Below are 126,149 nucleotides of genomic sequence, written 5' to 3' on the forward strand. Positions count from 1 at the left end.
AAACTATTCGGTTACAGCTATGTGTGCTGTAATGTAACAACAGGCGTCTGTGCTGGACTTTTAGCTGTGTGGCTAATGCTGTAATTCAAACCCCATGACAGACCGACAAGCTCATTTCACCCAAAGTGAACACAGTCCTGGGTGAGCTGTTTGCTACACGGAGAGCTCACAAATACATCTGATGGATATGTACATGATGAGCACACACGTATAAAAATACATACATACATACATACATGCGTAATCTGACATTGACCAAAGAAACATTTGACTTTGATAGGATCAGATCTGTGCAGACCTTACCTTCTGGAAGATTGATTTCAGCTCACTTGGGTCCCCACGTTTGGTAGATTGCACCTAAAATAACACATGGCATTATTTGACAATATGCGTTTTTTACATCCCCACAAATAAGGCTCGTGTTCAAAGCAAGTCCTGCAGGCGGTGGGTACTGCACATAACATGAACCAAAACAAGCTAGCTGCTTTGGGCTTCTGTCTCCTTGAAACGTCCACTGTCGTGAAGGAGACACACAACAGACACAATCAGAGTTAAACGACTACAGCCGGACAACAAGACTCTCGTTGAGCAAGACAGCAAGCGAAACCACCGACCAAGCTGCTTCAAGCTCAAACTACTGTTACACTTGGGTCGCCGGCTAGCAAACACACACACTACACGTATGAAGAGGACACAACGCGATGCAGCGACATGTTAAGCTTTGAATCTGCAGACGGCTGCTGTAAAAAGATGCCACGTTAAGCTAGTGTTTGTGGTCGTATCGCGGTTAGTAACAACAATCCGACAGCGGTTTAGCGTTATCTCGCTAACTTCGAGGTTGTGGGTGTCTCATCAAGGCCAACCGGTGCGACAGCTAGCCCAGTGATGCTACAGCCACGGAGGAGGACACCGCGCCAGAGACACCCTGCCTCGGGCTGCACCGGGAGGACTAGCTTTGGGTCATTCACACACACACGAAAACGAGCAGAAGACACGCAGACACGTTAAAGCAGAGGGTTGAAAATCGCTGAGAGAGCGATGCCGAAGTCACCTTGACCGCCATGCTGATTCGACGTCACGCACAGTGAGCGAGGAAGGCGCAGACGTACGCCCTCGGACGCGTCGTGTAACGTGAGTAGTAGCGCGAGCACGACCGCATCCAAGTACCGTGCGCGCATGCACTCTCTCTCTCTCTCTGCGCGCATGCTCTCTCTCTCTGCGCGCATGCTCTCTCTCTCTGCGCGCATGCTCTCTCTCTCTCTCTGTCTCTCTGCGCGCATGCACTCTCTCTCTCTCTCGCTCTCTCACACACACACACACACACACATACACTGAAGCTGATGTAAACGTGTTTGCACTGATGTGAAATTATAGATTCACAAACTTTTGTATGGAACCTGCAGGCTCTCTTCTCCATGAATACTAGTATTATTACTACTACCTGTGGTGGAAGGAGTAAAAAATACTGCTGGGTAGCTTAATCTGTATTATACATCATAATGTATTAGTTGACTAGTACAAATAACTATCATAACTGATGTTGTAGTATAAAGTACAACATTGACTTCCAAAATGCAGTGAAGTAGAAGTATAAACTGGCATCAAATGGAAATACTCTATTCCAGTCTACTAATATCAAAGTAAAGTAAAATCACCTCACCTCAAAATGTTGCTTTACTACTACAACTATTACTATTACTTATGCTGCTAGTACAAAATAGTAATTTGCTAATACTGTCATACTATTACTGCTACTTCTACTGCTGCTACTACCACTAGTAGGTTGAGGCTACTTATTAAAATCTTTCTCAGCACAAAAATAAACAACACACTATCTCATTGACCTGAGCTATCCAGATGTCAACAGTGTTTGTTGTCACTGATAAGGCAGTGACCTATTACAGTGTCTCCACTCCCTGCACTACAGCTCTAGCCATGTGTTATGTGATTTTAAAAATCGCTGTGAGGTCACCTGCTGGAAGAGGTATTGTAAAAGTATAAATTAATAGGAAAAAATGTAATGACAAAAAAATGACGCCTTTATATTTCTTCATTTGGCCTGGGGAGTGCAGGAATACTAATGTAGCTGTTGTAGTTGTGAGTCATGCATCACGTGGCGTCTACACCACGTGACCACCAATAAAAGAACATGGCGGCTCACTGTTCCGTGGGACTGGCAACAAGATCAGCAGGTACTAACCTAAAACTCAGGTAGACAGCTGTGATGAGCGGCAGGTCGGACCACTCTTGTTCTCGCCCAACGTAAAAACGAACTACGTATTAAAAAAGTGTATTGAAACATAATGTTTTGTACATGACGAGGCTGTGTGTTGACATCTGTTAGCTTGCTAGGTATAGCTAAATCAGGCTAATCTGTGTATCCGGTCGGGGACTGCTTTTGTGTGTATCTTTGTGCCTGTAGATCTGACCTGTAGTAACATGTATTATTTTATTTTATTCCCATATCATTTTGTGCCTTTATTGGATAGTGAAAGAGAGGGACCGAATGCTACAAAGTTCATTGTGCAGACTCGAACTGGGAATGATGGGGTCACCAGGACACCCCATGCAGTTACTTGTTGTTACATATTCTCACCAGCCTTGGTTGGATACACATTTTCATTGTTGTTCAGTTGACTAAAAAGAGAGCACTGGTGAGGGGGGCTGGGGCTCAACATAAGAATGACCTTTCTGCCATTTATTCGCAAAAAAAGTTCTGTGACAGAGAAAGCTCTCTTCTTCATTCCGTTGCTCTCCTTTTCACCAGGACTGGGGGGTTTCCTGCGGAGAGTTTGTTCTTTAAGAAGCTGCGGTCCCCCAAAAGCCCTACTGTGTCCGCAACATCGCCACTTCTTCTGGAGGAAGTGGAAAAGTTCTGACATAGTTCGCCCAGCTACTGTTAAGCCTGCCTATGCAGTGCCCACGGTACAGTACCTCATACTCCAGATTTTATATGAAGCCTTGGGACAACAATATGTGCCACCCTTCTCATTCTGTCTTTCCTCTCTTCTCTGACTGTAGCACATTGTGCGGCCTGACTATGTAAACACTAGACTGATCCCAGAATGGCCAAACTACATAGAGATCAAAAGCCAAGAGCAGATCGAAGGCCTCGCCAGAGCCTGTCAGCTAGCCAGACATGTACTGCTACTAGCTGGACGCTGTCTGAGGGTAAGCGCCTCATCACTACACGTAATGTTTGTGCTTACGTGTCATCAAAAGCAACATATCGATTTTGACCTGCGACTTCCAGGTGGGTATGACAACGGATGAAATAGACTTCATCGTGCACCAAGAGACAATCAAGTGCAATGCCTACCCATCCCCTCTCAGATACGGGGGTTTCCCCAAGTCAGTCTGCACATCTGTGAACAACGTGGTCTGCCATGGCATCCCCGACAGGTAAATGTGCAGGACATCTACTCATACATACATTAAAAGTAACTCACAAGCCATATAAATTAAGATGAATTGTTTTTTACAGTTTTGTTGTTCAAGGTTTTCTCTTTGTTTCCTGCCAAAATGATATTCTACCAATGGGAAAATAAACATGGCCACTGAGATAATAACTTTTACCTCAAAAGTAAAACACATTTACACATTGTAACAAACTGCTGTTAAATGTTGGACCTTTTTATAGAAACTTTTGATGATGAACTTGGTTGAGAAGTTTGTAAACTGTTTCTTATCCTCTTATGTCATTATTGGACAATTTGTCTTCTTAGATAAATAAATACAAAATATAGAAATATACTGTATGTTTAAAAGGTAAGGTGCTATGTTGACGCCCAGCATTAATGGTATTATTACGCAAAAGTTGTACATTTATTGAAAACGTGAGGGGTTCTCTGTGTATGCAGCATTAATTTGTTATATGCCGGTGTCCTGCAGTCGGCAACTTGAAGACGGAGATATCGTCAACGTCGATGTCACTGTGAGTTGTTGCCGAACACACAAACAAACTCGCCGGTCAGAACAATGCTGCGCCCGTGACTGACCTTTGCCCTCGTCACGGTAGGTGTATTTAGATGGTTACCATGGCGACACTTCAGAAACCTTCCTGATTGGCCAGGTGGATGAGGTCGGGCAGCGATTGGTGGAAACTGCCAGGCGCTGCCGAGATGAGGCCATCGCTGCCTGCAAGCCGGGTGCACAGCTCTGTGTTATAGGAAACACTATCAGGTACACACACACACACACACATACATACATAATTACATGTAAACAAAAACATACATACCATATAATTACATTCACTGTTGCCAACTAATACTTTTTTGTTCTTCTGGCAGTGAAATCGCCCACGCCAGTGGCTTTCAAGTGTGTCCTTATTTCATTGGACATGGAATAGGTTCTTGCTTCCACTGCCATCCTGAGATCTGGCACCATGGTAAGTTTGGCTCTGTGGCCAGCAGAGACTGGGACAGGAGCACCTGCCCTTGTGTGCATCACACGTGTGTTTGTGTGCATGTATACTATGCGTTTGTCAATACTTTCTGTGGGATCGTTTGGCTTCCTTATAATCCAGTATGGACTGTCTTAATATAATGTCTATGGCATACTGCAATAGTCATTGTACTGTAAATGTTAATGGACTCTGGGGTATTGATAGCTTTGTGAGCAGAAGAGACTCACAAGACTAGTTAAGTTTGTGAGACAAGGATACTGAAAACTGAGATGGAAACCATGGTCATGTGATAAAGGGTCTTTGTAATTAATGAAGAAAATTCTCTTTTTCTCTTTATTTTCAGCTAACGACAATGACATGACCATGGATGAAGGGATGTCTTTCACAATAGGCAAGTTCACTTTTTCATGTTTTTGCACACACACTAAGATGCCCCTGTGTATGAACGTGGGGCTGATATTGTCTGTTGATTTGTAGAGCCCATACTGATGGAGGGGTCGGCAGAGTTTAGGATCCTGAAGGACAAGTGGACCGCAGTGTCTGCAGACGATAAGCGGTACGTGGTGGACAAACAGAAATATCTCGTTTTTTATCCGACCGAATGGTTTCCCATCCGGCATCAAGTAAAAGCCCATAAAACCACACATAGTTGTTTTTACACTACTGTTTGTGTGTGGATTTTAACCGAATGAGACACAACATGGATGTATTTTCTAATCTCACACTCTCAAAAGTGTGAATCAGCATATTTCCCCACATGTTGAACTATTCCTTTAAAATCTTACGTGTGTTTTCTTAATTGACATTCATGCAGGTCTGCTCAGTTTGAACACACTGTGGTCATCACATCTGACGGAGTGGATATTCTCACTAAACTGCCAGAAGAGAGCAACACATGTGACCTGAAGGAATCTAACTGATGTCCAGCTGTTAGAAATCTCTTTACCTCAAGCTACCTGAGATAACAAAACACTGTGACAAGAACTTGAGTAGTGATTCACCTGGAGATATTCAAAACGAGCGTGTTGTTTCTACCTGAAACGTTTATTAAAAGACTGAGGAGCACATGTACAGAGGAAGACGTGGCTGCTGCTGCATCTAATTGCTGAAGTAGAGATCTATGCATGTCGTGAGTGTTTATATTGTCATTATAAGAGATCCCAATATTCTTCAAATCTCAGTCTGTTCTTTTGCTAACCTATCAGCTGGTGGCCAGTTTAGGCAGTTTTTTGTTTTTTTTGTAGAGTCAACACTCAGATTTGTGTGATCCTTAATGAAGCCCATGATAGCTAAATGTGATTTATGCCAATTAAGAGAGACTTAAAACAGTTAAATGGGAGCAACACAAGACCATGGCAAGGATTTTAGAAATACTGAGGTCATGAGTCCAAATTTTGTGTACAAATTTAGCTGTTTGATTATATTTATCTCACTCCATCATTGTTTGAATGTTTCATAGCGTTCTCTACACTACAAGGTATTTAATTGTGCTGTAAAATTCCAAGTCCTTGTTATTTTTTGTTGTCAAAAAACAAATCAAATTTTTAGATTTGGGACATACTAAATCTCTTCTTGCATACTAAGTAGTATGGGTATTGGAACTCACAGGTATGTCCTAATACAAAAATGCAGAATGCCAAACATATCAGGATGTCCTCCTCCATCCTATTGCTGTTTCAGAATGCATGCCAGCTAGCTTTGCTGGCTATCCTGATCCACAATCCTCTGAGCAAGAGGGTCTAAGTTCAAGGTGTAATGTTATGACGAAGACGTGTGTCCCGTTCAATGCTTACTGTATGCAACAGTGCGCACTCTGTAAGGTCAGCTGACTGCAGTGTAGGTCAGTGGAGAAGTGACTCTTGGAAAGTGACTGTCATCAAGTGTAGCCAGTAGGTGGCAGCAAACACTAATACATTGGACCTTGCAGCAAGCACAGGCTCCACATCCTCCCTCATGTCACTCATAACGGGCTGCAGCACAACACACCACATCTGACCATCTCTAATCTGTTTATGGCCCATAACCATAAGTGGAAAGCACATTTAGATTAATCTAAACCAAGTGTCAATAATGAATTGTTTTGTAACGTCTGCTCCCAGGGGCTGAGGCCAACTTGATTATCAACTGCCCAACATGACGAGGGCTTTTCACACTACCACCAGACTCAGTTTACCAAGCATGATCGAGTGATTCAGTGCAGCTTACATGCTGAACAATGACATCTGCACAATCTAGAGGACAAAAATGCTGCGCGGGGGTTGTAAATTCCACTCAGCATCACCCTTTTGGTCTATTATTCCTATTCCTCTTAACTATATCTTTTGTCCACAGGTGGATTTGATAAAGAAGAGAACATGCAATCCAGTATCTCACAAAGCTCTTTCTCACCTCCTTTTTGTTACCTGACACTTAGAGCTCAAATTACTGGCTTGTTAGTTTACATTAAAGTTAGATTACAATGTGCAGTACGTGAGTGATCAAATTCTTCTCCTACAACCTTTGTCAAGTCCTTTAAGAGTTCTGTCCACAGTGCTGTGTGGAGAAATGTAAACTTTATGGTTTTGTAATAATACTCCTTAATGCGTCTGTAACTGAATATGGTGAAGTGAAGCAGAGGGAAAAAAATGCATAGGCAGAGAAATTGGATTCCAGCCTACTGGGTGTGTTTTCACTTCCTGCCAATGTACTCTCTGAGTGTGTGTGTGTGTGTGTGTGTGTGCGCACTCAAGCCAGTGCCAGTTTGTGGGTGAGGCAGTAAGGATTAGACAAATAAAGGTGGATGGGTTACTCAGGAGCCTGGTCATGTCCAGCCAGGAAATGATTCACATATGATGCAATACATATGATGATAAGGATTACTTGGTTATTTATTCAGGTTTTATTAAACTTGAGAGACAAAGTCAAAATTTAAAACTGTAAAGAAAGACCTTCTTGAATACCAAACTAAGTGTCTTTTTTTTTTTTTGCATCTTGTTGAAGCAATGCATTACTCCCCATTTCATTTTAGGGTGCGTGTCTGAAGGAGTGTGTGTTTCTTGTGAATCAGGAGTAAGTAAAAACAACTCTTGACGGCCTTCTACCAGCATATGATTCATTCAATTTGAAACATAAAAATCTGAAAAGACAGAGGTTTTGTCAGCAAGAAGGAGAGAAAGTGAAGATAGAGCAGAAGCTAGGGAGAGTAGAGGTGGTAAGAGTCTTAGGGAGGAGCAGGGAGTGGCGGGGTGAGGTGTTGGACTGTAGTCATGAATCTTCTCTTCTGCCTCTCCTTTTCCTGCATGTTGGGACTCATTCCTGCTCTCCTGTAAATCCTTGTCTGTTCTTTGGTATTTGATTTTCAAATAACACGCCCACCATTTAAAATATATGATGCGCTTCTGTTGCTTATGACTGTGGATTGTCATTACTTCTGCTAAAGAAGGTTATGTTTTTATTCCTGTTTGGCTGTTAGTTAGCAGGATATCTTCATAACTATTCCAATGACATTGGGTAAAAAGTTCATGATGGTACAAATAGTGCCATCATGGGACACTTCACGCCTTTTTTTACACTCAGAATTTATTGCAAAATGACTTTTTCACGATTCATTCCGACAATATTAACATAATCTTTACCATGCTGACGATACATGTGAAGTTCATATCTGCATTCCTCATTCATTCCAGCATGTGTGAGGACACTTCTCTGTGTGTGTGTGTGTGTGTGTGTGTGTGTGTGTTTGTTAACATATTTACTGTCTATGTGGTCAGTTGTTCTCTAACTACTGGATGAGTAGATTAATGTGTTCCCACATTCCAGGTGTGCACACCTACGTCCCTGTGTGTGTGAGACTGAGACTGTGATATATCACACTTAGCTGGTATCTCACTGAGGAGCTCCACAGGAATTCTTGCTTTCCTTGGTGACCTGTACGATTGTGGCATTAGTAAAGCAAAGTATTGTTTTCAGACTTGTAGAGGCAGATCCCTCTGACACATATGTACTGAATTTAACCGAGTAACCCTCTCTGCACTGAGTCAAAGCACCCGAAGGCCAAGCAAAAACAGCTGAGATTGTTTTATGGGATCAAACATGCACTGTGCCGGGACAAGCAGCTGCAGGGTGATGTCGAGTGAGTAAACACCTTCATGGAAATCCTTGCGGTGATGGGTATTTGTTTTCATCATAGACCTGCAGGAAATGAGGCAAACAACAGAAAAATCACTTTAATATTCCTACACACAACTTTTCATCTGGTCAAGATCGTGGTCTGAACGCAGCTACTCACAGTGCTCTACCTTCTTAATGTCCTTTCATTTTGTTTCTTCATGTTTGTTATTTCATTATCCACTCTTTTTTCGTTGCCAAACTCTGCGTGTAACACGACTACAGGCATGCTAGCATGTGAGTCAGTGTATAGGAGCTGTGGTGCTTTGAGCTAAATGCTCATTTCAGCATGCTAACACTCACAATGACAACGCTAATGACAATACTAATATTTGGCAGGTATAATGTTAACCATGTTTACTATTTTAGTTTAACATATTGGCACATTTCAGTCTGGACCAAAGTGGGGCACATTGGGGTCATCCTTATGTTCCCAGGATCCTTTGTTCTCCAGCTCTACATCCCCTAAATATAACAATAATACACACTTAACATCTGTCTTCTTAGGGATTTTAAAAGGATTTACACACACACTCATCTGTTTTTTGCATCCAAGTAGCCTATGCTATTCTACTGTCTGCATTGTATCTGTACTTGTTGTAATCAGTGCATATAAAGGTAAGAGATAACGGTAAATTGAACCTCAACCTGAAATTATGTCCTCACATAGTTGTTCTGTTGCTTTTCTTCTGTTTTGAGTCTGGCGTTGTATTTTGCGCATGTGTCCATTGATATGAACTAACATTGTAAGATATTGATAAAGGCTATATTTACAGTTCAAATTGCAAAAGAACGAAGGGGGTTTGACATTTCAAATGCAGTTTGAATGATAAAAACAAAAAATAAATCTGTTCAGCTGCTGTGGAGATATCAATGTCTAAAGTTAAAAAAAAAAACGTTCTTACCTGGTGCAGGTTTCAAGAAGTATTACAAAAGTAGGCTTTTGGCTGTAGGGCGGTGTTTTCAACACACTGACTTACTGAAACATACACAGAACCTTTGACTGACTGAGGGAAAAAACATAGCTGAGAACAAAAGAAACCTTCAAGGTGTCCTTTATGTGTCACATTAAGAGGATATTAAACTGGGGAACATAGGACCCTGGGAACATGCTTCCGTGGACATTTATATGAAGGATGTTTTGGTGTCAAATTCGGCCACATAGAGTATGTGTGTCACAAGTTACAGTTAATGTGCAAGAATGCATTTGTGTGTGTGTGTGTGTGTGTGTGTGTGTGTGTGTGTGTGTGTGTGTGTGTGTGTGTGTGACACTCAGTTGTAAACTCGAGTCACCAGACTGGCGCAGGGAGGGCTCCCTCTTGATTGACACTTACAAGGCGGAAACTTTCTCGTTTGACCTCTTGAGTCTTTCACTGCGAGGAATGTTTTTTTTTTGTCTTTTTAACACTGTGGAAATATTTTGGGGGAGTGTTTTGGTGCTCCCAGACCACAGATAAGGACGCCATCCACTTATCCCAGTGTGTAGCTCTGTTTACTGTATGTACCTCTTTGGCTTCTGTGTCTCTTTGTTCCTTTGACACCCTTCCTGACTCTAAACAACTGCAGCAGACTGCCAAAATAAGAGCAGAGGTGCTGTGTGTGTGTGTGTGTGTGTGTGTGTGTGTGTGTGTGTGTGTGTGTGCGCGCGTGTAGATGGTAAACATCACCCGAGGCAGCGCTAAAAGGTCAATGATAAATAGACTGTCTGCCTCTGTTGTGTTGTGAGATTCCCATAGACACACACACACACACACACACACACACACTGGTGCTCACTGCCTGGCACAATGTCCTCTATTGCAGTGCTTGGACCAGAAGAAAACAAGTTATGCAGCTCAGAGCAATACCCTTTTAGCCGTGTGTGTGTGTGAGCGAGAGAGAGTTATTTGTTTAGGATCAGATAAGCTTTATTCCTCAAGGAAAGCCCTCCCTCATTTCTTTGATCTATTTCAGAAAGGTTTCACCACAACAAAGACTTGCAGTGCCGATGATATTAATGTCATTGTCATTGATAGACAATCCTTTCATTTGATATATGTGATATTGATGTAAGTTTCCTGTCTTGATGAGAGAACAGAGAAGTTGATGAGTGACAGACATCACATTTAGCTTTCCTGCTTTGACTATGTTCCTTCCTACAGACCAAAGATATTTTCAACAATAGTAACTGAGCTCTCTGTATGTATGTATGTATGTGTGTGTGTGTGTGTGTGTGTGTGTGTGTGTGTGTGTGTGTGTGCACATTCCCCATATTAGAGTTGTGGTTGAAGTGGTAGATTTATAGTAATATTTCCTTATTATACTGTATTGTTTCTGCTATATTTTGATTATGATATTTTGGATGTATTCACTCTTTTGTTTCATGAAAATAACTATATATATTTTTTGGCCAACAAATAATTGAAGATTTTAACAATTAAGTATCACACTGAAAAAAGGAAGATACGTGTAGTATAATTTATCCGTATTTCTGTTAAATTAATGACATTAAATTCACTGTGAAAAGGTTGCCTTCTCCCGCTTCACTAAGCCCTGCTCCCCAACACTAACAGTTTGTGTCTGCTTGATTACTTTCAGTCCAATGTTTTGGTTTACTTGATACATTATCCATTAAGGCGTATAAATCACACAAGCTTCTTTCGTTTGTCTGTTCTATTTGCTGTTTTGACTGGGATGTTGCGGTAAATCAGCTTCTCAGCAGTTTAATCAAGCGATGTGCAAACAGGTTGGCCTCATTATGTCTTCTTAGCAGGGAGGGGCTGGGCACTGTTAACATGTAGGAAGACAGGTGAGATAGATCTGCAGGTAATGATATTCTGTTATATTTGGTTTGCTCATTGCTATGTAATGAGTGCCCATAGATAGATTATGATGTCAGCAGTTGTTTTATTTTCCAGCTGCTGCACACTGACGTGGGCGCTACACAAGTCACAGTATTTTACTGTTTGCCACTAAGACCACTTTACTGGAGCAATTTGGACTTTACTGTCTTTCTCAAAAGAGAGGGGAGAGCCATATTTACAACCCTTCCATTATTGTCCCAGCCAGTCTCAACTTGTATTATAGCCTGGTCACCATGGCTTTTAAAAAATATATATATCATCAAATAAACTTTACAGTTTCACTACTGTCAGAGAGAGATATGTGTGTGTGTGTGTGTGTGTGTGGGTGGTGGGAGTTAAATTGTGACTTCAATGTGGCAGATATTTTCGGCTAAAAGCTAAATTAAAGGTTCTCAAGATGATTTTCAGAGCATTAGAGCAGCAAACTACCATTTGTGGAGTAATGTTGTTTGCACTGTTGGTGCTGTCAGTCGCCATGTTGAGAGCCATGTGGAGGCAATAGAAATGATCTAAACCACGTATTGAGAACCTTTAAGGGTTGAAGACACAATTCAAAATGCATTATATCATCAGAGTTGAGAAGAGAGGAAAAACAATAAAACTATACAGAGCACCTGATTTCAATGGAATGTGGCACATTCCCTTACAAGTGAAAACCTGTAAGAATGATGTTGTATGTGTTGAGACAAACATCCACCACCAACAGGACTCTGTCAGGGGGAACTGAACAGAATGGAAGTCAACTTTTCTCACTGTGCACCTCCCTCAGGTTAGCTTACATCTCTTTGTAGCACACCTGGACCCAGCAACACCGGGACCCCTCTCACAACTCCTGCCATCTCACATTACATCCTCTGGCCAGGGCTGGCCTGACACACACACACACACACACACACACACACACACACACACACACACACACACACACACACACAACCTTAACTCAGGAGGTAAATGTACAAAGGGGGGTTGCAATTGTCCCGACGGTGTTACAGCACTGCTTGGCAAGAGAAGACATCAATTACACCTTATTGACTGTAATCAATACACTCATCAAGAGGGGTAAAGGATTTGTTACAGCATACAACATGTGAATATGAGATACCACATAGGGGATGTAAATTAGACATCTGTCCCCACAATGTCACTTGCTTGCTTACCATAGCTTTGCTTTCTTTCTGTTTTGCAGGACATTGTCCTCACCACGCTTATATGTCCTCAATGTTATCAACAACGTCCTTTGGTCTGAGGACAGCTATTCAGAAATTAAAGCAGATTAAAGCAGAAATTTTATGGGTATTAAAATGCATTAGACCAGGAAGTCTCTTTGTTTGATTTGTATTATTTCAACATTATTGGGTCATGTAGATTCAGTTGTACAACTTATGTTTTTTCATGATTACCTGAAGAAAAGATATTTAAAAAATACCTTTGAATTAGAACTGTGAGCTGTGAGTTCAGGAATGTACTTGTAATGTCCTCCTAGTGGGAATAGTATGACAATTTGGGTCTTATTTTCTTTATTGCAGAGAGTTAGATGGCAAGATTAACACCCTCATGTCTGTGTGGTAATATGCAGCTATAGCCAGCAGCATGTTAGCTTAGCTTAGCATAAAAACTAGAAACAGGAGGAAACAACTAGCTTGACTCTGTGCCAAGGTGTGAAAATCAGCCTACCAGCACTTTTACATGTTCTGTTTGATCCATACAAAAACTAGTATCAAAAGTTAAGTATTAAATAACTAGGGAGCTTCAGATATTTTAGGCAGGCTATCTGTCCCCGCCCCTGCTTTTATGCTAAGCTAACTGCCTACTGGCTGTAGCTTCATATTTACTGTACAGATATGAGAAGGGTATCAAACTCCTGGCAAAATGTCCCTACTGGCCTGCTGTTTGTTGAGAAAAGCTGCGTCAGCACTCATTCCTCCTCTGTCCTCTGTTTTGGTTGAAGGCACTCTGGGTTTTCAGCTAACAAAGTTTTCATACATTTCTCTAAACTGATTCTGAATCAGCCATAAACTAATTCAGAGATGATCTTCTCTGAACATATCTACAGGCTTACACAAGTGATCAGGGAAAGTGCATTGATGTGTAAGCTGTGAAAGATCTCCGGTTTGGAGTTCAATATGATTGTGAAACTGATTGTGTGTGTGTGTGTGTGTGTGTGTATATTTATCAGTATCCCAAGGCTACATGTTTCTACAGTGTCATAAAAACACACACACATCCTACCACTCAGCTCATTTCGCCACACCCTCAGGTGAGTGTACGTTTGTTTTCCCTTAGTGTACCTGGAGCTTTAAGAACAAATACAGGAAGGGATGTGGCTCGGGCGAGTCTAGGCGCTGAATTTTAGGTGTGTGTGTGTGTGTGTCAGAGAACATTGCTTTCACTGTTATTCCTCTACTTTAGCACCCAAGGCGAGGTCTGTGCTCCTCTGCTGTCGTAATACTGAACATGCTGTACACGGAGCACACACACATGACTCAGTTCTCAATTCTGGTTAGAGGTAATTAAAATAATTGCAGTGTGCGCGTGCATGTATAATGTTTTATCAGGATTCTTGTTTGTTGAAGATAAACTAAAACTCTTTAAAATAAGCAGTCACTGATAGTCGCTAATGTATGTATGCAACTAATGACTAATTATGCTTGTGTGCCATTCAGCTCCTGACTCAGAGTTCATCAGCAATGATTCATTAATAGAATGATCAGGAAGCCAATTTCGACATATGCATCTAACCAATCATTCGATGGTGGTTCATTTAACAGGCTGCCCTCAAGTATCTTGGCAGTATTAATTATATCTTTGTTTATTCAATGTTGGGAACTACTTGCTTACTTTTTCTTTCATTCTGATCTGTTCTTTGGCATCTGTGTGCCTTTACACTAAAACCATGACTGAATATCAATAGACAGATGCTCGACTGGAACTGCAGTGGTCTTTCAGTCTGTTTAAGTGTAAGATGTGTGGCCTTTCTTTCCCGAGAAGAGAAGAGAGGAGAAGAAGAAAATGAGGTATAATGATGTTGACAGGCTGTGGTGCTGAGGACAGACGATTGAAAAAATTACATGAACACAATAAAGAATGTTGTTTTTTCTGTGATTAAGTGTCATATGTCCGTTGATTAATTGGTGGTCCTTCAGTCGTCACTGTGTCAATATGTTACCATAATTACACACACACACACACACACACACACACACACACACACACACAAACTTTGGGCATGGGAGTTTATTGTGAAAGAACTAACACTCCTCACTTTACAAACTGTGGTTCTTATCGGTGATACGGTCGATTCCTGTTTCTGAGCCTCTGCAGACAGAGCCAAAATCCACTGGTGATTGTCCAGCAGGCTGCTGCTCTTACCTGGAACAGCCCAAACTAGACGGGAAAAACTTTAACACAGATGCAAAAATAGAGTCAACAAGCAGATGGTCACATGATTTAGGAATTCAACGACTTCAAAGTGGGACATTTTTAGATAAGAGTCATTTTTATTAGATATCTGCCAAACACGAGACCGACCAGAACATGTTTTGAACCTCTGATTCAATTAGCCTTTCCTTGAGTTCAAATATATATCAAATGCACCAATTTGTTCCTATACCTGTTAATTTAAAATCTGATATAAAAGTAATGTTGATTCAGCTGATCCTCACTGGAGATCAGGAAGACTTAACAGACCTGCACATTGAACCACATTCCTCCCCTGTCCAATTTCCCCTCTCTGCATTCCCCTCTTCCACCATTATTTGTGCCTTTTATACTGTGTGTGGGCAGTTAGTTTCTCCCTCTCCCTTTCTGTCAGCCCTCTTTCTCAATGTGCAGACAAAGCCGGCGTTGTCCGCTGAAATGCTGTGTTGCGGGGACAGGCTTTGGGTCAGCGTCTCATGGAATGCCTTGAAAACCGTCAAGTGAGGGAGTGTGTTAATGTGCAGGTCTGTGCCCATGTCTGGTCTCCGGGGTCCTTCTGGCTCTGTGACTCATCCAATGAGTCATTACAGAAGACACAGGCCCTGTGGTGATAGCATGTAACGATCGGAGTGAGAACGCAGAAAGGATTGTTACTCTAAACTCGGACTAATTTCCAACTCTGGATTTCTGGGCCGCGTTTTTTGGAGAAGCCAGCTACTGTATTGCAAACACACTGCTGCATATCTCTATCTCTTCAATTCCTTTGGTCAAAAAATGGTATCTTTATCTCAGTCTCTGTTTCCATTTGTCCCTCTGTAGGTCACATTGCTATTGTTGTCTGTTGTCCAAAGCCAAAAAGGAATATTGGTATTTCTGACTAACTACCAGATTCGCCCTCTTCTCTCTCCCAGCCTGTTGTCTCTGCTTCTACTTGTTAACAAGGATGTCAGTAAACACAATCTACTGTGAGAACGTGAAGCAAGTGTCCAGATAGCGCTCTCGTGTCACCAGGTATTTTTGCCAATATTTTCCTGCTGTAGGACTTTGCGCATGCTTTGATTGCGCCTGTGTCCAAGTTTAAACAGAAGTCTTTATTACAGTGTTATACTTAGAGGCCTACCGCCAGAGGATGACAGGGTAGCTTGAAGCACCATGTTATTGCTGCAAATGTGTTTTGACAAAGCCTCAGGCTCAGGCATCATTGACCTGCTTAGATTACAGTGTTGATCTGCTGCAAACGAAAAACAGACAAACAAGGTGTTGATCTTTTCCAAACAAAAATAAACTTGGCAATAGATATCCAAGCACTCTAACAAAAAAAAATGTACTTGACAATATGAATCAGATTAAAAAGCAATCTCATGTGAGGTACAGTGGGATGGTGTGTGTGTGTGTGTGTGTGTGTGTGTGCTTGTCCAGTGGGAGGGGCGGCTGCAAGTAAAGTGCACCACATTCAACCCCCTCCAGCAGTCAGTCGCGCTCTGCACCTCCTTCAGCGAGGACCCACCTTTCACCGGTCAAGTGGATTTTTTTTTGTATTCGAGTGGATCTCATGGAGGGCAGGGTCACCTGTGGGCTGTGGGTGGTCGTCTTTCTCTTGGGATGTGGACGGCTGTCGGCGTTCAACCTGGACGACGAGAACGTCCAGCGGAAGAACGGAGAGAAAGGCAGTTTGTTCGGCTTCTCTCTCGCCATGCACTGGCAGCTTGCCCCGGTGAATAAGAGAATGTAAGTTTGGTCCTCCCAGCCTTGGAAACAGGCTTTATATGTTAATGAAACAACTCATGCAGCCACGCAATTAAAATGTCACCGCTACGTTGACGACTGTAAGTTTATTTAGGAGTGTATGGAGCTGCCACAGGAGGTGAAGAAACCACATTTAAGTCGCGAGCGCTAAATGCTGCGTAATGATTTGAGCTCAGGTAGGTCGCAGGTAGTTTCAAAGGATTACGCTGTTAAACTGTTTTTTTCCCCCGGAAAAGTTTAGCAAATAGTTCGTTGAGTTTCTTAACAGAACGTGCTGTACTTTAAAGACCTGTAACCATAGCCCTGCCCTTTGTTAATCACCTTCCAGGTTACCTATTCGTGTTATTGGACCGCCGCACCAGATTTCTTTTGCTCACTTGCGCGCCCACACAGCTCTCTCTCTCTCTCTCTCTCTCTCTCTCTCTCTCTCTCTCTCTCTCTCTCTCTCTCTCTTTCTTTTGTTTTTGCTGACTTTCTCCCAGATTTGTCTTAGGTGACACCGAGCTTTGGCTTGTAGGGCCAAAACATCTCATTGAATCATTGATGGCATTTTTATGGGCATGGATTCAGAGGGGTTTGTCATTCTGCATAAAGGCTAACTGCCATCAAGTGGTCACTGGTTTCAATAGCCTGAACTTTAACCGCCAGTGGAATTCTGTAATCTGGGAGTCTGTTTGACTATAATGGACCAGCCAGAAATAAATGTACACGGTTGTCTGTGTTTGTGATTAAAGGGCGTTTGCTGGTCCATAATTAGTAGTGGAGGAAGTATACAGCAATGTCACACTGTAAAACTGCATGTTACGTTAAGTAAAATACTTAAGTAAAAGTCCTGAATTGGAAATTAAAGTTAGTAGCTATCAAAATGATGTACTTAAACTGCCAAAAGTAAAAGTAGATAATGCAGAAAAATTATTTAATTGTATTATTATTGCTGCGATTAACTGGATTTTTACACAGAAATGATCAGTACACCGCCTTTTCTATCCTGTAATTGGTCAGGGGATTGGGTGAAACTGTGCTCCAAATAGCATTTTGTATTTGTACAACTAATGCCTAAAGGTCACCACAGCGTGTACCACTGGAAGATACTGAGACTTATTATGGCCCTTATTATGCAGTTGTTACGCATTCCCAACTCTTTACCCTTCCCCACAGAGGTTAAATGTGGTTCTTAGACCTATTTACACACTTTTACAACTGCTGTACATGCACACACACACACACACGCAGACACACACAGTGGCAGTGTGTGTTTTAGGTTGTCTAGATGAAAGACACATGGTGATAAGCACAAGACCAAAGCCACCACAAAGTCCCCGTGCTTCATGGTGTTAAGTTAAACACAAGAAAACCTAACATGACTGGATTCAGTGTAGATAATGCACATTTAGTTGTCAGTGGAGGTGTAAACTCCTGAAACAACTAGGCGATTACAGTAACCAAGAAGTAGATAGACAGAAAATAATTAAGTAATTTTAAAGCACAAAATGCCAAACATTTGCGTGAAGATGAAGATACGCTTCTTTTCCTCATCGTCTATGATGCTAAACTAAATATTTAGAGTTTTGGATCAACAATTGTGTCTTTGGGAAATTGCGACGGGTATTATTTTGTCAAAAAACAATTATATTCCACATAGTTGAATAGTTTGTGTAACATCTAGGTATGCTCTAATCCGATGAGCTTGATCCCTCAGCAGCATGTCGGTGTTACATTATAACAAAAATGTGTGTGTGTGTGCATGTTCGAGCAGGAGGCCATGTTTGTTTTCGCCAGCGTCGCCGCTCCTACCGCTGTTATAGAGGCGGAATGTGCGTCTCCCTGTCGACTGTGTGTTTGGGTGTATGGCAGGCACATGCATTGGTGTGCCTGCCGCCTGTGGATGCATGTGTGAGTTTGTGCATGTTTGTGAGTGCCTGTTCGGTGTGCTTAACTCTAACGGTGCTGATGCATGCTGTGGCTGAGCACTGAGGCGTTGCCTTGTTGTCAGTCACTTGGAACAGTGTTAGAGAGCTCAACGTGTTGGCTGAAACATTCCTAACCTGAGGCAATAGAGTAGAGACAGTGAGAATAGAAATTAGAGATAGATAGATAGATAGATAGATAGATAGATAGATAGATAGATAGATAGATAGATTATAACTTAGAATTCAACAACATCTGCTGGGTGTGGATAGTGCGTCATAATCCTTTGCCAGCCATGCATGCCAATTTTTATTCCGTTTTATATATTCCAGTACCTTTCATGCCCCACAGGGATGAGTCGTACATGTACATGCAAGAGGACAGGAGCCAATGGGAATCGTGTATATGCATGTGTGCACGTGTCAGTGTGTGCGTCGCATTCCGTGGTCTGTCATAATTGCCAGATGGAGCTGTCTGTATAATAAAATCAAGAATGGAGAGAGGAGGGAGAAGGAGACCGAGTGAGAGGTTAGGGAAGTTCTAAGAGTTTGGATCGAGTCTGAGAAATGTGTGTTTCTGAGAAACGGAACGTGCGCCGGAGAAACGAAGATGTAGCGAGAAGAGTAAAGGATGCAGGGACGCACTGTGACAACGACGAAAAGCAAGACATGCAGGCGTGTTAAATAGTAATGTCAGTGTCATGCTGTGTCTAGATCGTAGAAATGGACGATGAGGATCTGGGAAGACTGGAGAGTTTAGTATTTCAGTCAACTTTGTGTGTGAGAGTGTACAAGTATGAGAGTCAGATTTAGCCCCCCCCCCACCCACACCCTTCCCTTCAGGTTAGTTGAGGATAATCAACATCAAAGAGAGAGAGAAAAGAGCTGAGGGAAAGCGAGAGTCGATGGCTGAAAGAATGCTGCGAGGAACATAAATCAGTGTTACATCTGGACCACCGAATATCAGCTGTTACTCAGACTCAGCGGGCTCGATCCTGGCACACACATAGACTCTCTCTCTCTCTCTCTCTCTCTCTCTCTCTCTCTCTCTCTCTCTGTTTGTCTTTGTCCTTCCTGCAGACTAAGCCTGTGTATTGGGGCTTCCTCTGTTGGTGGTGCACGATTAGATACAGAACAGCGGGCCAACCTTATCGCAGTGCCAGTCCCTGATCCATCATGTCAGCGCTTCACTCCTCAATGTGTAGCAACAATGATAATATGTGTCTATTGACATTAGTCTCCAATTTATATTTACAAAATGATGTTTTAAAATGTGCATCATATGTAAAGAACTGCTCTAACTTCCTGCTGTCTGTAGTATTCGATGAATCAGTAACATAATCTTGATATGATGCTGTTTGTGTCCTGTTGTTTGTTGCATTTACTCCAAAGGAAACAGCGGAATGAGACGCTGAATGAGCATCACAGTGTGATTATGTGGCAGTAGAACTACAGCGGCCATTAATGCAACAGAGACCCTAGACCCAGGGACCCCATTTCCCAGAGTCCAAAGGGTCCTGGCCTGAGCTCTTTCCGTCCATTCTCCCGGCTTCCTGTGTCTCTGAGGATAACGGTGAGCGGAGATGTACCCAACTGGGATTCACCCCGAGTCCCTCATCTTTGAAGTGGCTCATTTGAATGAGACGCCCGAACGAGTTCACTGAATGTGAAAACGTGTTTTTTTGTTTGCTACGGTAGTGCACGTAGAGGTGGAGAGTTGACTTCTGTGTCAAGTGTCTTTCCCATCCCTAGTAGTTTAAAAAAGCAGGATTGGACACGTACTGGGTGGGATAACGGCACAAATTATAGTGCTCTAGTTTTTGAAACAAGGCCAAACCAATCCAGTGGTTCACATTGGGTAAACAGTGTGAGTTTGTTTCCATTTTGATGACTTGTCGTAGGGAATTTTTCAAAGACATTTCTTCATACTTTCTCAATATTTCCCGTCGAACCCATTTCAATCCACCTCATCACTGCAGCTTTATAAGACTGTAGAGAACATCGTAAACAGTTTTACCCAGCCATATTTTTTTTATTTCATACAAATTGATTTATTAGCTGATTGCTAATCCCCATCATGCCCGCTGAACTCAATATTCACAATAATTTACGCTGTCGCGCTTTATATTTTGACATCTTCTCCCACATTGCAGCCAGTGTTTGCGGCGTTGACTGGCGCTGCAAACATGCCGATCACATTAAGCTTCAGCTCTTCACTCTGACTATATCTCTGTCGATTCCTTCCCAGATGGGGATCTGAGAATGCTTTGTGTTCCAGCTAAAAAAAAGGCTTTGCTCAATCTCATCTGGTGAAGACAATGTGCTGTCCAACATTAACTCTGGAGGTCGTCGGACAGACAAAGCAAACCAGAGAAAGCTCCTGGATCATACTGAGACACACAAAGAGAGAGACGGGCGTATTGAAAATGTAAACGTCCCCAAAGCGTCAGTTCAAAAGATGACATCCTTGAGTTGTTTGATTTACTCTGTAGGAAACCCTGGGAACTGGATGCCCATCGTCAAGACTTGGATATGGCATTTTCTCTTGTCCTTTGTTCACAATGGCAGCCTCTATGTGTGTGTGTGTGTGTGTGTGTGTGTGTGTGTGTGTGTGTGTGTGTGTGTGTGTGTGTGTGTGTGTGTGGAGAGAGATAGAAAGCCTGGTGGTTCAATCAACCACAGCAGGCGTTTGAAAGGGGTCTTTGACTCAGCTGGACCGTGAGGACATGGAACATCATGTCGGTGGCGGATGTTTGTGTGTGTGTGTGCACATGGCTGCTGCGACACACAGTAGACTGGTATGTGTGATAACATAATGTGCAAGTGGAAGAAATGCCAGAATGCTTCTCATTCTGAGTGCTTGACAAAAACGAGTGCCACAGCTTGAGTCTTCTTTCACAATGTGCGTTTGATCGAGCTGCATATGCGTCAACGGATTCTTTTGTGTGTCTGCCGCAGGCTGCTGGTTGGTGCCCCGAGAGCAAGAAAATGGGGAAATCAGAAATCTGAGGTGCCGGGAGGACTGTACAACTGTGACATGACCTCCTCCTCAAGTAGTTGCACCAGAGTTAAGTTTGATGACAACGGTGAGATATCTGCTGACACCTGTGCATTTCTCTAATATGGTTTACGCTGTTTGACACACTCACCCCCTCCCCCCCTCCTAATATTTGAGTCACAATATCCTCTGCATGTCTATTTCTGTCTGTCTTTGTAGAGGATCTAGAGAAAGAAAGCAAAGAGAACCAGTGGATGGGAGTGTCAGTCAATAGTCAGGGCCCAGGAGGCAAGGTTGTGGTAAGTCTGTCTTTGAATTACTTCAGTTTGATATTACAAACTCAGATGTTAGAACTGAAACAATTAGTTGACCTAATCGATTTGTCAATCAACAGAAAATGAATAAGCAACTACTTTGATAATCGATTAATCGTTTCAGTCATTTATGAGGCAAAAGTGGCAAAACGTCTCTGGTTTCAGCTTTTCCATTGTGAGGATTTTTTCTTTTTCTTTGTTTTATATAGTCATAAATATTCGGGTTTTGGACTGTTGATTGGATAGAAAATAAGACATTTAAAGGTGGCATTTTTCACTATTTTAAGATATTTTATAGACTTCACATTCAGGTCGATTCATTGATAATGAAAATCATCAGATTCAGCCCTTTTGAAAAAAAAACATTTTTTTAGATTGTTTGTTTGTCTCTACATTAAAATGCTGCAGAGCCCAAGGGGACGTTTTCAAATGGCTTGTTTTGTCCAACCAACAATTCTAAACTCAATTCTTTCAATTTACAATTTTATAAAACAAAGAAAAGCAGCATAAAAGTTTTGGCCCTTCACAATATATACTATGTCAAATATACGATGTTTGGCTTATCTGGCTTTGAAAATACTTAACTTGAAAATTTATGGGAATTGGAGTTCAAATGGTTAATCACTATAGCATCGAAACTCTAATTAGTCATTTCAACATAAGCATTTTTTGTTTGATCGACATTACCTCAACTTGAAAGTGTGTTTTTGTTTCCCTGGTAGACCTGTGCCCATCGCTACCAGTTTCGGGCTAATGTGGGCAAAAAACTCGAGGCCCGTGACATTATCGGCCGCTGCTACGTGTTGAGTCAGTCCTTGACTATTGATACCTCATTGTTGGATGAGGGAGGTAGCTGGCATTTCTGTGCGAACCGGAACAGAGGCCACGAGATGTTCGGCTCCTGCCAGCAGGGCATGTCTGCCACATTCGACAAGGACTACCACTACCTCATCTTTGGGGCTCCTGGAGCCTACAACTGGAAAGGTAGTCTAATGTGTGTGTGTGTGTGTGTGTGTGTGTGTGTGTGTGTGTGTGTGTGTCCTAGCTAGCAGCTTGCAGTTAGTAAGTAAGCTATGAAAGATTTACTGTAAGAAAACTTAACTGCACATGTCCTTCATTATCAATCTATTCCATATGATTTATGATGTTTGCTTTTTATTACAAAGGAATTTGCTTGTGATGATGTTTTTCTATCATGTGTTCAACATTACTGCTATTTAAGATGATTGTGTAATGGGTTTTGCATCCCAGTATTACAAGCCAGGTCTCTCCAGACTCAACCTGTCTTCTCCTCTCCTCTCATTTTCTTCCAGGTGTGGTACGCTTGGAACAAAAGAACGATTCCTTGCTAGACCTCGGCATCTATGACGATGGCCCTTTTGAGGCTGGAGATGAGAAGGAAAAGGACCCTAGTCTGTACAATGTCCCTGACAACAGCTACCTTGGTAAAATGCAACTCGCTCTCTTAATCCATTCATTGCCAATCTAACCCCATTGCTTCATTTGCTCCATCGTCACGAAGAAGCTTATTCAAGTACCTGACTACCTCTGACTATGTAAGCAAGTATTCCTTTGTCTCTGTGTCTCAGGCTTCTCTCTGGACTCGGGGATGGGTCTGATCAAGAAGAACCAGCTCACAGTGGTGGCAGGGGCTCCCAGAGCGTACTACAGTGGAGCTGTGGTGCTGATGAAGAAAGACACAGGCAACGGCTTGGTAGACGAGCACACCCTGAAAGGGGAAGGGCTGGCCTCGTCTTTCGGCTACGATCTGACCGTGCTGGATCTCAATAAGGACGGGTGAGTTGCGCAGGGCGATGCACACAACCGGTAACTTCTGTTTTGGAAAGAGCGATCACTATTTCTGCATGCTCACTAACAAACAATGCCCTTGTTTGTTAGTTGGCTGGACATAGTGGTGGGAGCACCTCAGTACTTTGAGAAAGACAAGACAATAGGAGGAGCCGTCTACGTCTATGTCAACAAAGCCGGAAAGTGGAAGGAAGTCACCCCCATCAAAATAGAAGGACCTCAGGACTCCATGTTTGGCCGGGCTGTGGAAAACCTGGGGGACATCAATCAGGACGGTTACCATGGTAAGGCTGCAATGTGTTTGTGTGTGCATAGGTATACTACTGTCGGTTGGTCTTTCTTGAATCCCCGGTTGAATGAAATATATGTTCCTGTATAACCACACTGCAAGTCATCGGTGTCGTTCTTGCGGTCAGATTTTGCAGTAGGAGCTCCTTATGCGAATGATGAGGCAGGGGCTGTATACATCTACCACGGAGCAGCCAAGGATCTCAGCTTTAAAAAGGAATCTCAGGTATGAAATAAACTGGTACACTAGCTAATTTAACTTTCTTTTTGAATTTTCCACAACAGACATTCTATATACATTTTGTCCAAATGTTTAATGCTTTAGTCACATCATGCTTGCGCACTAAAAGCTTCTAAATAAAATGAATTTCGGTAAAATGTGTGACTAGTGTCCAGCATACTGCTACTTTTGCTAGGTTGTCGCTTACACTAAAGTTATGACAGTTGTTTTTTGATCGGAAGCTCGGCACGAATTTTGATGAATACATACTCGACAGTAAGTGGCTGGATTCAAAATGTGTCTTTCTTTTGCTTCAGCTTTTGTCCGGCAAGCCTTTAGGAGTGAGAATGTTTGGCTACTCTTTGGCAGGAAACATGGACCTGGATATGAACGCCTACCCTGACTTGGCTGTGGGATCGCTCTCTGACTCTGTCTTTGTCTTCAGGTGAATGAACAGGCACATTGTTCTCACTGTACATCTCTCATTGTGGTTATAGTCAGCGTTTGCTGACTTGAGTTCTGTTCTCCCCAGATCCCGCCCAGTTATTACCATCATGAAGGAAATCAGCTTCTCGCCAAAGGAAATCGACCTCACCAACAAGAACTGTGGCAGCCATACCTGGTTTGTTTATCTTTTTTCTGTAGGTGCTTCGATTAACTTATGAGGATAAACTATTTAACACTATGCCAATACTGTGTCTGATTGTAAATACACTGCACTGTGTCCCCAGCTTGAACGTTGAGGCATGCTTCACCTACACTGCCAACTCCAAGGACAACGCTCCCAGTCTGAGTAAGCTGAGCCATCTATTTTAATTAAAGCAACATGTCATCTTTATAGTGTTTTTTGCTTCTCACCATCAGAGATCAAACAGGGAGAAACCATACGTAGTAATTTTAATGATACACTGTCATTCTTTACCCTCATCTTGTCTCTGTCCCATCTAGCCCTGGATTACTCCCTCGAGGCAGACGCTGACCATGTGGAGAAAGGTCTTAAACCCAGGGCGATCTTCGTTGACTCCTCTGACAATGCCCACCAGTCCAAAGGGACCATCATCATGGACACCAAAGGGAAAAAGTGCATTAAGCGTCAGCTTAACATACAGGTAGTAGCTCTCTCTGGAAATGTTCTTTCTCCTCTCTTCATCTAAGTGCATTGTGGGTGGTGAGTAATGTGTCATTCTACAGGAAAATATTCAAGACAAGCTGAATGGGATCGCCGTCGAAGTGTCAGTGAACATCCAGGGCGGGAAACGTAAACGCAGACAGAGCTCATCTTCTCAAATGCTACCTGTCATGGACCCCAAGGAGCTATTGCCAGATCGATCAGAGGTGCTTATGCATGAAAGATAGATTATATAGCCACGTAGTCGATTTGATGTTCCTGCTGTATCTACGTAATCTTTTTTTTTTTTGTGTGTGAATGCGATTGTAGGTGAATTTCCTGAAGGAAGGGTGTGGCACCGACAATGTTTGTCAGAGCAACTTGCAGGTGAAATATCGCTACGGCTACATGGCAACTGACAAAGAAACATTCACTCCATTAGCAATGTAAGAGGATACACGCACAGCTATTTTTCTTAAGAGCATCGTGTTTATTTCTTCCGTCGCATACGAGCTCATAACTTGTGTGTGTGTCTAAAGGGTGGACGGCGTGCCGGTGATCACGCTCAGTAACCAGAAGGAGATTGCCTTGGAGATCACAGTGTCCAATCTAAAAGGAGATGATGCATACGAAGCCTCGGTGACCACCTCCTTCCCACCCTTCCTTACCTACTCTACTTTCCACGCTGCAAATGTGAGTCTTTTTTTCTCAATCACTCTCTCGCTCTCCTTCACACACGCACATGAGCACACATTCCAATGTGGTTCTGATTGGAACTTGTTATTGATTTCAGGAGTTGCAGATAACCTGTGCAGCCAATACAAATGGTTCTCAGCCAAAGTGTGAGCTCGGAAACCCCTTCAGAAGTGGCTCAGAGGTGAGAGAAAATATAACTTTTGGACAATGTCCTCTGCAGAAGGTGCACTGTTAATACGTATTAATGTGTATGTGTTTGTGCATATAGGCGACCTTCCACATTATTCTGGGTACATCAGGCTTCCCTCTAAATACTACTGAACTGGAGATTGATCTTCAGCTAAAAACGTAAGTAAATCTAAGCTTGCAATAGTATCAAGGAATACTTCAAACGAATAAATAAGACTATAGATACAGGAAATACATTCCTGGACCGTAATGCACCTTAATTATGCATTAACATTTATAGTAGGCCTATATTAGGAGTTTCTGACTTGGCCTGTGTGTAACCTCTCATCCGACAGGACAAGCGATCAGGTAATAGTCCCTGTTAAAGCAAAGGCAAAGGTGGCCATCATGGTGCAGCTGTCTATATCAGGGTAAGAAACACACACACACACACATGCAGCTGATATCCAAAAACACACAGTATGCACAGATTCATGCCACTCACTGATTTTGACTGTCTCCCTAGACAAGCCCAGCCGTCTCAGGCCTACTTTGCAGGAAAGGCCAAAGGTGAGTCGGCCATGAAGAAAGAAAGTGACATTGGCAGTGCCATCACACACCAGTTCAGAGTGAGTACAGGACGACCACTCGATCAGAAGTGGCTAGTTCTCATTTATCCCTCTATCTCATTGAAATGTTTATTACTGCAGCATTCTGCATGAACGTGTTCTTTGGTAAGATAATAATACTACATCATCTGAGGTGGGACACTGATCCTGTCTTGATTTGCAGATAATCAATCTGGGAAAGCCCTTGAAAGACTTTGCCACCGCCAGCCTTGAAATCCAATGGCCAAAAAACACAGTGGATGGGAAGTGGCTGCTCTACCTGATCAATATCACCTCCAGTGGAGTGGACCACATAGAGTGCTCTCCCAAAGGGGTGGCCAACCCTCTTAACATGGTCAGTGAAAACATCACATTAAGATGTGTTGGTCACCCAGCTTGCACGTATACTTTTTCACTTGGTGTCTCTTTTTAAATTGCAGTAGAGGTAGTATGTGGTTATAGATGTATATTTATTTGATCAAATAAAGAGGCTTTAATTTAATCAAATATTCGAATATACGTATTCTTCTCTGCTTGAAGAAACCAGATGACAAGAGGAAGAGAAGAGCGGCAGAAAACACCCAGGGAAGTGAGGAGGCCACTTTGTCACGTTTACGTGACAGGAAATCTAAAGTTCTGGTAACCCCACACTACCAACTTCTATTATGAGTTTTTAATGTATATTTGCAACCAGTAGTAGAGGAAACGATTGGTAACTTTGTGCTCCTTTCTTTGTTGACAGTCCTGTGAGGATGGGGCAAAATGTGTGAAGATAACGTGCCCCCTACGGGGCCTGGACAGTACTGCAGTCATCACTCTCAACTCTCGCCTTTGGAGCAGCACCTTCATAGAGGTAACAAAAGAGACTGCAGGACAATTACGTTTTTCTACTCAGTTTTTATGTCAGAAGCTTTATTGAGTCTCTGGTGTACGATGTTAAAGGGAAACAAAAATTGGGTTGTGGGACTTACTAAACTAAACTAAAAACTAATTACACAAACATTATTTTTTAGTTTTTAGTAATATTAATTGCATTAACTTATTACTTATTAACTTTTTTTAATTCAAGGTAAACAGGTTACTGCGGCAAATTAGTAATGTGTATTTGACTTGATCTTCTCTTGTTTTGTTTTTTTTAAACAGGATTTTTCCAAGCTCCATCATGTGGAGGTAAAAGTGAAGGCCGCTCTGCATATCAACAGCACATCAAAGAACACAGTGATAAAACACCACGAGACAGAGGTAATTAAACACAACAGAAAAACAATGATTTGCAATATGTGACAGCTCTGGGTGCAGGAAGGGGACGTGATTATTGCATGACATGGCAGTTTTATACAACAGGCCTTAAATGCTGATGTCAGTGTAGCACATGGACATTAAAAACATGAGCTTGTGTGCTATAGTGTATAGTACACAAGCTATATAGTGAGAATAAAAAAGGAGATTTGAAAGTGTAGTCGACACTCTGAGACAGAGATGTTAATACAGATGTTCTGCCACTGTATTGTTTTCCCCAGGCGAGACTGACGGTGTTCCCAGAGAGGGTTGAAGCCATGCACGGAGGAGTGCCATGGTGGATCATCGTGCTGTCCATCCTGTTCGGGCTGCTGCTGTTGGCCCTGTTGGCTTTCCTTCTGTGGAAGGTAGGACTGAAGGGCACGGGGCGGGCCCAGCTGACCCAGCTAATAAAAACTCACACCAACAATTTCATGACTTATGAAGACCTAGCAGTCTGTAAAGTACCACCTACAGAGCAACTGTAGGTATCCATAACAGCAAATACACACAATTTCTAACAATTTTCCTCTCCTCAGTGTGGAGTCTTTGAGAAAAAGGATAAAGAGGACCCGACAGAAAAAGAGAAACTGACATCAAATGCATAAAAAAAGAGAGAGGGTAAAATTACCCGGCCTGCCATGAATGAGTGAAACTTTCTCTCTCGCTCCTTTTTTGCTCTAAAAGCGTTGCTTCCTGGTATTAGGCAGGCAGTGGGCAATTCTCACACTGTGACATGAATGTCAGCTGACTGATTATTTCTGCAAAGAGTTTATGCCGAATAGCTTTTCACACATGATTATGTGTGAATGGTTACGGCTTACCTGCATGGCCACAGGGAGGTGATGAGGAACTACACCATGGGGGCTTCTCTGCAGCTCTTTGATTTTCTCACTTCCTCTATTTCTGCTTTCTTTTGTTGCTATCGCACATGCAGTCACTTGGTCTGAAGGTTTCTTTCTCTAAATTTCTTTAAGAGTGCAGATGGCTTGACTACACCTCTCAATGGATTCACTGCATCTTGGCTCTCGTCTGTCGAACAGACCGATGACATTAAATGTCTCATCAACCTTCTTTTTGCTTTCTCTGAATTCTTTTAAATAGCATTCGCCCCAAACAAAATATTGATTTTTGTTTTCCTCGTCTTCTCTACAGAGTGGCTTTTTTAAGCGTGCCAAATATGAAGACAAGGTTCCCAGTTACAACGCTGTTCGCATCAAACAGGAGGAGAGAGCAATGAACCCCAGGAACGGGAACTGGGAAAATCTGGAAAAGAAGCCCTGGATGACAACCTGGCATGACAAGGAACATTATTCTTAACAGCCAATGAGAATGTGACACCACACAGATTTCCTGTCACTTACTGATGAACTCCCAATTTCACTGATTTTCTTTGCACAGTGTGGAATGTAAATATATATATAACAAAAAGAAAATCCGTAAAAAAACAAAAACAAAACGTTAAATCCTTGATCAGACATTGTGCTTCAGGGGCTGAATTGATCTTGGATAAAGTCTTTATGAATCACTGGAAGGAGAGTAGCAGTGTGGGAGATGGTCCTGCACATTTACTGTCTGTCAGCGCTTTGGAGCTCGTGTTATACGTTTACTACATTCACAGTGTTGACTGGGGGGGGGGGGGGGGGGGTTATTTCTAGAGCTTTTGTACATTTTTTTTGAATGGTTTGCAGAATTGTTTTGTACTTATTCTTCATGTTATGTGCCCTACAGGCCAACGAGTCAATAAATTGCATACAGGGCCATCTTTATTATTTCCGTTTTTAACTAAAATGTGCCATGCAAAAGTGGGTATTTTTTTTTTGCATTTCTACTGTGCATCTGCCGTAACTGTTGATCAATCAGTTGTAGTTTATGGATGAAACTGCAACTTATCACAGTGATCGAGCACTCGGGTTTTTAAATATACTACCAAGCCTCTGCTGAATTCACCTTTTACTCACTGGCTGTAAAAAAATAAAGAGCGAACAAAGTTTCTTTAATAAAATTTTTAAACGTCATATCCATGTCTTACATGTGTGATTATTGGAGGCCAAATGAATGAGTTAAAGGCAAAAGGAAGATGTTTAAAGTTATTTATTAATACATAAAAAAGCATTTACAGCAAATACCTGAGTGCTTAAAGCAGCACGTCGTTAAATATTAAAATCATTTTCAGGATAATTTAAGGTTCATGATAAAAAAGAAAAACATCATTTTAAGACAGTATGTAAACACACTTTACAACAGACATACTGAGAGACACATATCTGCTGTGACTGTGAACTTTGGGGCTGGAGTCCACCTCCGCTCCAAAGATCTTTCCATCAATTAAAATCAACCAGTGTTGTGTATCCTAAATAATAGCTACTAAGATGTGAACAATGACGGCTGTGTGCAGTACATCTAGCGGTTTCTATTGACTAAATAGAAATTGGTTCAAGTGTATTTCTGTGCGCCTTAGGCTGCAAACACGCCCTCATGCTGGTAGTGTATCTCTGACATCACCTCTCTTTTTTTATAAAAGTGACTCAGTTCTTACAGTTTTGCTGCCGCCTCTGGCATCTTTTACAGACTTCTCCATCATCATCGTCCGAGCTCTCTCTTTGTCTTCGCCCTCCTTATCCAAAACGGTGGTCTTCTTTTCCAGCTTCTTCTCTCCTTTCCTCTGTCCTTTTTCCTCTCTTTTCTTTATCTCCTTCAGCTTTCTCTTGAGGGCAGACCGGTCGCTTTGACTGCACACCCCCAGAGCCTGAGAGCAGAGAAAAGAAAGAGAAACAGGGCATGCAAATGTAAACAGAAGACACTCTACAGGTTCAGCTTAATGACCCTCAAACTAAACCAGATTTCATTGTTAAATAGGTTCACAATTGGCAACGAGAGTGACTAATACAGATGTTAATCTGCATTAGTCACTCTCATAAACTCAATAAAGGGGACAGAGGCAGTTTCACTTAAAAAGGTAGGTCTAACCAGTAGAACCTTGCCGATACATCAGCATGGCCTCCTGTATATTAGCTCACAGAAAAGTATCACCATGTACAAAATGCTGCACAGAAATATTAAAGATACATTTGAACAAGCACATTTTAAACTGAAATGTTCCGCTCAGTATGCATCTTTGTAACAATTCTTTGAATAACCAGTTTCAAGGAGATGTTTATCTAACATACTTATGCATCAGATTTTTTTAAACCTACCAAATATTTATACTGCGCAGTAGTTATTGCTCAACTTTGTTTACTGAATTTAACAGAAAATAGATAACAAGCAGCATTCAGAGTTTCAATTCAGATCGTACATAAATGTTTAACAGATAAAAGAAAAGAGAGGAAGAAAAATACTCAAACAAAACTCATACATCAGAATGCAATATTCCAGAATGGGTTATTTAATGTGATCAGTGTACCTGTGCCGACCACATTTGATAAATCATTGACTCCTCTCATCTACACCTTAACCACTCACCTTGAGTTTCTCACCGTCCATGTTGAGCAGCTGTGTCCCATCCACACCTCTGACAGCGAACTCGGACACATACTCGTCCATGTTCATGGCAATTAACCACAGACACACCTGCTGGTTGTCCCACTCCAACATGGGTCGATTTTGCCACTGGTGGTTGTTGTTATTGGTGGGAACTGGGTCATCGTCCAACGTCTGACAGAACACCAGAGACAATACGCAGACAGAGTAAGGAGAAGTGAAGGACAGATATGAGACTAAACGGTAATTTAAAAAAAGGAGAGAACAGGGGAGATAAAATGATTGGACAATGAGTGCTCCATGGGAAAGAAGTAAGAAAAAAGTAGAAGGGAAGGACAGACTCACCTCGGTGGAGGAAAAGGTGAAAGCAGCAGAGTGTCCAGAGAGGGAGAGATCAGAGACATGACCCACCATGCTGGAGCAGCCCACTGGAGAGCCAATACTCTGGAACCAAGAGAAGACCTAGGCTGCCTGCACATTCTGGTTCACATCTGTTGTATGCGTGTCTATTTTAAAAACGGATTTCTTTACGAGAGATATCTAGAGCCGTACTTAGATCAGACGGCTCAGACAGAAGAGGAGGATGGCGGCATGCGGGGAAAGCGGACCATCTTTTCTTACCTTGTCTCTACCGGTGGTGGTCAGGTACGGTAAGCTGCTGCTGGACACAGACCGAAGTCTCTCCCTGCCTCTCTCACCGGCCACTTCTTTTTCTCTCCCTCGCTCTCCAAACCAGAGGAAGGGCAGGCAGGAAGGCATGGAGGTTATTGAAGCTGATGGAGAAACTTCAGCAGGCCCATCCACCAGGTCAAATGAACCCCTGGTCAAAAACAACAATATTTACATTTCAATTAAAAATGTGACATGTGTTTTAAGCAAATTTCTGAAATTTCAGTAATTCAATAAAAGTTATCCAGTACTAGACAGAAACCCATTTATCCCGTTATCCAACCTGTTCATGGACCTTTTGAAGTGTTTGTCACTTCTCCTTTTGCTAAGAGACTTGCGAAGGCCACTGAAAGAAGAAACGGACTATAGTTATTAAAAAGCACCAGGAACAAGCATACCAACAGCAAACTGCTCAGTGTCCCTTCTCAACCAGCTACTGTGGCAAGTAACATGAAATCTGCGATGGCTGAAAGGGAGAATGTAAACGACTATGGCTTTGAAACCAGGAAATATGACCCCGAGATCTAAGACAAAAGAAAGAGACCCTGCACCTGAAGTCTGGAAATTTCTTTTTGGACTTTCTGGATGCGGAAGATTTGCACGGTGAGGGAGTGACGTCAGTGATGAAGGTGGGAGGAGTGAAGACGGAGCTGTTGGGAGGTTGAGGGCTGAGGGCTGGGAAAGACGAGGTACTGGACACGTCACTCCTGCTGCTCCTGCGCGTCACTGTGGGAGCAGACAGCGATTGGCTCTCCTGTGACTTCTGAATGTCACATTCCTAAAAGCAACAGATAACGTGTGTGTGGGTTTCACAGTCAGAAATCGGCTAATCCGCGATCCGTCACATTTTAGACCTCTGTCTCCTACCTTTTTTCTAAAGCTCTCTCTGAGTTTGTCTCGAGAGGGCGGGTGGCGCTTGGATTTCTGGGCCAGCTGAGCTCTGGCTTTGTGAGCACTGGAGTCCAGAAGTCCCGTATCAGGAAGTGGAATATACCAGTCTGGACCCGAGACAAAACACAATTCCTTTTGCTCCGTCAAAAAAGACGTTTTTATCCAAGAGGTTTCATTTTCTCTCTTTGATTACATTGTTTGCATGATACAAAAAGCTTTGAATTGTCCCTGTTCTGAATCCATACACATAATTAGAGGTCAAAACATTAAATAGTAGTGGTTTTACTTGCCAGCAGCTACACAAAGTCAAAGAGACATACAGCCACATAAACAGTCCGCTTTACAGTGACTGTAATTCAGCTGCTTACCTGTGACTGAAGTGTCCACAGAGTGGTTCTGTCTTTCAGGTGAAGCCTCTTTTCCCTCTAGCTGTGCTATCTGTGATAAGCAGTGTGAAACAATGACTACAGAGAAATGGCAGGCTCAGCAAAGTGAATCCATACAGGACTGAGCAATCTCCTCTCACCTGGATTTGTAGTCTTTCAACTGTCTCCCTGTGCAGCTTATCTCTCTCCACCATTTCTCTTATCAACTCGGCTTCTCTCTTCTCTCGGTCTTCGTCTCTGGAAAAAAAAAATAAAAAAAATACATCCCAGTCCTTTTAGAATATTATTCTATATTGTCAAGAGAAATAAACTGGATTGGATGGATTAGATGAATACCTGCTCTGGTATTCTCTGACCAGTCTCTTGGCTTTGCTGTATTTGATCTCCAAGCTTTCCGATTGGCTCTGGGCATCAGCCAGTCGCTGGCTCACAACCCTGCACAGTGTCTGGGCCTCCTGCCAATACCTGATAAATAGAGTGAGGGGGCTTTAACAGTTTAACCATTATCATCATCTTTCTTAACATGACATTACTTTTGCAGGCTTTAGGCTCCCGTCAAGTCTTTAACCTGGATCTGTATATACTTACAAATGATCCACTATCGTGTCAAGCACACCTCGAATGACATATGCTGTAGTAGAATGGTCACAAGCATAGAGTCTGTAACGTCATACTTCTCTAGTTTCTCAGCTTTGTCCTCTCCATCCTCCACTCCATGCTCCAGCTCAATCTTCTTGCTCTCCCAATCGACTTGCTGCTCCTCCCATGCCTTTAACTTGGTAGACAGAGTAAAAAGAAGAGATTATGTATGTTTTTATGAATGTCTGTGATAGCAGTTATATGCACAAGGGGAAGGAAAAAAATGTAATAAAAAAAAAACTATTCTTATACACTTCTTAAATCCTCTTACTTCAAAGAGGTTTTGATATAACAAACTAAGAACTCACTGATCTACCACGGTTGGGTAGAAGAAAGACAGATTTTCTACTAAATGGCTAAAGTCTGCCAACCCAATTATGTCACAGCGGTGATTACTTCAAGGCAAAGGCAGAAAAAGCAGTGTTGGAACACGGCCCGTGTCCTAGTAACTCCACACCGAGCCATCTCATACACACTTAAATGGGTCAGACTGTTCCAAATGTGGGGGGGAGGGGAAAAAAAGGTAGTAAAGTGAGACCAGTAATTGGTTTGTGTGTGAGAGAGATCTCAATCGCAGATGAGTGACCTACCTTTTCTCGAGCATGTTGAAGTTGGGCTGCTCTGCTCCGTAGTTTTGACTGAAGCTATAAAAGACAGAACGGGTGAAAATGTGATTATACTGCAATTTATGAGAGGATATACATTACTAGTTTTACACACCTCTTGTGTGTCAGTATTTGTGTTTTCAGAGTTTTTTTTCTGTGATTCAAAGTCCTATTTTAATTTAGTATTGACCCGATATCCAACAGAAGGGTTGGTGTATACATCTGGTTTAAGAATGTTAATCAATGAACTCATGTTGATTGTTACGTACCTGCTGGTATTTGAGGCAGAGCTGGTAATTGTCCAGACTGGAAATAACAGACACATCTTCCTCTTCGTCTTCCTCCTCTTCCTCGGTGACCGACTTCTCTGAAACGCTACCATCATCATCATCATCCTCGTCCCCGCTTCCGCTCTTCATATAGAAAAACCCACGCAGAAAAACAGTACAATCAACCCACATAAACCCTGTAAACACGACTGACGCTCCGCTCTCCTTTTAGGAAACACACCTCTCTGGGTGTTTTATCCATTTCCAGGCTTTCATTGATCAGTCGTGCCACCTCGCTCTCCACCCCCTCCTTCTCTCTCCCAATGAAAAACCTGCAGCCAAACAGAGAAATCAGTCACAGCTGTGAGCAATCACCACATCCAGGTAAAGCACAGGTGTTGCAAACAATATTAATTAACACCCCCCTGAAACTGAAGCAGTCATATTATAATTTATACTTTTGCTTTAAGACCTCAGTGAAAAATATAGATACTAATGTTGGTGATATTAAAATGTTGGAGGTGGCTGAGAAGCATCTCATTCACAAGTTGATGGATGTTTTGAAGAGGAAACGTTAACGTGGTCATTTCTGTCATCAACTTCTTTGTTGGCTGGCATCCTGATCTGTACTCTCAGGTGTTAAAGCATTCTTGAAAATGCCACTAACAGAGTTATTCGTTAGTACCTGAAAGGCTGGCAGACGGTTTGAACACGGTGATATGCTTAAGAATGGTTGGCAGGAATGTTAAGTGTATATCATGTGTAGTTGATAAGATAAAATATCCCGGGTGTCGTTTTTAAAAGTGTGGCTCTTTAAAAAAAACAACATCTAGGTGGAGAAAAATTATATTTATCTTGCTACCGTTTCATCTTTAAATAACTTCAATTATGTAGCAAACATTTAGAAGTCTGACTGTCAGTTTTTTTTTTAACTCTAAAAAGAAAATACACTGCAATACATAGCCTCCAAATCACTAATCTCTAGCCATGTATACAAATAGGGGGAACGGTACTGAAACATGATAACTTACTTGACAAGGCCTGACGTATTCTTGAGGACTGTGGCTGCAAACAGCTGGGAGACCCCGACCAAACTCACCCCGTCCACCTCCACTATCTGGTCATTCACCTGAATCCTAGAAAGAGAATCTCCTGTTATTAGAGCCAAACTCACTTCCCAGCAAACAAGAGACCGGCGTTGAAATGTACCTTCCATCCTTCTGTGTTGCTCCTCCTTCAGTGACCGTCTTGACAAAGATCCCAAGTTTTTCCAGTCCCTGGTCAGCTCCAACACCCATTCCTATTATACTGATGCCCAGGCCCTCATCTCCTAGAAGGAAAATATATAATAGAAGGAAGTTATCCTCATAATAACAACATTAGTCAGGGAGAGACTGTTGCACCATAAAAAGGAAAAACCTGGTTCTTTGAATAAGGTGAGAATATTGTGATATTGAATAGTTAAACTAACCCAATTTACCACCAGATAAAACCATTTACATGACTTCTTACCTTCCTTCTGGGTCCTAATGTGGAAACACACATGGACACTAAAAACAAAAGGAAGACAGACGTGTGAAAGAGGAACTACACACCCTTCTCTATGTCCACTGGTAAGACGTCCATCCTGTCCACTCTCTTCTCCAGCTCGAACTCAGCTGAGGCGGCCACCGGGTCAATGTCTTCATTGCGTCTGTCGTACTCGGCATTAGAATAAGTGCTGTACACCTAAAAAGACAGCAGTCAATCTACGGTTTAAGTCACTGCGACAGCCTCAGCTTATGTCAACACCCATGTCAAATCTTGGCCTACTGAAAAAACTGTTTTATGCATGGATAGCTTGTACATGTGTTCACCACTGAGCAGATTGTAAAGAGGGCCATCTGCAGCTATTGACACAACAAGACACTGTTTATTTTTGGCAAATCTGCCAGAGTGCGAGAGAGGGAGAGAACCAGGAAGTGCAGACGACACAAACTGTACATCCATGATTATCAAAAAAAAAATATCAATGCGCACATGCAACTTCTAGTCGCTGACACTACACAGACAGCTACTCCAATAGTTTGCGATGCTCTATAAATGCCATACACACCCACAGGAATGTTTTCTGTGCTTTTTTAATGTCGAGGCACCTCTGAGCGGAGTGCTGACAGAACGAAGCATGAGGGATCTTGCCTTTCCTTCCCTCTAATGGATTAGAAACATGGCTTGGGGCTAACGCTTCTCTTGGATGGATTGCAACTCCAGCCGGAACTGACAGTAACACAAATCTACTATACAGAGCTTGCGTAAAAGCAAGCGACACCCTGCAGCTGTCAATTAAGTGAATAATAAATTCAAAACGCCTGAATTTGTACATTTTTTCTTCAAAAATAAATAAATAAAGGTTTCCCTTACTTTGATTGGTCCTGAGGTGAACCTGACCCTTCTCCTCTGCTGCTCTTCTGCTGCATCCTCGACATCCTCCTCCTCCAGTTCAGGCACACCAGGAATTTCCTCATATTGCAATAAAAGCCGATTATCACGTACAGCGTTTTCCCATTCCTGTCCTAAATGTTCTGGGTGAGAGTGGGATTTCTGCTCATACACAAAAGCCTTGTTCTCAATCCCACCGATTACTGCAGGTCCTGTCTGGTCCTCTTGGCCTCCTCCTACATCATCTTTTCCTTCTCTGCCCTCCTCACGCTTGACCTCCTCTTGCAGCTCGGATGTTGAATCTTCTTCTTTCTCAGTTCTTTTCGTCTCTTGACCGTGTGTCTTAACTTCCTTGTCATTGTCCTCTTGCATCATGCCTCTCTCGGCCGTTCCACAACTTTCTCCCACTCCTGCAACAGCCTTTTTCTCCCCCGTGTCCCCGTTTTCTCTCGACTTCTCAGCCAAGAACTGTCTGGTCTGCCCCTCCCTTTCACCCTCCCATTCTTCCTTCACCTGCTGATACTTGTCTCTTCCCCCTTCACTGTCATCCTTGGTCTCTCTTTTCCATGACATGCCGGTTGATAACTCCTTCTGGTGGTCGTCTGAGGGAACAACTGGCCCACCTTCTCTCGCTCTCAGTTCCACTCTGTTTTCCAACACACAGGGTGATGTTTCCATGCTGGGCTTTTCCAAAACATCATCAACTTGCACAGTCTCTGCTGCAACTTTGTCCATGTTCTTTACCCCCTCATCCTTAAGACAGATTTTGCCCTCTTTCCGCTCCTTTTCATCTTCATTCTCATCACTTTCTGATGACCCGTTCTTCACGTCAACTAGTTCTGCCCTCACTGGCTCCTCAGGGGTCAAGAAGAGGCTTGTCGTCCTTTTTTCCTCCGTTTGTGATCCCGTGGTTCGACCATGTTTGTCAAGACAGGAGGGAGATCTGTTGGATGATTCACTAGGGCCATCCGCTACGGGAGATTTATGGTGACTTGTCAGCGAGGCCTGTGCAGTAGGCTTTGGCAAGGGAATATTTATGATGGGTAGGTTTATGGATTTGTCTTTATTAAAGCTATCCTCTTCGGTGTGATTCCTTTTCCCACTCTCGTCTTCCTCTTTTTCCATCTCTTCCCCTTCTCCTTCTCCACCTGCCATCCCCTTGCTTCCCCTGCCAGCAATACTCTTTGAAACATGGCCTCCACCACCTCCAACCTTCACCCCCTTGGTCTCAAACAACCTCCGCGTTACAGAGAACTTCTGAGCCAGAGCAGCTCTGTCAATATCCACTATCTCCTCCGATCTGGATGATTTATCTTGCAGAGAAGATTCTGGAGTTGAAATGTTGGCCGCAGCGCTCAGAACAGACGAGGAACTGATGACTGAGTGTCTGGATGCAGAGAAAGGTGAAGTTTGGAGCTGTAGAGTGGGATTATGGGGAGTAAGGAGGGTTGTGGAGCCAGAACTCTGCACTGGATCAACATCTTTTTTCAGCTGCTGGTTGTCCATTTGTAGGAAGATGTTGTCTCTGATCTTGGCCCCCCTGGTACTGTGGACTCTCCCTCTGCTGCCTGTGCTGGCAATGGTGCTGGTGTGGGACATTATGGGATCCGACAGGCTGGATGGCAGCCTGGCTGGGTGCACAGCAGAGTGCTGGGCAGAAGCAGTTTTGGTTCCTGGTTGTAGACTGGTCGCAGTGTCAAATGAACATTTGATGGCATGGAAGTCAGACTTATAGGTTATCCTGTGAGGGGAGGCGCTTCGGCCTTTGCCGTCTGTCCGCATCATCTGGGAATGGAGGTTCTCTGAAGTGAGAAAAAAAACTCTGGAGGAGCTTTTTATAGCTAAAAGCAACTAAAAGCAGCTAAAAGCTAAATGTTGAGCAGGTAGATAATGTTTGACGATTTGCTGGTACAGTGGAAAGGTAGCAATAAGGCAAGGACTATGCTGGAATATGTGTTTTAAGAAGTTCAAGTGTGTTTTAAGAGGTTATACTGCATTTGTTTGAAGACAGCAGGGAACAAAGGCAGGCTCTTGGTCTGGAAACGTCATTGTCACCAGGGAATCTTTAGATATTCACCGTCACCACCTCAGCAAGAGTACCCTGGAAGAGTGGTTTGAGCAAAGGTAAAGTGCAACACATTCATTGAGGTGAACTGGCCCTAAAAAGCATTCATGCAAATGACTGCCTAGACAAACAATTTAAGTGGCTTACTTATAACTTGCAGCTCAATGCAAAAATTAAAATCAGCATTCACATTTTCATTCACACTCACGAAATTGGAAGATTAAGGATTGTGAGCACCGTCAAAAACGCCAAACGTAGCCATCAGGATTTCTTGTCACACACCTACTTACAATTAACTTGTTTGGAGCAATGAAGTGCTGGGGACAACTGCTGCTTTCGAGGGCGGTCGGACATTGAACGGATACAGTACCTACACAGGCACGTGTTAAATATCTCAGGGGGAAATGGTGCATTTAACAACAACCGTTTTAATTGACCCCTTTTTGCTCTTACTGTCTTGGCATTATGCATCAAATAAAGAAATAAAGCGAGGATGTGTACGTTTCAGTTTTGTTTACTCAATTAACTACATTAATTGCCGTTACTCAACCTTAAATGTACAGCTGGTGTGTTTTGTCTTCTCTTCACTGCTACTACAGTAAACCATGAAATAAAACGGCAATGTTTTGAGCCATTAACCTTGATGCTACCTAAAATGAACACGAAATGCACAACGATAGCAACAGGGGTTTACGACGACATTTAAAGGCAGCAAATCTCGCACCAACCTGGCTGCAGTGCGCGCGCAGTTTAAAGGTCGTGACGAACGTCGGGTCGTCCCGAGTGCCAACAAACGGCCAATTTAACTTAATAATTAGCCAATGTACACGAATGGCTGCTACGTAGCATTGTCTTGCACTGTTCTCGACAGCTTCATCTTACCGTAGAAGTGTTTGTTTGCAGCCAGCCGGTGCTGACGGCTCCCTCGCTGCGATAAATACAGACAGATGGCAACTCATGTCTCTAAATACTGTAAATGGATTATCCTCTGGTAATCCTGTGTAAACTACTCTAGTAACAGCAACACACTGATGGTGAGCGGGCACCAGCACTGGGACAAGTCAGCCTACCTGTGTGGTCTCGGGTATTTACCTACAGCAGGAAGTCTTAACATTTAGGTCCCAGCTTCAGCCCGTTCAAAATATTGCCCCTGTGATAAATGACCATATGCAATAAGTGTGAAGGCTAATGTAATGCCAGTGATGCCTTCTGTCACAACAAATACTGCTTTATTGCCATTTTTGCACCTGTGTCTCTCTATGATATAGCCAGTCATTTACATTTTTGGCATCACACACTGTACGTATAATCTACTACAGTTGGATCTTACACTACTATGCAACATGCAGGTTGCTGCTACATGCACTTACCTTTACCTGTCTTTCAGTATCACTGCCAGCGTTGCCATCTGCTGTGTACACCGATATCACTCTGACAGAGGTGGTGCTGGGCTTCAGAGGTAATCTTTGTGTGAATATTCACCTGTCTGCATGATGCAGGGCAGTGCAGTCAGCCAGATCTCACACTGTCTACCTGTGTGAGGCAAACAAGAGCGGTGATGCAGCACCTGCTGATGTGTGTGTGTGTGTGTGTGTGTGTGTGTGTGTGTGTGTGTGTGTTCCTACCTACCTGTGTATGATGCCAGTGGGGGAGTCGGTGCAGTACCTATGTCTGTCTGTGAAGCTGGCTTTTGTGGCAGATGAACTGGACTGGACTCAACTGGACTGGACTGGACTGATCCGCGCCGAGCCGAAAGAATGGTTCTGCTTGGTGTGACCTGGATCTGACTGGAGACCATTGTCCCAGGTGGCATTGGGACCTAGTTGATATAAATACTGGCCAATCACAAAAGCCTTCTTCTGAATGAGGCTAACCAAAGGAGGGAGGGGAAGGAGGAAAAGTGAATTGAAGTAGAGATGAAATAAATGAGGGAGTGGTGTTATGGTGGGTGGCAAAGTCAATTTAGAGTTACAGGCAAGATGGTGAGTTAGGCAGAGTAGATTGAGACTGAAGGCAGAAGTGTAACCTAGATTGGTAGGATCAGTGGAAATGTGAAAGAGAGTGGCAATCATATGAAGTGAGAGGTACAAGTGGAGCGCAAGTCCCCTCTGTTTAACTCAACAGTGGTATTCATAATTAATGGCGGGTACATAGAGAAATACAGGAATCTTTGTGTGCTGACATAATCCTCAACGTTCTCTAACCAGCAGCAGGTCACCTTGACTTCTTCAAGCTCACAAAAGAGGTTCTTTTTTGAAAATTGGGTCTACAGTTTACACACACATTAGAGGATTCACAACGCTGTGGAGAGTCACAGTGTTGAGCTGGATGACGATGGTTAAGCAGGTGACGGGATGGTGGGGGCGCAGGAATGAACCTCCTTTCACCTTTTGCTAATCCACACCTTTTAATGACTGCAGATCAAAACAAATCAGTCTTAGTGGCGTCTACACGAAGCTAGACGACGTGTCCCACTCGGTACATATTCTTTTCATTTTCAGGGAACCTTGTAAAATGTTTATGTTTCCCATTTATGTTTAAAAACAATATCAACCAGTCTATGGTTATGTGATACTTTTTCTTTTTACTTTAAAATGTTGTTTTTTTTAAAGCATCTGTGTGGCTGTAGTTCTAATTATAATTTGTAATCCTTTTTTGATGAACTGCTACTACATTAACACTGTTCATTTAAAGAGTATAATTAGGTGGAAAGGACAGAGGCTTTATTTAGACTGAGATATTGTCTGACAGCCAATGATGTTAGCTGTGTGTGTGTGTGTGTGTGTGTGTGTGTGTGTCGTCATGGAGGCTGCATTTGGCAGACTGTCATGCCCCATATGGTTATCTGTTCCGTCAACCATATTTAGAGTTTCCCAGCTTCACGAGGGAATTACGCTCAATCCTCTGAACATTTAAATGCAGACACACACACACACACACACACACTCTCTCTTCACTCGACCCATGGCTGGGATGAACACACAAGTCAGCAGTTTAAATGAGCAAAGCGCAATGTAGCAGTTCTGCAGCTCTGCACAGTTAGTTTATACGCTGCTGTGAATCAGTCTGGCGTGTCCCTTATACAACACTTTTTATAGCTCAAGTGTTGGTGCATCTCCATAAACAATGGTACTGCCACTTTGTGTCTAGACGTGTGTACTGCACATATATTGTTTTAACGGCATCAGTAATAATGATGCAATAATTCTGCAAAAACACATTCTGAATGCCAATAGATACGACTTCACTTCTGTTCTTTTTCATGCTTTAGTCATCAAGCTTTCTTTTCTCCAAATGTTTCAAAAGGAGCGTCTTAAAAATAGAATGTTGCCAATTCTGAGACAGCTGGGGCTGACACACACACCCACACACACACACACACACACACACACACACACATGCACGCACACTTCATTTTAACAATATGGTGAAAACTTGCTCAATCACCCTCCAGTATTACAGTCATGCGTGCTGAAGTGCTATTTCAAACAGATGCAGTAAGGCAAGTGTAGGCACACACACACACACACACACACACACACACACACACACACACACACACACACAGTTGCAACAGGTGCACACATTCACACATTGTAATTCACCTGATGCAGTACAGTAATGGCTTCTACAATGTCCGCATGCAGGGAGGCAGGGAGACAAAGAGGGTCTAAGTTGGAGGAGTTTGAGGTGCAACATGTAAATTCTCCTGCCTCCCTTGTTTCTCATCTATCATGCTACAAACAATCCTTGTCCTCCTTTCTATCTGACCTGCTATGCTTTTTCAATAATGAACACAGAGAACATCCCTAAATTCCAATTGAGGAATTTATTACTACCCTCTCCCCCATTTTCACATAGTTCATGCATGGGACATAAGTTATGGTTTTAGGCAATGCTTCATGCTCAAAACCTCGCAGCTCCCCCCCTCATCCGCCCTCCCTCCCCCTCTCGCTCCCTTGCTCCCTTTACGGCGGTGGCTGCGGTCATCCTGGTGACCAGCTGCTCTAGTCTCTCTCATCTCTCTCCGGTTTCAAGAAAACAAGTGAAACTAGCACTGCTTTGTTACTATTCATACATCATTTCACACGAGGCATCCTTCAATGCCACAGCAGTTGCATCTTGCACTGATCTTTATTTGGGCACATAAACGCCTCTGTGTACGCAAACAATGTTCATATACAGCTTCTGTATGCTAGTTGCCTTGTATGGACGACTTAATACTGACAATTCTCTGATTAGGCTCCTCTCCACCTCTTTGATCACAAGATTTGGGTCTTACCAAATCCTGTCATCATTGTAATAGTTTGTCAAGAATATATATATATATATATATATATATATATATATATATATATATATATAATGATTATCATACAGTTCTGGGTCATGTGTTTAAGTCTTCATTAGTCAAGATAGTGCAAGCCCTCTGCATCTTCTTCCTCTTCTGTCAGGTTTTCGGTCGATCACTTTCCTACTTCCTGACCCAGTTCTCCTTTATTTGCATAAAGTAAAAAATGTCAAAATTCATATCCCTCCCTTTTCCGTTGCATGCCCCTTTCATTCTCCCTGCTATCCATCAATGTCTTGGAAGGTGACTCACATCCTATTGAAATTGAGCAACAGAGATTTCCCTAAGCTGCATTGCACTTGGTGGGTTTTTACAGTAGGGGGCAGAAGCAATACCCTGCTTCCACTGTAGTGTGCACTGCTCATAGACTGTATATAAGAAGGCTACTGCTCTGATTTTTTTGCTAAGTTTTGCAACCTGGCATCACACACACCTCCATTGTTTGTTTACGTTCTTGTTCCTGGAAGTCGGTTCCTTGCGCCTCACTTTTGATGACGTCACACGCCTTGTGAAAGACAGGGACCAACCTGTCGTCTGTCATGTCACTCGGCCAAGTCACAGCAAGAATTCACGACTATAATCGCCTCATCTGACACAGTCAGAACCCGGCATAACACTACTCTAACATTGGGAAACCATGGGGCCCTTTTCCCCAAATTTGCAACGCGCAATCTGCGATTTCACTTCATGAGATATTTACCTCGCCGGTGAATTTTGACATTTTTAACTGGTCAAATCGAATGATCATATGGCACGAGCGTGCAGGAACCCTGTGGGACTGCAGGATTCATTTGCAATTTGCGAGTGACAATCATTTTTCAAAACAAGTCGCTGCCACTGTTAGCGACCAGCATGCAACCACTGCTCGCAAATCACTTTTGTGAAACAAGGCCCTTGTTGGAAAATGAACGTTTTGATTGTTTACATTCCAATGTTCTCTCTACAGCATCACACCCTAAAGTCACACCAGAGCAACCGAGGCCAACCACAGATGACAAGGGGCACTTGTGCCGCCCTGCACACACCACCCATGTGCACACCACTGGTGCACACGCCCACCATGTGCACCATGTATTGAAATATTTGATCAAATACATATTTGAGTTTGTTGATATTGCTTAACAGATATATTATCATACAGTAGGTCTAAATTCTATTTCTGAGCCTTATATGTCCTAGCAGGCTACATTGTACTATTAGGCCTACAACTGAACTGTTAATGTATCCTTTATTAATTGCTCCAACAGGCAATTATTATTTCTCCGAGCACAATGTGTTTTTTTATTTTTTTTTTATTTTTTTTTTTTAGCCCTACAGTTGCCCTCCAAAGCCCCATAAAGACCATGCCACGATGAAGGCAGCAGCAGCAGCAGCAGTCTGTAGTTGCGTGAGGCAGCTCGAAGCAGAGGGGCGGGGAGGGGGCGCAGCAGGAGCGCACGTTCATTAGCGACCACCGACAACCGGGGAAGCTTCCTCCGTCAGCATCGCGGCGTGCAACCGACACACGACCGGGAAGATGGTCGCGGTGCAGACGTCCCCTAACTCGTCTCCGTCGGCGGAGTGGATATGCTGCCTGGATAAAAGGTGGGTGAATTACGCTACACGAGTACACGTCCACGCCGCGCATCCACACACGCAGCGATGGCTGTGTTTTCTCAACCTCTCTTTCATTCATTCGCGTCAACGTGGATCAATCGCAACCGGCGATCGCTGCGTGTGCAGAGTGTGAGTGTGCAGTAATGGCACGACGGGCTTTGTTTTCAGCCTGCTATAGGTTACTGTCATTTTCAGGGGATAACTAGCCCTCAGACAGTGATGGTAAAGGCTGCAGTGCCTAAAAAAAATTACACCCTCTCGCTTTTGCATCTGCACGGTCGAAAAGGCGTTGGTGGCTTCGAGGATGTCTCCACACTGCATGGGCTGAGAGATGGCTGATTAACGCACATGGTTTATGTCTTTCTGCTTAAATCAAACAGTCATACATTTTTAAAGTACTACCGTGGCGTGCATGTTGGAGATTTTCTCAAAATATGGATTTGTGGCAGACATGTGCATTGTTGTTTTTTTTCCATTTTTGACACAATGCTGCATGTGAGGGTGTATTTGTCTGATCTGACTGAACAGGTTAGAATAATTGAACAGCCAGTTTACAGAATAATTATGAACAACTCTTCACAATCCAGAAGCTGAAGTGTTTCGAAACCCTTTTAGTCCCTTACTGTGTCTGTCCAGTTAACATTAAATGTCTGTGCCCCAAAAAGCATACTATCCAAGGGAGAGAGCTTGAATAAATGAAGAGGATGAAAGGTCAGCCATACACTAAGTACTGTAGATGATGCACCTCACACCTCAAACAAACAATGATGCATAAGACGTGCCACCTACAGCTCACACCCACACACACTGTAGCCTACACACCTCGCTATGACACATCCCCACGTTACTATTGGCAACCTGAAGCTACCATCTTGTCCTCACCTGTCATAACGACTGGATACGTGATCTAAGTGCCGTTATGTTCTGTCATTGATAGAAGTAATGAAGTGTAGGGCTGCAACTACCGATGACTTTCATATGTCATTAATCTGATTGTCGTTTTCGCGATCAGCTGATCTATAAAATATATTCTCAGGTGACAGCTTCCCATTGCTTGTTTTATTTGGACCAAGATCTAAAGATATTCAATTTTCTATCATAAAATATTTAAATAACCACCAGCTATTCATATTTGAGGAGCTGGAACCACTACATTTTTGCTTAAATAATTCATTCAACTGCCAATTAATTTCTTCTCGATTAGTCGTCGAATTGTTTCAGCGTTAGTCAAGCGTGACTTGTTGTTGGATGTGGAGAATTGAGTAACGTATGACATAAAATCATAGTGAGAGGGGTGTGATTCTTACTGTGCTGACATGTTTACAGTCTGGTGTTTACGATAAATCAACTACCAAACAGAACAGAACAACACTGTATATAATCAACTAAATGCAGCAGATATGCAGCAGTAGGTGGATGTCAGTGAGGACAGCCAGGGTTGTAAGATTAGACCGGACAGTATCTTGGATATTGTAGACCACTCAGTGCTCCTCAGCTATGTGCACCTCCTCATTCAATCAATACCCATCAGTGTGTGTCTGTGTGTGTGTGTGTGTGTTTGAGAGCTTTCGTCAACAGTAACTGTTGACGTGAAGAGAGGCGGAAGCTAAAAGAAAGACAGAGGTTAAGATAGGACTGTCTCTAATATATCTGTCCGAAGACATTTATTGCCAGTGAGTGTGAAGTATGTGAGATAAGGTGAGATTTCTTTTGCCCCGGGCAGGTAATAGACGGTCCAGTCAACACACGCACAGCACTGGTCCAGATGCCGGTTGAGGTTTAATGTCAGTCTGCGGCAGGAAAAAATAGAATCGCAGAACATCGTGACCAGTTCACACACAGTCTGAGACAAAAGAAGAAAAAAAAGTCTTCAGTTAAAGCTATGGTCTCATATAAATATTATGGAGGTTCATTTGCAAATATGACGAGGCTGGATGAGTACATTTATGAGTACTTTAATATTCAGCGTGTTTAACAGGATCGCAGTTTGGTAGCGGTCATGCGGATGGGTGTCAAAGGAAACGCGCATACAATTCAAGGGTATCTCTGCTACAGTAATGTGTTCATCTGCCAGCTCGGGGGAATCTGTTGTGTTGAGGCTGTCTGGCGTTTTGGCTGCCTGCCACAAATCAACCTATGATTTATTTGTCTCCCAGATGGATGTTTCCTGAAACAGTCTGCAAGAACCTTCTGGTTGTCTCTCGATTTTCTCTTCAGTGTGCCGGTCGATTTTGTAAATCCCGAACGCGCGCGTGTGTGTGTGTGTGTGTGTGCGGCCATCATTTGTGGTTGAAAGCTGAGATCTCTGCTGAAATACAGAGCAGGAGGCTGAGGAAGGGAGAAGTCAAAGAAGAGAGACAAGAGGGATGGAGGGTGAGTGGGATAAGGTGAACAGCTCTCAGGTCACATCTGTCTCTCACCAACAGGGGAGGCAGATTTCTCTGGACAGGCAGGGAACGAGCAAAGCGCAAGACAACGACAAAGAGGACAAGGATACGACCAGGGGATTATAACTGACGGATCTTAACAGTTTCACTGTAGACGGATGGGTGAAGGGTGATGCCGGTATTGCCCATTCAACCCCGTAGAGTTAACCTCCCTGTCTCCCCCGATTGCAGTGTGTGGGAGTCCACCTGTCTACACCATTAACCCCCAGCCTACACTGGGATATGACGCTCTGTCGGAGCACCCAAGGCCAATACACAGGCAGTGGGAGGATGATTGGAGGATGAGTCAGAGACGAAAAAAAAAGGGATAAAAAGACAGAGAGAGAAGGCAAAGGCACATCTGTAACAGCCATGAGCTCGTGGCAGTTGTGGGACTGGAAGATGTGCTGTGCAGTGCGGCCCTCGAGGCTAAGTCTGTGTTTATCTGGGAGTACCGTCCTGGCTACGGAGGACAATCTACTACTGCTCGGAGACACAAATACATTTGTGTTTATCTCTGTATGTACATGTGCGTGTGGGTAAGAGGGGAGTCATCGCTGCCTGTGAGCTTGCAAAGCAGGAATAAAGGGATAATAATGGGTGGATGGATACAAGGAAAAGTGGATGTGCCAGTAATGTAGAGGACAAAATGGGTAGCTTACAGAAGAAGAGGGCAAGTCTTGGAAGGGGGAGAGGAGAAAAATGGATGGAGATTAGAGAAGTGTTTAGTGGAGGCAGACAGAAAAGAGAGAGCTGGAAGGAAGGGAAGAGGAAGAGAGCTGAGGGAGGAGAGGGGATAGAGCGCCTCTCCTCTGTGACGGAAGGCGCACACACTGCATTAGCTATTCTTTATGAACACACGCGCACACATGCGCAAGGATGGGAAAATAAGTGAATGAGTGGGGCTAACTGCAGTGTGTGTTACTCTGAGGCGTGTTGGCTCTGTCGTTTGTTCTCCACCACATTGCAGAGCAGAATGTTTAAGCTCTCATATCAAACTTCTGTGGGTTCTCCCATGTAGACGTCCAATAATGACGTGTTTCTGTGTGTGTATTCAGATTTAAGTGTATTAGGAGTAGCAGCAGTACAAATGAGATCTTACATCAACACCCTGTGGGGGGTCTGAGCCGAGAGAAGTAACGCCTGCAGCGTTCCACTGTTATCGTTGAGACACCATGCCGAACAATGAAGCAGCGTGCACACACACACACACACACACGCACACAAACGCACACAAACATGGGTAACACTAAAACCACGGAGCTTCCTTTTATCTCTGAAGGACAATTCCAACCATATTGTCATGTTTTAGTCCATTAACTGCTGATATTTAGCGTTACTGTGAGCCGCTTTCCAAAGCATTCTGTGCATTCTTGATTGATTTCTTACCCTCCATGCAGCAACAGACTCGCTTAAAATAGATAATCCATCACAGTGAAAGTGACATCAGTTAATCATTTTGTTTAAATAGTTTTGCAGTTAATTTGAAAAACCACCGATGAGGTTCTTCAACACCTAATGTTCGATCTGTTCTTCCCTGCACAGGCCCTCTGAGCGCTCGGGAGAGGATGTGGACATTATCCTGACCAGATTGAGAGAGGTCAAAGCCTTCCATAGGTTCCCACCTCCGCTCTTACTGCAGATCTGTGCCTGTGCCTTCTATGAATGCCTGGAGAAAGGCATCACGTGTATGTACATGTGTACACACACACACACACAAAATGGTTGGATTATGAAATGAAATACGGATTTGGTTTGGAGGATGACAATAGATGTTTTTCACGGTGTCATGCTCGGAATAGCTCTCCATAGTAAAGCATCGTCATGCAGTATATTCAGTGTATTGCAAAGCACTGTTATTTTAGTTCACGTGTACACAACTCTCCGCACACAAATCATGCAAGCCTTATTCAACACATTTGTAGAATAAAGATGTTACTTATTGCATTGTTGATTAATCTGTCGATTACATTTAAAATTATTGTTCAGTTTATAATTTAGATATTATATATATATAGATGTTCTTACTCTTAAAAGAGAGAACATCTTTCCCAAATTTGAGAAGCTGGATCCAGTGAATGTCAGGCATTTTTGCTTAATAAATGATTTTCACAAAAAATCAAGTTGTTTTAAGTCAAGTTTAAATCAAGTTGTTTTAGCTCTAAACCTTTGCAACTATTTTTTTTTTATTTGTTTGAACCTACAATACAGTGGGCACATCCTCCTTTTTAATTAAGCATAGATAACAACAAAAAATATATTTTTTACAAAAGAATTATCTAATATCTAAAGCATAACTTAACTCGTCCTTAACATACTGAATTGTTGGCATACTGATATTTAGGATATTTTTGGATTTGTTTCACATTAACACGAGGTTTTGAAAAAGACTCAATACTTTGAAACAGAAACTTTGTGTGTTTTAGAAATTCAACTAAAATATCCGAACCAATGTAAGAGCCTGAGTAAGCTGCACTTTATAGTGTTTTATGTATTTTACTGTCCGCAGTGTTTCGACAGGGAGACATAGGCACCAGCTGGTATGCTGTCCTGTCTGGCTCTCTGGATGTCAAAGTGTCAGAAACTGCCAACCACCAGGTAAGATCAGACTCAAGAGACTTTATTCCTACTAAGCTGGTAACACGGCTAATGAAAATGAATCTTTGAAACATGTTGGGTCTTTTAATGATTCAGCCACCATAATAAAGGCTTTTTGATACTTCCGTCCTTGTTGTTTTTAACATTTTAGAGGGCCTGGATTGCCTTCCTGTTCATCCTAATAAAAATGAATATCCCATGAATATTCCCATTTATATACAACCGTGCAAACTGTTGACTAGTTGGTTTGCACAACCAGTGAACAGTGTACTGTGGGGCCGTGTGTCGCAAACTACCATAAAATTGAGAAACATTTTCTGAACATGCTATATACATAAAACTCAGATGATATCGGCATATCCCACACGTCCTAATCGGAAAATGCTCCTTTCGGAATAAGGCCTAATTCAAACGGAACATGCCGTTTTTTACGACCCATATCAAATTCGGAATATTGCCATATCCTGAATTGGCTCATGTCTTCCTGCTTAAATATGCCAAAGCAAAGCTGCCACAGCACAGAAAACCAGTCCACTGAGAATTGTGCTTTCTGCTGCATGCTTTACCCTTCATGACAGAGTGTGGAAAAATGGTTCAACTGTACAGTACATATAGAGGAGAAGAGGGACGTGTGGGAAAAGAGAAAGGATTTGTTCCCAGTTAAAGACAGATAAGAAGCCCCTCCATTGTGAAATGTCCTTTTCATGCATGTAGCCCTAAAGAGCCATTGGTGGCCTAGTTTCTGAGGCTATATTTGAAATGTCAGTTTGGACAGCTGAAAAGGTATTTGTCTAAATCACTGGAGTGTGGGACTATGTGTGCACACGTTAATGCGTGTTTACTTGCCTCTAGCCTGTCCAATAATATACAGCACCCAGAGATGTTTGCCTCCCAGGAGACTCTGTTTACCTGGCCCTCATATTTGAAACCATTTGCATTATTTACCATATATTAATCTGTCTGCTTTTCATGTAAGCAGAACTATGTAGTAAAACCATTACTCATTTGATCTTATTTAAGCCTTCCATTGAAACACGTATTGACTCCCACACATTCATTGTCTAATAAGCAATAGTCAAATGCAATATGTTGCGTTTGTGTGCAGGATGCAGTCACTATCTGTACTCTTGGGATTGGGACAGCGTTCGGGGAGTCCATCCTGGACAACACGCCGCGCCACGCTACAATTGTCAGCAGAGAGACCAGCGAGCTGCTCCGTATCGAGCAGAGGGAATTCAAGAGCCTCTGGGAGGTGAGAGACGAACTGTATGAGCGACTCTACTGCACGTAGCTGGGAGTATGAGCTGGAACTTCATGATTCAGCATGAACTCTGTCTCGGTAGCGTACCGAAAGCTTTCCATCTTTGAAAAACGTTTCCCTATTGAGGCGGCAATTTCCACACGACCTACCGCTGTAATTGTGTCTTTAACCACGAGGGGGCTGTCCACCATAACGGTGCCTTTCTGTATCCACCCGTTGGCTTCACACGTCAGGTGACACGCATCACTGAGCTGATAAAGGCATGAACAGAGAGAGAGAGGAGTGTGTATGTACAATTCATGCCTTTATGTGCTTTCTGTGTTGTGCTGGATGTGTATTGTTTTCAGAGCTTAATTCAGAGCTTGTTGTGGCTTAGTGCAGTATTTATTGATGATGCATCAAGAGCAATACAGTTATGTGTTGTATGTTTAGTGCAGGCAGTGTAGTGGGAATCTAAAAATATCAAAAGCAGGGATCCCTTTTTTTTTATTGTCTGACTCAAATGCATATTGAATCTAAATATTACTCCTTACACCTCCATGAATAAAACGTCTGTGTGTTAGGGTTTCCTCCCGGGCTCCGGTGCTTATGATTTCATTTCAACACACTTAGATTGTGTTACGACAGTAAAGAGGAGGTTAGATAGTATCCTACGGCAATGTGACTAATCCTCATTCGGCTTTTTTTCATTAAGAAATTGTAGAAATATACGGTGAATGACATTTTTGACAGGTCACTGCAGGAAGAGCACAGGAGTAATTAACATCATTACTTACACCTGTGCTTTTCCTGTTATTACAAATCAAACTGGCCTATTGAGATAAAGAACGAGTTACAGTGATCTGTATTCATGAATATATGGTACAAAAAGATATGACTTATACTTTGCAGTAGATCCTAATCAAATGCAGACACTGGGGGCATTACAATAGGTAAGAGTATTAATATTGGTATATTACAGATCTAACTTCCATCAATTAAACACATCACACCTAAGAGGGGAAAAAACATAATACTGTTGAATTGATTGTCTTAGATGGAGTATAAAAACTCAGCAGATATATCCGATATTATGATACAGAGACTGTATCGTACACATTGGAGGATTCAGCAGTCAGTAACATGGCTTTGGCATTGTAGTAGTTGCTGCTCCGTGGGCCTCCATGTCAAGGTTACCCTCTCAGAGAGGAATAGCCGGCAGAGCAGTGAATCAGTTCAGTGTTGCTTCACAGTCGGCACCCGAAGGCTACACGCGTCTGCCCTGTTGTTTGGTCAGGCAGTTTGTTAATTCTGTCAAATCCAAATCTGTTAGTCTCTAAATTTAATCAATTTTGTATCAATTTGTATTCTCACATTATTGGTTTCATACGTACAATTGTCATAGGTTATTTTATTCTTAATTGTAGGGGAAGTTGTTTTCCTTGTTCTTGTTCACATTGAGGTCAGAGTTCCAGAAAGATTACGAGTGCTGAAGGACATTTACTCACTTTACATGAGTAAAAATGTTTCAAAGGTCATTGTAAAGGTGCTAAACTCCACATTCAGAGCATATCTATGATTGAGGTATGAATAAAAATGTTTTTTTGTGAATCTAAAATGAATATGACTGTGGGCATTGTTTTATTTCTGTTGACAAACCCTCTTTGTAAAAGGTTTCTCGATAAAAAAATACAACTGTCTTGATGGCTTTTCTGCTTCCGGTGTCAGTACAAAGCAGATTTCTCTATTCATTGTTGCGATATCTCCACTTCTGACGCAGGAAGAGATAAAAGCGAGATAAGACAATAATTGGTTATTGAAGCGTGTCTGCCATATTATTATTGGGCGTGTAGTGTGCTTGTTTGTCAACTAAGTGCACTCAGTCTCCCTTATCTGCTGTCTATTTTAGGACAGTAGACAAAGAGCAGAAAACATAGCCCGAAGGTTGTCCTCGTTTTGAAATCTAATTCAGCTCATAGTAAAAGGATCTTTGTGTGGATTGTGTGTATGTGTGTGTGTGTGAATGGACTAATTTGTGTGCATGTGCTAGTGTGTGACGAGGACTAGAAAGCCAGGGGATGAATGCAGTCATGTGTTTGATGAAAAGATGAAAGGAAAAACAGCGCTGCTCCCATAATTCTAACACCAAGTGAAAGAGGGATGAAAAAACACGATGTTAATGTTAAACAGTGTGTTTTTGACACACGCATGTAAACATATAGTATATCAAACAGCCAACTGGTTGGCCTGTACTCCGGCAAGTCTTTCTCTCTTTCTTTTGCCTTTCACCTGCCCTACATATATCCTGCCCACTTCCTCTCTCCTCTTGGCCATGTTGCCAGCTTCCTGTCTCTCCTCCCTCTCCATCCTCACCCTCGCTACTCCTTTCTTTTCCTCTTCTGTCTCCTTTCTCCTCCTAGCTCGGTCATACAGAGACTCTGGTCACCCTGGTAACCTGTGAGAGAAAAGTGGTTTGGTTCTTGGCTCGATCGCAGCGAGAAAGGAGGGGTGAGAGACACTGGGGCGACTGTGAGAGAGAGAGAGAGAGAGAGAGAGAGAGAGAGAGAGAGAGAGAGAGAGAGAGAGAGAGAGAGAGAGAGAGAGAGAGAGAGAGAGAGAGAGAGAGAGAGAGAGAGAGAGAGAGAGAGAGAGAGAGAGAGAGAGAGAGAGAGAGAGAGAGAGAGAGAGAGAGAGAGAGACTTGTTTTGAGCAGGATGCTATCCGGTGGCTTGTGTGTGTGAGTTGTAAAGTAGCAGAGGGCAGCTCTCTGGGTTTCAGTCCCTCCAGCATTAGGCGCGTGTGTTACCTCAGGTGAGTCTGTGGTGTGTATGTGGACTCAATAGTGTTGCACTGTAATGTTTCTGTACATTTTTATTTTTGTTGTCTTTTATAAAATGAAGTTGTTTAGCTATGTTTTCCTGACTGTGTGTGTGCAAGAAAAACAATGACGGGGTTGTTTGTGTCTTTAGGTCAAACAGATGCTCTCTGTGTCTCTGTCTGTAAGTGTGTGTGTGTGTGTTCGTCTTCCTGGCAGTTCTCAGATGGCATGGGCTGCTTGGTAATGACCTTGCAGAAGAGCACATTCAGGCTCAAAATGACCTGCTGTGTGTTAATCAGTGTCCCCGCCAAAGAAATGCAAGTGTATGTTCTTGTTCTGAACAGCTGTACGAGCGGCGTCTATACACATTTAGCAGCTCTGCGTGCTCTCATTAACCCCGGTTTGAAAGCTGCTGTGTGTGTGTGTGTGTGTGTGTTATATAATGTTCGTTGTTCTGCATGTAAATGATCTTGGTTGTACAAAGGGCTTTGTTTTGAGGGGCACTTGCATTGTGTGTCTCTTTAAAGTAGCGCTGTTTGTGCGTTGGAGAGGGACAGGAAGAAACTCAGTGGGTTTTTATGCTTTAATAGAGGATGGTATCTCATAAGTGATGCATCACAATAATCGAGTTGTCTTTTCTGATGCGTGTGTGTTTTATCTTGTAGAAGTATCGTCAGAGCTTGGCTGGACTGTTGGCCCCTCCTTATGGAGCTATGGAGAGTGGATCCAACAATGACAGTGAGTAGACACACACACATACACACACACACACACACACACACACAATGTTATACGTGTAGCATTTATTTATTTATTGGTTTATTTGATAAGGGACAGTGCACATTAATATAAACATTGCTGTAAATGCGCCAGAGTTAGCCAAGAGGCGATTTTTCATCTGTAGTCTTAAAGGTAGAGTAGCAGCAGAGCATGTTATAGCATCTACGTTACACAATGAACAGGTTGTATTTTTATGTTTGTGAATGGAAAGTATCTACATCCTGCAAAAATCTTCAATTCAGCTGAACAACATTTTTTTTTTTTCTCCTCAGGACTCACTGACAAAGACAACATGAACTCAGACTCTGCAAACAAAGCTCACAACAAGGTAAATGACTCTCTCCAGCCCACTGCTTGGAACCCAAGGGTTTGTCATTTGTGTAGAAAGTAAAAAAAAAAAAGAAAAAAAAAAGTTCAGCATGGCAACTTGATCCTTTAGATAAACTCTGCCAGCACGTTTCGGAGAGCTGTGCCCTTCCTCATGGCACACAAAGCCTGAATGGACCAAACTCACAACCAATATACTGTGGGCCAGGCAGCCTCAGTTTGTCTTGGATTTCTCTGCACCTCACTACTTGTGTCGGACATATGTGTGGACGGGGCATTGAGGGTCGAGTATATTCTAGTCTTGTGTTTTAGTCCCGGCCAGTAGATTTTGAATGTTTGATAAAATGCTGCAGTTGTGAACAGCGCAGAGAGAAGACAGGAAACCGAACCACAGTGTCCTAAAATTGTGCACTGCTGCATGCTCTCATGTTCGTGAATGAATCAGAATGCCAGAATGAATTTTGTGTGTGTGTGTGTGTGTGTGTGTGTGTGTGTGCGTGTGTGTGTGTGCGCGCGTTCAGAGAAGAGACAAGTGATGACTCACAGCTGTGATCCTCTGTAGTTATGCTAATGCTGGCTAATGCATGCACATGGAAGAAAGATCCCATCTGCCCAATTAGCAGATTCCTTTGTTGTTTTCAACAGCAGCTGTGTGTGAATACACATCTGCCTCTCTTTCTAAGGTGCAGGTGTGATCTGTAGAGGATGTGTTTGCATGTATGCACTGTGTTTTTTGCAAAAAAAAAAATTCTAGTACGAGCGTTGTTTTGTTGCTGCTTTACTGGATGTTACAAGCATTAACCTGCAATGCACACATTTACATTCCTTTAAAGAGTGTTTTAAAAAAAATCTAAATTAGCTTATTTTGTGTTACAGCCTGGAGTCGGCATAAGTGTTGACTCTTGGATTACAGATGACAAACAAGTTCACAACACTCTCCTAATGTCACTGTGTGTTCTATAGATCCCTTCAGAGAAGCTGCAAAGGGCGGGGAAGGTTCTCCGTAACGCCATCCTGTCCAGAGCCCCACACATGATTCGGGACAGGAAGTACCACCTCAAGACATACAGGTAGGAACACGTGTGTCTTGTGTGTTTACAAAGAATTATGCATACAACAGCTTTAGAAAATGATTGGTGTGTGTGTGTGTGTGTGTGTATTGCAGACAATGCTGTGTCGGCACAGAGCTGGTGGATTGGTTGGTGCTGCAGAGTGCCTGTGTTCTCACACGGTCCCACGCTGTTGGGATGTGGCAGGCACTACTAGAAGAAGGGGTGCTCAACCACGGTAACTAAATATTTAGCTTTCTCAGCATCAGTGTGTGCTGTTTAGTTTCAAGGCACTGCACAGTTGCCGTAACACACAATAGTCACTTCCCAAACCTCTATTGCAAAGCAGCCAAAAAGCATCTCTGTTTGACTTTGAGTGGTGGTTTTACTCATTCTGAACGTCAATCGCAGTGAAAGTGTCTGTATGAATACCAGCATGGAAATTAACTAGGAGATTTGAAGCAGGAGCAAAAAAAAAAAATAAATAGATTTCAATCTCAAATGCATACACTTCAAAGACGATGTCTCAAATGATGTTCAGAGATAAGAAAACAACTGTGACTGCTGAAAGTCACTAGGCGTGCACAGTACGTGTTCATGCAGTATTTGTGTTTGTCTGCTCTTCAGTGGACCAGGACCTGGGTTTCCAGGACAAGTACCTGTTCTACCGTTTTCTTGACGATGAGGATGAGGACACACCGTTGCCTAGTGAGGAGGAGAAGAGGGAGAGTGAGGAAGAGCTGCCAGAGACCATCCTCCTCCTCGCTCAGATTGGCCCTGACGCTCTGCTGCGCATGATCCTCAGGAAATCGTCAGTAACAATTAATAATATGGCGTGAACTTCCATTACACAGACATCACACTACTTATTGCATATATATTACTTTCTAGTAAGTAAAGAACTACTTTCCTGCCACTTTTCATACGGAATTTGCCTTTTAACTGCACTATTTCTTTTTTCTTCATATTTTAATTATGCTGTCGAGTTGGCATACTGAACCAAATGGAATCCAAAACCGACTTGTGTAATATTCACTGCTATTATGGGAAATAAATATGAACAAATCATCTGTAGTGGCTGCTTTCCAAACTGCAGCGTTATTTTAGCGTCAGGATGTGTCATTATTAATTTTACTGCAGTGTAATAAGAGGTGCATGAAATCGTCATGATGTGTTCATTCTGACAGTGTGTGTGTGTGTGTGTGTGTGTGTGTGTGTGTGTGTGTGTGTGTGTGTGTGTGTGTGTGTGTGTGTGTGTGTGTGTGTGTGTGTGTGTGTGTGTGTGTGTGTGTGTGTGTGTGTGTGTGTGTGTGTGTGTGTGTGTGTGTGTGTGTGTGTGTGTGTGTGTGTAGGCCTGGTCAGAGGACAGGGGATGACCTCGAGATCATCTATGATGAGCTGCTTCACATCAAAGCCTTAGCTCACCTCTCCAACACTGTGAGTCAGCCAGTCCACTTTTCTTTTAAAGGGACAGTACAGATTCCCCAAGAAGGCTGTTGATTGATCAGAACAACTTGCCACAGTCTTTTGGTTTTTAAGACCAGAAGGAGAAGTTGTAGTCACTAGCATTAGCATTTCTCTTACCAGTGTAATGGGACACAGTTTTCCACCAATCTGCCCTGTGTTGGCAAGACTTCATCATGTGGAGGAGTCCTTATGTCTGTGTTGTTGTTGTTGTTGTTGTTTTTCATGCTCCATGTAGTCCTAGAATCAAAATTACGTGTATATGTGAAACAGTTTTTTATTCCTCAATTTCCTTTTGAACACAGTGCTTATGAATATAAATATCAGCAAACTAAAAGCCTCATAAAGCTGTAATAATGTACTGTAAGGACCCCTCAGGTCTCTTTTAGTAATCCTTAAAAACCATGATCTGTGCATTTTACTGGTCTCTCACATATTTCTGCAGTGTAGCTAAGTCCAGTATGACTTGAGCAGTGTGCTCTGGTTTGTAGGTGAAGAGGGAACTGGCGAGCGGCGTGATCTTCGAGTCGCATGCAAAAGCTGGAACCGTGTGTGAGTCTTCGCTTTGTCCACTTTGTCCTGGAATGCATTTTTGTTTGTGTACATAGTGAACAGAAGGGGTTTCCAAAGGCCGGCACAAAGCTCACGCAAAACTGAGACAACTGAGTCAGTTACTGTAATTTGCTCTGGCCTCCAATTTGAGTTTTTATTTTACTGTGTTTTGGCAACTTGTCATCATTAAAAAGTATGCCAAATGATCCATCAGCAGTTCTTACCTATGGAGGTGCAGAAATCACTGGATTACTTTGCTCCCAAAGACATCTTAAAGATGTGACTATTCTTAAAGTGGGCCTCACAGTTTGAAGACCTCTGTTGTAGAGAATATATGTTTTAATCATGTATGTGGGGGTGATATAAGTTAGTCCTCTTTGTCTTCCAGTGTTCAACCAAGGAGAGGAGGGCACCTCATGGTACATCATCCAGAAGGGCTCTGTCAATGTGGTTATCTACGGCAAGGTGCGTGTGCGCTTGATTGCATTCATCCACCTGCATGCTTGCGTTTCTTTCGTTTGACACATGAGCATTGCTCAAGTTTTCTGCTCCATTTGGTGATGTCATCGGTATGAAATGGATTCAAGTGTGTAGCTGATCACGTCTGTATGGAGCAGACCAGCAGTATCTGCCCCGTCGGTCGGGGAAACACCAACAGTGGAGTTTGGCAAACTCTCTCTCACCATGACTCATCAGTATGATGGAATAGCTTAAGGGATTGTACGCATACACATTTTCACACCACACCGATTTACAACCACCGCACAGGCAGATGTACTGCACATACACATGCTCACGTGCGTGCATTAACTTTGATCACACAAACACATGCACCCTGCACACACACGCACACGCACACACGGACACATGGACAAGTACAGATGATTCATCTCAGGGTCGTGTGCTCCTGTGCCTTTCTGACTTTTCTTCAGGGCTTATGATGACTAATAAACTGTGTTTGTGTCTGAGCTTGTTTGTATGTAGGAGCGTGTTGGTTTATGTGTGCATTCATGTGTGTGTGTGTGTGTTTGTCTTAGGGTGTGGTGTGTACGCTCCACGAGGGTGATGACTTTGGGAAGTTGGCCCTGGTTACAGATTCGCCTCGAGCCGCCTCCATCGTCCTGAGAGAGGACAACTGTCACTTCCTTCGTGTGGACAAGGAAGACTTCAACAGGATACTCAGGGTAGGCAGATCAGATGGACATTTATCCTCTGATGGGATACGAGTGGAGTCAAACAAGCACCCAATGACTACCTTCATACCAAACTGTTACAAATACTGCTATCAGCAATGTGCATTCACAAAGTCACTGCTAAGCCGTCATTATTTCAGTTAACAGTAAGATGCATTCTGTCGAACACTATCTGAAATTCCATCATTTGGGCTGTCTGAAGCCTGTCACTGCACTAAATGCTCGGTGACGCTGCCTGACTGTGATGTTTGTCTCCCTCCTCTGGTCGAGGAGCTGTATTACATTTAAAAAAAAGCTGCCATTCCTTCATTTGACGTGGAGTGATATTACTGATGTTGTACATGCATTTTGTTGTGTTTTTTTAGGATGTGGAAGCCAACACAGTGCGGTTGAAAGAGCATGAACAAGCTGTGCTGGTGTTGGAAAAGAGTCCTCGCACCTCCACCCTGGGAAGCATCAAGTACGTGTGTTAGTGTGACGGGTCTTCCGTACATATTGAGAGAGTAAGTGTACAATAGAGTGAATCTCTCCCTCTGTCTCTTATCACCTCACCTTTTTGCAGATACACTGTGATATCAGGAACACCAGAGAAGATTCTCGAGCACTTCCTGGAGGCCATGAGGATGGACATACATCACAGTGAACCAGGTAGCCAAATAGAAAGATGTATTTTAGGCTATTAGGCACAATGCATTTTAAATAGATGGTTACCAGAGATAATCCAGACAAGTTATCAAATGCATCGTAATGAAAGAGGGAGGGATGGAGGGGACGGATAAGCAAACTCAATGGATTAATGATGAAGGCATTTTCACGACCGTTTAAATCTCTTGATTTCCCTCCTTTCCCCTCTGATTCTCCTCCCTCCTCCCTCTTGTCTGTTTCTCTTCTCGTCTGTTAGACCCAGCAGTAGATGATTTTATCCTGATGCACGGCATCTTCATGCCCAACAGCCAGCTGTGCCCTCTACTCATGGCACAATATCCTTTCTCCCTTTTCTTTATGTACGATATTTTACTTCTTTATTCACACCGTCAATGATATTCATCAGGTAGGTACACTCACAGATTTAGAACTGTTGACAACCACACAAAGACATGGACGGACATGTCCTTTGTTCACTGGATACTACGGTATAACGGTGCGACTGACAGCGACTTGGATTGTCCAATTCACCAGTTCCGTTTATGGAAGCGCTGAAGCAGCAGTTGAGCATCCAGCACTAATGAACTGCTCACAGAGTGAACCACCTCCCTTCACACCACAGTAACAAGATGTAACAACAGCTGCAGAGGTCTTTTCTGATTGTCTTAGTCATTGTAGTGCATGTGTTCAGCTACTTTACCACTGCTGCGCTGATGATTACACATAATAAACTTTTGTGAGGGTTAACTGCGGCCTTGAGTAGGTTGAAATACCATTTCTGTTTTCAGGAAAGTAGATCGTATCATACACTGGGTAATAATATGGATTTAGCCGCTGTAATGTTTCGCTCTTATCCATGCTGTGGTCGTACAGGTTTTGACCATCAGATAACATGTCACGGTCACCCTGTGTGTTATCCTCTTTAACCTTGTGTGCACCTACCATGCGGCATCTCCGCCCGGCTCTGAACAGGAGAGGTTGGAATATGCGCTCAACAGTAAGAGGAGGGTCCTCATTCTGGCCCTGCGCTGGGCTAACACACACACGTACATGCTGCAGGAGGAGCCTGCTGCAATCTCTTTCCTCGAGGTGACCAAAAGCAAGCTTTCGGATGCAGTAAGTTACATGACAGGTGGCGTGCCTGGTCTGAGTGTGATCCTTCCTCTCTGTCCCCGTAGGAGTTGTACGTGGGCTTATCAAACGATACTCGGATTTTGAGAGCTTTGAAAGATTTGATTCCCGACCTTGAGAAAGTCGTCACATTACAGTACGTTTCCCAGCTGCTGCACGTTAAGCTTTCACTGTGATGTGTTTTATGTACCAGCTACATTTATTGCATCTTTTTTTGTGTGTTTCTACACATTTTATATTTTGCAGTTCGGAAGAAGCAAAATCTATAAAAAAGGTACTTTCCAACATAATTCAATAGTACATTTTACATGTTCTCATGATGACGTGGATGGTGACTGTACACTGTCTTGTGTAATTCAACAGAAAACTCTAATACGACAGTTCAGCAATGGGGAGGAAAGGCTGCAGAAGAAGCAGCCCATTAGGAATCACGATGACAGTAAGTTAGTGTGTGTGTGTATATATTTGTATTCATTTAAGCGATCACATGCACATAGTATTGTATGTCAGTATTATTTTTTGTATGCGTCTAGTCCTGTTGAAGGTGTACTGTGGTGATCACACATACACCACTATCCGGGTTGCCGTGGCGGCGACTGGAAGAGAAGTGATCAGCGCCGTGGCCGACAAGCTTGGCACCACTGATGAGCTCGTGTTGGTCAACCTCAGCTCTGCGTGTGGTAAGAATACAGAGTGATTTGGATGTGGAAGAGCAATTCACAGCAGCATTACCTAAAAAAAAACCAGATCATAATCAGTTGTCTCTTGTTAAATAATATGCCCTGGAGACATGATGAGTACCTCTGAAGTACCTCTATTTCTGTTACAGAAAAACAAATCCTGAAGCCTAATGACGTTTCGGTGTTTTCTGCTCTGAGCATCAATGGCCGATTGTTTGCCTGTCCTCGGGACCAGCTCAACAGTCTGGTAAGAGATTCATGTTTCCTGTTTACATAGAACGTCCACTGTGGTTTTCATGAAATGGCTTTGCAGTAATATGTGAAGATTATTTTATGTGGTAATGAATTAGCACAAATGTGTGTATTTGTGTCTGTGTGTCTCAGACTCCTCTTCCAGACCAGGAAGGTCCCTCTGCAGGCTCCATGTCAACTTTTGAGCTGATGAGCTCGAAGGACCTGGCTTACCAAATGACGTTGTATGACTGGGAGCTCTTCAGCTGTGTGCATGAGGTATCATCACATATGCATATATACACATACTCAAAAACAACCCCAGGTCAGCAGTAGAAGACAAGCATGCACAGTGTTGCATAGAGTCTTATTTTACTCTTTGAAAGAAGAGTCCGGTATGGAGTCTGACCATACAAGTGTAACCTTTCACAGCAAGTTGGCTTTGTACAGGCCCTGTTCTACTCTGATGCTGCATCAATGTTCATGATAAAGAAAACACACAGGATTAATGCTCAATAGATGCAAGGTGGCAGGACCTGTCCACTGGATTAACTCCAAACCTGCTCCCCTTAATGTCCCCCCCCCCCCCCCCCCCAGCATGAGCTGCTCTACCACACGTTTGGCCGGCAGACCTTCAGAAGAACCACGGCTAATCTGGACCTGTTTCTGCGGAGGTTCAACCAGGTTCAGCTGTGGGTGGTCACTGAGGTGTGCCTCTGCGCACAGCTCAGCAAGAGAGTCCAGCTCCTCAAGAAGTTCATCAAGATAGCAGCACAGTGAGTGGTACCGGCTGGTGACTGTCGCACGCTTCATCCGTATGCTGGGTAAGACACCAAGATGACGAGATTCACTTTATGTCTCGCTTGTGTGCGTTTGTCCGTAGCTGTCGGGAGTTTAAGAACCTAAATTCATTCTTTGCCATCATTATGGGGATGAGCAACCCTGCTGTTAGCAGACTGAGCCAGACGTGGGAGGTAAGCTTTGTCTAATCTATGTCTGGATCTCCAGTGAACCTCGACTGTATTACACTATTCCTACATTCATGTCACTGAGATCTTCTGTTTTTCCCGACAGAAACTCCCCACCAAGTTTAAGAAGTTCTATGCCGAGTTTGAGAGCATGATGGTGAGTCGCATGGAATTCCATTCACCACTATTGTACTGGGTTGGCCACAGAAATCTATAGAGGGATTCATTTAAAACCAAAACCACACCAGAACTACCTGCACAGCTGTATCATTAAGGATAATTAAGAAAATGTGTTTTTGTAATTTGGGTGACCTGAGTTACAAATGTCTTAGACTCTGTTTATATGTTTGGTGACAGGACCCATCAAGAAACCACCGCTCCTACCGGATCACTGTCACCAAACTGGAACCACCAATCATCCCCTTCATGCCCCTCCTTCTCAAAGGTACGACTCAGTGTAGAGCAGCTATATTCTCAACCACCGGGCCAGGGCCCGCTGGTGATCGGAGGTACTGTTAAATGGTTAGATAAAATAAAAAATGATTTCTTTACAGACATGACATTCACACATGAGGGCAACAAGACCTTCATTGACAATATGGTCAATTTTGAGAAAATGGTGAGTTTCTGTGCACATTGAATGATTCATTTTAAGGATATGTTTTATGCGTCATACTGTTCTTCACTCACGTCGGATGTAATATCTAAAGAGCGTCTTATCCTTATCTCTTAACAGCGAATTATAGCTAACACAATTCGGCAAGTGAGGCACTGTAGAAGCCAACCGTTCAGTAAGTCTGCCTATTACTTCAATTTTTACCACATTTCCATGCTGGCTTTACACAAATCTTTCCAATCCCACTTTCCTTCCTTTTGTTTCCTCTCTTACTGCTTTAGATCCTGAGATATGCCAACCCAACAAAAATCAAGCAGACGTACGGGGTTACGTGAGGAAGCTCTGCGTGATTGACAACCAGAGGGCACTGACGCAGCTCTCCTACAGGATGGAGCCTCGCCGGACATGAGCTCCAACTCTTCCACCATCATCGCCTTCTCTGTGACGTTAGCATAAAAAAAAACACACACACACATTACCTGGATAAAATAACATGACTGGCCGTTGAGTAGCAAATCAGTCAATGACTTTAGCACCGCCGTGGGCTGTTATGGACGAAGGACTTAATACTGTGCCATTAAAAGCCTCTTCTTCCTGGACAGACAGAAACTGTTCAGCTGCTCTCTTGTCGCTGTGTCTCTGAAGGTTTTAACCGTAGTAGTTGTTACTGTTTGGGACCTGTTAGATAGAACTGTAATGTATAGAACTCGAATCAATACCCTGCATGACTGAACTTCATAGGCTTTGCGTTCTATACAGTGTATTTCTATCGGAGAGTCCTGTAATGTTGTGCTGCCCCAAATGAGCCCTAGTTTACAATATATTGCTGTACCTGCCTGTAAAGCAAACCTCACTCTCCTGATGCTCCATTCATAGACAGAAAACACCCATAAACTGTAGGTAACTAGAATCTTCATTTTGTCCTGTTGAATATGAAATCTGAAAGTATATTTACTTCATGAACTAAATGATTATATCCAAGTCTTTGAAAACCTTTGGGATTTGGTGTCCTTTGAGTAAATATCGGTGTCCCTTAACTAGTCGGACACTTCAACAACTAAACAGAGTATTAGTTTGATTAAAGCCCTCGTTGTATTGCAAACAGTGTTCAAATTTGTAACTACAGTATTGCGTTTTATTTTTGCATCGGAGTACAACTCCTGTCGAACATGAATTATTCTGGTTGATGAAGTTGGTATGATCTGTTCTGAGGTCAGTTGTATAACCAAATTGTACTCCTTTTGATTTGGAAGCACTGATCCTAGATGCGGAGTCTTAAAGGCAACTTATACTTTGAGGGGAAATCTTGTCATCTCAGTCCGTGTCATTTTTTATTTATATATATATATATATATATATATATATATATATATATATATATATATTTGGGTGTAGATTGTGAGCGTGTTCCTAATTTTCCTTTGATCTCAGGAGCTTCTGATGTGATAGTGTGTGTCGAGAACTGCCGTGAGGCTGGCTCTCTCCAGAGCCAGCCTGTAACTGTACTCGTGTGCGTGTGGTCTGCCTTGTAAATAAAAATAGCTAATTTAACAGTGCTTAAGCTTTGATGACATTCTTTAAAATGTGTTCTTTCCCCCACACATGGTAAGAAAGACTGAGGATGGCGATGCACACCAACATGTACAACTTCTTTAATACACACACACAGATTGGCTTCAGCTTAGAGGGGTGTTGAGTGACATCACTAGGAGGTTGCTTTCCAAAGGTTTGAAAGATGTGGCGGCGAGGGTCTAATGAACGACGCGATCAAGCTGCATTATGTGACTTGTCGGGGCATCCAGCATTTCTGGAGCTTGAAAAAGTCTGGACATCAGTATTATATGAGAGACATTTTCTTGTGAGTGACGAGAGGAACTTGTTTGCAATATGTGGATTAGAAATAGACAATATTGTGCACAAGTTTTGGTGCTGTAGTCAACTACTTTGGAGCGAATTAAGCGGCAACACTGACTTCCATGCTCCCCTGATGATCTCTGTCCATTTAGTCAAAACCTATTTCAAAGATAGAAATAAACTTTGACGCAGATACTCTATATGCTTCCCAGAGGAGGAACCCTTTTTCAATTTCCTTTAACAACACCCTAATGCAATAATTTCTACTACTAGACGAGACATTTTATTTTGTGTATCCAACAATTTAGTACTATGGGGTGTGATGATTCATTGCAGCTTCTAGGAGTCATGTTTTATTCATGCAATGACTCACTGTTCTGTCTCCTCTGGCACTTGATAGCTGTCACTGACTGAGAAGAGTCCTAACTTCCCATAGCTGTTCTCACCTTTCCCGACGCAGTGATGTCAGCACGGCTATCTTCCTTGATGATGTCACTGGGTCTCATTCCTGTCGGGCTGAGTAACACGATGTCCCCTGCCCGGGTTCTCTGGGGAGTGAGTGAGTGTGTGTGTGTGTGTGTGTGTGTGTGTGTGTGTTTGTTTTTAGATGCAGAGTGTTTCAACGATGGATTCAGATATTTGAGGCAGTCACCCTCGTTGCTAACTAATTTACTATGTCTGACACGCTATAGGCCAGAACTGTATATCTGTGTGTGTGTGTGTGTGTGTGTGTGTGTGTGTGTGTGTGTGAAGAGCTTTATATAGACACAGTTATCCAGGAAGAAGGAATGCCCTGGATGCCAGTGACCATATTTGAACAGTGTGTCGGCTGCAGGCAGACTGCACACTCCGACTGCAAACCGTAACTTACACACACACTTAATTAAACACTCACCTCTCCTTCATCCTCTCGCTCTGTGTGTGAGCTTTGTGTTGTAGTTACACTGGATCGCCACTATCAGGCAATGTAATACCTTCTCTATTCTATTGGTGACAGTGGGGCTCCGACTTCTCCTGACTCACAGGGAGCAAACGTCTCTCTCTCTTTCCAGCTCTTTCTCGTTTCTTCTCTCTGACAATCTGTTCTGCTGACTGACAACGTCCACTCTGACCCTGTGGAGGAAACGACCCCACTTCTCTTTAGTTCTTATCCTTCGCTCTCTCTCCGTGCTGATCCGTGACTTGTATACTTTTTGGGGTAGCGTTGGTGGTTGTGCGGGCACACTTTTGTGCTGTGTGTGTATATGTGTGTGTTTGCATGTGCGTGAGTCAGTATGCCATGTCGTCCCCTGGCTCGTCGTTTGTGCAGATAAAGCATGAGGACCTGCTCTTTTATGAGAACTGTGGAGGAGGCAGCTTTGGGAGCGTCTACAGAGCCCTCTGGATATCCCAGGACAAGGAAGTGGCTGTGAAGAAACTTCTAAAGATTGACAAAGAGGTAAGGAGGAGAGACACACACACACACACACATACACACACACACACACACACACACACACACACACACACACACACACTAGAACACACACTAGAACACACAGAGCAATCATACACTTATGACAGCGGAGACACACACAAATGTCATTTTAAGATCCAGAGTATTTAGAAGTGATGGACTCATCTGTGGCACATTAGTTTACACTCATTTTTCCAGATTCTCTTTGGACAGCCAAAGCCCCCTATTTCCCTCCCTCTTCTGTTGTCTGCTGTCGAACGTGTTTATCTTAAACATACCTCTCCCCGTCCCCCTCCTCCGTCCACTCTTTGTGGATGGAGCAGTTTTATTTATGCCAGCACTCCCTTGTTCCTCCCATTGTATTTTAGGACGAGGTGTGTGATCATCTGGGGCTTTATGCGCCGCAGTTAAGGCCGGGTGGTTCTCCATTAGTATGACCCGGATGGTAATCCAACAAAATTCCCTTCCATGTTATTTAGTTTGGGCTGATGGAGGCTCATGGCCCAGTGTCAGGAAACTGTTAGGAGTAAGCGTGAGCTGTGAGTTAATCGGGCATGGTGTTATTATTGTTGCAGAAGATTTAAACACGTAACGCATGCACATAAGTAAGGAACTCAAGTTGGGAACGTAAAATGCACTGTCACGCATGGGCCGACTGCATAAAACAGGGGGAACTAAATTTGATTTGTTGTTTGACTTATTTCACCCACACTCACTCATGCATAACAGTGTGTGTGTGTGTGTGTGTGTGTGTTTTCATATATAAATACAAATTGATGGATTATGGGAGAACTGCAGTTTAGTGGATCGTTTTGCTGCAATACTTCATGTGCAATAGAGCTGTTTGTGAACACTCACGTTAGAATCATATTTCAAGTCATCTTTGCACAAACATACTCACACAGTGGTGGAAGAAGTATTCACGTAGTTTACTCAAGTAAAAATAGCAACACCGCACTATGATTTTACTCTTATTATTATTTTGATTGCACTTATAAGACGTCTATTTATAAGATGTATTAGCAACAACATGTAGTTAAAGTACACATGCAGAATCATATTATATGATCAACTCTAGCTGTCAGATAAAGTATTAAGTTGCATAAAATAGAACTACTCAGGTAAAGTACAAGAACCTCAAACTTGTACATAAGTGCAGTACTTGAGTAAATGTGCAAATATATGCACACAAAGTGATGTACACGCTGATCATCTTACATGTAGGAATAAAAAATTGCTCTTTTGAAAAGAAAACTTTTTATTGAGAAAAATATTTCTGTGCATTTTTTTGTGTGATTTAATGTAATTGATGGTTAGGTATTATGTTGCTTGGCAACAGTTACATATTCCACCAGTGCAGAGGGTATGACCTGCTCGGTTTAATGGCATGTTTGTCACTGTGATGTGGAAGATCTTTGTTTGGAGACTCAACCTGTGTTATGAAAGAGGTTCAGACCTCAGCTCAGGCATCCGGGAGACACTGTCTGGAACAACGTTGGATAACAAGTCAGAAACTCTAACTGTTAGGTTTACAGTCTTCCAGGAATGATCTGCACATTATTGATGTATTACATATGTATGTGAAGTTGTTCATATCCCTCTATTTCTATTTCTTCTTGTCTCCTCGTCCAGGCGGAGATTCTTAGTGTCTTGAGTCATAAGAACATCATTCAGTTTTATGGAGCCGTGCTGGAATCTCCCAACTATGGCATTGTCACAGGTCAGACCCCGTGTGTGTGTGTGTGTGTGTGTGTGTGTGTGTGTGTGTGTGTGTGTGTGTGTGTGTGTGTGTGTGTGTGTGTGTGTGTGTGTGTGTGTGTGTGTGTGTGTGTGTGTGTGTGTGTGTGTGTGTGTGTGTGTGTGTGTGTGTGTGTGTGTGTGTGTGTGTGGGATTCATGTATCCTTTCAGAACACACAACCTAAACATGTGATTGCGGGAGTATTTTAATTGCAAAATTTAATTCAGATAAGAATTATCTTTTGAAGAAGTGCTCTATAAATGAACATGTGTGTAATTATCTTTGGGGTTACGGCCTCACAGATATAAGTAAGTAGGTGTTACGGTCAAGTCGAGGTCTGAGGTGAGGCAGGGAGTGGTTAGGGTCAGGGCAGATTGTCCTCTCATATAAAACTACACAAGTGTGTGTGTGTGTGTATATATACGTATATATATATATATATATATACGTATATATGTGTATATATACACGTATATTAGCTTTATTACTGTGTGTATTGGATCCTCAAGGCGCCACTTACGGACACGTTAGCACACGCTCCGATGGCCGTGTCTTTGTGTGTGTTTTGAAGTATCAGTGTTTACGCAGGTTTCCTGGCAGGACATTTGTAACTGAGACCAGCATGTTTGGATGTGGTTGTAATCCTGGATGGGGTCATATGGTTAAGATAAAGCACACCACTACAGTCCAGCAACAAGTCTAATAAAATCCAATGCTGACTAAAAATAAGAGTACAGTACGTAAAATTAAGATGGCGTTTGGTGCCAGTAAAATGCATTTTGCCAGACGTTTTAAAAAGACAGATTCGTCCATGTTCTACTCATCAGACTCCTTTCATTTGACATTATCCACTCTCTTCTACTCGTCTGTTTTTAATTGTCAGATTTAACAGGAAAATGAGGTTAAGAGTTCAAGAGATAATCTGGATTAGACAGTCAGGGTGTGAAGGTTGTGATCTTTTCCACTGATTTGAGTGAGCTCCGCTGTGCTGTGCTTAACTGTGTGTGATGTTTCTCAAACATTATAATACATTGATGTAAAGTGTCCAGTCACGTCGTTCGTAGCATCGCAGTCACTTCTATTAAAAATTCTGTCAGTTAGGTTACATAGTTTTTACACACATTGAGTGATATCTGCCGTAACTGCATTAAAAAAAGTGTATTTCTATTCTTTCAATAGACTGTGTTTTAATGCGTAGCCCTGTTCTCCTGTAATGACAATTGCTCCTGTGTGTGCGTTCTTGCAGAATATGCCAGTGCAGGATCTCTGTATGAGTATCTTTCCAGTGAACAGAGTGAGGAGATGGACATGGAGCAGGTCATGACATGGGCCATACAGATAGCCAAAGGTACACTTTTTTATTATTATTAATAATAATGATACATATCTCAGGGTTTAATCACTTAGCTTCTTAAATCAAGCAGAGGTAGGAGCACTCATGACCACCAGTGATCTGTTTATCGTCATACTCAAGTCATTATGTTAATGATGTTAAGAGTTAATAAAAAAGTTTACACAGCGTTTTATTTGCCTCTTAATACATGCGTTTTTAACAAGAACACGTTGCCCGTTGCAATTGCTACAACCTCAAAAGGCAAAATGAAAAAATCAACTAAAACTATAAATATACAGAACAGTAAAACATATTAATTTGGACATACTGTATATCTGTTGGAAATGCGATTTTTAAACACCTGGGGAAATAAAAGTTGGCAAATGACACCTTGCTGATTACTGAGGCAGTTAATGTGTGTGGTACAAACCAACAATAATCCCTCTCAATCAGCATTTATGACCCACTGGGTCTGTGTCTGCTCTCTGTCTGTATTTTCCTTTTAATTTGTCTATGTTTGGGCCGTTTCTGGGTGTAGCAACTAGTTTCGTCAGCACGCATCCAAGGAGAATCTATGAAAATAGCAGACATGGCGCAGAAAAAGACACAAATATAGCGAGGCTAAACACCAAGAAGGGACCACGGCTAGTTCCAGAACAAGAGTGAATTTGAGGTAGTCTTTCACCTGATGGCGAGCACCCTGCTAAGCGCAGCCAGGTGTCGTGCGTTGGTGTCATCGAGCCGGGGTGGAGGCCAACTTTGAAATCCTACTCTTTCTGCCTTTAAGTGCTGGAAGGAAATTCCACCAAAAACAATCAGAATAAACATTAAAAGGTTGTAGTTTTTTTTTTTTTGCCTGGTGTTGATGCTTGATTTCCTTACAGGGATGCATTACCTCCACGCAGAAGCTCCAGTCAAAGTCATTCACAGAGACCTCAAATCACGGAACGGTAACACTTTGAACACAATAACTCAATAACATCTAAAAATTAGTTCTCTTTGCCATTTGTCTGTTCGCTGTACTGTGTTACTATTTTATGCTTTGACTGGTTCCCTCTCGTTTACAGTGGTGATGACAGCAGACAGAGTGCTGAAGGTTTGTGTCTTGTGATGTCCAGACGACCACAAAAATAGCATTTTTCATTCAATTCAGGCACACGGGTATTTCTGCGTTTTCTTCACTGCACTCTGTTGTGATTTCAGATCTGTGACTTTGGGGCGTCTAAGTTCCTGTCTCATACCACACATATGACGGTGGTGGGCACTTTTCCTTGGATGGCTCCTGAAGTCATTCAGAGCCTGCCCGTCTCGGAGACATGTGACACCTACTCCTATGGCGTGGTGAGTATTGTGAGGCCAGGAATCAAACCGCAATCATTTTCTGGAACGAACCAATATAGTATTACTGACAGCTGGAATTAAATTAATTAAATTGCTCCGATTTGTTTTTGTCAGATTTTCTTTTATCGGACAGTTTCTGATTTTGAAAAATACCCTTTGCCGATTTCAAAAACTTTTATTGAAGCGATATTCTTGCATGGCTTTTTGTATTTAGATGAAATTTAACATCTAATGAGTCAGTGTTGAATTATGAAAAGATTTAGAAAAAAAAGTACCGAAAAGTACGGTTTGGTATTAGTGTTAGCTATCGTATCAGCACTAGTATGCATTTCAAATTATTCTCCGCTTTACTGTATTGGGTATTGTGGGTATTTCTATCAATACATCTTCACAACTATTTAGGAGAGTTGCATATAATAAAAGACTGCTACGAGCAACACATCAAAGAAATCATGTCTGAATGAACCAACACAGTCTTGTTCTGTGGCCAGGTGCTGTGGGAGTTGCTGACTCGTGAGGTTCCTTTCAAAGGTTTCGAAGGGCTGCAGGTTGCATGGCTGGTGGTGGAAAAACAAGAGGTAACCCCCACAAACACACACACACACACACACACACACACACACACACACACACGTGAGCACACCTTTCTGAACACACTGTCAGCATGTAGACCCATTCGAGTTTGAGAAGGCTGGAGGAACAATGCGATGCTCTCATGGTTTCCACTGCGAGCTGGTGAAGCTGAGGCTGGGTATTTTTAGGCCTGATGTCAGCTCTCTGCTCTTGTAAGGCCTGGATACACAGCAGTGGAGCTCGGCCAGACTCCCCCCTTTGCTAAAGCCTTTACGAGACAGAGAGAGAGAGAGAGAGAGAGACAAAGAGAGAAAGGTGGGGAAAGAGGAAAGACTGCAGTGATAGCAGGGTTAATTCAAGAGGTTTATGGGAGGTGGGGGATGATGGTTATAGAGTGTATGTGTTTCAGTTATTGACGTGCCTGAATCCCCCACAACAGACACACACACACACACACTGGGGGCCAACAAACAACTCTGAGAACATGATTCCTGCGTAGCTGTTGGCTAATCTCCAAATACTCTCCCTAAATAACTCTCTTTCCCTTTCCCAGTCTCCCTCTGATTTTCCCCTCCACTGCTATGCCTCTCCTCCTGACCCTCTTACGTGCCCTCTCTCCACTTAGAGTCAGTTTTCTCTGGGGATTAATCCTGAAATATCACTGTTTCCATTCACTGTAGTATGGAGCTGTCTGCTGGGTTCAGTCAGACCTTTGGTGATGCCAGGGGATCTTCAACGCAGGGGACATTATCTCCGTGGAATGTCGTGGTTTAGTGGTGTTACTGCAGTTCACATGTTATAGAAAGATATACATGGAGCCACACACTTTCAAAAGGCCCCATTTTACCTCATAAACCGATTGAGTGTGCATTGAACAGATGTTTAGATTAAGAACTTTTTCTCTCTGAGCTCTTCTCTCTGGTTTGAGGTGGGTGGGACTTGGAAAAGGTGATGTCCCATGTAATGTACTTCTGATAACCAATCAGGATTCAGCAATATTTGGTTTAAAATGAGGTGGCATCGGTGGGACGGTTTCCTTGTGTCTTATTAAATGTCTTGACAACTATTAGAGGGATTGCCATGATTACAATCATAGTCCTCAAAGGATGAATGCCATTGACTTTGATGATCTCCTGATTTTTACTCTAGTGCCATCATCACCAGGTCGAAATATTAATTTGCAGAATACCTTTTGTTCATGACTAAATACCTGCCAAACTGATGACATTAGTCTTAGCTGTACTTTCTGTTTCCTACAAATTAGCAAATGTTAGCATGGTAACACGCAGGTGAACAGGGTAAACATTATACCTGCTAAACATCAGCATACTAGCATTTGTCACTGTGAGCATGTTAGCATGCTGACGTTAGCATTTAGCTCAAAGCTCCCCTGTGCTTCACAGAATTGACAACGTGTCTGCAGACTCTTAAATGTTGCTTATTTAGTCATGAATATGTAATGTTTGGAGGAAAAAACTTTAGATTTGAAGACAAGTTTTCAGAGGCTTTAAATGGTTGTTAGTAGGTTTAAGTATTTTAAAAACAAGGTGGTACTATGTGACTTTTCTTTTTTGCAAATAAAAAGCTACTTCTTGTATGCGTTTGTGTATCTAGAGGCTGACTATCCCCACCAGCTGTCCAGGAAGTTTTGCAGAGCTGATGAGGAAATGTTGGCAAGCAGATCCAAAGGTAAGCAAAATGAACCATGGTTACAGTGGTTAATCTCCTAAAAAATGTCTCTTGTGCCTCATAAAATTGTTAAAGACATTAAAATAAGGTGTGTCAGCTGGTTATTTTATCCTGTGTGCATGCATGGGCCTACAGGAGCGTCCGCAGTTCAAACAGGTGCTGGTAAACCTGGAGACCATGGGCAACGACAGCAGGCTACCGGACCAGTGTAACTCCTTCCTACATAACAAGGACCAGTGGAGGTATGCACGCACACACACACACACACACACACACACGCACACACACACACAGAGAGACAGGCTGTAGGTGGAGGGGTAGGCCAGCTTGGTCCAAGTATCGGGGACGTTATCAATCTTGTAGACATCCCAAAAAAACCCCACAGTGCATCTGCACTGCGTCTGAGAATGAGGCGGGTCATTTTCAAAGCGTATAAAGTAAAGTCTTGTTCAGAATGACAAATGCAGTCTGTGATTTACTGTACTCCAAATAAAAGTCCAAATGCATGCAGACAGAAATTCAACAGAGTCACACACGTGCATACATACTCTGTGGACTCTAAAGCTCAGGAGAGAAGTTGAATGTGTGACCCTGTGGTCTACTTCGGTCTATAATAAGCTCTCTGGAAAGTGTCCATGGAAGAGATTCCTCTGCTCCTCCACTTTGCCCTTGCGCCACCACGGGGAGAAAGACAGGGGAGTGGGGGGGGAGGGTGGGCAAAAGGTAGAGGAGAAATCAAGTATGAGCTGGAGAAAAGAAGAAGTTCAGAGAGCTATTGGGTGTGAAATCTAAAAGACGGAACAAGGGACAGAAACAGCGGGTGGCAGGAAGCGAGAGAGGTCAACGACAGGGGTGAGACAGGGGGGAGAGAGAGAGAGAGGGAGGTGGAGGAAGGAGCAGAAGAGACAAGGTGCGAGATTCTGTGCATTTTTAACATGAATACAGCGAGGCAATCAATTCTGAGGGAAGTTTTGGGTACGGGTGGAAACAGTCGGACAAGGAAAGGGGGATGCGAAGAGGAGGAGGGGGGGGAGGAAGAGTGAGGGAGTTGAAGGGGCGGGATGAATGAATAGGGAGGTATGGAAGGAACACAGGAGGAGGTATGGCTGTGCGTCATATCTGTCTATATTTAGTTGCTGTGAGTTGATTGTGTTTGTGAATGCAGTTTCATGGACAGTCACTCACTACTCACAGTGACCTCTTGTGGTAACTCACAGTACTGCAGCTACATATTTGACTTTCTTTTGTGTTCTTCTGCAGGAAGTCAAGTAAACTCAACATGTTATGTCATGTGGTCTGCTATAGGACACTAGAATACACTCATTTAAAATAGGTTTATCCTTCCAATGTTTGCCAGTGTATCAGAGGGGCAGCTTTGCTTTCAGTTATAATTGGCAACGTTGATCCAGTTTCATAGTACATAGACATTTTTTAGCGTATTTTATGCTGTATACTATTTGTATTTGGTACCGTTTGGAATTACATAGGGTAACCTGTGTTGCAGTTGCAGAACACTACAGTATCCACAAGAGTACAAGTAAAGCACATTGGTCAATTCGTGATCTTGAGAGCCGTAACTTGTAAAAGAGTAGCGTTTTTGAACAATTTCGCACGTGCTACTGAAATATTTATCCGATTCTTTTCCCCTGTTAACTTGCTGTTAAAACAAATCCACGTCTGCATGTACAAAGTCCCAATAGATGACGTATATTCTGTCATACTCCAGGTGTGAAATTGAGTCGACCTTGGAGCGCCTTCGGAAGCTGGAGAGGGAGTTGTACTCTAAAGAGAAGGAGCTGGAGGAGAGGGAGACGAGGCTCAGACTGTGGGAGGAGAGGCTGATGGAGCGGTCCAACATGTCTCCCAGTCCGACCTCCCTACTCATGGAGCGCTCAAACATCTCACCAGTAAGTGGAAGTAGATTTTTGTTTTTTTTCAGCTGTCTGAAGCAGATTTACATTTACTCAAATACCTTTTTTTTTTATGATCTTGGCCCTCCTCTTCTTCGCTTCTCCCCAACTTTATCAGTTCTTCACACCAATGTCCATCGGTTCCTCCGGCTCCTTCTTCCGCTCTCATTCTCAAGACTCCAACAGTGCAGGAGTCAGCAGTGCTGGCGTCAGCTGTCTCCTCCGCACCCTCAGCAACGGAGACACGGAGAGGGGGAGCAGTGCGGTGCTGGAGAGGGGGATGGGCTCGCTCGACAGCGGGAGGCTGCATGCCGTGCTCCGAGGGTTGCATGGGCGGTTGGGAGAGGAGGACGGGGAAGAGGAAGGAACCCTAGAGGAAAAGGGCTGGGGGCAGAGGGAAAGGGATGACACCGGGAGCATCGAGGGAGGAGGAAGGGTGCAGGTGACACTCAGGAGTTTCCCAGGTGGTGTAGTTGAGAGGGAGGAGAGGACTTGGGAGGAGGGGGACCGGGAGAAAGGAGGGATGCAGAGGAGCAGAGTGACCACCATAGTCCGAGGGTATTCGGGTGGGTTTGGAGAGGCAGAAGGGGAGAAGGAGAAGGAGGGAGGATGGGAGATAGAAAAGCTGGGGGACCGGCTAGATGAGAAAGGGAAGGAGGGAGACATAGAGGGAGGGAGGCTCCCGACCATCTTCAAGGGTCTCCATGGGAGTATGGGGGGCTTGGGGGACATGCTGTCCTTAGACATGGATGAGATGGGGGAGATGGAGAGACTAGGTGACATGGACATGAACATGAACATGAACATGGGCGACCTGGGAGTGATGAAGGTCAGGAGTGAGCTTGGGGTCAGGGGTCGCAGGAGTGACATGGGAGTCGTGCTCCAGGGAGTCAGAGGGGACCGCAGCGAGGCCATCAGCCAAAAGATTAGAGGTGAAGTAGGAGTCATCGGTCGCTCGGGGGTGCAGGTGAGCATGCGGGCCTCGTCCAATCAGAACTCTGTGAAGAGCTGCAGCGTGCGACACGGAACCAAGATCAACATGGCCACTGCAGCCATGGACATGATGGAGCTAGATTGGTCCGACAGTGACTAGCACACACACACATGCACAGAAAACACACATACAGAGGCCAAACTAGAGCAATTTTGACTTGTTAGCACATACAGTGTCTGAGCTACAGTATGTGCATTAGAATCTCCAGTTTGAAAAGAGCTGGTTTACACACATTTCTTTTGTTAATTATTTTTTATTGAATGGATGAATTCTATACCCATGTGTACTGTGAAGTAGGAAGGAGCGAAAAGACAAGAAGTTGTCTTGTCATGTTGTCAGAATGACTTCACCTGTGTAATTTAATGTGTTATTAAAACTGCTGCATAACATACTGTAGGAGGTACAAGTGTTACAAAATAACACACTTGAATGCCGCTCTAATGAGGCAGCACTGTCTGTTTTTTTTTTTTTTTCCTTCTACTTAAAAAGTATTTTGTAGTTTAGATTTGATTTGTTCAAAACAAGCTTTGACTTTATCGGTTCTAACTGTGATCTAGTGTGTGTATTTTCGGCATTTCTTTCTGTATATTTTATCATTTTTCAATAAAAAGAGAAGAAACTCAACCTTCCAGTCTATGTGCATAAGTTTTCGAAACCCCGAATACCACATGTGATAACATGGTACACACCGACCTTGCCCAGTAAAACAACATCCCTCTCAACTTGAATCTTGACCCCCTCAACTCCCTCTCACACACTGAGCAGCAGAGCCACTCCTGCCAGCACCCATTTGGCAGGCCTCTCCCTTGTTTTGAGGCTGAAAGTCCAAACATATGTGGGTCCTCTGATCTTGGTCTTGTAGAGCGGACACTCGTAGATATTCCTGGTCTCCTGGCGGTCATTGGGCACAGCTCGGACTGAGATGACGGGCATGGTCGGGGTCAGTTCCTTGAGACGGGCTTCAGCAATCACCCCAGCCTGAGTGTCCCACCTTGCACCTGTGAGAGGAGGACACAAGTGATGAGGACAGGACAAATGTTAAAAACTAGGGAATTTAAAGATTACAGAAAGGGCAAATTAAGCTTTCACTCAAAATGTCCAAAGATAGGTATGTATGTTGCTCAAGGATCAGTAACAGAGAAAATATCCCTCCATGTTGCCCCTTCAATAGAGAGGAAATGAAAGGTGGTGTTTGTCTACCTTCCATGTAAAGTCCATAGACGTATGCACCCTCCCTGGCAGGTTGATTGAACTCTTCCTTAAACTTCTTGGTTACATCCACCGTCAGGTTTACTTTATCCAGGGGCCACTCGTTCTTACGCGCCAGAGACTGCATCACCGCTGGAAAGCCGGAACAATACAAAAAAAAGAAAAAAAGAAAGGCGAGTAGAGAAAAGGATGATGGGAGAGTTATGAATATATTTTAGTCACGCCGAGGTAGCGCTCTTATCTGTGTGTTACCGGTGAGGAAGGACTGTGGGTTGAAAAGTCCAGACAGCCAGACCACACTAGGCGGAGACAAGTCCTGAGTCCAGCTGTCCAGCTCTTTACAACGCTGCAACACATCATTATACCTGACACACACACACGCACACAAACAGATTTCAGAGTAATGTCAGTGTTCTGGAAACTGAAAAAATCCAGCTACTGCGGATGGATTGTATCTATATGTAATGTATAGCAGAACAGTGTCTCAAACAGCTTGATTATGTAATTTTTCACGATTCTGAAATGTATCACCACATTTTTAAAAGCTCCTATTCAAACACAGTGACAGAGACACACACACACACACACACACACACACACACACACACACACACACACACACCATATAGCTAGGCTGTAGGTGGAGGGGTAGGCCAGCTTGGTCCAAGTATCGGGGACGTTGTCAAAGAACAGGGCCGATTGGAGCTTCTCCATCTCAGAGGAGATGGCCAGTTCCCCCTTTGAATACACACATTGAAGATAAGACACTAGTGCAATACTGTAGCAAACAGCCGTGGGACCCTTTTTACACTCCAGTGTGTGGCAGCTGTTCAGATGAAGGAAATCAGCAGGATGGGTTTGTGCGTCAGACCAAGAGGGCTACACTTTACGCAAACATAGAAACACACACAAAGGTACAAAGCATACCTTGAGTCCCAGGTCAAGCTCCTTGAGCGAGCGCCGTATCTCGGAGACGAGTGTGTTCATGCGCTCACACTCCTGGAAGCAGACCAGAATGTAAGGGGACCGTTCAGCTGTCTTAGAGGTGATGTCGGACATGTTGTACTCCTCTGGCAGCTTCTCCAGCACCTCATCTAAAATGGTTTTCACCTGAGGGAGCGGGGTTACTGGATTAAGTGATGTGGTTCTCTCCACCTTGTTTTTTGCAAAAACACGAAAAGTGCCGCCATTGTGAGAGGTTTTTTGACAGAGCACAGTCACTTTAGCGTGACGCTCCTTCAACAGATCATCAGATGTAAGTCATGTGATTGCCTCCCTTTGGTTGTTTATAGTGTAAAGGCACGGCCACACCCGTTTTGTTTGTTAAATGCCCCGATGAAGACCTGCAGTGGTTGAAACAAAGTGGCTCCTCTAATGATTTAGCTATGGGAATAAAGGCTTTTAATTAGTTCCTTCCTCTTGGTTCTAAGATTTTGGAGCGCCTGGATTGCCTTCCTGTTTATCTTTAAGTGTTGTGTTTGCATGGATTAGAAGTTCAGGTACATGTTCAGACAGTTGATGGCGCATTGGACATGTAGGCGTAGCTACCTTCTCCTCCAGGGTCTGGGAGACTCCCTCCCCCATCACGGCATCAGGAGACTGCAGCTCCAGCAGAGTGTGGAAAAGGTTATCCGACGTCACTGTCAAGAACTCAATTTCTGCGTTGGGGTGCAACCCATAATGCACTGGGCTCTCGTGGGGCAGCATCTCATCTATGAAATCATGGTAGCCCTGGACATGTAGAAAAATAAATGGTGAATGCCATCTATTATTGTCATTTGTTCATAAGAAACGCCAATATAAGTTAGTCAGTTGGTACTTTTTTACCATTTTTTATTAATTCACTTTTTAAGTGTTTTACAGTCAGACATATTTAGTGGATGGACTCTCCTTGTGTACACTTCTGTTGAGACCAGTCAAATGTTCAACTGTAGGGACAGCTGACGGTAAAAGTGAAACTGTGTCAAGCTATCCATCTCCAGTTACCTGGTAGTCCAGATTGGAGGGGACAACAAACCCAGGAGCCAAAGAAAGCTTCCGGTCAAACTGTGAAAAAAACAACAGAGAGAAGGATTTCAGCTTGAGATCTCTATCAGAGTCCAAAATGTTTAATTGTCCAAACCCAGGTAGCCAAAATGTCTAGGTCCAACGGTGGCCTAAATGTGGCATGTCTGCTTGCCAGACACTCTTTAGCTTGCATGTGCAATATCTGGTCCAATGAATTTGCCAAATTGCAGCTAAATGGAGCTGATATTGAGCCCAAAAAATCGTCTTTTGTTTGCACTCCAAAAACACAGCTAAATTTGGCACATTTCTCCTTTGGTCTCCTTGTGCTAGAACACAGCTGAGCATGCCGACACTCAACCGCAGTCAGCCAGACATTCACTTTGTCTTTTCTCTCTCAAACAAAAGTACAAACCTGGTTGGGCTGCATATATTCTTCCAGGTATGTTCTGCAGAGCCGTCTGTCCCAGTCATCAGTGATGTGTCCTCCATACATGATCTCCCCAAACAGATACCTCAGGTCCTCCCATGGCACCTTCATCATCATAATCATTATGGAAATCACTGCTATACAATCATCATCACTTATCATCCTCATCGTGCTGTCGCACTCACACGCATCAACACAGCACACCCCACCTGTGCATTAGCCTCCAGGTAGTTATAGAGGACGTTAACTGATATGGTCAGGTCTCCAGTGTTGAAGGGATACTTTCTGTTCCAACCCTGGGATCCAAACTTCCTCCTCTCTGCCACACAGGCGTGGAAGTAACACAGAGAGAAGAGGATGGTCTTAAACTCCTGCTCACGGCTGCACTGGTCCAGGATGTCCTAGGAAGAGACCAATGAGTTAATAAATAAACAAACAAGCACTACAAGCACCACCAGACACTCACCTGGTCAAAGTTGTCCAGAGCAGCATGTAAATTGGCATGCATGCCCGTCGGAGGTTCATTGGTGATCTTGATAGCGTTTTCCAGGATACCCTGAGGAAAACATATAGCATCTGTATTTAATGCCACGACTGTAGCGTCTACGTCAAAGATACCTGGGTGCCTGCATTCATTCTATGTATTATATGACTTTACGGCATGCACACTGCATCTCTACCTGTGGGATAGTGTGTTCCTGGGGTGTCGGCGCCGGCTCAGCGCTCATGAACACCCTGTAGTCCGGATTACTGCCCTCGCAGCAGCGCTCCAGGAGCTTCTCAAGTGAACCCAGCCAGCGAGCAACCAGGTGGATGTTCTACAGGGAGGTGAATGAAAACACATCAAGTTTAGTACAGTGACAGTGTGAACTTTGAAGCATGGATTATTTAGAGCTTCAGTCAGTAATTATTATTAAAGAGGGAGCATGATTCAGTCACATGATTCTTTCCTAAGAAAAAACATTATTTCTATCTATCCAAATATTGCGTATGAACTCATCTCTCTTTCAGTCGGACCTGCAAAATAACCCAGTGACCCTCCTTGGCAGCCATCTCCATGGCAACCTCAGCCACAGCTTCCTGGCCCTGGCCCAAGGACACGTTGTGAAGCTTCCCAAGGTCGATAGTGAAACCCAGCTTCCTCCCTGGGAACAGGAATGTGTTGATGTAGATTAAAACCTCCCACTGCGAAAAATCTTCATGTGATTATACTCCCACTGAAATCCATCCATCCATCTATCTAAGTGAGTCCACTCTGTTTACAGTACCCAGTGACTCCACATCCTTAAGTGGGTCCACTCCAGGGGACAGGATGAAGAACACGGGTGAGGCTGGACCACTTTCTCTGAAAGACTTAGCAAATTCAGTCTTTCGGCCCTCTGTATACTTCACGCCAAGTTTCTCCTCCACAAAGTTCCTACAGTATGCCAATAGGGAAGAGCAGAAATAGTCTGGGTTTGTGGAAAATTTATATTAAAGTTGATAATCCAAAAGGAAAAAAAACAAACGTAACATAAGAGGAGAAACAAATGTTCCTCACCTAATAGCATAGGTCATTCGATCAGGTCTCAGGGCTCTCATCATGATGAGTTTCTGCAGGGAGCTTTTCCCTTTCCACTCCTGAGGAAACTTCTCTTTCTCGGGACACTCAGACTCCACCATCTTCTTCCAGCGCTTAGGAGAACCTTCAATGTCCCGATCCAGACCACGAAACTCATCAGCGAAGCTCATCACCTGGGCAACAGCAAGGCACAGCAAGGTTGTGTTGGCACAAAATCATTTCCAAATTTGAGCCGGCGAAGAAATCCTGTGTGGATGTGCGTGTGCGTGTGCACCTTGATGGCGCTCCACGCCGAGTTGGAAAGAAAGTCGAGGGGGCTGACGTAGTGGTGGTCAATGTTAAAACGCAGCAGGAAGTCTAGCTCTCGCACATCTATCTCTTGACTCATCAGGAGCAACTAAAAGAGAACGAACACAGTCAGGGATGAAACACGCACACTCTCTCTCTCTGACGCTGACGCAGACACATACACACCTGGAAGGCTAGCTGTGCAGTAAAGGTGAGCTTGTCTCCTTCAAATAGACCCCTGCTGATGTAGTTGAAGGTGGAGTAGGTAACACAGTCTATGAGCGTGTTTACTCTGCTCTTCACATCCTCACAAGCCTCCGCCATCGCCACCGCCTTGTGAAAAACCACGTTAAAGGCCTGAGAACAAGAGGGAGAAAGTTTATTGCATAGTTGGCTATGCTCATTGCATAAATTCATCAACAACATGAATGTCGGCTTCTTAATAATTCAGTTTCTCAGTTGAGAGCCAGACCTTGAGGCTGAACTGGTACATGGGGTTGATCTTGTTGAGGTCGTTCATGATAAAGTAGAGCAGCGAAGCTCTGACAGCAACGGGACGATAGAGTTCTCTGGCTTCGTTTATCTTCACCTCATTGACTTTAGCTTCCAGGACCTGAGAATGAGGGATGGAGGGAGAAGACAGGAGAAGAAGAGATGGATCGTAGGGAGAAATAAATTATAAAGATGCAAAACAAGTGAACTTACTTGTGAGGCTGTAACAACTAAGCACACACATTCATCCCGTTACCTTCATCTCGATCTCGGCAGCAGTGTGCTTGGTGGTCTCAAGCTTCTCCACCAGCACGTTGTCACCCAGGAAGTTACTCTCTGCAGCAGACAGCCTGGACAGCAGCTCGTCCTCCAGGAGCTTCAGCTCAATCTTGAACATGTTCTGCTGTTTGGTCAGTTCACTCTGCAGGGAGTTTACACAGACAGGTCGGGTCATTTGGGAGAATCGCTGACTCTTCATAGCAGTCTTCCCATTTATATGCTAAACAGATGTATCAATAACAGCAAAAACATTAACAGTACTGTAGGATGTGTTTTAATTTTGTAATAAAAACTCATTGAAGCGGTAAAGTTATCGAATCTTAAAATACTTTGGGCCCCCACTACTATCATAATACAATATATTGTAATGGGAAAACAGATTAACTGTGGATCATAATGTTTTAGAGGACCAACCCCAATTTGCATTATCACAAAGGGAAAGAGGATCCTAATAACTAACTGACCCTACCTTAAACTGCTCGAGGTCGGGTCTTTCCTGATTCACCACCTGGGCCAGCAGCTGGTCCTCTAGACCGTCCCTGGTCACAGTAAAATTGATGAGCGTGGTCTGGGCTTGAATCTCTGGCTTGTAGTGAGGATTGGCCAACTTGGTGTGGAGGATCAGTCTGAAGCCTGGGTGGAAGAAACACTCCTTGTCCCCAACTTTTATACAACTGTGAGAGAGCACAGGGAGGAAGTGTAAAGCACGAGAGGAGAGTGGAGAAAACTGAGAGGAACAAATGCTCCTATGTTTTGTGTGTGTACGGTACACATGCTCACGTGTGTGTCCATACCTTCCCTTCTTGATGGTGTGTCGTCCCAGCAGAGGGTCAATAACAGGGTCAATGCTCTCCTCTAGGTTCTCTATGAGGACGGTGTCCCCTGCCACCACAGCCTGCTCTATCACATCTACATAGCTGGAACAACATTTAAACAATGAGAAAAAATGAAACGTACACAAATAGTGTCTGTTCTCCCAAAACACTCACCCTCTCTGCCCGAGACTGACAACCTTGAGGCCGCTGCCATGGCGACTCTTGATCCACTTGATGCCTTGCAGCTGAGGGTCAATGAGGAGAGGCCAGCGCTCACCTGAAGCGACACACACGTAATCCACACATCGACAATACTGAGCAAACCTAGCACTGCGCGGTTTTATTGTCTGTGAGATAGGGACCATCATCACTACGGTGATGTGATATAGCGTTATAGTATATGTATATTTACTGCCGCTACTCACAGTTTGTGAGGATGGTCGCATTCTGAGTTGACATTTTGTCTCCTGGTAAGCCCTCATTGTTCCACTGGGCCACCATCACATCATCAGTCAGCATCAACACTGGATCTAAGCCTTCTGTCATGGGAATGGGCATCTGATGGAGAAATGAGAATGCTCAGAAGAGATGTGATCATGGGAATAAGCGGCATGGTGGTGCAGTGGTTAGCACTGTCACCACACATCATCCCCGGTCTGGGATGGGCCTTTGCCTAGCTCGCACAGGTCTTCTGTAGGGGGACTTTAATTCCCTGACCTGCCCGACCCTTTAAGCAGAAGGAGTAGGTTCCCCTTTAAAATCTATTTGCATGTGATTTTTCCTGCTGTAATGTTAGTCAATTCCAAAGCAAGTAATGTTTACTTGTTTATCAGCTTCGCTAACAATATTTATGTTTTGATTATGCCTCTTGAGAGGCCACATTTGATTAATATCTTTTGTCAAAGTGCAATTGACTACCAATTGGCTCCACATGAGGGGGGATTGATGCCACCTGTTTTTAAGTGGCACTAATGCGAGCGATCCTCCCTGATTGGCCTCAGTCAGCAGGTGACAGGGTATAAAAGGCCACGGAGGACACAGAAAACTTCCTGGATAACTTGGTACAGCATGTAACATCATTACAGTGAACCCTGAGGCCCTGATCAGACACAGTGTGTTTTAGCAGCCTGGGGCGGCTTTCTGTAATTCTTTTCGATGAGAGTGAAGGGGGCGAAGCCTCAAGTACAACATCATGTATATGTATATGTATAAAGATAGCCTCATAACTTAGGAAATATTTATTCATTGTAAGATTGTACCTTCTGGCCGCGCAGGAAGGGCATCCAGAGGTTGTCCTGCAGCTCTCTCCGGTACTTCTTGGAGAAGGAGCCGGCGTACGAGATGAAGGCCGCGGTTAGGAGGACGTCCCCGCTGAGAGTTTCCTCCTGCTCATGGTACTGAGCCACTGAGTGGGCCCAGCGTACATTCTCACTCTGACAAACAGCATACATGCAGTGAGACCCTACACAAGAAGCACCCCTTATTCCCAAAATATTTAGTATCCAAAATACTGCACTAAAACTAAATATTTTAATTCAGTTTAAAGAAACACAAATCAAACTAAACTCCCATTGGTCGTTGCTGTGCCTACCTCCAGTCCTTTCACCAGCCGGTTGGCTAGCTCTATTGTCTTGTTGGTGCGGTTGACCTCCTGCTGAAAGCGCAGTTTCTCTGATGTGGCTTTCTCAAAGGCTGATGTCAGAGTTTCCAGGTTACTGTCCAGCTCCTAAGGAAGAAAGAAATATGACTCGTGGCCCTGGATGTCCCTTAATCAAATATTTCTAACGCTGTGTGCAAGCTGTAAATTACCTGACAATTTAACAAAAATAGTTGTGTGAAACCAGACATTAACCTCTCTAGAATGTGCTTAGGAAGGTTCGCTATTACTGCTAGTTCAACAAGATAATAAAACATGTCCATGAGCAATCATAATTATAGAGACGTTGCTGCAGGAGAAGGGAGAGTGTTAGACTTTAAACGTCACTGCCACCAGTAGTAAAAACATGAAGAGCCAGTAGGACCTTTGATAAAGCTGCAGCCCCTTCGTAGCAGACACGTCAGTAAAATGATGGCGCTGGACATTTTTGCAAGAAGCAAACAAACAATTCTTGCTTGAAAGTAAATATGACAATCTGCAATCTATATTACTGCTACATATCTACTATATTTAAATATATGTAAAGACAGAAGACACTAAGAGAAAGTGTATAAACAGACGTACTGCGAGTTTCTTCCTGATGACCTCTAGCTTCTCAGCAGCCTCAGCCAGATCAGCGTTGGCCTGAGACAAGCACATCCTCTTCATCTCTACCTCACATAATACCTGTGGACAAAACAAACACACACAGACCACTTTGACCCATTGCATTTTGAGATATATTGCAATCAGTAAAATACCATGTAAGTTGTAAGACATGCAGACAAAACTATAACCATAAAACCACTTCATCTATATGATACAATATCATGCACACACTGTTAACTTGATATTCTGATATACAAACACCACAAAGCGGAGAATTCTGTACTTACAAAAATCTACCCAGGGCAGCAATAGTTGGGGAAAGAGAAACATCAAATGATCAAACAACAGGAACAAAGTACTGTACAATGAAAAACATCACACACACACACACACACACACACCGGTTTAGATCGTATGACATTAAATATGACAGCTGGCCATGTGTGTACCTCGTGGAAGCGTATGATGTTGATCACCCAGGCACAGAGCCCCGCGGCAGCCGAGGATTTCTGTCGCACAAACTCGGGGTTGAACTCGGGGTCACTGAGGTGGTCGTCTCTCACACACCTCACCGTGGCCTCGGGGATGTGCTCTTTGTCAAAGTTCACCAGAGCCTGCAGGAAGTCGTCCACCTGCATGTGCAGATGTGTGTGTGTGTGTGTGTGTGTGTGTGTGTGTGTGTGTGTGTGTGTGTGTGGATTACATAAAATGGTGTCATCTCCATATATAATACTTTTTTACAGGCTTTTTGGATTCTAAATCATGAGCTGGAATTAAGAAGTGAAATAAAATAAAAATACACAGTTTGGCATCTGTCTAATGTAATACAGTGTATATAAAACTGAAAAGGGGGTTTTAGCAAAGTGCCTTACTGAGATGAAATATCTCTTTTACAAGAGGCCAAGTTAGCAGCAGCACATAGAATATAAAACATAGATGTTGTAAAACATTCAGTATAACACAGCCTTTTAGCAAAATAGATGACATATTAAATCAGTCATCTAGGATCAACAAGACAGTCCATACATCATCACAAGAAATATGAAAACAGATAAAGGACGAGGAATAAAACGGCAATAAATCATTTCAAATGTGACACAGTGTTATTTCAGCAGTAAGGGGAATATTTATTTGTGATGGAATTTATGGCTCTGTGGTTGCCAGCCATTAATCTAAAAAAACACCATACAAGACGTGGCTTTAAAATATCACCTTGCTCATGACCATCTTGGAAGCCTTCCAGCTGCGATCTTTGGGGATTCGGCCTTGGGGAGACAAGAGCACCAGAACAGCTGCTGAGACGCTGGTGACAATAGCTGGAGGGTTGGGGAACGTCCTCAGCTCTGTTAGGTTCAACTGGAGGAGAACACACACACACACACACACACACACACACACACACACAAACACTTGGATGGAGCCAACCTTGCAACACAATTTTTGTTTGTATATTTGCATCGCTAGCAAACGGTTCATATAAAATTAATTGAATGAAAGCTCCTCAAAAAGGCAACTCATTTGCATAAATAATAATAATTCCTACAGTTTGAATTGGGCCTTCGCGGCCCGACGTTGTCGGTGCTGGGGCCCTAATAAATCAGCTGTGGTGACAGGATTCAGGTCTCTGTATATTTTATATGTACACAAGTGATTTACTCTGTTTAGTGTATTGAGTGCTGTATTGGCTGCCTGTAGGGCCGGTTCAGCCTTGGCCAGGTCGTCCTCAGTCTCCCGCTGCTGTTTTGTCACTTTAGCTTGGATCGCTGCCACCTGAAGAAACAAAGCGAAGACACGAAAAAGTGGGAAGTCTTTACTGTGAACGGATTGTTGCAAGTTTGACTGATTTCTGTCCTTCAGCCCATGTACTGTATTCTATTTTTACTTTTGCACAAGAAGACACGCACGCACACATTCTTACCCTTTGCTCCTCTGCATCCGCCACAGCTCTCTCTTGGTTGAGTCTGTCTGTCTGTTGTCCTATTTTAGCTATGAGAGCCTCTATGTCTGTGTTCCTCTGCCACAGCTCCACCTCCTGCAGCGCTAGCTTGGCTTTCAGATCCTCTACCTTGAGCAAGACAGACAGGAATAGAAAGGGATTTAAAAAAACAACAACATGAAAATGGCAGGACAGATTGGGAGAATATATGGAGACGGACAAAGTAGATGTATTGCCCGACCTGTGATGCAGTCGTCAGCAGTTTTTGTAGGCCGTTCTCTAAGCGCTCCATCTTCTGGGTCAGCTCTGTGCGTTTTTTCGCCAGCAGGTTGCCATACAGCTTCATAAACTCCAGGAAACTCTTTGGGGTGGTGTAGTTGAAGTGTTTCTCGTTCTGTTGGTACTTGACACTCACCTGTACGACCGAGAGATGATGTCAGAGTAGGTGTCAGGAGTGGTCATCACCCATGGTGCTTTGCAACAACTCACCTCATTGACACAGGTGTGAGCGTAGGAGATGAACTCACTGATAGATGCCCGCACATTTGGCTGCATAGGATAAACACGCACAGGCATTTGGGGAATTATTACACAGGCAGTTTAAAGAAAGTGACTATAAATGCAAGGTGAATGAGGTGACACCTCCAGTCCAGGTATCTTCTCAATGAAAGTCGAGCTGACAGACTGCAGGGCGAGCTGAGGCCAGGGGTGGAACCAGTCTATGGCTGTACAATTCACCAGAGCCGGAAACTTTCGTGCACGTGTTCGCAATGTGAACCCAACTGGGGAGAAACACAAGACCACCTGGAGGACAGAGAGGTTGGTGGCACAATCAATGATATGACAAAATGGGTTTAAATAATGCAGGTACTCATAGTACACATTTTATACGATATCACACATAATAATGTTTCTGACCTTCAGCTGTCTTCGTATCCTCTCAATAAAGAAGCTCCAGCAGTTGTCTCTACTATCTATGAGTCCTAATCCTCTCAGCTCCATCCGGATCGACGTCATAATCATATCCACCTCTTCATCGCTAAACAGGTCTGGAATATCCCCTAAATAACACGAACAATGCTGGCTCAATATGTGTATTTGACTATCTCTCTGTCTGTCTGTAAGTCGATTATATTCTAATTTAAAGTGCATTTAAATCAGATTAAAGTGCTTCTATACCAGCCAGAGTAACCTGGGTTTGAATCAGCATGATCCATGTACCACCACAGTAATGAAAAATAAAATTTACAGACACGTTTTGACCACCACTTACTTTTACGTGTATCTAACCTATGAACAATTCGTCTTCTCTGCTCTCAATTCAAAAAACAATGTGGAGAAATTAAATTTGTCAGACGAGGTTTTCCTCCTGTATATACTTTCACACACTAAATCAGGAATCGTAGGTCAGCGTCGTAAAACCTGAGGCCAGCATATCGTTGATCAGCACCAGGAAGCGTTCATCTGGAATCTGGGCGTCTGTATGAAGGAACACTGTCCCGATGTTCTTCACCCCGACCTTTATATACAACGCTGCTATATCGCTCTGGAGATGAGGGGTTGCAGAAGAGGTACAAAAGATACGTTTGTATGGCATGCTACAGGTTCATCTGGCATTGAGTCATACATCAAACAGGGGAGTGACATTTTGTATCTATTGTGCGTGCAGCGTCCATGTCCACCTTGAGGTCATTGATGCCGTAACCTTTACGCAGAGTGATCTGGAAAACCTCCAGCAAGCTGAGGAAGGCAGCCAACCGACACAAACTCTGCTTCCCGCTGCCTCCAACCCCCACCAGCAGGGCGTTACCATAGGGGGCCTCCAGGATACGACTGATGCGACATCTGAGCACAAACACCAGAAGTAATAGTGTGTGTGTATGCTCTGTGGTTTACATATGTGCTAGTGTGTGTAAATCCTCCCTTGTACATGTGAGCAGACAGTATGTGTACGACTGCAGTTTGCGTGTAAGTGTCTCTGCGTCTTACACGTGCTGGATAGCTTCTTCAAACAGTACCAGGTCCATGACAGCGTGCAGCTCGTTATAATGCTCCAAAGCATCAGCCAGCGTCTTCTGGAGTTTCTCCCAGTCTAATGCCTGTCAAGACGGGCAAATAAACAAAGCTGGCTCTCTTGAGTAAGGGCAGCAGCGTCCATGTGGTAACTTCCTGATGCCTAATTAAATGAAGTTCTTATCAAGACTTGAGTCAATTAACTTTCAATTCAAACCCCATATAGAGAAGAAAGGTAATTAGTTTGCTAATGACAGTGCATTCATCCTCATTTATTTTCTGACAGATTAGACACGACAGCAGGATTTGTGCCATAACGTTTTTGAATATGTGAGCAAGTTAATCTACATAATAAATTGATTAAAGTCAAAAACAATTAAACTCACCTATATTATTATTACCACAGTTAATAAAGACTAAATGGATGCTTGAAAGGAGCAACATGGAGTCCAAATCGTATCTAAGCGTGTGTGTTTATGAATGCGTCGAACCTGGTGGTAGCGAGGCTCTCCCACTCCCTGGGCAAAGTGACAGTACACCAAAGGCTGGTGGATAAAGACGGACTCATCTATTCCCTGAAAAAAGATTGGCAGAAGCAGAGACATGAAAAATACAGAACATGCCACAACTAAACAGCCCTTCTATGGCTAGGAACAGAGCAATTATTTTTAACGATCCAGTGTGACATACTGCTCTACAGATTGCCTAGAAATATCAATTGTGTTGTTAGACTCTCTGATCTGCCACAAGGGGTTTCTGTGTGGATTGAAGAAGGACATTTATCGCCTAACATTGTATGTTTAAAGATAAAGACGGTCTGTATGTATTTGTTTCTTACCTCAAAATATCTCTTGCCAGTGTCCAGCAGGATTTTGTTGAAGAGCTCCACATCTTTTTCCTCCATTAGTTTGTCGGAGTAGACCCTGGAGCTCTCGTGGAGCCACAGGTGAACCAGGTCCATGGGGTAACGGACACTCTCCGGCAGTGCAAACAGGATACCCTACACATCGACGTGCACAGAATCAATAATCATGCGATTCAGTTACACACATGTGACTTTTTTTTAATGCGTGTGTTACCTGGAAGATGTTAGACAGGTCTCGCAGGTTGAAGATGTAGTGGAAGCGTATCGCTGTAGGGAGGAAGTTCTGACTGATTTTTTTGTGCAGACAGATAGCTGCCTGGATAAGCAGAACCAAAAGATGGATAGATTTCAGAAACATTTGGTTCGATTTTGGAACTGACAAACAGACGGGCATTATTACTGCATGGATAGAGTGATTCATTGATAGATTGGAACAAAGAAATCCGGTTTTAATGTCGACAGATGCTGCATTGATGCTGTAAGCTTACCTGCATGAGAGTTCCGACTGAGCGGGAGACACCGTAGCTGAATCCTCCCTGAAGGAAGTGAGCCGACAGGATGCTGGAAAAGATGGTGGCTAATGCGTCGGCACTTGGGAAATGTACCGCAAACACTGAGAAATGCCTCTGAAAAGATTAAAGAGAGATGTGAAAATGCCATTAAGACTCTGAAGTGTGAAAATAGGCACAAAAAAACCACATAAAGTATCTGTCAAACTACTCTATAAATGTAACTATTAATCTGATCATTTCATCTTAGAATTAGCAATTAGCTTTCTAGGACATTCTAAATTCAATTTCACTTTTTTGTTTGCTTGTTGATAATTTCTTTGTAACTTAATTGCTTCTAGCTTTTATGCCTGATTAAATCCATTCTGTTCTCATTTGCACCTCGATAAATTACTTTGTAAAAATGCTTAAAAAGCTAATTAAGTAAAGTAATTGCAGTAGAAAGAGCAATGGTGATAATAGTTTCTGTACGTGTGTGTATGTATGTGCCATATGCCTGTAAGCATGACCGTCTGTACCTGTAGTCTGGGGTTGATAGAGAAGCTTCCAGCTGTTGGGTTCATACAGGTGATATACTGGCAGTTATGTATTTCCTTCAGTACCAGTCGTTGCCTGTCATACCTACAAAGGTTTTGTCTACTTAGATTAAATTCAGAATATTGACTGCACAAAACATGTGTTCCAGATGTTGGTGTGTAATTGTTCTGTACATTAATGCAAAAGGAGATAATCGTGTGTATAGTGTCTCTGTCTTACCAGTGGTTGTAGTCAAGGTGCTGGCGTATGAGTGTGTGCGGCTGGACGGTCCCATAAACGTCCACCTCTGGCATGTTGAGGTCGTCTATGAAGTAGATGAGTCTCTTAGCGGTGGGAGGAGCAAATTTACGACCGGCTTTCTTCTCCAGGGGTTTCTCCAAGACACCTGAGGTCCATATATTGCAGAAGAAAGTTGATAAACTGTGGGCGCCATCGTGCTCGCAGCAAATGACGTATAAGTTATGGATTTCAAAATGAAATCTGCACCAGGAAAAAAAAAAAGGCAACGAAAAACACAAGAGGAAATCAATTTCAATGTTCAGTGAGTCAGAGTAAAAGCTTGCATTCTAATGAATGCTATGTATTTCCAGCAATATTAAAGGGCAAAATCATTGCAGTATGACAAGAGATGTCAATAACACTTTGATACAAGGGTCGGAATCTTATTTGTAGCCGAGATTTTCTCTTTGTTCAATCATTTGCTTAAATATATAAACAGATAATACCTTCATTGTATACCATCTATCATGTATGATGCTTGCAGTTTTCCAGTATAGCTTTAAACTAGCACTGTTATACTTTGCAAAAGCCCTACTGTGCCAGAAAATGATTAGAATGTATTTATTCTTAGTCAGCACAAATCCCCCCAAAGTGTTTACACTCATTCCTGTGATGCTTACGCTGCAGCATGGCTGATGTGGTGTAGTAGTTGAAGGGGACTTTAGCCACCATGAAGTCCTCCTTCTGCTTGCTGACTTTATCAGACACCAGGATGGTCTTGCCCACTCCGGCGTTGCCCACTAACATGATCGGCTTTCCTCTCAGGAGCAGCAGGTCCATGAAGTAGGTCAGACAAATGGTTTCTGGAGTGTGAACCAAAACAGTCTGAAACACACAACGCATGACCCGACTGTAAGGGCTTGTTTACAATGTTGCCAGTAATGAGTGGAAACATGACGTACACCCCCACACACATCATTACCTGTAATGGTACATCAGGCTCCAGCTCAAACGGCTCCATCTTCTCGCTCCAGGGAATAAACTTCTTTGTCTCCGAGTCAATGAAATAGTCAAAGACGGTGCCCTGGGAAGGGAACTTCACCGCTCTCATCTCTTTCGACCACCAGCGGCTGAATTCGGCACGATAGTCATTCAGCTGGGAAAACACAATATCATAATGTAACATAACAATCTAAGTTGTCTAGCTTGTAAAACACTGCATTAAAAAAGAGGAGTTAGCCCATCAAGCAAACATTTAGTCACCACACACATGATCCTGGAAGAGAGCCCCTCCAAAGGCCCAGACACAGGCGAAAACAAAGTAGATCTCATAAAGTTCTCGGGGAGAGTCAGCAGGAGTGTTGTCCTCAGTCAGCAGGCAGTCCAACAAGGAACACAGTGTCTGATTGGCCAAAACACATACATGGAACATCTGATTGGACAATACAAAGAGACACATTGCTCTCGTTGATAATATGCAAAAACACAACATAGAAATTCAACATCTGTACGGATGTCTGACACGTTGACTAAGACTTTTCGGCCTGTAGATGAGATACACAATGAGCATGTTGTGTGCGCTCACCTGCACCATGCTGTTCTCTGGTATTGGAGTGATGGTTTTCAGGTTGCAGCGGACTTGTTCCAGGCAGTACGGCACATACTTGTCAAACAGAATAGTGAGGTTGGCTCGCTCCGATTGGGCAAGTCGGGTGTCTATCCAACTCGTCACATACCTGGGAATTACAGTTAAGACAGCACCGCTAAACAGCCGTCCATGATTTCACAGGTGTGTTGGTGCTTGTGTGTGTCTTACGAGCTCCAGCCAAGGTCCTGTGGGTTGACATAGAGTATCCCGGCCCTAGACACAGTAGCTGGAGTAGCAGCCTTCAGGTGAGAGATCTCAAAAAGTAGACGCATGGAGGAGGACAAGCTGATCCTCTCGTTACTGGCAAGCGTCAGAACCTGGACAGAGTAGAAGATTTGTGGTATATACAGCAGCAGCAAGGGACTGGCACTGGCAAGAATGTATGTTCAAATTTTAGTTTGTGCTTTGGGTCAGTTGATGAAACCCTCGGGTAAAGGAGAACATCCATCTTTAGAAGAATGAAAACAATCAGAGAACAAAGATGCACTCTGACCTTGTTGTCATCCATAACTGTGTTGAGTGATTCGATCCACATAGGGTCAATATCTCCATCCAGAACAATCCATTTGGGTCCATCATGACCCACTGAGGTCAGCTCCCTCATGGTAGAGGAGAAGAGACCTAAAGTGAAGTAAAGAGTAAAACATCACTGGGGGAAAAAAACATCGCTTAATTTTGCACTAAAGCAAACTCATGTCAAATTATTCCAGACCAAAACTATTCAGATAAGAGCTAACTCTGAATCAGAAAAAGTTCTCTGATAAATTCTAATTAATTCTGCGAACAGGCTCGGGAATAAATGATGGTCTTGGCACCAAAATAACTCCTGCTCGACAGCGAACCACAATATGGAGTAAACACTGGTTCCCTCGATCATCATTTACAGTTTATTAAATTTCTTGTAAAATCCTCGAGTTCCTCACCATCTTTCCACTCTCTGGTCGCAGGGTGCAGGTATCCAAACAACTCGTCTGTAGTCACAGCTTTAGGGTTTATATCATTCCACACGGGCTTCATTTTCATGTTTGCATAGGTTCTATGGAGAGTCTTCAAGATCTGATGAATAAACATTAGAAATACAAGACACAGACTCTCTTTTCACAGAAGCAAATCCCGTATCTTCACTCTAGATAGACGGCAGATATGAAAACAGTAAAATTCAACTCTTCATTGAATGTAGCATATAGTATACAGAAGTTAACCTGGCTCTTTCCAGTTCCTGGTCCGCCTACTACAAACACAGAGTGTCTGACTGCCAGCAGCTCTTCCAGCTGGGTCACCTGTAGACACACAAACATTGAATCATACTGGATATTTGATCAATACTATGAATGGCTAATTTAAAGTTACTGTGAGGAACTTCCAACTGGTTATGAAACAGTCTCAATTTAATACTGATGCCGCTATATGACCTACACAAGCAGACGAGACCAACAGCGAGAAGATTGGCTGGTTATGTTTAAAGCTTGTCATTGATGCGAGGTATCTTTGTGGACTCTGGCGCTCGGTAACACTACCGCTTTTATCCACAGGCACCGCCAAAATCACCACAAAGTTAAAGTTCCTCATAGTAGCTTTTCTTTATCTCTCACAATTACAGACCTATGAGTATGTCTTCATTCATGTTCTCAAAGGAATGAAGTATACTGTGCATCAAAACGTGCAATTCAGAACTACTGTAAAGTATATAAATAAACACAATGATTAACGTTGTGCCTTTTCTTTTTCAGCAAAAAAAAACCCACACCAAAATCTCTTGGTACCGTGACTGAAAAAGAGCCATTTTAATTTCTCACAGAGCAGAGCAGCACGTGTATGAGGCACCTTCAGTATAAAGTTCTCCTCAGGCTGCAGGCGCAGTTCACTGACTGACTGCCGAACAGCATTCTCCAGCTCAGGGTCTCTCTTCCTGGGGACGTCCAGCTGAGGAAAGAGGTCACTGATGAGCCCGAGGAATATCGGCACGTCACCGGTCACTATCTTAGGCAGGTTGAAGTCCCTCAGTGCCCGCATCAGCACCTGGGCAGGAAAGGACATTTCGAATGCCACGATGCAAATGTACTTACAAGCCATATGATTTGTACACAATTGTTCTTCACTATACCTGTTCCTCAGGTCTGCTCCGGTCCTCTCTCTTCAGAGATCCAGCCACAACCAGGACTGATTTGATAGCCCTCAAACCCCAATCATAATGATCCTAACAGTTAAAGGGAATGAACAGTTCAAGCAATGAAAGCAAGGACTATATTTCTTCATTCGGGCGTTTTTGTCTTCCAATACTGTAGAGGTATTGTAGCAGCCCAGCAGCATTTTAATCCATCACAATGAGCAGTGCAAAGACAAAACATGTTGAGTGAAAATAAGACGAGTTGACTTGTTAACATAATGTTCACCATGTGCAAAAGAGTATAGTGAAATAAATGGGCTGTGATGATCAACAACTTTTTACAAGCTTAAAATAGAGACCAGAGTTTTTGGAACTGTAGGTGTTGCATACTAAATGTGCACAGTATTTCCCATGACGGTTGGCAAGAGTGCCTGTACTAACATTTTAATTCATTTTACATCCATATTAGCCTTCTAAATAGTGTCCATCCTGTAAGAGCAAAATTAATAGTTAGAGCATTATGCAGTGTCCTGTAAATTAAGTAGAAAGTGGCGTTATGTACCTGCTTGGACAGCAGCTCCTTACAAAGAGTGTAGAGACTAATGAACTTGCGTGCCAGCAGACGAGCGTCTATGAAGCCTTCTGCCACCAACATGATCTCACAGATCAGCTCAAAGTCTGGGATCACCATGGCACAGGGCCTGAACAGGAAGCAAACCCGCTCTTAATTATTCATCTTTGGTATTTCTTAACTCTTGCACTTAAAATCTCTTCTTTCCTTTCCCTCAGTTTATATCAGACCTGAATAGAGCCTTGAGGTTCTCGGGCAGCTCAGCCCTGCCAGCGTAACCCGGGTTCAGAGTGATGAAGATCCCCACCGTTGGCCTCAGCTCAATCTCCTCTCCCAAAAAATGGAACCTACACACACACACACACACACACAGGACCAAGTACAGATGACTAAACAGGTCCGTAGAGAAATCTCAGACTGGATTAGCAGACAAATTAGTCAATAAATAGATGGATTGTTTATAAAGCACGTCATTATTTCCACATGTACCTTTGCTTCTTGTTGCGTACAGCATCCTGTATAGTCTTGACCTGCACAGCTACCACTGACAGCACTTCCACTGAGATCCTATTGAACTCATCAAAGCACCCCCACACACCTGTCTGAGCCAGACCTTTATAGATGTTACCTATGGACTGAAGACATGTGACAGAGACAGAGGGGGTAAGCTCAAGGGTGTAATGCACATAAACAACAATATTATTGCAGTAAATATGACATAAACAGACACCACGGAGAACATCTGTACTGTCAGTGCTACCTTGTAGTCCATCTGTTCTGAGCAGTTGAACACATATACCATGATGCCCAGGGAGCGTCCAAGGTCTTTGGTAGTCTCTGTCTTACCGGTGCCAGCTGGGCCTGAAGGTGCACCACTCATAGTCAGATGGAGGGACTGGGTCAGCGTTATGTAACATCTGTAAGAAAAACGCGAGGAAGTCGTGTGGCTTAGGCTCTAGTCGTTTGTCAACACCTGGCAGTTGTTTGACATTCTCCTGGATCAATTGTCTTCACATGTCATATGGATGGTCTATACATAGTATGCATACCTGTCAGTGAGTGGAGTGATGACCAGTCTGTTAGTGTTCCCCAGGTATTCATAGCTGAACTGAAACTGGGCGTCACAGATGTTGACGTAACAGTGTCTGGTTTCGTCATTCCAGCAGTGGCGTAACTGGGAGAGCCATGCAAAGGCCTGGCCTGTTGTCACCTAAGAGACACATACAGTAAAACTGTAAAACCAACAGGAAGGGATAATTCACCAGATGTGTGCTTCAGCATTACCTTCTGAGTTATGAGATTGGCTACCACGTCGCGAGAATGGACATCAATGGTGCAGACAGTCATAACCTTCTGCCTGTCTCCGGGAGTTAAATCTCCAAGCAGCATGTGGATCAGTGAGTTCAGCTGTGTGATCTTGAAAAGAAAACAGAATTCATCACTGAACAAAACAACCAGTGTGTTCACACACCATCCTCACAATATCTCACTTTGGATTTATGGCGCTACCTGTTTCCTGTTGTAGTCTTTGAGAGCTGTCTCAAATCCCTCCTCCACCCTCTCAAAGGCAATGCCCACATCTGTGGCCCACCACACCTGACTACCAGTCAACCCCACCTGCGGATATGCAAAAACAGATGGTATACAACAGGTAATTTGTGGAGTTCATGAAGTTGAAGCCATAATCCCACAGACTGTGCATGATCATACCTGTGCAGGGTAGTCAAACAGCCACTGGTCTCGTGGTTTGTCCTCATAGGCAGCTACGGCCTCCTGGATCTCTTTTCGGACTGTGCAACGCATGGTGCTCTCTAAGGCACTCAACCAACACTCTGCCTGGAGAAAGACACCACATCTTGAAGCATGGCAACTGTACACACATAAAATTATATACACACTGTACCAAATCAAACAATACAGAGAAGGTTTTTAAATAAAGCAAGACCATGGTAAAGTGATGAATGAATACGGCGGTGTAACTGTACTTCTATTTGCACACACAGAAATCAGATTTATTTATTTTTGTTCTACCTGTCCTTCACAAACACATGGCTCAGAGAATGAAACGTATTCGCCCTCTCGGCTGTACATCCCTATAGCAACTGCCTCCCCATCGTCCTCCCCTCCTCCACCTCTGTCTGAGTCCTTGAAGCGAAGATCTGCTATGTTGTCAAACAGCTTCAGCAAGTGTCTGGTCACCTGGAAAAAACACACACATATAATTCCATTTACACTTTAAAGGTTATGTTGTTTACAGAGCGTAATCTCTCGACTGGAATTTAAAGTAAATGAAAAAAGAAAATAGTCTCTCGTTCTTATCTTTATTAACATTCTCCGCTCCACGAGACACCAACACACATATAGTGAACTGATAACTAAAATACGCTGACTATCTCTCTATATGTACTCTCTTGGAAAACATAATCAAATTGTAATCCGTCACCTGTTTGGGCTGTGTTCCCTTGGAGACAATCTCCAGCAGGTCTGAGGCAGAGACAAAGTAAAACCGGGGGAATGTGAGTCTCTTGGTCTCCAGGTACTCGGCCAGGGCCTTCTCGCACACAGACAGCCTCTGCTGCAAGGTCTCCAGGTTGTCCAGGAAGCCCGGCCGGTTGGTCACCTTCACCACATTGTTGTTCTGCACCACCTCAGTCATCAAGCTCTGGGGGGGGGGGGGGGGGGGGGAGTAGGAGTCAAATCACACAACATAATGATGCAGTGACGCATGTAGGCTGGTGCTCTTGTGTACTATGTGTTACCTGGAAGTCAGTGTGGATTCCCTGGAAGCGCTCCGCATCGTTGGCCAGCTGGCAGCGGATGTCGTGGCTGTTGGTGAAGATGCTGTTGAGGTGGGCCCAGGTCCTCTGGACAGACATCCAGGAGGAGATGACCAGGTCAGCCACCATCAGCTTCCTCTGCCATCCGCTCACCTCGGCCTGGAAATACTCCACGTACTTACTCATCAGGATGTTCTGCAGCTGCACCTGCAGAGAGATAAACGGAGTAGCTTTTAGATGATGATCTGTAAGAACCCTCTTTAATGTATGTTTAGATAAATGAAACTATTATTAACCCTTTAATGTGTTTCTGTGGATTTCAGTTTCGAATAGTTGCCTCCTTAATGTCATGGAGACAGACTGACATAAAAGCACAGTTCAGTGTTAAAAAGCTGAAATAATACATTACTGTAATCTACTAGATATCATTCAGATAAACTCAGTTTAGTTTGTAGGCTCACCTGGTTGTCCTCCAGTGTTTCTATCAGATTCTCATCGGCTTTGAGCAGAGGGGTTCCTGTGCTGGTGTGAGTCTCGTATGACAACGACATAACACTCCACGTCTGGGTTATCTCTGCCAGCACCTAAGTAAATAAAAGGAAACATTTCCTTACAAGATGTGACATTTGTCTTTTGAAGACGAGGAAAAACATAGAAATCAAAACTTGTAATGATGTTTTGTATCTTATTGCTGCATAACTATTTGTGATTTCATCCTTCTTGTCTACTTTTTAAGCATATGGTAAAAGTTTATTGTTTTGGGAACAGTGTTTGTCAGGAATATACTGTATACAGGACACTATTCTACAACCGGTTAGTTTTTATGATACCTACTTTCTCTATGGCCATTTCTTTTACAGCCTTGTCCACTATGTTTTTGACCTCATCCTCCACACGGTGAAGCTGTAATTCCAAAAGGTCCCCCAGGGTGGTGCCCTCTCCCATCACAAACCTGACCTGCAGACCAAAAGGAATACAACGGCAACCATGAGTGTGATCACATTTCAGATCGGGATAATTGGGTTCACTGAACTGTGCTTGTCATTATAGGCCTGGACATGAGCTGGCAGGATGGTTGAGTGAAGGTAGAGTACGTGAAGACCAGTCTAAAGAAGATCAGAACTGATCTCTATAGAGTGGCAAGTATCGTATACGGTGCAGAGCATGAGCATTGATGAAACATTATTGAATCAGATGGTATGAGACAGGCAGCTGAGATAGTCTCATATACCCGGGTGGTGTTCATAAGCTGTTGCCAGTGTCTTTCTCTGACGGCGGAGTTTTGCAGCTCGTTGACGGCTCTAAGAGAGGTCAACAAGTTCTTCACAGTCGACTCTAGACCCATGTAGACGTCCCACACCCGGACCTCCTTATCCAGCATCTTCATCTCCTGCAACGTGCAATAGAGGTAGTCATGACGTATGAAAGAAATTCACTTTTTTTTCTCAACCCTGGCAAAAATCAAACATTTTGAAAAATAAAGATGTTTGGCCATGGAAGCTTGTCATACTTTGGCGAATCGCCTGAGCTCCATGTCCATCTGCTCAACATTGATCTCTTTCCACGGAGTCTTGGTCCAATCCTCTATACTGGTCTGGCATGGGGAGGAGAGCGGAAGCATTTAATATGTGATCCTGGAATGCTTTTTCTCCTACAGTCTTAAAGGTCATCAATAGGTATGCTATGGTGTGGAAACTCGCAGTCAAACGCGGAGCCTCACTATGCAGACCCTTCTGTCTTGTGTTCATGCTTCATCCATGAAAATCAAACATAGCTACGAAATCAAAATGTGCCGATTGACATTTACCTTCACAAAGATGATCATGTCCCAGACTGCTTTGACCAGTATGACGTCAGAGCGACACTGGCGCAGTTGCTTGTAGTCTGGGAAACTGACCTCAAACAGATCAGCTGTGTCCTGCAGCCTCTTCATTTCTGCCTCCATCACTGCTACCCCTCGATTAGACTGGAGACGTTTTGAATTATGTTTTCACTATACACTGTAAGGCACCGCTTTGCAAAGCATGACTTTTAAACTTTTCTTTTTGAATAGGTGGGTAAAAGTATGTCTCCCAGTGCTCACCTTGTCAATCAGTTTATATTGCTTCTCCACATTGGTCTTAAAGATCAGATCGAGACGAAACCGTTCCCTGAACTCATGCTGCTTGACCTAAAATATGAAAAAAAACCTGCACATTCAGAATTCTTTGAAGCTGCAGGTACCTGTCTCCATCTATAACTGTGCACACGGGGGGGGGGGCAGTCATATATAATGCAGGAAAGAAAGTGAGACGATTTCAGATATTGAGCTCTCTGTGAGAGGTTGACATCCTACCCCGCACACACACAGCCTCACCTCAAACCGGACACATTTCCTGCGTATAACGGAAACTTCATTTGATTGTAGCGGCGCCACTTCATGTTTGACTGTGAATGCAATTTTTAACAGACTCTTCCACTTCTCTGGCAGCTCCTGTGGTTTGTGGTAATAGAGGGGAGAATGTAAGGTAATGATAAATGTATATATCTGCCAGCACAAATAGAAATGTGAGCAATTTGTGCATTGGTTCACACTTCTAGCTGTGTGTAGACGCTCTCTGGCAGCTGCTGTCCGTAGGTCTTGAGGAGCTCAGCAGTAGACTGGAGAGGTTTGAAGTGCTGCTCGTTGCTGACCTGCCGGTCTCGTATGGCCATGAGGTGTCCCATAATGTCCACAAGGCCGGCATAGTCGCCATCTGACACCTTGTTAGAAAGACCATGGGCCGTGTCCTGGACAAAAGACGACAATTCTCTCACGCTGCAGGAAAGAGAGGAAGGAGGATGATGTAAGTGAGGCACGGAAAATAAGTAACTTCAATGAAGATTTGAAATAAAAAGAATCTCTCGCAGTAACTACTACACCCCCTTAGTTAAACAGTTTAAACAGATTGCTTTAAGTACTTTTTTTTGCCATTGTGGGTCATAGATCACAACCAGACAACAGTTGTGCAAGCAGAGTTCATTTCCAATGTTTTTAAACACACAATAATTTGCTGCTCGGTATTCTATATTTTCAGGTAATTCTTATCTGTTTTTGTAGAAATAAACATTTGAGTGTGTTTTGCATGCGTGTCTAACCTCTGGTTCACGTGGTTGAGCAGGTGCTCCTTGAACATCCAGCTCCACCTCTTGATGACATTCATCAGTGTGTGCTTGAAGGGTCTGATGTCTAGCTGTAGCCAGACACAAAACACCTTGCTGTCCTCCATCTTGCTCACTCGCACATGCAGAGACTCAAACAGGTTGATCTGGAATGAAGAATGATGCAGTGACTCACGGACATTGATCACAGAGGAAAAGACCAGAGACGATTGGTTGCACTGACCGGCTCCATAAAAACACTAAACTGTGGTCAAGTCAGTTTGGGTTTATGTGAAGCACACCTGTTCTTTGAAGTTGTCCAGGGTGGGTGGGTTCTTTTTCAGCTCATAGTCGGCATACAACTCGGCTTCCTCTGTACTTAACACGTGGCCGTACAGCAGGAACTGCCTCATGAATTCAGACCTGTGAAAGTTGACGTGAAAAGGAGGAATTGTTTCCTTTAGCAAATATCCATATTAAGGATATTTATAATTTGTTAAGCGAATGGAATTATGTACAATTACTTTTATTTGTGTTTTTTTCAGTAATAAAGCAATTTGATAAAAGTAAAAAAAAAAAACGACAGAGAGCCACACACTTCTGACCTGTCATCAGTCCAGAGGTAGCGGTAGCTGGCAAACGATCCCTGATATTCTCTGACCTGAAAAGCAACACAATCTTTACAGCTGTAAGCACCATACAGGAGCTTCCATGAGTGGACAATACACTTACCTTAGCGATAGCTGCACGTGTCCGTGAGCGGATGACATGGCACATCTCTGACAAATCCTCCATTTCATTAATGTCGCACTACAAGATAAAGAAACAAGGTAGCATATATGACAAGGGCCTGTGTGGGGGCGGACACAGTTCTGCGTATAAACCTATAATCGAATCTGTACAGCACCTGATAGTTATCCAGTTGTTTATGCTTTGCCACTCTGGGAATAAAGGACGCCATGTTGGTGATGTTGGCTACCATCTTATCCACAACATCATAGAAGTTACCACTGTGGCTGAAGTCCAACGAGGGGTCAAAAGTCATCTCATTGCTGTTGAGCACCAGCTGGACCTCAAACAGCGGTGAAATGCGCTGGGCTGCATCTGTGTTGTCCATGTGGTACTGCAGCGAGCAGCGTACTGCACTCGAGAAGCCCGTCAGGATCATGCGGTCCACATAGTCAGTGTAGGCCCGCCACTCACTGCCGTCCAGGTCGGTAACACCGAGCAGAGACTGGCTTTCCTGGAGCACAGCGGCAAAAGGCGATGCATTAGAGGAAAAATAATTATATATATGAATACAAGAATGAGCTGTAGTGCATAAGTCCTTCTCTCCAGCACCAAGCGTAAGGTGGATATACCTGCAGCAGTTTGTGTATTTCCTCCCCTGTACTAGTGATGAGAGTATGCTGTTTGGAAACACTCTCATCAATGTCAGAGAAGATGAGGAGAGTAGAACCACGGCTCTTTCTGGTGATGAAGGCACGATGACTGAATTTCCCCATAAGGGCCTGGACGGCCTCCACGTTAGCTTTACTCTGCTGGACACGACTAGAAATGCTCTGGAAATAGCAAAAGAGAGAAACTGTCACAACCAGTAATTATAATCCCATCAGTTGACAGCTGCATGTTGCTTTTTGTTTTCGGAGTGTTTGCTATGATTGAGGAAAGCTGGCTTGGACCACATCAGGAGAGTGCCAAGATTCATGCGACATTGGCAGGCAACAGTTTCACCGCAGTTGTTGATACTGCTATTGAACAATCTTTCAAATAAACCAAAAACACATTTTATATTTCAGCACAAAATGCAACTGGGACAGGATCTTTTCTCTAAATGTATCAGCATGTTGTGAATATGCTGCAAAACAGTGTGAACATGAGCACTGAAAAAAGCATTACACTTTTGACCTTTTGTTATTTGACAATGCAGTCAAAAGATTTCCTTAAAATACTCAAGAAATGTTCAGCACCTTGACCAGATCCCGTGTGCTCTGGATGTAGTCCCATAGGTCGTCCTGAGCCCAGCTCAGCTCCCGGAGGGCCGGATCCAGCTGTCGCTTGGTCCCATCCATCTCATCTTTCACCAATCCCAGCTCTACAGCCAGGATAGTGCTGTGGAGCTGGTTGTACCATTGGGTCACCAAGGTCAGTGTCTGTGTGTACTACAGGATACATTGCATTGTTAACACTTAAACTCTGGTCATTTTCCACATACAGTAAGTTTGACGTTATATCCAATGCAACACCTGAAGCTTAGTTACCCACCGTGTAAAGTGTCTCCCGTTTGGAGTAGAGCTGGAGAGCTGCTTCAGGAATGTTCTGGTTCTTCGGCATGCCCAGATACTTCACCTCCCTGAGCACTGATGTCAACTGGGGACAGGCACAGAGAGACAGCAGGAGAATTTGATTAATCCAAAGTGCAGTGAATTGTTTTGTTTCCTTATAACGTGGCAGCCACAATCTGAATAGATAGGATCAGCATCTGAAAGTGGCAATCTCATTAAGATTGGAACAAAGTGCACACACACACACACTGATGCTCGTAGTACATCAGATACATTGTTAATCCCTGGATTATAGTGCCTGGTTTTGATGTTGCTGGTTATAAATATTCATTGCTGCAGAACTTTTCACTTTCTCTTGTTTCTTTGATTTGATGTTGAGTGCATTTTGTGATTTTCCTTATCTGTTACTATACTGTGGTTATTGCTGCTAATGCAAAATAGTTCCTCAGTTTATTGTAAACAAACCACTGTTGCTACTGGATGCTGACAAAAGAAGTGTGACAAATGTAAAAGCTTTCAGTGAAATGTTGCAGCAAAAAAAATGATATTTGATGTACATATTTAATGATTTAACCAGATGTATAATTGTGGAATGACTTGTATAGTCGAAGGTCTATCATACATTTTCCTCTATACTGTAGTTCATTGTATGCAACATAATTAGATTAAAACAATTATTGTTACTCTGATTATTATTTGAATACGTCTCTTGGTGATTGCATCTTCCAGGCTCTTACTGCAGGACTGAAGTTGACCTGGAACAGGCCTGTGTCTGTGTCCAGTGTGAGCAGTGGTTCCTTTAGGTGGGTTTGACAGATGTCCTCCAGGCCCTCAGTCCACTCAGAGAACAGCTCCTCATCATGCCGGTCTAGAACCTCCAGAACACGCTCACACTTTTGGAGGACATCGTCTGCTTCAGCACAGCCCAGGGGCCTGGAAGGGAGAGAGGGAGGAAGGGGAGGAAAAAAAGCCAGCTTCTTATATACAGTGTATCGTTTACGAGGAGCACGCCTGGACGTAAAGTTGTTTATTAAAGCCATCGTTGTGCTTGTGAGAGAGAGAGAGAGGGGATGACATGCAGCAAAGGGTCCTCCGCTGTGGTAAGAACTTGGCCTTAATGGCACTTGTTCTTCCTGGAGCTACCACGGCGCCCCGTGGAGTTATCAGTGCAAATTATATTAAAGTCAACAACAGATCTGCTGCGTGACAGTTGTTGCGTGAGATAATTATGTCTGTGTGTGATAAGTGTGTGGTTGGTCCGTACATATGGGCCAGCTGGCAGAGGTTGCTCCGACTGGAGAGGATGCGATTCCGAAGCTCCTGTGACCATTTGAGGTTTCCGGCCACTGACGGCATATTCTTCCCCAGGACAGTACAGCCGGACCGCAGCTGAAACACAAAGGTTGAATTAACTTGGCTGATGACAGAGTCATGTTCATCACTTTCAGGTAATACGTTTTCCAAAGACGTTCGTAGCACACGTGACACACATGTTTCGTATTAAACTCAGACATCCACATTATGGCATCGAGGCAGCTGGCTGAAGTCTGATCATACGGCTGTATTTTTCTATACTCTAAGTGCGTCAATATTCAGATTCCCAAGCCATTGAGAATATTTATTTCTGCTCAGTCTCTTACCCCGTCTCGGTGTTGATCAAGTATAAACTGACAGTGGTCTACTTCCTGGTTGAACATGTCCAACAACACGTTGTAGTTAGGAGAGAACAGCTGGTGGATCATAGGTCTCTCGAGCAGCGTGCTGAAAATCTTCAACAACTAGATGGGACACAGAAACACTGCAGTTCATTTTAGACATTGAGGAAGTATAATGTCCAAAAATATAGTTCTGATTTACTTGAGTCCTTGTATTTGAAAAGTGTAACTGATCAACACCTCTTATCACTAAACACAGTAATGGGATTGTTTAAGGGGACATGGTGTAAAAGACAAACCTTAAAGGTTGACTTCAGGTTTTTGGAGTGCTGGAAGGCCAGATTGAGGACAGTCCCCAGCCTCTGGTCAAAATCTCTGTTCTGCTCGGTGAAACGCTTGTAGTGGTGCACAAAATCCTGGACACAAGAGGGCATTAGACAGGAGATTATGGATACTGTCCGTCCCTTTCCCGATTAAAAAACTGTGAGTCCACTTATATTATTAGGCAGTGTTTATTCCATTACATTTTCATGCTGTATTTTAGGTTCTCCTTAGCTGAGTTGATCAGTATTGGCTGGAATAACACACACTTACAACACAGATCAATTTCTGATTCAGTTCCAGTTTTAATTGGCTGAGTCACACTGGAAGCTGTTGGAAAAATAGCTGTAAAATATCCAGTAAATTAAATGAAATTGATGCACTGACTGATAATTACTGCTGTCACTGATTCTTGCGTGTTGCTTAGCAACTACTTTGCTTTGCTCGTTTTCAATTACTGTACCGCGGGGCAGAAAAATAACATCTAATTGCTTATTATTTGGTGTTATTCGGCTGTGCCTGCCAATGCCACTTATAAATTGCTTTGAATCACACCCCTTCGGGTTTATTGATGACATAGCAGTGTGACATCAAAGACAACTGCGACAAACAGTTTCACCACAGTGTCGGCCTCACATCGTCAGCATAGTCCAGGGGGTCGTATTTGCTCTCTCTGAGGGCCCTCCAGCGGTCATGGAACTCCTCGCTCATGCTGAAGACCATCTCACTGAGGACCTTCCCTCTGGATCCACCCAGTTCAACCTTCTCCAGTTTCACAAAGTCCAGCGCTGTTGCAAAAAGTTCCTACAGATAAGAGAAGAAAAGCAACCGATAGGTTAGGACGGAGGTAATCAGATACGTATATACGTATATATATATATATATAAAATATACATACAAATGAATATATACAGCAGTCAATGTAAACGTTATGGAAATAATGTCTTCTTGGGGAAAATTGTTTTGGCATCTTCTTACTTAAGATGTGGACATTTCTAATCTTCCTATAAAACTAACACAAACAGAGCTATCTATGCTCAACACATGCACCTCGATCATAAGCAGCCTCCCCATGATGCGGTCTGAACGCCGGAACACAAGCGTAGCCGGAAAGTCCCACAGCTTGATGGCCTGGCTGTGTCTGTAATACTTTGGGATCCGCTGCCGGTGAGCGTGAAACAATTGCTTGAAGGAGCGCAGAACTGAGATGGTTATCTGGACTCTCTCCACCCCCTCCTCCAGCTCCATCTTAAACAGCTCTTCTGGGATGAGGTAGGCAATGGCCTGGATTCAGACACACAATCATATTAAGAATATCAGTGAGAGATATTCCGTCTCCCCTCTTCTGTCACACATACACTGAGATGCATCACTGTACCTTTTCAATGATCAGGTTGCAGAACTCCTGCAGGAGGACCACCATTCGTTGTGGGGTGCAGTAGTACCGAGAACAGCTCCAGATGAGACAGAGTGTGTGGAAAAGAGGAGGCAGTAGAGTGTCTACCTGTGGGAAACTCCTCTCTTCTAGGCTGCTGATTAGTCTCCTGAGAGGGCGTAGATACAGATCTATGTCCTCTGCTTCCAGCACCGCTATGATAATCACATACAGAAGTAGCAATAGATAACATGATGCCAACAGAGAGGCCATTTAACAGAATTAAATTAAATTAAATTGGCAACTTCTAGCAACAGTGCCACGTTGCCCACATCTGCTAAATGAGAATGACGAAAACACAACAAAATGCAAGAAAAAGCTTCATTAGAGTAAATGTATAAAATTCAGATAACATAGAAAAACACACATAAGTTATTTTTGTATTTGAGGAATAAAGATTAATAATAGCTGTACACTCTGGATGTAGGAGCAGTACATACAGTATTAAGACACTGACTGAGAGGTTGGGCTGTGAGAGATGATAGAATGAGGAAAATCGTTAATTAGCGCTGCTAAATGAGGAGTAATCTACCCTCATTGACTTTGAGGCAAATGTCCTTGAAGGAGGAGTAGTAACTGCTCTTGACTCTTCTCAGGATCTCCATGATGTGCTCCACTTTGGGGCTCTGGATCTGAAAACATGAAAATCGTAGTATTTGCACTCAGTGATCACTTTATTAGGCACACCTGAACAATCTGTTGAACTTTAATAACACCTCTGATGTTAATTCAACAGTAGGTGTGAAAAGTTAAAATTAAATGATATGTTAATTACTGGGGTCATTAGTGGAGTGTATGTCCCGCAAACACATTTGGGGTCTGTTGACATAATAATTTTGACCTTTCAAGCTGTGGACTCAAAACCTGGTCTGACATCCATTCTATGAATTAAACACACCTCTATTACTGGTACTTTAAGAACTGCAGTTTCAGTTTACAATTTGAATTGACTGCACCCCTGCCAACTTCCACACAACCAGTGTCATACTTGTGATTGAATGCCCAGCAGGTTTTCCCTCTGAGTGGCCCAAAACTGGAGCTCCACGCTGGGGCCTGGGTGGTCTCTTTGGTGCAGCACCATACCAGAGTCTTTCTTCAGGACGTTCCATATCTGTCCAGACCACTGAACTATCAGGGTTTCTATGGAGTATAACAAGCCGTGGTCCAGCGGCCAACCAGAGGGGCTGAGGGAGACAGAGAGTGGGACGAATGGTGGTGTGGGTGAAAATGGGCTTTGGATGATGAAAGTACAGTATGCAAACCACAAATAGGACTTAAATGTTATTCTCGTAAAGTGGCATCGCTGTCAGCTTAAATAATTCTTACTAGTTTGACACAACCAACATTTACAGTTTCAGAAAACTTGTAGTACAAAAATATTTGCCTTAATGTAAACTTAAGTTTCATGGTGATATCTAGTTTAAACGTTTGACCCTATTAATGAGGTGTCTCCCCTTAATATAGTGCTGCAGGAATGATTCCTCTAACCCGGAAATGAGTTAGCATGTTTGCACTTCTTGTTCAGTCGCCTCTAAATCAAATGTTTAAAAAAAAAAGAAAAAGGGGTTTTGGGTTAGACGCCTGAAATTAGATCTGTGGTTAACACGAGCTTAAGGTGTTGTAATGTTTGGTTCTATTACGTGACGCAACCGCGCTGTAGTTTGTCTGTAGCCTAACCTATAGCTTTTTACTTCTGCCAATTGCATTCCCTCTTCAAAAATCCTAGAAGTGAAGACTATCTTGTTGAAAAAAAGCGTGCGAGTATCATAAACTTGTGCTTGGCACAAGCTTACTTTCTGCAATAACCCAGTGGAAAAATCCCATTGGCTTTTTGTCAAGGGAACGCCTACAACAATATGTCATCCCTGCACCACTCCATGGGTACATCCCAAGTCTCTTAATTGCATCCCCGTTTCCCTCACTTGTGTCTTTTCCTTGCATCTTAGTCCCTCCCACCAGGGATGCATGGAGAGACGCAAGGAAACTATGCGAGGAGAGAGGAAACGAGGAATTATGTTTTAAGAGACATGAGAAGTCCGTTCCTCTGAAGCATCAAGTGAAGCTAAGTCTGTTTCTGATGATGACGGATCAGCTGATCACAGCTGGATCAGCTGTCAGTCGGCTTTAACAGCTGGATAGACTTTTGACAGAGTTTGTGTCTGCACACATGATCAGTGTAATTTTACTAATAAAGACACTGCCAGAAAAGAGATGTTTTCTTTCAACTGCATTGAGTATTTGTACTGTGTTCTGTGTCCTGTTTTTAACCGCAGGACCGATTTCTACTGACGGAACCTTTTGTCTTATTTATTAATTATTTGCGTCTGTACGTTTTGAAATTGATATTGTGACATAATTAATAAATAACCCAGAATATGATTATGGTTTCTCTTGAATACTGGAATTAATTCAGGAATCAGGAATGATCAGTTTCACATGATGTAAAAAGTGTTTCATCTCTCCATCTCTCTCTGACTTTAATTGTATCCATAATAAAAGTTATTGAAGGAAATAACAGATCATGGAAATGTGCAATGGCAAATACACACTAAGCTACGCTATTAGCCACGCGTACACACTGACCCGAGTACAATGTCCCGAGGCCGTGCCCTCTCCACACACAGCGGGAGGGGCAGCAGGGTTCGCCCCTCGGCGCGGCCTCTCGTTGTCACCACCCTGCTCCTCAGCTTCTCCAGGTGCCTGTGGATGTCATCAGACACCACCCGCAGCCAGTCCTCGTGGTTCAGACCGTTGGACAGCACGCACACTAGCACCTGTGCAGCAAGTTACACACAAGCTGTTTTTAACCCACCGTGCATCCCTGCTTTTCTTCTGCCAGCAATATGCTAAGTTGGGGGAAACCCAAAATCCTCATACCCTCACAGCTGTTGGTGTATGAGTTGGAGACACACACACGCACACACGCACGCACGCACACACACACCAGCCCACCTCAGAGATGACAACAGGTAGGTGCTCCATGGGGTATCCAGGCACTTCCCCCAGCCGCAGTTGGTGTCTGAATCCTTGGCGGGCAATTCTCTTCACGCCCTTCTTCAGCACACACAGGAGCTTGGTCTTCCATGGCGGGGACGTCTTCACAGATGCAAACACAGTAGGAATGCTTTCAACAGCATTGAAAGCACTAGAAATAAGTAGTGACTTATTTCAAAGAATGTGTGTGTTAGATGGAGTGTAGCTCTCAAACACAGGGTATTTTGGGTTAATGTATATCTATGCATGTCAACATATTGTCTATATTGTTAAATAACTATGTGCACAGCGGTGTGCATGGCAGTGTTTGTTTAAAAGTTCTCAGGGCGTGAGGAAGTGTGCTGCTACCTATGTTTAATTGACAGCGTCTTCATGCCACCCAGGCAAACAGAAATGTGACTCATCATAAGCCTGTATGCGCAGTATCTTTACCTCTGCGATATTAGTGTACAGACTTTCAAACATACTGTGCATACAGAAAGCAATAGATGAACTATGCCATTACATATTTACTCAAAGCTATAACCATAATTGAATTTGCCCACAAAATTGACTTTAGCCAAGAATAGGAGGTGACAAAGAAAACGACACATATATGACAGCAGGTGCCTTAATGTTTTCTAAACCGTGTTTATGCCTGTGTTACATTACCTGTGGCCTGTGTTTATTTCTTACCTCAGCATCCCCTGCATGCAATGTCCCTCCAGGTCCAGTGAAGAGCAGCAGTCTGTTGATCCAGATGTGGTCCAGGAAATCCAGTATGATCTTCTGGTTCTCCTCTGCTCCAATAAAGCGGTTCCACTTATCTGTCTTCACGCGCAGCACACAGAAGGCCTGCTCCCGAAGGAAGTCCACCCTCTCATCTGACAACACCACGCCGGCTTTGAGAGAGGGCTCCTGGGCGACACGCACTCCTCCAGCCCCTCCGCTGCCCGAACCTCCACTGTTACTGCTTGTACCGGTGGCCTCAGCCATGACGACTCAGCTGGCGGGAGAGATAAATAAGCCTAAGGCTACGACTACTACTTGATCTGGTGTGTAGGGGATGTGAAACTAGGAAAGGGAGTCACACAGAGTCAGATCAAAGGTAAAAGCTCAGAAGCTCTTAACAGGATGTTTCCCCAATCATAACAACGATGCGCTCTATTCTACCGTCCCGGCTTCATGTTTCTTCTCTCGTCTCCAGCTCTGAGGGCTGATCAGCTGATGGATAGGTGAACTTGACACTGTTACAAAGCAGTATGGGCTGTTTGTGTAGCCTGTATGGCCTGCAACCCTACCCTGTAACCTGAGCCTTCAAGGAGGAAGACCCAACCACAGTGACACCTCCAGGACAGGTAACGATATTACACTTTATGTATACGGTTTTCAGTTATATAGAAGTATGTGTTTTTATTGATAACAAATGGATATGGAATTGTGACATTGTTTGAGGTTTCATATTTTGGTATGTGGAAGAAAATGTGGTAACTGCTGTTGAAAATAGAGAAAAAATCTTTTAGTCAAATTCATCCAAATAGAGTAGAGGTCTTTCCTACTAACCAATGCAATGTGCAGCTTCACCACATGGGGGCAGTGTGGTACAATGTTTCTGACAGCGTCCCTCAAATGTAATCCAAAGTGACCCTAGCCATGACATCCTATTACACATGTTGTGCCATATTTATATGAAACCTTGGAAAAATGGGACATTTCTCTGTGTTACTTAAAATACCCCAGCAATGATTGCCCTTTTAAAGATCCCTCACTTTCTGAGTTTAACCTTAATACATGAATGTAATCTTGTATTTAAAATGGGCTGACTGTAGAAGAGCTTTTCTGGATTGTCTGACATTTGAGTGTATTGCTAACCTTCTGGTCCTACATTTGATCCATACACAGGGTTATGCAATGCCTACAAGTGGATGTTATAAGCATCCCCTCAATAGAAGGCTTGTCAAAACCTAATGATTTAACAGATGTAAAATGTCCTCATCTCTAGTATTCCTACACAGAGCCTAAATTCAGTTTAAACAATTTCCCATTCGATTATACAGGATTTCCATGTTCATACAGCCACTTAATTTTCTATAATCACTCCCCTTCGGCTTAATGTCTGCTTTAAACATTAGATGCAATTCAGGGAAGCGATTTCTCCCTTCACGTATACATTCTTAATGGATGTAAATGACCTTTTCAGGTTTATATATTTATTTTTAGTGTTCAGCATCCATCATCAGCAGTGAATACAATATTTCCATTGTTCACAACACTGGTCATACCAGCCAATAATCCGTGGCAGTTCTCCAAGGGAATTTGTCCTTTCTGAAATCTATAATTCCATGCCTCACTCCGTTTGCATAAGTTAATATATGTGTGTGTGTGTGTATATATTTTGTGAATGCTCCTTACACACTGATGCATCTTGAACAAATGTCCTCTATGTGGTATGTAAGGGTGCAGCATGTTGGCATTAATGTGTCTTTTTACTATTACATGGCTACGAAAGTGTGTGACTGAACGTGAGGCGCTTGTGTGGGTTTGCCTGTCCAGAGCCCAAGGCTAGCGAGGGTGTCCCTTGGGTGTCTCCCCCCCCCCCCCCCACACACACACACACACACACACACACACACTGTATCTAAACCCATTTTAAGCCTGCTGACAGCAGGAGCATGACTGCCCATCTCTCTGTCTGACCTCATGCCCAATGTCAGCTCTGCTCTGTAGGGATGGAAGGATGGAGGCCAGAAAAAGAGATCTTAGGACAGGGGGGGGGACAAGTGGAGCAGGAGAGAGAGCCAATGGAGGAGACAAACAGGAAAAAAGGGAGGGTGTTTGCCGGTTTGGAGGATGAGGAGGGGCAGCAAGCTTTCAGATTACAAATGAGACAGAGAGTAGAGTGATGAAGGAGCAGAGGAGCAAAAGCAGAATAGCGATATGTACTTGGCCGCCTATTGGTGATAAATATTCAAGAGTAGTTCTGAACAAAGTCATTGCTGAGTAATGTAAACAGGCGGAGTAAAAGGGCAAATGGAAAGAAATGTATCCTCAAGCAATATTTAAACTCCCAGCTCTTGACTGTACCTGGAATATCACCTGTACGTGGATGTAATATTATGCTCCAATGTAGCAAATCCCCATCCATCCTCTTTTATTTTTTTATTTTTATAAATCTCTCAGCTATATGTAGTTGTAACCTGAAGCATCGCCCTCGTTTCTTTTCTCCTCCTCTTGTTCCTCCACCTCTCCTCCTCCATCTCTCCATCTGCCGTTTCCATGGCTACGTGTTGCTTGACGATCAGCCTGCCTCCCTTGAGTCCGGAGCTTCAGCCTGGCTCGCTCTCCGTCTCTCCCCTCAACCGCTCCTCTCCTCCTCTCCTCCTCTCCTCCTCTCCTCCTCTCCTCCTCTCCTCCTCTCCTCATCACCCCTTGCCTGTCCTCAGTCAGGGAAGGAAATTACATGTAGATGAGCTTGAGGTCCCTGTATCTTTCAACCGCACACACACACACACACACACCATGACGACCATTGTCTCCTCAGGCACTGGGAGTCTCGAACAAGTCCCTACTTTACTACTCACCGCGGCCTTTTTTTCATTTTCTCTTGTCCCTGGGGAACATGACAGATTCATGTATTACTGAAGCAGTTGGACTCATGGCAGGCAAAGAAATGGATAAAAAGAAAAGGATGATGGAGACAAGGGAGTGGGGGGGGGGGGGGGGGGGGGGGGGTATAAAGATGGCAAATGCATGCACACTGTCACAGACAGACACACACACACACACACACAATGATCGTCTCAAAGCTTGCCTCCTGTTGCTGGCTGACTACCCATGGAACCCAACCACGGCTGGCGATTGCTATGTATGTGCTTGTGTGTCTGTGTGTCCAGATGGTGCTGACCAGCCGTCCCTCCCAGGGTAGATGAAGTAAATGGAGCGATTACAGTAATGACCGACACACACATCTGTCTCATACCTCTGCATGGCTGCCAGCTCTTTTGGACACACACACACACACACACACACACACACACACACACACACACACACACACACACGCACAAGCACTATTGGCTGAGATCCGTGGAGTTGATTAGAGCAAGCAAATCCCATTATAATATACATTTTATGCGATGCCAATGTATTTTTGCAGTTTGCTGTTTTATTGTGGGGTAACAATGTGAAAATGTAAGCAGCTTGTTGACACCCCGGGCACCTTACAAAGAGAGCCAGTTTGGTTAGTGACCTCTCCTGTCAAGGTGACTCTGCTTTATCCCTTTCAGTTTCTTGCTCTAAACATTGTGTTCCTGTTCCTCTTTCTGTCTCTTTGCCCCCTCTCCACTCTGCGACATTCCTCTCCTCCCTTTCATCACTCCAATCTGACCCACTTCAAAACAAATTCCCCCCTCTCCTGTTCATCCATTTTTTTTTTCCCCCTCCAGTTTCTACATCTTTGTTGTTTATCTCCAACCATAAATGACTCAAAAGATGGGGGTCAATTCTGGAGGAGCCAGCAGGAACAGGGGGTCTCTTTGTAGAAGGGTGAAAAGGCAGAGTGTCACCAGCAAGCCCTTCCTTTATCAAACCTCTCTTTTGTTCTGCAAAGGTCTTTCCCCTGTGTGTGGACTCAGTGATATTTGAGAGGCAGGTCCGTATACACAGGAAGGGGTTAGAGAGCACGGCCAATCTCCCAGGATGTGTGTGTGTGTTTGTGTTTGTGCTTTTAAAGTCTTTTAAAGCTTGCTCTCCTCTGACTATATCAAGTGTGCACGCGTTTGTGCTTTCGGGGTGAGGGGACCCCAGCAACTTGTTTTCAGAAACGCTGAGTCCTTGCTGACCACTTCCAGGATATAGTTCACTAAGTCAACACACTGTGTAAGAGAACACCTTCATTTCACCGGCAAAGTATACTGCAGCGTCTCCTCCAAAATCTGCAGATTCAGTAAGAAGAAGAAAAAAAAAAGACAGCATTGTTCTGTGCTGTGGTAGACGCAGGTAGTTTCCTCTTACAGCAAGTTCACCTGCGCGTGCTCTCTGGAGGCTCATTAAGTTTTGCTGAGACAAAGAGATGCACTGGAATTTAAAGTTAGGCACACAACCTTCCCTTTATGAGGGGTGGGGGGGGGGGGGGGGGGGGGTCGTGTTTGTTTTCCAGTCACACTTATATCCTGTAGATGGGGCTGTTTCTCTATCAGGCTTCACAGAGCATCCCGGAGGATGGTCTAATTCAAAATTTCTCCCATGCCTCATCCCCTTGTTGCTCATGAATACCCATATAAACTCCGGGGAGACGTGTATTATATGTGCTTCTAGTCAATAGCTGGATTGGATTTGGCATAACTCTACTGTGGGCATATAAACGTACTGCGACGCTATTCACACAGAGACTAGAACACACAAACCAGTAGCAGCGCGTTTGTACAGATTCAGAGTGTTCCCTTGGTCCATGACATAGAGAGAAAGTATTGTTTCTATTGATTTATCATTATCTGCTGACCTCAGAGATATTAAGACCATAAAACAATAAAGGAGGAGAGAAACACACCTGGGTAACCTCTCAACAAATACAAATAACGCATGTGTGGCTGTCTCCAGCGGTGGATACATTTTGAGAGCATTGAGAGCAGGAGAGAAAATTTCCATACCACACGTTGTTTCTTTTAACTTTCAAGAGAAGCGAGATAACCAAAGCTCATGAGCAGAGCCCTTTCATCTCAAAGACATTTACCTCTCCCCACGATGTGATTAAATAAAGAGTAATACCATATTGCACCCTATATATTTCTCACGCTCCGTGACTCAGCCAAATGGGGTGAAAGGAGCCAAGCGTTTCCTCGGCTCCATTAAAGTACGTCTGAGAACAAAGTAGGGAATTAGACACACTGACACACTAACTGTACCACCACCCTCCTTTTCAAATGACTACATTACTTGTGTCTGATCGGCCGCCGCAGTGCCCGGCCATTACGTGTGAATATGTGCTAATGAAGGTAGACGGAGGCGAAATGATAGACTGAGGTTTCACTCTGATGAATAATAGCGCAGGGCACGGAGTCTGATTGTCTGTCATTTTGCTGTCATTCATTTGCAATTATTGCAGTGGCCAGCAATGAGTTTAATGTTGCATTATAGGTTAACTGCGGTGCTGTCCGATGTCCTTACTAGCAAAAAGTGCACTTGTTCTTCCATTGTTGTTGCATGGAAAGTGAACAGCTTTGCGCTGAAGTGATTTGGGGAAACTCTTGAGTAATTGTTAGTTGAGTGCAGAGTTTAGGCCACAGGCAGGGTTGGCTGGTCAGGAGAAGGAGGCTTCAAGCTGCCCTCCACACAGTTATCATGTGGCGCGTGTTGTCTGCTGCAGGGTCCTTTTTGGATGTTGTTCGATTTTTGTGACGCTTGACTACCAAAGAGGAAATTTCTCAGCCACAGAGCAACATCTTTGGCAAAGGAGTCAATGTCTTGCTCAAGGACACTTCGGCAGAAGGCTTGAAGCCCTCTGGGTGAAGGATGCTCGCCCTGCTTGCTGCAGCAAACTGCCACACTATCACACGTTTTATTTGAATGTGATGTTTTCGGGTTGTCCGTATATGCTCGTCTGTCCATACGTAGGTCCTAATCTCGTGACGCGATATCTCTGGAACGTCTGGAGGGAATTTCTTCAAATTTGGCACAAACTTCCCCTCTGGAGTCAAGGATGAACTGATTAGAATTTGGTGGCCAAAGTTCACGGTCGCTGTGACCTCACAAAACACATTTTTGGCCATAACTGAAGAATATATCAACTATGACAATTTCCCACAAATGTCTAATTAGATGAAATGATGAAGTGATGACATGGACAGATATGGACATAAACTGCAACTTGACGGTGTTTCTAGTTCAGCCTTGTTGGATGGATTGCCATGACATTTTGTACAGACATTTATGGTCTCTAGAGGATGTAACCCACGGACTTTAGCGATTGCCTGACTTTTCCCCTCGTGCACTATGAAGTCGACATTTTTGTTTTTCAGAGAAATGTCTCAACTATTGGATGGACTGCTATGATTATTCGGTACAGATATGAAGGTGCCCAGAGGATGAATCCTAAATACTTTGATAATCTCCGGACCATTGTCGTAGAATTTGGTACAGAAATTCATGTCCGCTCAGGAGGAATTGTAATTCCTTTGAAAATCCCCGAATTTTTTGTCTACAATCATCCGATCAAAATTATAACCAGAGAAATGCATTTGGTTTATAACCAAATTCCTGCAAAAACTCCAGCTTGACTTTGTGTTTAGTGCCAATATGCAGATGTTAGCTTACCGACACCCTGAATTAAGATGGTGAACGTGATAAACATTAAACCTGCTAAACATCAGCATGTTAACATTGTCATTAGCTTCATAGAGCCCCTAGCATGGCTTTAGTCTTTTTACATCAAAGTGAATAGTTAAGATCGAGCCTGAGTCGGGAAAAAAAGTAGAAAGATCGAAATTGAGATATTGAGGATACAAACGCACACAAACAAACAAACAAACAAACAAATAGATTAGTCATTGATCAGGGTTAAGCTGTGATCTCTATGTGAGAGCATGCCATGGTCGATCGATAACTTTAATTCCGCCTCAAGTGTGTGTTTGCACGATTCTGTCTCCCTCACCTCTCACACCTCTACACTTGTCACACACACACACAATCATATTCTCTCTTTTCTCAAATCCTCACATACAGAATTTAACGCACACACGTACACAACAACCTGATTATGTGAGCAACAGGGGTTAGGCCTAATGACAAACAAACTCAGCGTGTGCACAAACACCTCAGCTTCTCAGATGAAATATAGATTTTCCTCCCGTCTCAAAAGCTGACGGATATTAGGTGACGTGTGAGTGAGTGAGTGACTGTGTGCATGTATGTTTGTGTGTGTGTGTGTGTGTTTGCAAGCGTAATCTTGTTCTCCAGATTGTTTTTTTATGGAAAGAGGAGGCACCAGGGTGGAAGCATGTAAGTGACTGGATGCTGCTTTGTTACCGTTAAAGGCCCTCTCTCCAGGGACATAGTGGGTTAAATAACTTTGTGTTTTCTGCTTGTGCGTGCACATGTGCTGTAGGGTGTGTTTGTGTGATAGATTAATAGGACTGCTGTCCTGTCCCAGGGGAAATACATTGGTATTGTTTTTACTGATGGCAAGTCCTTCAAGATTACTTAAAATGTGCCTAATGAGTGTGTGCGTGTGTGTGTGTGTGTGTGTGTGTGTGTGTCTCTTTGTATGGGTGTGTGTGCTTCTACCTCACACTCTGTTATGAATGAATGAAAACCTTTTATTGCTCCCAGGAGAATTCACCTTGCTCAGTGGGCCTCTAGAAATCCCTTAAAACATTGCACATATTCTGGAATATTTCTACATACATTTATAACTTAAAAATATTCAGTTTACACATCAAACAAAGTCAGTGCATCTAATAACAGAAATCTATAATCTAATGTCATATGAATTGTTAATGTTGATAGTCAAAAGCAGGGAGGGAAGTTGGTTAACTACATATTGCTGTAGAAAGCCAAAACATTCACTGCACGCTGCTTCGGTAAATTGCAAAAAGCTAAAGCTGCACTAATCAGTAGTTGAGCCTCGTTCGTGTTAACTGACATTCAGACTAACTGCTCAGCTGAAGGTCAATAACTCCAAACATAACAGCTTATATTTGGGTTGGCACACAATTAAGATGCTGTCTTTCCCTATAGTCTATGTAATTCACATAAAAATGTTGCTGTGAGTATGTGAAGTACAATGTGATTTCCTTCTCAATCAATGACTTTATAATTTCACCCCAATTTAATGCTATCTAAAATTCATCAGTTAACATTTCCACTACTCAAGTGATTTTATCATCAAAACCATCAGTATTTAGGGGATTAATAAGATGACTCATAACTTTAATTATATTCCATAACCGGCTTTACTTTCATGCCGCCAATGGTTTTGTCACTGTCAGTTCTCCCAAATGCTGGATATCTTACTTTGGAATGAAACTCTTCAAACTATTCCAAACCTTTCAATATCTGTGTTGTGAGGTGTGTAATGTCCTGCAACTGTGTGTGTGTAACAGTGGGATTGTGTTTTAACATGCTCAGCTCACCGTAGGTTAAGCTAAGTGGCTGTCTGGCACAGGCATCTTTGATTATCTTTATTTATCCCTCCCACCCACTGTTCCTCTGCTTACACACACACACACACACACACACACACACACACACATTCAGAGAGAGACATACACACACCCCTCCTGCTAAAAAGCTAATCTTTTTGTGCTAATGAAAGGTATTGGGTTTCCTAACAGGCTTTTAAAGGAACGTGATGGATTGAGGGATGGATGGATGGTGGGAGGGGAGAAGGGACATGGTGAGGGGAAGAAGTGAGAGAGAGAGGTGAGGTGTCAATAAGCACATCAACCGGATCCCTTTCAGACTGTGAGGTGTGCATATGCTGCTAATGTATTCATTCATGCGCGCACACACACACACACACACACACACACACACACACACACTCGCACGCCTTTAGTCGCTCGTAAATCTCTGGGCAAAACATAAAAGCAAGTCTTTTGGTGCCAATAAGCTGAGAGATGGATTGCCAGAGATGTCTCCACCTTGACCAGTGCTGTGATAAATGCCTGAGGGTTTGTATGCATGCACTCCAGTGTATTACATCAGTTCGGAGCTGTAGGTCTGTGCAGATTGGTGCAGAACTGCTATTATTAAATGTATTTTGTGTTGCAGAGAGGAATTCATTACGTGATGGTTGCCATTTTCAACACATTTGCGGGAAGAAATATCTTCCTCTTTAGAAGAAACCCTAACTGGATACTAAACGGTAAACGCATTAATTAGTAACGAGCTGTGGACTGTAGTTGATGAGATGTTGCACTCTATGTCCTGAGCCATGTGTGAGAATAGTGTCAGTAATACAAAAATAACAAGAATAGTTTGAAGACCTTTGATAGCGTCCAAAGTCTTCAAATGATGTCTTGTACCCGACATCTCATCTCATTTCCCCCGGGCCTTCCACCGCCTTCATTCCTCCAGGTGAAACCATCGGGGGGTGTCTTGGGGATCATGAGCCCCTGCTCTCTGCTGCTCTTTTCCCCTTTCTAATAAAGCTGATAATCATTTGTTTCCCAATCACATTAGCATGCCAGTAATGAGAGGGGTAAGTCAACCATTATAATATGATCCATAATTCATTGTTGACTCCCGTTCATTACCCCAAACTCACTCCGATGAATGTTTAATAAGTCTGTGTGTGTGTGTGTGTGTGTGTGTATGACTTTGCATCTCTGTTTATCATCTGGGGTACAGAGCAGTGTCAGGCTACGATGGATTGTTTGTGCTGATGGAAATTATTATGGACTCTGTACTCCACCTTTTTCCCTATGCATTACGTAACTTGTGAATGACGCAAGCAACAACTTTAATTGGAAATATATGCAAGGGTGCATTACTGTGCCTCTGTTTAGGTGTGTGTGTGTGCGCGTGTGCGTGCGTGTGTGTGTGTGTGTGTGTGCGCGGGCCTCTCTGTCTCTCACTTACTGCCTGTCTCTCTCGTGAGTGAAGCAGACAGCTGTTATCAGTCGCTGACAGAATTCTCCCATCAACCCCCTCCTCCTGCTGTCAATCACTGCACTTTGTCACCAAGTCGCCATTTAAATAACCCTTTTTTCCTCTGTTTACTCAGGAAATATGTGCGTGCGTGCATGTGCGTGTGTGTGTGTGTGTGTGTACATGAGTGAATAATATAAAATCCCTGCCCTTGCTCCTCTCCTCTCTCCAGAAAAAGACAAACACTGCAGGTTGATTAATACATCAGAATTCCCCAAACACCTTCATCGGGTTCCCTGCACTGCAAAATTACTCCCTCAATAAATAAATAGTTGTTAAAACCGGCTGGAACATCATTAATGTCTGACTCTGAGCCAGAGGAAAGTTGCTCAGAGTTTGTGTGTGTGTGTGTGTGTGTGTGTGTGTGTGTGTGTGTGTGTGTATCTTTTGGCTACCTCCTAATGAGATGCCTGTGTTTCCCTCCATTAGTAGTTTATTAGATAGCATGGGTCGCTGAGGTTTGTAAAATACAGTAAGCTTAATTTAGCACATGTGGCACTACGGGGGCAGAGGGGACTTCAGGGAGTATCAAGGGCATGGACAACTGGCGTCGCTTGAGATGTAAATTAGTGTTGCCAGCAATAATAGGTGAGCTCCTAAGCGCATCGTGCCCTCCGACAAAGCATTTACTTATTAAAATGCCTTAGAGCTGCTGATGACTGTGAATATAATTACGTGTAACTAGAATTTTAACCACCCGACAAATGCTACTTCAATTTATGCTGCTGCTATAAAGGTGGTGATCTGCTTTAAAAAAAAAAAATAATAATAATTCGTGGCTGTGGTGGTGCACTTCCCAGAGATCACTGTGCAACCAAAAGGGGTCACCAACACAGAGATGCTCTCATATTCTGTTAATGGAGCGGACTTTGTGTAGTTGGTTTCTCTTTTATTTTAAACAATCCACTGGTGCTGCTGTTGCAAATGTGTAGAATTATTCACTTCCAGGGGAAGACCTACCCGCCACTGGACGTTTAAAACAGCAAATGCAACAGAGACATTGATGAATTGGGTAAAGGTTGTACCACCATTGTGTTGTGCTGTTGAGAGAAACACAGAAGCAAAGTGGATATTTATTTATTTGAACGTGACGCACATCTTGTCAACTAGCAGGTAACCTACACATATACTGTAGGTTTATTTCACATTCCCTGGTTAAAAACAATGCTTTTACATATATGATGACCTATAAGCAGTGCAGTCTATATAACAGATGTGTGCAGCACCACAGAAAACATTTTCAGTATACCCTTCAGTAAGCATGAAGGAGAAAATGTGTATATACAGAGAACAATTTATTGTACATTTTGTGTGGATGGAAGAAAGATGCACACACACACACACACACACACGCACACACACACACACACACACACACACATCATTTATAGCGAGCTAGTAAGTGACAGATGGACCTATTTTCTCCACCGTTCATGTAACCTTTTCTGTCTGGGGCTATCAAAGGTCACTCCGTCAGACCTGATTTACTGTAGGAGCACGGTGCTCCCTCTCTCTCCCCCCCCTCTCTCCCCCTGTGCGACTCCCCATAGTACTTTACATGAGTCCCTCTCTCTATCTTCAGCCCCTTGCACTGTATGTAATTCTGAAATGCTCTGTCAATTTAATATGCATGGTGTCAATTTTGAAAAGGAGTCATTTTTCTATTAAAGTTGCTCTGGCAGTTTGCCCACTAGGACCCGGTGAACATTTCCACACCGCTCAACTGAGAATGAAGAGGTCACGTTGCTTGTAAAGCTATCTGCTAGATTACAATGCTATCAAAGGCTGTATGCATGGCGCCAGGGCAACGCCGCTCTGTTGCTTCTGTCAGTCAGTCCACCGCTTTGTTCCAGACTGAAATACCTCTGCAGCTATTTGACGTATGGCCATGGAATTTGGGACAGACATTCATTTCCACCTTAGCATGAATTGTAATAAGTTTGGTGATCCCTCAAAAGACTTTGGTTTATGAGCTAATGCCTGCAAAACACTCCCATCGGCCTCACTGTTGTATTTTCATGTAATGGAATATGATGCAGTAAGGCTCTCAGGTCGTCTGTATGGCTTTCAAATATGTATTCTTCTGTCGCTCATATACACACGTAGGCATGATTTACTTTGTTCTTGTTTGTTTAAATGTGCATGCGGCACCTATTCATCTCAATGATACATTAATTCATTTCAATTCATTTATAAACCGCTGGACTAGGGCTGGGCGATATTGAGAAAATCAAATTTCATAGTATTTTTGACCAAATACCTCAACATTGATATGGCGACAATATTGTAGGGTTGACCATTGGTGCTATTACTAAATACTTACACAATGAGATTAATGCTAAATAATCATCAGTAATGTGGATATAATGACTAAGTGGGTAAAGGAAAATAATAGAATGAATAGAAAAGTCTGGTAAGTTCAGAACCTTAAATCTCTTTATTGAAAAGCAGCCAAATAAAACCAGGACAAGACGACATTTATGTCATATTACAATATCCAAAATCGAAGATGATATCTAGTCTCATATCACAATATCAATGTTATATCGATATATTGCACTACCCTGGACTTTAATAGCTCACATGTGTTTCAGCCATATTTCTGCTCATGTTCAAAACTTCCTGCACATTCAAAACATTATCTCACAAATCTTTATCTCTGAGAAGTCAAGATCAAAGTTGTAAGTTGTATCAAACGTTTAGCAAAGTGTCAGTCCTTACAGTCCACTACCATATTCTACACCCTTGAACCTACCCTACGGTTCTGTTGCATTTGAGAGACTAGGACGGGATGTTTAATTGTAAACTCTGGACCGTAGTTATGAAGATTATGTTGACATGCCAAACATTTCATAAGCATTGTGGCTCCATCTGTTCTGGTCCTGTGCCGTGTAAACCTTATAATGGAACTTTTCCATATAGATTTTCCACATAGCCCTGCATTAAAAACCTCATTCTATTCTCTGATCCTTTCCCTTCCTTCTTCTCATCACACATATTTGTCTTTTTTGCCGTTTCCTCGTCTCTCGCTTTTTTTCTCCTCTCTGCCAGGTGCAGATCTTGGTTTTTGCCCCCCCCCCGACACTTTATTCGACAGGAAGAATGATGGGTATGGTGCCACACACTATCAAGAGCAGAGGAGAAGCAGCTGAGGCAGAAAGAGGCAGGATTTCAAACCAAGCCCTTTCATCATTGTAATAGTTGAGTTTGAAGTGTGAGCTGGTTTGACAAATGCCACCGAGACAAAAGCACAACTCACACGTCATTGTGTCGTTAATGAGCAGAATAACACTCGAGCTCAACGTAGTGCAAAGCTCATTCATGCACAAAGCTCTACAATGCTTTCTGTCACACATGATGTGGATGTAAAGGAAGATGGGGTCTGCAGCAGATTGGAACGGCTGTGTAAAGACGTTGTTCTGGGTGAGAAAGAAAAAGAAGGGGAGTAATGTCTTCTTTTTTTTTCTCCATAGGTGTGTGAGGCTTCTGTACCTGTACCCTCTTGAAGCACATCAATCGACCCGTTTTGTTTTTGTCGGTCACATTTACACACCTGTGCCACCGTCGCGCGATAGTTTTACATCGGCCTTGGTGTGAGTAAAGAAGAATAAAGCTCACAATTTGTCACGACTGCAACAACCAAAATGAGTCGTGCAAGAATAACCCGAAAACATTTGGACTGACTAACTTATTCAGACACTTATTATGTTTTAATTTATTTCCATGCTGCCCAGAGCTATCACGGGGACTGGCTCGTCTGCACACAGCATGGTGTCTTTCCCTGGCTCAGTCCTGCTTATAACGGAGCTAACAGCTAACGTTATTGGAGGTCGCATTGACTTGATTATGATGCGCTCAAGCTTTGCTCGGTAAAATGAGTATTTGGCGAAAGTCAATTATAAGGCTATCATGATGTGTTCAAACATAATCTTGTCAAATTTGGTTTTTGAGCCAGAAACTTGACTCAATGTGTTCAGGAGATGTTTTCACAGCAATATCTAACAGATATTAGAGGGGGAACTGTTTAACTGTTTAGCTTGAAGACGATTGTAATACAGAATTACAACAACTATAGTGCCAAAATATTTTTGCAACTAACCACTGTAGATGATGATAACCGTAAAAAAGGGTAACTGACTTTGAGATGGTTGAAATGAATTTGATTGTGAAAAAAAAAGTAAATCTGGAGCCTTGCTGTCAATTATAGTTCTTAAAAAACACCAAACGGAATCGGCCGGTCAGGCTTTTAAAAAATTGGAAATTGAAATTGTT

At 43.3% G+C, this 126,149-nt stretch overlaps 7 protein-coding genes across 8 annotated transcripts in view; 4 read left to right on the forward strand and 3 right to left on the reverse strand.

Moving 5' to 3' along the window:
- The window catches only part of LOC142956254 (electrogenic aspartate/glutamate antiporter SLC25A12, mitochondrial-like), an 8,759-nt gene extending 7,610 nt beyond the window's left edge, over window positions 1-1,149 (reverse strand). Inside the window, exons 1-2 of the mRNA XM_076097729.1 lie at window positions 1,052-1,149; window positions 304-357 (exon numbers count right to left, since the gene is read on the reverse strand). Coding sequence (XP_075953844.1) covers window positions 304-357; window positions 1,052-1,063 — 66 coding nt within the window. The 5' untranslated portion in view covers window positions 1,064-1,149. The remainder of the gene's footprint in view (window positions 1-303; window positions 358-1,051) is intronic.
- A 977-nt stretch (window positions 1,150-2,126) lies between these two features.
- On the forward strand, window positions 2,127-6,871 carry metap1d (methionyl aminopeptidase type 1D (mitochondrial)). Its single transcript, XM_076098263.1, has 10 exons — window positions 2,127-2,192; window positions 2,768-2,925; window positions 3,022-3,171; window positions 3,254-3,402; window positions 3,892-3,934; window positions 4,019-4,182; window positions 4,293-4,390; window positions 4,752-4,799; window positions 4,886-4,964; window positions 5,223-6,871. The coding sequence occupies exons 1-10, from the start codon at window positions 2,150-2,152 to the stop codon at window positions 5,326-5,328; spliced, it is 1,038 nt and encodes a 345-aa protein (XP_075954378.1). The 5' UTR covers window positions 2,127-2,149; the 3' UTR covers window positions 5,329-6,871.
- Window positions 6,872-16,369: 9,498 nt separating this feature from the next.
- Window positions 16,370-29,277, forward strand: LOC142956439 (integrin alpha-6-like). Its single transcript, XM_076098040.1, has 25 exons — window positions 16,370-16,545; window positions 21,429-21,556; window positions 21,688-21,767; window positions 22,505-22,766; window positions 23,096-23,227; window positions 23,372-23,579; window positions 23,682-23,875; window positions 24,008-24,105; window positions 24,417-24,544; window positions 24,632-24,721; window positions 24,831-24,892; window positions 25,048-25,208; window positions 25,291-25,434; window positions 25,538-25,653; window positions 25,747-25,900; window positions 26,001-26,084; window positions 26,172-26,251; window positions 26,428-26,502; window positions 26,598-26,700; window positions 26,864-27,061; window positions 27,241-27,318; window positions 27,422-27,532; window positions 27,823-27,921; window positions 28,200-28,325; window positions 29,113-29,277. The coding sequence occupies exons 1-25, from the start codon at window positions 16,370-16,372 to the stop codon at window positions 29,275-29,277; spliced, it is 3,252 nt and encodes a 1,083-aa protein (XP_075954155.1).
- Window positions 29,278-30,472: 1,195 nt separating this feature from the next.
- Window positions 30,473-39,102, reverse strand: LOC142956707 (uncharacterized). Its single transcript, XM_076098436.1, has 18 exons — window positions 37,300-39,102; window positions 36,495-36,627; window positions 36,109-36,229; window positions 35,931-36,035; window positions 35,141-35,231; window positions 34,900-35,043; window positions 34,616-34,669; window positions 34,061-34,161; window positions 33,723-33,851; window positions 33,527-33,623; window positions 33,369-33,438; window positions 32,977-33,107; window positions 32,661-32,887; window positions 32,393-32,455; window positions 32,062-32,260; window positions 31,786-31,884; window positions 31,423-31,614; window positions 30,473-30,706 (listed from the first exon to the last, which is right to left on the reverse strand). Exons 1-18 carry the CDS (start codon window positions 39,100-39,102, stop codon window positions 30,473-30,475), a joined length of 3,993 nt encoding a protein of 1,330 aa, XP_075954551.1.
- A 5,597-nt stretch (window positions 39,103-44,699) lies between these two features.
- Window positions 44,700-64,456, forward strand: LOC142956329 (rap guanine nucleotide exchange factor 4-like). Of its 2 annotated transcripts, none has more exons than XM_076097859.1 (30): window positions 44,700-45,317; window positions 49,301-49,443; window positions 50,265-50,353; window positions 51,459-51,605; window positions 55,077-55,149; window positions 55,464-55,519; window positions 56,482-56,588; window positions 56,684-56,805; window positions 57,195-57,378; window positions 57,920-58,004; window positions 58,523-58,583; window positions 58,972-59,048; window positions 59,621-59,767; window positions 60,142-60,236; window positions 60,339-60,424; window positions 60,678-60,756; window positions 61,360-61,510; window positions 61,600-61,688; window positions 61,799-61,826; window positions 61,916-61,991; window positions 62,086-62,232; window positions 62,382-62,479; window positions 62,617-62,742; window positions 63,061-63,239; window positions 63,347-63,437; window positions 63,538-63,588; window positions 63,789-63,876; window positions 63,986-64,050; window positions 64,168-64,222; window positions 64,329-64,456. In XM_076097859.1, exons 1-30 carry the CDS (start codon window positions 45,250-45,252, stop codon window positions 64,454-64,456), a joined length of 2,991 nt encoding a protein of 996 aa, XP_075953974.1. In that variant the 5' UTR covers window positions 44,700-45,249. The 2 variants fall into 2 exon arrangements, with proteins under 2 accessions (XP_075953974.1, XP_075953975.1); XM_076097860.1 differs by having other exon boundaries at window positions 55,464-55,483.
- Window positions 64,457-67,177: 2,721 nt separating this feature from the next.
- LOC142956034 (uncharacterized) lies at window positions 67,178-77,846 on the forward strand. Its single transcript, XM_076097330.1, has 11 exons — window positions 67,178-67,339; window positions 68,990-69,077; window positions 70,343-70,444; window positions 71,314-71,379; window positions 71,497-71,525; window positions 71,633-71,770; window positions 72,262-72,348; window positions 73,958-74,032; window positions 74,168-74,274; window positions 75,759-76,342; window positions 76,416-77,846. The coding sequence occupies exons 1-11, from the start codon at window positions 67,181-67,183 to the stop codon at window positions 77,033-77,035; spliced, it is 2,055 nt and encodes a 684-aa protein (XP_075953445.1). The 5' UTR covers window positions 67,178-67,180; the 3' UTR covers window positions 77,036-77,846.
- On the reverse strand, window positions 77,643-109,353 carry dnah9l (dynein, axonemal, heavy polypeptide 9 like). The gene is made up of 89 exons (XM_076097574.1): window positions 109,246-109,353; window positions 108,790-108,889; window positions 108,201-108,412; window positions 107,873-108,106; window positions 107,459-107,626; window positions 106,801-106,917; window positions 106,487-106,624; window positions 106,111-106,235; window positions 105,584-105,779; window positions 104,827-104,931; window positions 104,532-104,723; window positions 103,923-104,123; window positions 103,469-103,804; window positions 103,294-103,371; window positions 103,167-103,222; window positions 102,864-102,984; window positions 102,559-102,728; window positions 102,016-102,238; window positions 101,798-101,914; window positions 101,525-101,611; window positions 101,249-101,407; window positions 100,952-101,035; window positions 100,673-100,831; window positions 100,276-100,398; window positions 99,903-100,025; window positions 99,424-99,648; window positions 99,108-99,326; window positions 98,696-98,863; window positions 98,375-98,500; window positions 98,174-98,281; window positions 97,949-98,080; window positions 97,714-97,874; window positions 97,425-97,581; window positions 97,154-97,299; window positions 96,895-97,011; window positions 96,656-96,794; window positions 96,091-96,183; window positions 95,811-96,005; window positions 95,189-95,266; window positions 94,910-95,042; window positions 94,480-94,607; window positions 94,155-94,303; window positions 93,924-94,074; window positions 93,609-93,740; window positions 93,321-93,494; window positions 93,019-93,223; window positions 92,339-92,504; window positions 92,101-92,203; window positions 91,562-91,699; window positions 91,288-91,389; window positions 91,047-91,208; window positions 90,700-90,783; window positions 90,185-90,294; window positions 89,878-90,040; window positions 89,618-89,741; window positions 89,114-89,256; window positions 88,838-88,999; window positions 88,685-88,744; window positions 88,437-88,610; window positions 88,178-88,324; window positions 87,916-88,029; window positions 87,472-87,615; window positions 86,709-86,891; window positions 86,547-86,552; window positions 86,236-86,337; window positions 85,606-85,740; window positions 85,274-85,447; window positions 84,440-84,572; window positions 84,189-84,291; window positions 83,994-84,116; window positions 83,669-83,873; window positions 83,177-83,341; window positions 82,901-83,041; window positions 82,615-82,785; window positions 82,415-82,537; window positions 82,120-82,313; window positions 81,848-81,996; window positions 81,597-81,724; window positions 81,260-81,397; window positions 81,046-81,135; window positions 80,789-80,980; window positions 80,565-80,684; window positions 80,132-80,191; window positions 79,694-79,876; window positions 79,073-79,255; window positions 78,768-78,883; window positions 78,398-78,510; window positions 78,137-78,277; window positions 77,643-77,934 (listed from the first exon to the last, which is right to left on the reverse strand). The coding sequence occupies exons 1-89, from the start codon at window positions 109,336-109,338 to the stop codon at window positions 77,687-77,689; spliced, it is 12,768 nt and encodes a 4,255-aa protein (XP_075953689.1). The 5' UTR covers window positions 109,339-109,353; the 3' UTR covers window positions 77,643-77,686.
- Window positions 109,354-126,149: the final 16,796 nt, after the last annotated feature.

The sequence above is a fragment of the Anarhichas minor genome, unplaced genomic scaffold (assembly GCF_050575085.1).
Source record: "Anarhichas minor isolate MPS153535 unplaced genomic scaffold, ASM5057508v1 ptg000024l, whole genome shotgun sequence".
In the NCBI taxonomy this organism is placed as follows: Eukaryota; Metazoa; Chordata; class Actinopteri; order Perciformes; family Anarhichadidae; genus Anarhichas; species Anarhichas minor.

What these genes read in the sequence shown, in the direction of transcription:
- LOC142956034 (XM_076097330.1), top strand. Translation starts at nt 67,181, where the DNA reads ATGTCGTCCCCTGGCTCGTCGTTTGTGCAGATAAAGCATGAGGACCTG. An exon ending in TTCTAAAGATTGACAAAGAG is followed by an intron (nt 67,340 to 68,989) that starts GTAAGGAGGAGA and finishes CTCCTCGTCCAG; the next exon opens with GCGGAGATTCTTAGTGTCTT. An exon ending in TGGTGGTGGAAAAACAAGAG is followed by an intron (nt 72,349 to 73,957) that starts GTAACCCCCACA and finishes TTGTGTATCTAG; the next exon opens with AGGCTGACTATCCCCACCAG.
- metap1d (XM_076098263.1), top strand. Translation starts at nt 2,150, where the DNA reads ATGGCGGCTCACTGTTCCGTGGGACTGGCAACAAGATCAGCAG. An exon ending in TGCCATGGCATCCCCGACAG is followed by an intron (nt 3,403 to 3,891) that starts GTAAATGTGCAG and finishes GGTGTCCTGCAG; the next exon opens with TCGGCAACTTGAAGACGGAG. An exon ending in TCGTCAACGTCGATGTCACT is followed by an intron (nt 3,935 to 4,018) that starts GTGAGTTGTTGC and finishes TCGTCACGGTAG; the next exon opens with GTGTATTTAGATGGTTACCA.
- LOC142956707 (XM_076098436.1), bottom strand. Translation starts at nt 39,102, where the DNA reads ATGATGCGGACAGACGGCAAAGGCCGAAGCGCCTCCCCTCACAGGATA. An exon ending in ACCAGTGGACATAGAGAAGG is followed by an intron (nt 36,230 to 36,494) that starts GTGTGTAGTTCC and finishes TTTTCCTTCTAG; the next exon opens with GAGATGAGGGCCTGGGCATC. An exon ending in TGGATAAAACACCCAGAGAG is followed by an intron (nt 35,044 to 35,140) that starts GTGTGTTTCCTA and finishes TTCTATATGAAG; the next exon opens with AGCGGAAGCGGGGACGAGGA.
- dnah9l (XM_076097574.1), bottom strand. Translation starts at nt 109,338, where the DNA reads ATGGTGCTGCACCAAAGAGACCACCCAGGCCCCAGCGTGGAGCTCCAG. An exon ending in GGGCTCTCTTCCAGGATCAT is followed by an intron (nt 93,495 to 93,608) that starts GTGTGTGGTGAC and finishes GTGTTTTCCCAG; the next exon opens with CTGAATGACTATCGTGCCGA. An exon ending in CCGACCTCGAGCAGTTTAAG is followed by an intron (nt 83,342 to 83,668) that starts GTAGGGTCAGTT and finishes AACTCCCTGCAG; the next exon opens with AGTGAACTGACCAAACAGCA.
- LOC142956439 (XM_076098040.1), top strand. Translation starts at nt 16,370, where the DNA reads ATGGAGGGCAGGGTCACCTGTGGGCTGTGGGTGGTCGTCTTTCTCTTG. An exon ending in ACATTCACTCCATTAGCAAT is followed by an intron (nt 25,654 to 25,746) that starts GTAAGAGGATAC and finishes GTGTGTCTAAAG; the next exon opens with GGTGGACGGCGTGCCGGTGA. An exon ending in GTGCAGCTGTCTATATCAGG is followed by an intron (nt 26,503 to 26,597) that starts GTAAGAAACACA and finishes CTGTCTCCCTAG; the next exon opens with ACAAGCCCAGCCGTCTCAGG.
- LOC142956329 (XM_076097859.1), top strand. Translation starts at nt 45,250, where the DNA reads ATGGTCGCGGTGCAGACGTCCCCTAACTCGTCTCCGTCGGCGGAGTGG. An exon ending in CAGAAACTGCCAACCACCAG is followed by an intron (nt 50,354 to 51,458) that starts GTAAGATCAGAC and finishes GTTTGTGTGCAG; the next exon opens with GATGCAGTCACTATCTGTAC. An exon ending in AGAAGGGGTGCTCAACCACG is followed by an intron (nt 56,806 to 57,194) that starts GTAACTAAATAT and finishes TCTGCTCTTCAG; the next exon opens with TGGACCAGGACCTGGGTTTC.